The following is a 144,179-nucleotide window of genomic DNA, read 5'->3' on the forward strand; positions in this document are numbered from 1 at the left end:
TCAAGCATCAGATGCACGCTTGTTTGTTATTTCTATATTTTTATACAGAACCCTGATAAAAATGTATGAAATCAAATAAATTTATTTGTAAATTAGCCGACCCGTGCCCACTTCGTTGAGCGTTAATTATAATTTTTGTGATTCAATTATGTTGTGAGAATTAATAGAGAACAAAATTTTTGATGAACATTATGTTCGTCTATACCGAACCTTTTAGTCAGCGCACGCCGGTAAAGCATCACATCTTTCCCAATTTTCGGTTACTTGATGTACATATGCCATTATTTTTCTCTAAACGTTTTGTTCAATCATAATAAAATATAACCTATAGTACGCCTGAATAGTGTATCTTACTGATTGTGAAAGAATTTTAATAATCGGTTCAATATTTCCGAAGATTAGCTCTTACAAACAAACAAACAATCAAAGTTACAAACATTACCTCTTTATAATATTAGTATAGAAGTATAGATAAGGTCGTTGTTAGTTGTTAAACATTTTGTTACAGAGTCGCTTCTTTTGCCACTGGGTTACAAGTTAGTATAAGAGCGAGTAATCTATCTAACATAATTAAGTAAAGACTAGAGGCAAGCCAACTCTGATAGTAACTTTAGTCACGAATTTATTATTCAACACGCACTCTAATTCTATCATTGTCTTGAACTAGTCCTCACTAATAAGACAAGATGTATTGTTTCACTACAAGTACTAAAACAATTACGTGAGGTGTTCAAAATTAGTTTGAGCTTGTGATATTGTCTAGAGAGCGGTCGTGTTTTGATAGTCTATTTTTGGGCTTGTTTATGTATAAGTTGTTTAGAAAACATTAATAGCGTCATTCAGGATCGTGTGGCGCCATCTCTTGTTCAGTTTTAGCCGCAACCCACGCTTTTACAGTAATATTAATTCTCGTGAATCATTATATTCTCATTTTATTTTTTTTACATTTTAATTTAATTAACTATAAAGGTGTGGTTTTAAGAATTTAAACTATAATTTTTCAGTAATTCTAGACAATTGTATTTGTTCAAAATGTGTTGGAATCATACGTTGCCTTGTAATTCTTCCAATTGGAACTTGCTTGCCTTGCCAAGACTGCATTTGGTCTAATTTATTTAAGAGTTAACTTTAACGTGTGCTAAAATTTACTACGCCATTGCCAAGGAATATGTACGATATAAATTGGTGTATGCAGACCGGGTTTCTGTATTCGCTATTCGTATTTCAATTTATGTTAACTCAATGGACTATGTTTTAAAAATGCTTTACAAAGTATGTTTTATAATCAAATAACCTGATATTGGGTATGTTCCACTTAACGCTTGCGATGTTTGTAGCACTCTTTATCCACTTTTTCCACCTACAGCCTATGAGGCCCGCAAGCAATCGCTCGACGTGACAGATGACGACATTGTTTGCTAGCGCGTCGTAACTCCTTATCTCTTTCTTGTATCTTCGCTTGTGCGGGATACAAGATCCCAATCTTTATATATATATTTCTTATGTGCGTGTGTATGTCACTGAACTCCTCCTTAATGACTGGACTGATTTTGATTAAATTTGTTGTGTGTGTTCAAGGGGACTTGAGAATGGTTTAGATTCACAACTTAGTCCGTGGGAAAAAGTTTTTTTAATTAATTTTTAATTCGTAAGTAGTTGTTGATTTTGGAATGTTTCACATTGGATTCGACAGACTTCGCTACCATCGCAGTTTCAAATATTCTATTTTTCAAACCCATATGTGATAAGGGTTGTTCACACTTAACATTTTTTATTTATGTGGCAACACAACGTTTGCCGGGTCAGCTACTTGAATATAAAAAAACTGATGCAGCAAATACATATACAAAAACTATTTTAAACGTAAATATTGTATAAAACTGAATCGTATTCAAAAGTTCTCATAACGGTTAGATTTTCCATGTAAAAAAGATTTAATGCACGGAACTTTATTTAATCAATAAAATGTATTTTACGATATAAACTTAATATAACCTGAGACTAATCCATTCCCCAAATTGAAAGTGACGACACATAAATCGAATGAGACGAAAATAAACCGGCAGTAGCGCCCTCTATAACTCATGTTAAGGCACAAATTGTCCCAAAGTATATTATAATAAGGCAGTAAAATTGAATTTATAGCACCCTCGCGCGTTGAAGATATTCTTTATAGCTCGAATGTTCTGAGAACTTCATTTCAAACGTAAAGGTTAATACGTATTTTAGAAGATGAAATATTTTTGTATATATGAGAATGAAGAAGCAGACGGGCATGCAGTTCCTCTGTTGGTAAGGGATTACTGCCGACCATGGACATCTTTAATTAAACTCGGGTAGAATTATAGTCTTAGCTGAAGTTGGCAACTGATGCGTTGCTACCCTTGAGGACTTAGTTGGCCACTTGTATTGTTTCTGCTTCTAATTAAATTTATATTAATAAAAAAGATTTTTTAAAACAAGATTTTCAGTAGCGTAATATTAAGCGCGGTACATAAAAAATAATTGGCCCGCCATTTTAGGGTGTTCGCCATATTGGGTTTAGAATGACGTCACTATTCAAGTCTTGCGTTGTCATCCGAACCAATCGTGTATGCAAATTATAGGTAGAATTATAGTCTGAGCTGAACTGATACGTTGCTATTCTTGAGGACTAATTTGGAACGACTTGTATAAGACGCTAATCTCACTCTTTAAACAATAGTACAACAGTAACTCTTAACACTGCTGTTATAATACAAAAATAGGGATGGAAGATGGCTACTTGCATTGTTTCTGCTTCTATATATTAAATTAAATTTATATTAATAAAGGTTTTTTAAAACAAAATTTTCAGTAGCGTTATTTTTCGTATCAGAAACACCTTCCATTATTACTAAGTGTGATACATAAAAAACAATTGGCCCGCCATTTGATGTTCGCCATATTGGATTTAGAATGACGTCACTATTCAAGTCTTGCATTGTCATCCAAACAAAACGTGTATGAAAACAATAGTATATTTTTATAGCTATTTTGAATTAAGCGCGAAAACGCTCGCGGGTGTCTTGGCGTCCATTCGCACATTCGCACCCCGATTAGCGTTTCAGACAAGATGGCCGACTGCAGTATTTTATACTTTCATTTTATTGAAAATATAATAAATGTTAAAGTTTTTTTTTAAAACTTGGTCATTTTTGAGAATCCTTTCAATATATTGTTTTTACTTAGATCATTTATACTTTGATTTTTTAATACTGTCATTATGCCAATTGTCAATGCATTGATTAATTCTGAAAAGGCAAACAATAAACCACAAACCACTATTCACTGTATAGGTTAAATATTCTCTGCTGTAACAAATGCCGCTATAAACTTAATTAACCCTTAACAGTTTTTGTTGTAATTACGTACATTATTCGTCTGGGTTTAATTACTGTGAATGGTTATATTAAGTAGTAATATTTTAGTAACATTTATTTCCTCTCCCACAGAGCTGCTGACCCGTGTGGTGCAGCGGTCATCACACCGGTCTGATGTGCAATCCATTTGGAGTAGGTACTCCAGCGTCGAGGTACTCCAAACTTTTCTGAGTTGACTTTGCCACACAACACAAACGAATGCCGCTGCCCTTAGATATCTGTCATCAAAAATCCTATACGAGTATGTAGGATTCTCGGGGATAGCAACCTCATGACCGGGCACAGATGTCTATCCCTGATGCAATGTCTCTGTGTATAAGCGTGTCTCCCTTATGTAGAAAGACGCGAAACTAAAATTATAATATTATGTTGTTTTGAACCTTTAATTCCAGGTTTAAAACTTTCTAAACAGGCAATTTGTAACACCCCATTAATTAATTAACTAACCTATTAGGTTATTCCTGAATCAACTGAACGCATGCCAGATTTCTTGATACTTGATATTATACTCCGGAGATGGCCAATTATTATCTTTTCCTCAATCCATTGTTATCTTAACATACCCAGGAAAGTAGGTCGAAGGGTATTTTGATACCCGGACGTATTAAATGTAATGCATGCGGCGTGGTGGCGACATGTTGGCGCTTAGAAATGATAGGCTTGGATTTGGTTTCACATTTGATCAAACATTGGCTCATAACAAATATAGAGAAACATACGACGACCAATATATTGCGAACAACGTTTAACTTGTCGTATTTATGTGACAGTGTGTAGTCAAATTTTAAGTCGCCTATAGAAATAAAACTTTGTTATTTGAAGCGATGTTTCTGTGTTTTAACATCGTGCAAAAACATATATCATGGGCTTAGAAATGACAAAAGGCGTACAAATTACGAACATAATTGCAACTTTATTTATTTGCACAAATTAGTAAATGCACAACAATTTTTACAACGAAAACAATAATAGTTAGAGATACCATCAGGTGGACTGTTTGCTCGTTTATTACTTCTATAGTATAAAAAAATTATGACAAAAATGTCCCCATAGATCTAAAAATTCTGTAGTATCAATAAAGAGAAAATCTGAAATGTATTTCCGACATTGTGCTTCTAGCTTCAATATGATTTAGTTTTATATAATGCAACCACTGAGTTCGTGTATGAGAATAACATGGAATCTTCATATTTCCTTGTAAGAGTAATATGTGCAATTTTGCATAAAAGCTTTATCCATATACATAGTTTCTCAAAGTATAGTATGCTCACCCCAGGGAGCACATTTGTTAATCGTTTGAGGTACAAAATTTATGTGAGGCTGGTGAGTTAACTATTGTGCCAGGGTCTTCTCACAGAATGAGAAGGATTAGAGCATAGTCCACCTCGCAAGTCAAGTGCGTATTTGTGGACTTCACATACCTTTGAGATTTTTTTAAAGATCTTTCATGCATACAGGTTTGCTCACGATGTTTTCCTTAATAATTGATTTCTAATACCCACATTACCAGAAAAAGTCGGAGGTACGAGTCTGCATTCGAACGTTGGATTCCTCGATCGAAAGGTTAAACCACTAGGCTGTTACGCACCGGTCAGACATTATATGAAATTCAATTAAGGAAAATTGGTCCCAAAAGTCTCCATTTTCGACGAATAACAAATAATAATAAAGCATAATAATATTTATTTACTAACAAATTTCTTTTTCCTGTTTTATATCTTCATTTCTGCTGTTTTTAAAAGCTTTGCTATAATTTCGAACCATGTTACGTGGAGCTATAACTTTGAGACACTCTGCTCTACTAGAAGCTCAATAAACCTAATGTATCGAACTTGGGTATACGCCCAGAATGCATGTGGAATTTTAAAATAGGACTTATAAATAAGGACTTCGTGTATACTTGGTTAAAGACGAAAGTTTTTTGGAATGTAATGTTGTTTAACCAGATGGATTTTTGTTGAAAGAGATTAGGAAATTATTAGAAAACATGCACGTTATAGGTATGTAAATTTTTACCTGCTTGTCTCCTTTTTTTAAGGGGTTGAAAAAGCAAACGATTAGCCACCATAATGGTAAGTGGTCACTGTCGCCCATCAACTTTTGCAACCAAATGTATATAGACCGGTTCTACTTGAAGGCGATTACTCTTGCGTGATCACTTGGGTGAATGAAGAGATGATCGTCGCAAATGTAAGTGAGGTATTCCACACACTTCCACCGCACAACTGCTTCACGTTAGAAATAAGTGCAGCGATGGTAACTCTTCGATGAAACCATATGGGTTCACCATCAACATGGGTGGAACCACCTGAGAAATTTCACTATTGATGCATTTGGCATGATTATTAGCGGACCATTTCTGCCCTAATGCTGGGCACGGATGTTTTTTCAGAGTAGAACTTGCAATGTGTGGATTATATTACTTAGACTACATTTTGAAATTAGAAGTTCGGGAATGTGTGTACTTTGAGAACATTTTTGCAGAATTCTGAGGGATATAGGTTTCCTCAAAATGTTTTCCTTCGCTCTTAAATTATTAATTTCTATATACCCAAATTGGGAAACTTCAGAGGTTTGAAGTCAAATTTTAAACCATTAAGCTATGAATTAATCAGTCAAAAATTGTTTTGAAATCTTTTCTTTTAATAAATAATCGATTCGCAATTCGCAAAATAGGGGAAGCTAATAAACCGTGATCCTTCCCATTATGAGAGGAGACCCGTGCCCAGCAATGGGACAGTAATGAGTTGATGATGAGGATAGGCAATGCATCTACGATCGATTTAAGATAGGACTGTTGTATATGAAGCAAGTCATAAGTGACATAAGTCTATGGGAGGCAGTGACCATTTGCCATCATATGGACTGCTTTATCGTTTCCTATATCAGTGTTATAATAAATAAAATAGATAAATACAAAAAACTAAAAAAAACAGTGTTTGGTATTTTAAATGGTACAATCATTCTACTGGAAATTATCTATGAGAGAATAGTTATGAATCGCAGTAAAATGCACCCCACGCTTTTTACTCTGAATTACATTATTATTTTAATAACTTAAATTTTATTATAATTGTCATTAATAATTATTTTCTAGTTTTTAGTTCGATTAGCAATAAAAGCGTGCTTTTTTAGTTTTCTTTAACTATTATTTATTTTTATTTTTTTAAGTCTGTGATAAACTCATAAATTGGGGAATTAATTAATCTAATAAGAATAATGGGAAACTTATCAAATTATTGCATTGTCATCGGTCCTTGATACGTGTGCAAAGTTTCAAATTAATCGGAGTTGTGGAAATTGGTGAAAATTGAGCTCAAAGATTCCGTTACATATATACATAGATACAACGCAAGCTAATAAAAGCGTATTAAAATAACCACCCATCCATTCCCCGACCGTGCCCGGGGTCGCTTACTCTGTAGATAAGTTACAATCAATACACGCCTCGGGTTATGCGTACTTCAAATATTATTTGAATACAACTCTGCTTTGTTTTTGTTATCTCTAACTTTAGTTGCCTTGGTTGTTTTGAGAAAATATTTATTAGTTAATTGATCAAAATATTGAAAGATAAATTTTGATTTATCTTGTAGTCTGGGTGTCGTGAGTACCTAGATACAATGATAATGATAAATAACTCTGTCTTACTTTTTTGGGTTTCGTACGAAAATTTAAAATAGGGAACCCTTATTTAAATGTGTAGTAGCAAACCAGCATTCCTCCTAGTGTCGCTCAATTGCCGCTTATGGATGTCTATAATCTACCTCAGATAGAATTGGAGGTTTACTTGCGATTAGCCCTATGCGCTGCTACCCCTGAGAAGACTAAGTTGGTACTCGGATAAGTATATCTTCCTGACAACACACTAATTCATGTGTCTCATAACAACAGTGTTAAGCGCTGCTGTGCTTTGGTTTGAAGTGTGTGGTAAGGGAGACATACTTTTTCGAGGCGTTCCAGCTTAGTCCTCAGGGATAGCGGCGCGTCTGTGGCTGACATCAGGTAGGAATATCTAATCGTATGGTTGATTACAGATGTCCATGGGCGGCAGTAGCCACTTACTATCAGTTGTATTGCATGTTCGTCTACTACTCCTATATTGTATAAAAAAATTGTGTGTTTACGTCATTTTTGTTATATAAAATATCGATTACACAATTATGACGTAATTGAATGTAACGCGTGAAATTATATAGGGCAATGTAGTCAACAGGAAAATGTCACTTTATTCTGGCACGTTTATAAATAATTTAATTAATTGTGTACGGTCCTATGAGCGTGATATTGCAAATGTATTTTGAGTACTAGTTTGAATAATAAATATTCTGCTATCTGCAATCTTTGTTCCACCGCTGGGCACCGGTGTCCTGTAAATGAAAAGGGCCTAGGGTGTAACCTACGTTGGCCAAGTTCAAATTGATAGACTGTTCAGATAAACCTTTTCAGATTTTTTTGTTTATATTATATAAGTAGCAAATGAGTATTCAATCTACCTGATGATAGTTTCTGACGTCTTATTCATTTTTTAATCATTTAGAGTTTCTGACGTCCCTTCCTGACGTCAATATTGCCATTTCATTATTTAGAGTTCCTGGCGTTCCCTTCTGTTATCCAACTTGCTGCTTTATAACTTAAAGGTTCGTGACGTCCCTTCCTGACGTCAACTTTGCTGTTTCAAAATTTAGAGTTCCTGACGTTCCCTCTCGTTACCCAACTAGGTGCTCCATAACTTAAATATTCGTGACGTCTCTTCTTGACGTCAAACTGGCTGTTTCCTAATTTAGAGTCGCTTACGTTCGTTTCTGTTATTCAACTTGCTGTTTCATAACTTAACAATCCGTAACGTCCCTTCCTGACGTCAACTTTGCTGTTTCATAATTTTGAGTTGCTGACGGTCCCTCTCGTTACCCAACTAGCTGCTCCATAACTTAAAAATTCGTGACGTCTCTTCCTGACGTCAAACTGACTGTTTTATAATTCAGAGTTTCTGACGTTCCTTTCTGTTTTTCAACTAGCTGTTTCATAACTTAACAATCCGTGACGTCCCTTCCTGACGTCAACTTGCTGTTTCATAATTCAGAGTTCCTGACGTTCTTTTCTGTTATTCAACTAGCTGTTTCATAACTTAACAATCCGTGACGTCCCTTCCTGACGTCAACTTTGCTGTTTCATAATTTAGAGTTCCTGACGTCAAATTGCTGTTTCATAATTCTCATTGCTCAGCGCTTATCAAACGGGTCCTTACAAGTGTTCATTTTATTACTCGACTAAATTTAAATTCTTTCGCAAGCCCATAATAAAGGGACGTCGTAACTTCAAGACAAGGTCGACATAAAAACGAGTGAAACACTTTATTATCAAACTTTTTGAACGTTTGCATTTGTATGTCTTTAGGTCAAACGCGTTTGAAATGAGATACTACGTAATTGGATACGTTTTGGAACGAATTCTAGGTGTTTCAGATATTGTCCCTGTAGTTCAGGGACTAGAATAGGGCTACGGTATGCCCTGCCTGTCGTAAGAGGCGACTAAAAGGGGGCTTTCGGCGGCAAGAGTAGGAGCTCGAACCGTCCAGTAAGCGACCCCGGGAAGGACGGCGGTATGTGTGGTGGCATACCGTCGTGAACACCAGATAGTGTGGGAGGAGCGAAAACTGCTCTCCCAGGGCAGAGCCCGATCGGGACATGGTGCTTGGAAAACTCCGGCTGCGTTCCGTCGGAGATCCCGGAGTGCTCCAACAAGCATTGAGGACGGCCACCGGGGGGGTTTTAGTGTGGTAAAAATCCCACATAACTCGGCGTCGCTCCGACGTCGTCGGGTACCTTTTGAAGGTTTCCCCCTCGTTAAGAAAAAAAAGTGTTTCAGATATATTACTTTTACCTAGCAGTGATAGTCTAGTGGTTAAAACTCTGCTGCTTAAGACGTCCAATCCCCCGCAACTCTGATTTTTGAAAGTTATGTGCATATTAGAAGTATTTATTACTTGCATTGACGACCCGCGTGGCGGAGCGATCACCATACCGGTCTGACGCACAGACGGTCCCGGGTTCGATCCCCGGCCAGACAGACATCTAAATGATGAATTTAGATTTCTGTTTCTGTGTCTAAGCATTTATGTATTTGTCTATGTGTGTGTCCATGGCACCTACGACATAGGAAATCTTAGTGTGGGGCTGTGAGTGTAGAAAGCGTTTTTTTTGTGTATAACGGTATTATGATTAAAAGTACTCTTCTAAGATAGTGCTCATCTGGTGGACAAAAACGAGTTTCTAACGATAACCAAAGAAAAATCGCATATTATATTGTACTCTAACGTTATAGAATTATTTTAATGTTTCCTCAACTTAAAATGCTTAACACTACAGTAACTAAGTTACGTAACTGAACAAATGAAGCTGGTGTCTCTTGTGGAGGGCCGAAGTGCATGCAATGTTTGAGTTGCTTGTTACTAAATGTTTAAGTTAGTTAAGTAAGTGGAGCATAATATCGGTTGCAGTGGCTTAGAGCCACAAGCAATAAGTTGTGCTATATTATTTCACAATATAAAAGGATTATTCAACCTTGAATCTCTGTCTCTCAATAAAAATGTAAGATGGTAATTGGCCATTTTTCATCAAGTATTAACTAAGTGAAAAGAAAGTTCTTTAGTTGTTTATTTTATTTGAAAGTTTATTTTTAAAGTTGTAGAGCACTCTATGGTTCCACTCCGGCGGCGCCACCGCTACACCTATTTCTGCCTAATTACAGCATTGTTACCCTGTTGCGTTCTGGTTTGAGGTGTGTGGAGGGGAGACATACTTATCCGAAGCATTCCAGCTTAGTCCTCAGGGTTAGCGGCGCATTTGTGGGCGACAGGTCGAAATCTAATCTGATTTGGAGTTGATTACATACTCGTATGTCCATGAGCAGCAGTAGCCACTTACTCAGGTAGGCACTTGTCTGCTACTCTTATACTATAAAAATAAAACATGTACACCTAAACACAGGACATTCATTATGTTACGTAGGAAGTGACCTATTTTGCCGACAGATCACTATTTCAGAAACTTCTGGTCATTATTCCTCTAAATGATGTGTCATGTCTACTCAGCAACTACGCAAATCTTTAGAGTGCTTTTGGTTGCATAAGTAGTATAACAATAAGGTCGTAAGGCGGTCTTCAGCGGATATAATCGTCTTATTCGCAAGATGTGTCCATGTAGTATAAATATTTTATGAAATTAATAGAAAATAGACGTTGTCTTCACCATCTTTGGGCATGTCTTATTTATGCAATCTTTTTTATGTACTGATGATGGTCATGGGGCAGGGATACACAAGTAAATGTCAATAAATGTTGTTTTAATAACTTTAATTATATGTTTTGGTTTTAATAGTATTACCTAAGTCTAAGAAATATAAGCCTCCTATAACGCTTACTTTCATCGTGCCAATTCATTTCTTTACTCACCTTCTATAGATCTCAGTCAATTTAAATATTTCAGAAAATCCGGTGTCAGTAAAATCTGACCCGCTTTGAATCAGGAGATGCAGGCAGAATTTTAAACTACTGGTTTGTCTTCACTTTTCTTTCTGTGAATTTCGCTATTCTCTTCAATTCGATGTAACATATCATATTACTCTCCCGTTGCAGGGGTCGAAATGTGGTAATTTAATTAAGTACTAAACTTGAGATTTTTCTTCACGTATTAATACATACCCGAGACTTCGTTTGAACTATCACTTAGCTTAGCGTATCTATGTATTTTCCATTGGGAATGTTTGAATGCAGTATATTTTAATTACTTAACAAACTGACTATTGAAATATGAGAGATAATAAGTTTAACCAGTAAAAACTTTTTGATTATTTAATATCAAAATGTGAACGTAGGTTTCTTGATATATTTTTTTACATTTTTGCAGCATAAATTTAGCCGAATTTAGGTATACTAAGCTAAATAAATAATAAAGTCATATAGGTATCATTTTTAGATCAATTCAATAATAATATTCGACGTAAACTACGTGTTTTTTTAGAGTTTAGTATCCCGTCACGTTTTATGTTTTGGTGAAATGTATAAGATATAGCGTATTTAAATTTAATTAATATTTTAAGGAGCGAAAGGGTCTGTAAAGATACCTATAAAAGAATTCCTACAAAACTACAATAGGGCAGATCATGACTGACTGTTTCTGTACCCTTAATGATTGTTTTGTCAGCGCCCTTAGCGGATTGTACCAGAACTGATTGAAAATATATGGGAAATACGTAAACAAAAACAAAAACAGTCATTCTTGTCAAAACGTAAAATCTCATACTAAGGGTACAGTAGCATTACCATGAGTTGGCATAGAAACGCCACTATAGAAATGGTAAATAGAAAACTATTGTCATTTTGCTAGTGAATAACATAACTACTATCGTTACGGTATTTCTTGACAACGTCTGTCAAATTAATGACTCATGGGACCGAATTTGTATGGCAATAGATCATAATGACATTCGCTAGCGATTTGATTTCGATAGGTTTTTTACGTATCGAGTTACGTCACTACGGATTTTAGTTCTACGAGTAACCACCAGAGGCGCTGTACAATTTTTCATACATTTATTTTACGCAGTCGCTAGCGAGTAATACTTTTGTAAACTCATGGTAGTCCTACTGATGTAATGACTGACTTTTAACTGTCAGAGAATCGATCACTTTGTATACCTCAGAACAATTGCTATATAGTTATTGTTCTGAGGCTACTGCCACCCATGGACATCTGTATTCAACCCCAGATAGGATTAGATATTCCTTACTGAGGTCGGCCACAGATGCGTCGCTACCCCTGAGGACTAAGCTGGATCACCTCGGAAAAGTATGTCTCCCTTACCACTCCCGTCAAACCAGAACACAGCAGCGCTTAACGCTGCTGTTATGAGGCAGAAATAGCGGTGGTGCCTCCGGAGTCAAACCACAAAGGGTTCTACCACCTTCAATTCTATTCTATTTTTTGTTTTTATAATAATTCTCCAGTAAGGACATTTTAGAACGGAGATGTGGAAAAACTTTATTTACGCAACAATTTCAATTCTTAACTATTTAAACTTTCTTGTTAGGTGTGATTAATCTAGGTATTTTACTTATGTAATAAGTCAAAGTTCATATAACTAAACTGTCCTTATTTAACATCGCTACCTCCTGTACCTTAAATACTGGCGAACAATACACGTTTCAGAAGCTTCAGTGTGACGTACAAAAATAATTTTATGTGCAATAAAAAGCCTTTTACTCGCGTATAAAATGTAGGTTCAGTCGGAGTCGAGAGACAATTATAGGAGATCGTTTTGTTTGAAACTTTGTCGGTTTAACGCTCTTGAATAACGGCGGCCATTTTGTTTTGTATTCTGATTTTGTTATTATTTTTATTGGTCATTATTTTAGGTATATTTTACGCCTCTTTATGCTTTAGCCTTCTTTTAATGTTATTTCTGACTTCTATGAAGTTGGTAATGTAAAATCTAAAAAAATATATTACAATAATTTTATAGTCGTGATTATTCAAGAGATAAATTTAAGTTTTATGTTCATGATGACGTATTTCTATTAAAATAATATCCAATAAAATGCTCCGTTGATGCTTTCTTGCACTATTCGTTACATCTGAAGAGGATGATAAACGTCTAAATAAATAAAATTCTTGTGTGCATCGAGGAAAGCGGACAAAGCTCCTTAGCAATAAATAGTGGGTTCTATTTGTCATGCAGTCATCTGCGAGCGACAGGCGTTCGGAGCTTGCGACGCTTCGTGTACGCTTTGCGTTTGCGGGAATAACAAATTACGCTATTTCGTTTATTTCGCCTTATGTTTATTCCCGATAAGTACCTACTTATACGTACCTACGTTAACAAGAAGATTTTTTTATCATTGCGAATAAAGGCCTGACTGAAAATGTATGAGGGCTGAAAATATCTTATTGATTTGTACGCTCTATGGAAGGTAATGGCAGCGTTCAATCTATACTATCCAACAACAAATTAGGCCACCCCTATTTTTACTTTATTTTTCCTACCTTCTGTGTGCTCCGTAGAAAGTCGACAAATATCCAGAGCAATAAATAGTAGGTTCTATTTATCATGCAGTCATCTGCGAGCGACAGGCATTCGGAGTTTGCGACGCTTCGTGTACGCTCTGCGTTTGCGGGAATAACAAATGACGCTATTCCGTTTATTTTGCTTTACGTTGATTCCCAAGTTGTCGTCGATCTGGTGCCTACATCACCTTCTCTCTCTTCATTGGCGAATGGATACATCCACATTAACTGGAGTCTAGCTGTGATAGTACTCCACAGTTCGGTTCGTCAGCGATGCATTGACGACTCCTCTGGTCTTGGACATTTGTCTCTATATAACTCCTTGGTTTTAATTTGTCTCTATATAATATATATTTAGATATGTCCTACATCTCACTCGACCTCTTTAATGTGAGGGTGAATACGAAATACGCCGTTTTCGATTACATTTCCTTGAAAAAATCTGTTTTGTCATTTGTGAAATATTGAATGCATGATGATTGAACGGATGTTTTCGCGTATCATTCATACTTAGAAAGCGTGTTTGACAGATTAATAATTTTGCTCTTTTAGGGTTCCGTACCCGTAAGGGTAAAATTGGAACTTTGTAAGCCTCCGCTGTCTGTCCGTTTGTCCATGCATCTATGACAGGCCACTATCTACTGAACTTAAATTTTTATACATACTTGATTATTTTACAGAGTGTTACAACTTAATTATTATTTCGCGCCAAAAATCTGCCATTTTTATTTTTTTCCGTAAGGAAACCGTAGGTGTAAACCTATCTAAGGACCTTGGATATTTGAGACGAATATAATGGACACCTGTCAAAATTCATCTAGCCGTTTGTTAAATCTGAGGGTATAAAGAAAGGCAACCATTAATTGTAATAAAAACAAGAAAACTATAGGCTCTTACTAAATTCCTTGGGCATTTCTACTTATACTTAGCAAATCTGTATAATTTGCGATTGAGATTACCCCTTTCAGGAAATTGGGTCATGGGCCAAATTACGGGTTCCGATTGGAACATGTTATGGGGTCGTACTGACGCCATAAATATACTTATCCAGACATGGTAAGTATTAACTTAAAATTGGGTAAGTTAGCTTTTTTGGTTTTGTATCTTATTGTAGCAACACATTTATGGCCCACCACAAGAAGGACTTTATGATATAAACAGGTGCTTTATTTTATATGAAATACCTCCTATGTTATCGTAGGTTAAAACCTGCTTAACCTTCCTAAATGAAAAAAGAGCATCTCCAAAAATTGGCTCCAAGCCCAACTTTACGAGCTATTAGCGATAAGAGGCATGGTAAACTTATGTAACTTATTCCAATTTTATCGATACCCATATGTTGGTAAAATATTTCGCCAACAAGCCACCATTTTTAGGCAATTACCGTTTGTTATTAAAATAATAAATGTGTAATGTGTATGGTTTAACCTAATAAAAATCCAAATTTGATTTTCGGTCTGCTAAAAATTGTTAAATTTTGATTCTTGAGAGGAGCGTCTTGGTGATCCGTCTGGATTGTGACGATAGTACTATTAAATTTGTCAACAGCGGATTTATTATTAAAATAAAAAACCTAACTGCTCAAAAATATAGTTCCTCAATTTAGAAAAAAACATGGACACCTCATAATAATTCGTCACGCCGTTTGGGCTGCAATGCATGCCAAAGAATGAGACATAAATACATACGTTCAAAAAACATTCATCATCATCATCATCATCATCATCAACCCATTACTGTCCCACTGCTGGGCACGGGTCTCCTTTCATAATGAGAAGAATTAGGCCATAGTCCACGGCGCTGGCCAAGTGCGTATTGGTAGACTTCACATACCTTTGAGTTTTTTTTTTATAAATCTCTCAGGTATGCAGGTTTCCTCACGATGTTTTCCTTCACCGTTTAGCAAGTGCTTCATCCATCCATCCATCAGCCTTTACTGGTCCACATAGGCCTCCCCTAGTCCGCGCCACTCCGACCGGTCTTGGGCCGTCTGCATCCAGCGGTTACCCGCCGTCCGCTTCAGGTAGTCAGTCCACCTGATCGGGGGGCGTCCTGTACTCCTTTTGCCGAGACGTGGTCTCCATTCGAGGACCTTCCGACCCCACCGGTTATCGGTACCAACTCGTGTACCTCAGCCGCCACCTTGAAATAGGAGTGTAAATCTTCAATCTCTATCAGGAAAAACTTTTCGTCGCACAGAAAAAATGTCCGAATTTGGTTCTGAAGCTTTTTAACATAAAATAAAAACTCAAAAGGTAGTAACGAAAATGGAACAAAATTTGGAAACACTTTCTTTTATGGCATCTTTTAGGAATTTTATGGAAAAATTTAACACAGATTTTTATGGAATTATTCCATGGAAATCTATCATTTCAGTAAATTAATGTCATCGCCTTCCTAGAAATTCTTGTATATCCAATTAAACCTATACAATGTGCCCTCTTATAACAACAGTTGGTTAGATAATACGTTGTATTAATAATTATAATTTCAATCTGTACTGACGTCACGCTACGGGCGGAGAGAGTTTTATAATAGTGAGGTGTTACGTCACTCTTTCGTCATTGGTTACATTATTATCCTCCGGTATTACGTCAGATACATATGTTTCTCTTTAGTTACGGTTGAACGTTAGATTTATATAATGCGAATTGTTAACAAATAACAATTATAAAATAAACAATCAAATTGCTTAATAGTTTTTATATTGGTTTCATGCTTTTGACTATTACTTTGACCTCTGGAGGTACATACATACATTTATTTCGAGTGTATATGTAAGTATGTCTCATTCTCTGGCATGGCCTTCAACGGCCTATCAGATTTTAACGTTTGAGATGTCGTTGACTCTTCTAAATCGTAACATAGTCTATAATGGGGAAGGCATTTCCTGATAATAGCGTGGAAAAATATACTGACACAAGCTGTATATATTAAGATGCTAGATTTCTAGAAAACTGACAAAAATATTGTTTCTTTCGTATTCTTGAGTAATTGGTCCTGTGTATAGTAAGAGGACATTCAGATTTTTTCCGTAAAAACTAAAAAACTTACGAAGTTGGTAACATAGTTTTTTTTTTACTTTATTTTAATTTAAATACCATATTTTATATGTCTCCAATAATATTCCATCTGTAACGTTTTTATCAACATGTTTTAGATTAGAGTAAAAATAATCCCTCTTATAACTTTAAAAAGCTTTCAAAGAAATTTGAAGGTTTTCCAAATATTCTTTAACACAATTAAATCCATTTGGATAAATTTTTCATTTGTACATGACATAAATGGTTTAGAAGGTTCGGTGTTTTTAAGTATAATTTGTTTAAGTAAATAAAATATATAAAAATAAATGGATAATTCTTGAAGGTAGAAAGGTAGGTTACATAAACAAAACCCGTGTATATTTTTGTAAACGAAATAGATCGTAGAACTCCTTGTGGTTGTGGTTCGTCTCCGGAAGCACCACGCCACATCTATGTTTGCCTTATAATAGCAGTGTTAAGCGCTGCTGCCTTAAGAGGTATTTCAACTTAGACCTTAGCAGTAGCATCTGTGACCAACCTTAAGAGGGAATCTAATTTCATCTGGGGTTAATTATTAATATCCATCGGCAGAAGTAGCCATTTACGATTAGGTGGACTGCATGCTCGTTAATTACTTCAATATTATATAAAAAAATATTACTATAAAATCAGATTTCTGACTGGACATTTAATCGGATTAATAAAGCTTTTACGTTTCGTTAAAAATCTCTTTTTTCATGAGTTGAAATGGGGATGAAATGTCGAGGACAGACATAGGACACTGATGTCCGATGTTTTTTTTTAAACGAAGCTACTTTTACACAGGTTTTTTGTCAACACAGCCGTGACAAAGGCAATTTTCTAAAAGCTATTATTTAGCTTGCTTTGTTAGTTCGCTTGTATGTGAGTAAATCTTGCAAATTAAAGACCGGTATCTGGTATCCAATTCAGCTGGAATTTTGCATACACGTTTGATTTGTCATGATAGATTAGTGACGTCATTCTAAATTCAATATGTTGGACGTGGCAATATGATAACCATTTTTAAAACACCCCAATGATGGGTGTCAAATAAAAGGGGTTTTCGTCATTACCGGGGGACCAGCGCCATCAGGCGATATTCACGCCATCTATCTGTAGAAATATCACATGACTGTTTATTGTAACAAAAGTAATAAACAATAAGTGTCTTCATATATTTTTATTTTTGACATTTACACACTTAAATGTTTTAACTAAAATAAATTAAAGTAATATAAAAAAAATAATGAAATAATATAACTTTATTTTAAATTAAATATAAAAAGCTACATACAATAAGTTCATCAATCTATTTTTATTGGTTTCAAATATTATTGTCATATCTGAATAATGATTTGTTTATCATTATTTATTCAATATTTTCTCTGAGGCGGCGCATCGTGGTTTTTGTGTTCAGGAGTGGCAATGTATCAGTGATTGGCGGCAGGTTGAATCGGTTTTATGTGGAATCAGTCACATAAATCCATGGGCAGTGATCATTTAACATCAGGTCGAATGAAAATTCGTTCGTATTCAATCTTAAATCCAAGAATATAGCAATTTGTAGCATTTATAAGGTCTGATAGATGGATTAAGGGCAGCATTTCCTTTTGTCACGAATATCAGAAATATTCTAAATGAAACTTCAAAAGTACAAAACAAACATTCTCGTTTATTCATTCACACTTCATCAACAGATGTCACTACTAGCAAGTAAGAACGTGGTCTATACACATTAAGCGATTTACAAATATTTAATAATTATAAATTTTAATACATCATAGTCTCTTCATTATATACACATTGTTAGAACATACATTCATATTATTTATTATAGTCTATGTACATTTATAAGTAATTTTCTTAATTTTTAAAACGTGTTATCTTATATCTATTTATACTACGTATTTTATAGAATAAACACGAAATTTCAAACTTTAAATGCATTCGGAGTGCGCGTAGCATAGATTAAAAATACATACAGTATAATAATTGAAAAGATGAATAAAGGACTTTATTATGAAACATAAAATTATTGTATGTGCAAAAATAAAAAAAAAAAACTGTATACACTTGCAACAATTTCATTGCAGAAAACCCTGTACCCTTACGATGAGTTTTTACGTTTCGACAAATATGACTGTTTTGGTATTTGTTTACGTATTTGCCCATACTATTTCCAATCAGCGCCCCTGTCAGAACTTGAAAATTGTATGGGCCAATACGTAAACAAATACCAAAACAGTCATATTTGTCAAGACGTAAACAAAACGTAATACTCATAGTAAGGGTACTGTTTATTTATAAAATTTCATGTTGTATTGTAAAGTGAAATAGGTCACTTTATCAGGAATACAGATTACTTACACATTTTGGTATGCTTGTGGCCATGTAAGTTAAAGTATAGTATATTACCAGTTTAGTTAAAAGGTGGGAATCGAACCTTATAATAAAAAAACAATGTGAGCCGTCACGGGACGCCTGGCAGATGTGAAACATCGACATTATTTTGTAAAAGTAATATGCAGAAAATAACATATTGTGATAGGAACTAAGTATGTCAAAATGATAAAATAAAATATTACGCGTCGCCACGCCAGAAATTACGCCGGTTTTACGTGCGGCTATAGATGTTTCACATCAAAAATATAACATTTTATGACAGTAACAATTTATAAACTTATTTTATAATAAAAGTAGAGAATTTGTACGATAGGGTGGGTCATAATTTTATTATTTACAGTTTCATTTTATGAACTTACGCACGCATTGTAACCATCTCCTAAATTAATCTAATGAATAACTACAATAATAATATATAAGACTGAGGCAAAAATAGAACTAAATAGAGACTTGAATCAGAAATCTAAAAACGTATTTAAGCTACGCGTACACCGGACTTACAGCCGACATTTTAATTAAAAGTTTGAAATTGGGCTCAACGGTTTATTCAAAAAACACAAAGACGTTTCATAGAGAAACGTAAAATTTTATTTTATACTATATTTTATCGTTACTTTATGAATAGGCCTTTGGACATCTACTTGCGTTCCAATTAACACATTTATAATATTTTTTAATTGATATAAAAGTCTTATAAATACATAATATATACAAATATATAACTATTGGTTAATTTTTCAAACCTTTATTTACACTGTCATACATAAAAAATACATTAACAATCATACAATCCTACTAAGAAAAGTTATTTTATCCCGACAAACAGTGAAAACATTTTTAAATTATGTCTTTGTGTATAATTTATGCGCCAGGCGCAAAATGCTGGGTGTCATTTTTCACACATAATTTACGTCTCGTAATGGTACAAGCCAGCATTGTGTTGCCTGTTAGCAAAATGCTGACATGTATTCTTACAGAAAGCCTGATTATGTTCTCGCATATAAATTTTCGTTTAGATAACACCGCCTTAATGGGTCAGAATGATGATAGATTATTATAACACAAGTAAGTAGGTATTAGTATTATTTTATAAATGTACAATCCCGTTTTGTTATCTGTCGAGAACTCGGAGCCGTTCACGTGTCTGGAACAAACAGAACAATTATTTGTATAACAATAGACAGAATTACAGCAGTGACAGTTTATCGAGAGTGAATGTATTTTTGGCGGGAATAAATGTTCTGTAACATGTATTACATTTTATTGCAAATCGTTTTCAGTATTCAAATTGTCAACCAGAAAATGGGTTTGTAGTGTGAAAAAAATTTATCCTTCGGTTGTAAATGTTATCAGAATTTTTCAATCCTATGAAATTCAATAGTTTTGAACAAACAGAACAATTATTTCGTATCACAATAGACTAGAATTACAACGGCTACAGTTTATTGAGGTTGAATGTATTTTTGGCGGCAATAAATGATGTGACGTGAATTACATTTCGTTAAAAATATTGTTGCAGTCTTTAAATTGACAACCAGAAAAATTTTTTGTAGCGTGAAAATATTAGCGTCTATTTTTGTAAAAGTTATTAGATTTTTAGTCAGTGTTAGTAACTAGTAACGTACTCAATACTTTTGTCATTGTTTTCATTCATATATCTAATCATCATCATCATCATCAACCCATTAATACTGTCCCACTGCTGGGCACGGGTCTCCTCTCAGAATGAGAAGGATTAGGTCATAGTCCACCGCGCTGGCCAAGTGCGTATTGGTAGACTTCACATACCTTTGAGTTTTTTTTGGAGTTTACTCCTTAAGAAACGATGTGAGTTATAAGGCCCGGTACGGAAATTTTATGAGGAGTAAAATCAAGTGTAACACGAAAAGTTGAGGCGTAACGGTAACCAAAATATGAATCAAGAGTGCTTTTGTTAATTTAAAATACAGTAAGTTCAAATCCCATATGAAAGTAATTATTACAATAAAAATAATTAGCAATATATAAAACATTAAAACGTCATTAACTAATTTGTTTACATTTTTGCATAAATTAAGTTATAGGTTTGATCATTTATAAACACTGTGAAAAATATGAACATTGGCGCCATAATATGATTAACAATCTTTTATGAACGTTTTTAAAGAAGAGTAACATATAAAATCAGTAAGCAATTGAATAAGATATAATATTAGCAAAATAAGTTTTTAACATAAAGAGGCTTTTGTAATTTACTGATATATTAATTTAACTTATAAAAATGGATGCATTATTGATCAGCACCATCTATCAACGATAAACGGGCAAAATCAAAACAGTATTATTTAATATTTATTACAGAATTATTGCTAATGAATTATGTTCAAAATAAGTTATATAAAATTAGCAATACGTTTTAAATGAATTCTAGAATTATAAAACATTCAGAAACAATCCAAATTACATATAATAACATGTTTATTGAGTCTCATATAAATTTCATCCGTAAATTGCAACAAGGATATTTTATAGATGGCAAAGAAATTATAATTATTAAGTTTTAAGTTATAAAACGTTTAACATTGTTTTAAATATAAATAATTATATTATATTAAAATTTACTTTAATATAAACAATTATATTAAGTTACCATTATAATATTTGGAACCAAAATACATAGATTGATAAACTTGCAAACTTACAATTTATAAAACTTGCCACTAGATGGCGCTATTTTATATTATTTTGTAACATACATACTTTATGTAATACGCATTATTGAAGTAATATAAATAATCCGAATAATTATAGATATATGTTTGTTTCTCTTATCATTTTAGCAGATGCGTTCATTTACCTACCCTTCTTTCTATTCGATATATATCATAATTATCATTCGTAAGGAGTAAACTCCAATCGTGCGTCGTAGCTGACACACACACACTTTTTTTTTTATAAATCTCTCAGGTATGCAGGTTTCCTCACGATGTTTTCCTTCACCGTTTAAGCAAGTGATTTGGACTGGATTTGAACCTCGGACCCCTCGATCGAGAGGCCGCTTTCTTAACCACTTGGCTATCTATATATCTAATGCTATATATCTAATGTTCCATATGAAATTTGGTCATCCAAATTCCATAGGAAATCAGACCATAATTATGTACCCGCTGACATCATTTGATCACCAGTCCACGTGATAGGGGAAAGCCTTGGACTCCTTAGGACCTAATTAACTTAATATGGCTCTATTTAATTTCAAAGAACACTTTGTCAACTTAGATTAGAATTAGATTAGTTAGGTCATAGGTTGAATTAGATCCCTGTAGGTAAACCTCTATTTAGCTTAGAACCCACATGCAATTGCAAAGCGACCTTTGGGACGCTCCAGGTAAAACTTCCTGTCTCGGATAGTTTCAAAACTAGCTTTGATAAACCTTTAGCTCCGGGAATATATCGCTAATTTGATTAATTAACGAGCTTCCGGGCTTGCACAGGGATTTCGTATGAAATTTTCGGATTTCCGGACTAATTATGATAAAAAAAAATTTATCATCATCAACCAGTTAATTTCTTTGTAGTAGATACGGATCTTATCTAAGATTTTGTTTATAATACTGTAGCAAACGTTACTGCCAGTCATTTATTACCGGCCAAATAAGACACAAGTTTTATCTTACACAAATTGAATAGATATTAAATAAATAACGAAGGTGCTGCTGTTTCTAAAAACAATATAGCTAAAGATGAACATATTATTGACTGATGTAGAGAAAGTTCTTAGTATATGTTAGTACATGTCAAAAGAAAAGGTTTATCCACATTCCGTCTGAAGACAGAAGTTTAGGCAGAAATTGGTGTCACTAATATCTGACTATCTACATCGTCGTCAATCCGTGATTGTCTTAGTTTTCAGTGCTGGTCTGTATTCAGAGTTTATGGGGCTTATGCAATAGTCAACCAGGTGGTCCTAGTGCGGATTGATAGAGCTAACATACCTCCAAAGCTTTGTTATTTTTGTAAGCTCATACGCTTGCTGTTTCCTTACGATATTTTCTTTCAGCGTTCAAACTATTGTGATAATTATTTTTCAAAGTAAGCATAACTTTATCAAATTAAACAGTGTCTGGTATTCGATTGTCGATCGAGTTTTGTTTTAGACTAGCAACATAAACTAGTGTGAAGATCCGCGTGGCAGAGCGCCACCATATTGGTGTGGAGCGGTCACCATATCGGTGTGACGCGCAAAGGGTTCCGGGTTCGATCCCCGGCCAGACAGATCTGAGTGATGAATTTAGATATCTGTTCTGGGTCTGGGTGTTTGTGTTCATCTTTGTGTATGTCATGGCACCCATGATACAGGAAATCCTAGTGTAGGGCTTTGAGTGTAGAAAGCCTTTAAGCGTTTAAGTGTAAGTGCACTAGAGTCGATTACTATAAAAAACTTATACGTAACACGAAACTAATTTCAAGTGGCAAGACCAACAAAGTTAACGCAATGTTAAATAATCAACAGTGTGTATTAATTAACGAACTGTCTCGTGTTCCACGATACTGTTCCAGACTAATCGAATAGAAACTTTGGCGCTAATTCAATTATAAACCTATTGTCGCAGATGGCAGTGTTTATTCAATAAAGGTGCTGAAATCTGTTTATTGCTATTAAATTGTGTACCATTATTTCATTTACAAACACCGTGAGAAGAGATCGGGATTTTAATTCTAAGTGTTTTTTTAAAAAAATATTCTGTGGTTGTGTTTTGTGTTGTTGTTAGCTTTGACGGTGAAGGATAAAATAGTTAAGAAACCTTTATGGCTAAGAATACTTCTAGCCATGATTTGGGTAGATTTGTCCACATCATGGTTTGATTTGAAGGTGGTAGAACCCTTTGTGGTTCGACTCCGGCGGCACCACCGCCACACCTATTTCTGCCTCATAACAGCAGTGTTAAGCGCTGCTGTGTTCTGGTTTAAAGGAATGTGGGGTGTGGTAAGGGTGACATACTTTTTCGAGGTGTTCCAGCTTAGTCCTCAGGGGTGGCGGCGCATCTGTGGCCGGCCTCAGGTAGGAATATTTAATCCTACCTGGGATTGATTATAGATGTCCATGGCAGTAGCCATTTACCATTAGGCTGACTGCATGCTCGTTTGCTACTTCTATATTATAAAAAAACACCTGATCTCCATGTCAAATGCTAACATCATATTTATCATTTTGACAGAGACTTGAAATTTGTAGAAGGCAATTCACAGTATTAACGAATGTTATAGATTTGATACTGCGTTTCTAAACAAGTTTCAGATCCCAGGTACAAAGGTATATGAAATATGATCACTTGTTTTAACGTTAAAGGAAAAAATCGCGAAGAACTTGCACGTTTAAGAGTTTTAAACAAATATTCTCGAGTGTCCGTGGATTCTACAAATTTGCACGTGCCGAGTGCGGTGGGTGTCGTCTAAACTCTGATTGGGAAAGAAGACCTATTACCAGCAGACGGACAAAAATCGATTGATGACGAGTAATCCCCAACATTGGCAGGTTTACATTATTCTTCTTCCCTGAATTCGAAAGCACGTTTTGATTCCTTGAAATGATTTTTAACAATGATAACAGGAAAATTACGATAAACTATTTTAATTGTGATTGAATCATACTACCAAAATGTATATTCTGAGAGTTTAAAATTTAACAATGTCAAAGGTTAAACAGAAATATGTCACTGAACACAAAAGGCCTACCACAATTAACATGTGTTTATTGGTACAGTTCACGTCAATAAACGCCTAGAAGCATACTTATTTGCTGCGAAGTGTATAACGTTTGACATTAAATAAATTGAATTGATATAATTTCTACGAATTCTGTTTGTGGATTTTCATATTGGAACTCGTAAATCAGTTTCGAAGTCACGACTTCCAATTAGCGATCAATCTGGGTTGTTCGCTAGTTAAATTACCATTTACATAGGATTTTCAATTACGGAACGAGGACTAAATGATATATTGCTTATGTTTGGAGGAAATACTGTTATATCCAAGGTTTTGTCAAGGTAAATGTGGTGAAACAGGTCTTATATAGTCATTTATCAATAATATTTGTTACGAGTATTATCGATACGTATGGTTCAATAGCAAAATTTCTCTATTCCTTTCGATAACTTCAATCTCCAATAATATTTTTTTCGTTTGCATAGCTTAGAGGTAGGAGATTCGCTCTTTATTTTGTGCTTATTATCATTATAATAATTGTTTTCTAGCAAATAAAGGAATTGTATTGATACTATTAGGGTTCCATTAACGAAACCCAGGGGTCATCTTCATGTTAAGTCAAGTCCCAGCAGACATCCTACTTTTAGCATTGGCGATTAGCTATTGCTACTTGTCGAAAGTTAATTATTCGGTTAAATACATTTCGCACATTACCTATCGGTCTCAGCTACTTTTGGATGTTTGATGTGGCGGTAGAATATTGACATTCAAAAAGACTTCTAACGATAATCTACACTGAATAAAATATTTTTGTCTTCGACTTTGTTGCAGTAATGGAAAACCAATAACAGTTCTTGCACTTCGCTGGTAGGATGTAAATGCTGGTTGACTTACAAATGAGGTAACCATTACAGTCCTCAGGAGCTTCACAACTCTATGATTGGTTTTAGGTCGGACTGTTCTTTGTGGAGTTGGTTACAGAGGTTTCGATGGAATGAAAAAATAATTACAGACAACGTAGACTTTGCATAAACTATGGTAATTAAACTTTGAACTCTAAATATAGTGGTCTTATATTTTAACATTTACCGCATATTTCAAATTTATAGAGACGATAAGGAGTGTGATACCCAATTAGTGCGTAACAGTAATGGTTCCGAAGACGTGCTGCAGGAACTTTGCCAATTAGTCAAATTTAACGGCTAACACGAAAGCATGAGATAGCCGAATTAAAATCATCTTAGTTGTACGAAAATGAAAGTCCAAGTGATGACATGTGCACGTGATAAATAACTTAAACATACGAATAATTGAATATATCATTATCACCTACATCACCTACAAAAGCAATATGAAAACAAAAAAAAATCGAGCGAAGATATAACAAATATTTTTAAGTAAACAGACATTATAATTTAATTACTTTGTTTAAAGATTGTTTATCGTTAATCGATAAATGAAGTTTAATTTTGAAATGCACTTTTTCATTCTATTTTAGTGCATAGAAAGCAAACTATTTTTACCATGAAAAGAAATGGGGGCACGCAAAGGTTATAAAAAGGTCAGGTTGGAAGTTTATTTGAAGTTTAATTAGTTAGGTAAAATGTCATTGAAGCTAAAGATGAGATAAAATCTCATAGTATATCTTCGAGTAGATATGGCTTTCAAAGGAAATGTTTTTAAGACTCGTAGGCACATCTTGTAACTTATATTATTTAATTATTTAGCTAACAATAAAATGTGTCGTAAGAAATTTCATGAATAATACAATTATATCATATAAATATGTATACAAATATATTTATCTTCTTATTTTTGTAAATTATGTATTAAACCGATATGTAGTAATTTTAGTAATTAGTTGTTAGTTAGTGCACATTGTTAAAGTTTGCTGTACTTATATGTAATTAAGATCATATGTAAAACATATTTTAAGGTTTAGTATTTTATCATTGTCAAACATGTATCTTGTTGATAAGTCTAAATAAATAAAATATTTTAACCCTCGGGTTTGTTATTATCTTTGTTTTGATCTAATAACTTTTACAACGAAAAATACGTGATGTGTAAATATTAAATCAAACTTACATTTATGGCGAAGGCTTCGCATCTTTGACTTCGCTGAGCTGCGATTCCTCGTCTATTAACTGCAAGTTCACATTTTCACTCTTCGTGTGAAATGTTGCAGAGATTGTTTTCTCCTCCAGCAAAATACTTTCTATCTCAACACCTTTGTCTCTTTTGCCATTCCCTTCTGACATGCGGTGTTTAAGCGATGGTCCCCGGTTAAATGAAGAAGCCATTAGCGATTCCTGAACGGTGTCATTACCATTGCAAATCTTATCTGTTTTGTGCGTTGGCATCCTCCCTGAGTGATAACTGGACCTCACCCCGCCCGTTGATTCGAAAAAAGGAAGGACCTGTTTGAATTCTTTCCTAAAATTCTCATTCAACCAGGCGTAAAGAAATGGATTGCAACACGTCGAAGCCATTGCCAACGAGTGTGCTAGGAAAAATGAAAGATAATAATAGTTCCACTCAGTCAATTGTGCGTAGAAATCATTCAAAATATTTATTAAGTTAAGCGGTAACCACGACGTGCCAAATATAATGACCATCGATAAAAGCATTCTATTCGTTCGTCTCTTCCTATCTCTGTCTGCTTCTTCTCTCCTGAAATTCCTTGCGCCAGGTTTTGACCTCGCGCGGTCGTTCAATCTTATGCTTACGCAAGTATAACATACTGCTATCACTAAAAATGGTATAAGGAATTGAAGAACAGTGGTAAATACACCAAAAATTTTCCGTGACCTATCTGAGGGCCAACTTTCTTCACAGTAGTAAGCTTTATTCGTTATTTGTATACCCATGAAAAGTCCGTACGGACAAGTAACAATTAAAGAGAATACCCATATAAAAATTATTATAAAGATGCACGTATTTAGTTTCATACGTGGATGGAAAGGGTATATGATAACAAAGAATCTATCTATCGCTATTGAGGTGAGAGTTAAAGTGGATATGTAGACGCTAGTTCCTTGAGCGTAGGGCATGAGGTGGCAGAGTAGTCGTCCAAACACCCATCGTCCCAGAAACGTGTACATCGGAGTTAAAGGCACTGAGAATAAACAGAGTAGAATATCAGAGAGCGCCATGTTCGTTATGAATAAGTTGGTGACTGTTTGCATCGCTCGGTTCCTGAAGACTACATAACAAACTAGGACGTTGCCGCATATACCAAGAACGAAAATTATGGTGTACAGTATCCAAAATGCGACCTGGACGACTTTATTATCGATGATATCGGTGGTCTTGTTCGACTTAGGCTCATCAATAACTCCGACGGAGACTCCTGCGAGGGTCTTCGTGATGATAATCGCACCACTGACGTATGTGCTGTTAACAGTTATAGCAGTTGGCTCGTTCATGCTTGTTTCCGTAAATTCATAATAGTTCATGTTGATAGATACTATGATCAGAGAGCCAGATTATTGATTTTGTCGCCGTGTCTCCCCAATCCATCTGTGAACAAAGATATTTCAATTGTATCATATAAATCATTAAATAATATTTTCACCGTCATTGATTGATCTATAACTATTTCAAATCTTGGCAAAGGTTTACCCTTAGAAGCAGAAGGGTTCAAATTGTGACCTACTTAACACAGTGGAATGTAATTTGGCAGGGGTTATATTTTAATATTACTAAACTTATTGAGACAGATGGGTTACGTCACCTTTGGACACCGACAACACCAAATGAGTCGCGATTGTATCACCAGCTTTGAGGAAGATTTATTTTTCATAATTTATCGACGATCCCCATGTCATATTGTTTCCAGAACACCTTGAGAGGAATTTATTCCAATTGTATGTTCGTGGTTCAAAAAGTCAGGCAAGCTGTACGTGATGGATCATACTTCGACGAGTCTCTATGGAGGAAGTGTTCGATACTTCTTTCATACTAAAACTGCCTGATCTTAATTAGCCGTTTTATTAACATTCTAGGCTTTTTACTAAACGGCGTTGTTCAATTAGTTTAGGTTGGTAGAAAAATATAAAAGTATACGAAAAGGAGCCAGTAGCCCTAGGTGGATAGAAAATATGAAAAAGTTGCAAAGAAAACATAATACATGAAATTAATTAAATAAAACGTTTCCTATTTTCGTTGAATCCTTCATTTTTGAGCAGTATGCTTGCTTTAAATTGTCTTCTGTGATTAAATTTTCATTTGGTATAATTTAGCTTTATTTATCTGTTATAAAAGTGAAATTGTATAATAATATAAACTATCATTTTTATCCAACTGCGGAAGTTAATGTTTTTCGAACGTATGTTTGTCTCTTTCTTTGGCAAGCCGCAAATGAAAGAAAGAAAGAAAGAAAGAAAGAAAATATTTTATTCAGGAAAACTGTAACACACACTTGAAGTAGTTTGTTACATGAGGTGTGATACAAGAGGTGTATTTGTCTAAATTGTGGGTATGACATAGGCCACATTATCTCTCTATTCTCTTGACTATTTTAACAGGCGAGCTTTTTGTTCTTATAATAAATTCCTCATGATGTTTTTTGAAATAAATTTGCATTATGTTTTTTGTACAACCAGTCACAATACATAATTGTACCCTCTTTACAAGCGCTTCTCAAACGTCCATTTATTATATTTACTTTGAACAATTACATTATAATTGTCACTGTCATAACAGATGGGACCCTTATCTAAATATGAAATACGTGTTGGCGACTTGTTTAAAGTTAAACGATCGACTGAAGCGACAAACGCCGTATTTAAAATGTAAAGCCTAATTTTATTGTCGCCGCTACTGTACGAATGTACTGTAATATGTTTTTGAAAAACATGGACAAGATATTTAACGTTATGTTTAACGAACACTTGGGTAGTTATGGCGTATTTAAGGATATCCTAATTATATAAAGGCGTTCATAGGAAGGAAATGCCATCTCCGAGTTACCCATTGGTTATAATTTTTAATTCTAAAATATAAATAAACCATTATTAAATCCGAGGTAGGAAAAAAGTTTTTTTATAAAAATTTTGACTATGTGTGTTTCTACAGTCCTTTAAGTTTACTTCACTACTTCAGATCTCAGAGATATCATAGTTGAATACCTCTACAATATCAATATCATAGTTAAAATAAATTATAGTCACGTCCTAAAATTATGTTAAACAAACCCGTTTCTTGATCCCATTACTTTATCAAAATAAGCCTCAGTATGTTCCCATTTTATGTATATTATAAAAAGTCAAAGTAATGTATTAAGATGGGGAGTTACACCCGTTGCTCGACAGCCATCAAACCAACACATTAACTCAGTGTGTGTTGAATGTGAAATGTGTATGGGAATGTGAAATCATTTGGTGTGTACACCGCTTTCACGTTTATGTGTTTTCACGATACTTTCATGAATGTAACATAAATTTCAAAATGTAATTTCGAATATGCGCTCGCCAAACTGGCACAGATTGAAACGTGAAGATAGAGCGTTTGGCTCGTATAAGTTTGCAAGCGCTTGTAGCGTAGCTTTTGGTCAAACCAAACGTTTGTGGAAGTTTGGAGTTTTCGGCAAATACCAAGCGTGTAGTCGCGGCATAAAAATACGTGCGAAAAACATATCCCTTTCTTTGCAGTCGTGTAAGATCGTAAAGTGATTAAATAAATGAGTTGAATTCACAAAGATTACATAAAGGTACTTTGGTAACTTTCAAATATCACAATATCCATAAACTCGTTACATGTTTCCATCACATTACCAAAATAAGCGTATATACTCATTACTCATATTACATACGTTGTAAAAATTCTTATAAAAAGCGATGTTTTACCCAAACGATAATGTATTAAGTTGGGGAGTTACACCCGTTGCTCGACAACCAGAACGGCAGCCATCAAACCGACGCATTAACAGCGTGTGTTGAATGTGAAATGTGTTGCTACGGTGAAACGTATTTCTGTTTAATAACAGCAGTGTTAAGCGCTGTCGTGTTCTGGTTTGATGGGTGAGGTAAGGGAGACATACTTTTCCGAGGCGTTCTAGCTTCGTCCTCATCGCGTTGCGGCGCATCTATGTCCGACCTTTCGTAGGAATCAAATCCTATCTGGGGTTGATTACAGATGTTTATGGGCAGCAGTAGCCTCTTACTATCAGGTGGACTGCATGCTCGTCTGCTACTCCTGTATTATATGTATATGTTATAGTCAAAGTCCGATACACAGTCTCTTCGCGGAAGGACTGGTTTATCCTAGGTTTGGCCAAAGCCATCAGGCAATCCCCGAAATACATTTCAATTTCGCCCTTTGCCTGAAGTATTTTTAGTCAAACCCAGGAGCTCCTAACTTTTCAGTCAAACGTCGAAAGTAAATTATTATGTTTCGGTTTTGGCCTAGTCAATCCTAGAAGCGACTGCAAAACTCGGTCAAACGTTGATCTGAACATGTTTAAACAGGATCATAATGTCTCTCGCGGTGTTCCGACCGATTGTTTTGTCATTTCATGTTCGTTCATTGAGCGTGCGGGCGTGTAATTGTGTAAAATTGAAGATGAGTGAGGTTAGGTTAGGTTGGGTTAGGTTAGGTTAGGTTAGGTTAGGTTTTTTTAAATTATTAAAACAATAAACATCAAAATTTTAAAAATGTTTTTTTTATACCTATCTTACAAACCAACCTCCGTATATTCCAAAGCATTTATTTATTTATTTTATACTTTATTGCACATCGTACAAAAGGTGGGCCTAATGCCACACGGCATTCTCTCAAAGCATCTCAAATATAAAAGTGAAAATCACGTAAGCTGACCAATCAGGTGTCAGAACTGGCAGAGTTAAGCGGTTCTTAAGACTTGAAAGCTGCTTAAATGATAAAATGCTTCCAAATATACGAAGATAAGACACTTCATACCTATATCGGAGTTTGACTCGTCAAACCCCGATTTAATAAAATTGTGTTTTGACGTTTGCCTGACCAAATTAGTCTCTCCCAGGTTTGACGAAAATTGTTTAGTCAAAGGCCGAAAATTTACATTTGTTTGGGCTTTGACTAAGTCATTCAGTCTGACCTGAGGATTGACCAGTCCAACCTAGGAGCGCCGGAGCTTCGGAGTTTGCCTATAACATATATAAAAAGGGAATGAGAAGACAGTTGCTGTGAACACCGCTTTTACGTTTTCACGGCACTTTGTGAATATACCGTAAAATCCAAATTCGCTGTTTGGTGTGTAGGGCGTGGTAAAGAATGTGATATATGTACTTACATACAAACACTCGAATAACATTCACCGCAATCGCATTACCTATTTGAAATGTATAAAAACGACTGGAATATATTAACTCCAATTTCGCAAATAATGTCACATGTTCTATTATTTCATAAGGACATTGAAGGGTTAAATATGGAAATCGGAAATCGATTGAGAGTATCGAAAACCAGCCTTTATCGATAAACGAGCCATTTGCTCGCCAACAGAGAATTTATCGTCAAAATAAAACTGAACATCTACTCGCAGGAGTCGCTGTTCCGTTGTAAGTTTTAAGTGATGAGCTGAAACTGATTTTATCTTTATAATATTTTTTTCTTTCAACTCGGCTCCTTTTTATAACATTTTTTTGCCTTGTTTCTCGTACGACTCGTACGACCTGATGGTAAGTGGCTACCGTTGCCCATGGATATCTGTACTCATATCTGGATAAGATTATCTTCGAAGATTAAGCTGGAAAACTCAGATAAGTTTGTCTTCTTAACCACACCCTTGAAGCGGAACACAAAGTAATGTACCCGGTCAATACTGTTTAATTATACAAAGTACTATGCAGCACGTGATGTTATTTACCTAAAGACATTCAATTACATATACAGTCGGAATAGATTGGAAATAGCGAGAAAAAGTGTTATACACGTCCAATCGGTATTAATTTAATTGGAAACATAAGTCTAACATCAATAATTCAGAGTGTGAGTTAGTATGGGGGGTAAAAGTCAACCCACACTGAGAGCAGAGCAGAAAAAAACACTGCCTTAATATCCAAATTAACTCTTATAACTTGGAGCGTGCCAGTGAAGTCGTAATCGAGATACGAAAACATTTGGAGTCGTAAAAAGGGGAAATTAATGTTGTCGCAAATTAATGGACTGCTCCAAATCTTACGCAGAATTCAATTTACGTGATTACATCCATTTTGAAGGACTCGCCAAATTACTGTTTATTGCCAAATTGTTGGTTTCTCCTCGATTTGGTAAGTGGGTATGGAATGTGGAGTTTGACCTTTAATGTGATTTATGGAAAGGTTTGATTGATTTATTTATTTTTATTTTATTTTATTTATTCACCAAAATCCACAGCTACTTAAATAATATAGATATAATACTTCTATGTTAAGCTAATTAGCCAATTACGGATTTACATTTTACGGACTAAACATTTAATTGCACTGCAACACTAAGTAATATTAGAAAGATGTGTGTGTATGTGTGTGTGTGTGTGTGTGTGTGTGTGCGTGCGTGTGTGCATGTGTGTGTGTACGTGTATATGTGCGTATGTGAATGTGCATATTTTTATTTTTAACGTAATAATATAAGTAATAACACATAATACAATAGTAAATACCAAGAATAAAATATACCTTAATTTGTTTTATACATATTGATTGTCTATATAAATTATATATTATATGTAATAACAAAATATAAAGTATAATAGATATATTTTTGTAAATAATAAATAATGCTTCATTGATGCTAAATTGTAATTATTACCTATTTATTCCTATTGATTTCTTTTATTACTTCATGTTTGAATGAAGTCCTACTATTGTAAAAAATATCAATTTTATTAAACATCTTATTATAGTTTCTATGTAACCTGTTAACGATAGAATTCTGCGCATAGTTAGTACGTTTTTGAGCAGTAGCAAATAAAGCTGTTTGTCTAGTTCTTAATTTAGGGACACAGAAAGACAAGGTCTTCGACGCTAACTCAACACAATCAATTTTACTATTACATATCCCATGTAGGTATAACATGTCGATTAGAGTTCGCCTCCCTTGAAGTGACATAATATTGTAATTAAAGCAGGAATCTTCATAATCTATGTATTGTTTAGAATGTCGAAAGTGTAGATGCTTTAAAAAATTTTGCTGTAATTTCTCCAGGTTTTGAATGTAGGTTATATAGTGAGGATTCCATACTACGCTACAGTATTCAAGAATAGTTCTTACAAATGAAAAATATAGTATTCGTAAACATTCTATGTCCGAAAAAGGGGTACTAACTCGCAACACAAATCCTAGATTTTTGTATGCTCTATTTAATATTGTGTCTATATGCTCCGAAAAAGTTAGTTTAGAGTCCATTTTAACGCCCAAATCTGTAACAGTATTCAATTTGGTTAGATTAACATTATTTAGTGAGTAATAATAAATTATTGGTTTATTTTTTCTAGTAAATGAAACGAAGGAGCATTTATTTATATTTATGTCAATTAGATTTTCAGCATAATAATGATTTAGCCTATTTAGGTCGGCCTGAAGATTAATACAATCAGTAAGGCTTTTAATTTTCATGAAAACTTTAGTATCATCTGCATACATAAGGAAGCGTGCATGTTTCAAGCATCCACTTATGTCATATAAGTATGTAGCATACAGAAGCGGACCCAGAATGGAACCTTGTGGTACACCAGAAGGGATCTGAATAAAATCGGAACGAGAACCTCCAACAACTACTGCTTGGGAGCGATTGCGTAGGTACGACTCCAGCCATCTTAATAAATTGCCATGGATACCTAATTCATTTAATTTTCGTAGGAGTATGTTGTGGTCAACGCGGTCAAAAGCCTTTTCAAAATCTGTATATATTGCGTCTACTTGCGATCCACCATCAATATTATTCAGTACATAGTCTGCAAAAACTCCCAAATTAGTAGCTGTTGATCGGTTCGTAATAAAACCATGTTGTTCTGTCGGAATCGAATTGGAAATTAAGGATATATATGTGAATGGACAACTCTTTCGCATAATTTACTGAGCACATTTAAAATCGAAATGGGACGATAGTTCTCGATTGATGATTTAAGACCTTTTTTGTGTATAGGAACTATATGTGCTTTCTTCCAAATAACAGGAAAGAAGCCCTCACGAAAGCATCTATTAAAGATATTCGAAATAGGTGAAGATAAGGATTCAGCGCATTTGACAAAAAATAAAGGCGGTATATTGTCACAACCAGCACCCTTTGATACATCAAGATTTTTAATTAATTTTAGAATATAATCACTACCAACTTCAATATCATGAATATTGCCTGTACGCGAATTAGGGTTATGATTATTATTATATTTATTATTTTTAAGGTATGAAGACCGATTAGTCGGTTTATTAAAATTTTTCTCGAAAAATTTGTTGAAGGCTGTACATATATCTGCTTTGTCGTTAATGACCATATCTTCATGTGTCATCTGTTGGGGATAATTATAACTATTTGTCTTTTTGGATTTTATGTAAGACCAGAAATATTTTGGGTTTGATTTAATCTTTTGTTGCGATAAATTAGTGTAAGTATTAAAACATTCAGACTGCATCTCTTTCTGTCTGCGACGTAGATAAGTAAATTGTGCGTAGTCATTAGGATTATTAAATTTTTTCCAATCATTATGAACTTTATATTTCTCTTTAATTAATTTAATTAAAGGTCTGCTAAACCAAATAGGATATGTGTAAGAACCCGAGCAATAGACCATAGGAACACATGTTTTTATGCAACTATTAAGTATGTAATAGAAACCATCAATTACAGTTTCCATGTTAATGTCATTATCCATAATGAAAGACCAATCTTGTTTATTTAAAGATTCGTTAATCATATCGTAATCCGCGCGACCAAACATGTATTTTGTTCGTGACTGTGCTTTAAGAGAGGGTATAAGAAAATCTGAAGCAGAAATCAAAAGTGAGGGATGATGAGAATCTTCCATCACTAAACTAAATTTAGATTTATTTATAGTTACTGATGAGTCTGAAAAAATTAAGTCCAACACTTTATTATTTTTATTTAGAATGTTATTGTATTGCATAAGACCCATAAGAGACGTTTGGTCAATAAAATAAGATGCAGAATTCTGAAAATCAACAGAACCCTTCCTTAAAATAATAGGTTCTGCAAGTGTCCAATCAATACAAGGTAGATTAAAGTCTCCCGCCACTACAAAATGATCCTCGGGATGAACACTACGTATCTGAGACAACATATCTACGAATAATTGAATGCGTGATGGGAGCGACGAGTTAGGAGGAATATAAATAACTGCCATATGCAAATCATGCTCCAAACCTAATGAATTAGAAGGCACAGTAACCCAGATGCATTCTAAGTCTTCGCAGTGCCATTCGGGCCTCATGCGCGCTTGTAGGTATGGGGCACACAATAACATTACTCCACCACCCAACGACCCGCGATCACGACGAAATAATACATATTTATTATCACACAACTCCGAATCCATGATTCCGTCACACAGCCATGTCTCAGTAATCAAAACTACATCAGAGTTCAGTAGAAGTAAGTTATTATAAAATTCATTGGTCTTTGTACGTAAACCACGTACATTCTGATAGAAAATTTTAAATGATTTTAACGTGCTATCCATTGCGTATAAATTGAATAATTACAATGCTAACTGTATTCTTGAACCCTATATAAAATAATTTTATAGTTAAGGATATTTAAAGTATATATACTAACCGTAATACAGTTATTGTTGAGACAATATGTTACCATCTTACTTAATATAATGAATACGAGATAGTTAAATATAAGAGTAATAATCATTTTTCTTGTTAATTTTATTACCAAATATATTGTAATATAGTACTTTATATAAATTTTTAGGAATAAACAGTATACATATTTACTTTTATTAAGATGCAGAAAAATTATATATCTGTAATATGTAGGAAATAAATAGTAGGACAATACATACATTATAAGTTTCATGTGTATTTTATGTGTAAAATTGTGTGTATAATGTGATATATGTGTATTACATGAATTAAGTGTGTGTGATACAAGTAGTTGTATGAAAAGCTTAATAAACATTATTACTATAAAGGTAGTTAAATAACAGCTTACCAAGATTGACAAACAAGTATAAGTCAAGTGATTTTTACAATATCTGCCGAAGAATTGATGGGAATCGGAGGTGAAGTCTCGTTTTTTCGAATATAAATACGACAATTTTTTGTCCATATAAACTTGTACCCTACCACTTGATTGCCACGTTACATGCAATTAAGGATGCCTTGCCACTAAATGTGCGAGGTAAGTAAGCTGTGGATGTGTGAAAAATCCATCAATAGGATAGGACGACCGGCATGGCGGAGCGGTCTCCATACCGGTCTGATGGGCAAAGGGTTCAGGGTTCGATCCCAGGCCAAATAGACAACTGAATGATGAATTTGGAGTTCTGGGTATTCGTCTTTGTGTGTATCTTTGGCACCCACGACTGAGGGAATCCTAGCGTCAGTGAGTGTTTTTATTTTCGGTGTTTAGCTTAGTTTAACTCTGGAAATAAGTACAACAAAGCTATGTTGTTATATGGAATGATACTAGCTATGTACCTGGACAATCACCTTCTTATATAAACTGTGTTTTACAGGTTTTGAAAAAGAAATGATCTATACAAATGAATAAAATTGTAGCGTTTGTTTGTAATGTTAAAATAACAGCTTTTGGCTGGCTGGACGAATTTTGAGGCGACTAACTTAACTGACTGTTAGTTGACATTACAAGGACTAACATAGTATACTTTACCTAGAAAAAAGGGTTCCGTTTTAAAATATTAAAACCCCTGAAATAACCAAGTATTTTCACTTCTAATCGCGTGTGATACCGCAGGCGACAGCTCGTTAATTTACATAATTAAATACGAACTGGCAGAATCCAACAAAGAACTAAATAGAACAGTCGGAAACAATTGTAGCATCCTATTTGTAACGACCTCAGGGCATAATTCTGCCATTGACACGACGTCTGCGGCCGCCTGTCAAATTACTTGATAATCCGAGCAGATTTGGATAATACCCGGTATAAAGTCCCACAGATTCATGGATACTGATGATATTCATGTTACTATTATGAATATACTTTATACTGTTGAGTATGGTTTTCCTCTCAGAATGGGAAGAGTGAAGACCATATTCGACGACGGTGACTAAGTGCAGTTTCGTAGACTTTGTTTGTCATCGGTTTGAGCTCCTACACTATACACATTTACCTATCTATTACTGTCTCACTGTTCAGCGCAGGTCTTCTTTTATGATATGAAGGATGTCAGCCACGGACTACCGAGCTGGCACCTGGCCTGCGTAGCGACCCAAGGCAGGATTGGTATACTTCGTTGCCTGTCGTTAGTGTCGTTAGCGGTTGTTAACAGTCGGCGACCGTCGACAATGGTCAACAGCAAGCTTGTTTTGAAGGTGGTTCGACTCCGGCGGCACCACCGCCACACTTATTTCTGCCTGATAACAGCAGTGTTAAGCGCTGTTGTGTTCTAGTTTGAAGGATGTGGTAGACATACTTTTTCGAGGCGTTCCAACTTAGTCCACACGCATCTGTGACCGACCTGAGGTGGGAATATCTAATCCAACTGGGGTTGATTACGGATGTCCATGGGCGGCAGTAGCCACTTACCATAAGCCACCATAAGGTGAATTGTCGCTCATGTGTAACGTCCCTTAGGTTATTGAAGGTTCATATTTATTAACAAAATCCAATAGCTGTGAATTTCAGTAGCACTTAAACTCGTGACGTCATATGTTTTCACAGACGAAATCCATATGAAATATATACAATATGATGTTAGCATTAACTATTAATTTATGAATTTTGCCTAAAATTATATTATCTTAGGTAATTTGACCTTAGGCAAATTTGCGAGGTAAATATTATTATGGTAATTTATTCCCAGCTAATATACAGTCCTTAATAACAGATCGAAACTGCGGTTGTTTAATTATGTTAATAAGGACATTGGGGTTATGGGGAGGAGTGGAAATAATTTATTTGCAGCTACGGTATCGTTTCTGCGGAGGGTAATATAGTTTGATATAATATAGTATGTATGTATGTCTTATTCTTTGGCACGCCCTACAGCGCTATGTATGTATGTATGTATGGGTTTTAATGTATTAGGTTTACTTGGATTTATATAAATCGTTGGAGCGACATAGGCTATATTTTAAACCGACTTCCCAATTGAATGAGGTCATCTATTCGTTGTGTATATTTTTAAGCAAGCGTGTTTTTGTTCTTCTAACGATAACTAGTTGTGATCTTTTTTACCCCGAAAGTTCTAAATGTAAATTTACCTTTGAAGTTGGGAAAGCCTCCGTGGTTTAACTCGGGCTTCACCGAAAATCTTTCTTTTGAGGTTGAGGTTAAATAATAAAAAAATCACTCTTCATGTTTATGATTGTTGCCTCAGGTTAATTCCCTCAGAAATTCCGATATTAGGTAGATATAGGGTAGATAAAGGGGTATGAGAACCTTTTGATATCCCACTGCTGGGCACGGGTCTCTACGCAGAATGAAAAGTGATTAGGCCATATCTGTATATGGTCTGGCTGTCGACGCACCAGGCGTATTGGTACAACCATTTCCAAAGAATCTCTTTTGTAGTATAAAGGACTAAAATATTTTTAAATTTTATTTAATTTTCGTGGTTATATTTATTTCGATTGAAACAGACAGACATGAAAATGACGTAGTCAGATCTCTGTCTAATAGCTCTTATCACAGTTGACATTGATTAGCTGACATGTTTGTCTATGGGATACGACATTAGGCGGATTTGCACACAACCCGACTCAGCAATTAGGGGAAGCTACGGTCGGTTAACAAATGTCACGCTAGAGTTGGCATGTGTGAATCCGTATTCAGATTTGATTGTTGTTTGATTATTAAATGTTAAATGTTATCTATAATTGATTAATAAACAGAGGTTAATAATTATTATCAATTAATAGACAATATCAAGTTATCAATTGTAAAAAATATCTTTAGAAATATGAGAATAAAGTGTTAATTATAATTTTGTTCATAACTGAGTTGTTATGATTGCCGAAATTGGTAAATAAGTACATAACTAACTAATTTTAATTATGCTTTTTAAAACTTACTGAATAGGAAAAAATCTTTTTGTTAATTATAATTTACGTCGTTTATTAAATAAATAAAAATAGTTTTCCGTTTTTGTATATGAGCAATCATATTAATTTCGATTAAGAAACCGATGGACGGGAAAATGATGTAGTCGGATCTCTGACTAATAGCTCGTATCACAGTTGACAATGTTGACATTGATTAGCTGACATGTGCTTGTTTGTGGGAGTCAACATTTGGCGGATTTGGCACACAACCTGACTCTGTAATTAGGGAAGCTACGGTCGATTGACAAATATCACGTCAGAGTTGGCATGTGTGAATCCGTATACAGATTTGATTGCTGTTTGATGATTAAACGTTTAATGTTATTTATAATTAATTAATAAACAAAGTTTAATAATATTATCAATTAAAAGACAATGATAAGAAAATTGGTTAATTGCAAAAACTAACTTTAGAAATATGAGAATAAAATATTAATTATAATTTGTTTCAAAACTTGATTTGTTTTGATTACCGAAATTGGTAAATAAGTAACTAAGTAATTTTCTTTGTGCTCTTTTACAACTTACTGAATAGTGAAATATAAATGTTTAAAATGACAAAAAAATAGTAACTTTCCCTTTTATTGTGCATTAGCAATAATATTAATTTAGATTACGACACAGATGGAAGTGAAAATGATGTAGTCGCATCTCTGACTAAGGGCTCGAACACAAAACTGCGATGCGACGCGATGCGAATTCGCAACGCAGAAAATTGCGATGCGAATTGCTGCGATGCGATATCGTGCGGCGTAGCGTCTCTCAGGGTGACCAACAACAACAACCACTGTGCGATGCGAATCAATTCGCAAGTTCTTGCGATGCATCGAGGGAGCTCGCAGATTTTTGCGATGCGACGTCGCATCGCAGTTTTGTGTACGAACCCTATAATAGTACTCGTATCACAGTTGACAATGTTGACGTAGATAAGCTGACATATGTTTGTTTGCGGAAGTCGACATTTGGCGGATTTGCACACATCCCGACTCTGCAATTAGGGTCGGTTGATTGATGTCATGTGTGAATCTGTATTCAGATTTATTTGCGGTTTCATTGTATTGAGATCTATTTACTGATATATTAACATTCGATGTGATGCGTCCTTATCAGAATTGTTTTAGTTATTCTGCATAACAGCAGCGATAACACTGATGTGTTCTAGTTTTTCGCTTGTGGAAAGACTCTTAAACGAAATATTCAAGTTATTCGCCAGCAGTAACGCATGTATGGGTGACCAATTTTATCAAGAGTTGAACATAGATGTTCATGGACAGCAATAGCCATGGCATCGTATCATCATCTGATGGTCCACTATAAACTGATTTGTTTTCAACTTTTATTCCGGAAAAAATCTTTGTTATTCTGCTTATTTTCATGTAATATTTAGCAGGTTTATTGCCTTTGTACGTTCTTCATAAAGACTGGCTTCCAAACATCATACTGATATGAAATTTCTTTCAATATGTGTTACTTTACTCAGAAAATATTTTGTAAGTTCCGTAGTCAAAGTTAACTTATATAGCTGGAATATTGAAGGTAACTGTATATGCTTGGAAATTATGTGTGTGATAAAAGTAAATGATTCCATACTTGCTTTAACGGCGAAGAAGTAAATCATAAGATAACCTAAACGTCCGGGAGATTTATTTTTAATTTAAAGGGTATGTGAAATCTGCCCTCCTGCACTAAGTCAGTGTGTACTATTGCATTGACTCCTCATTCTGAGATAAGACCTGTGACCAGCACTGCACAGAAATGGATTGACGATGACTTTGATTATGACTTCTTCTTCTTCTTCTTAAGCGTTAGGCTCTTGTCAGAGCAGTGGTGGTCCTAGTGGCACGTTTAGCAATATTCGATTCTTGTCGCCGCCTTTCTAGTGCATTCATTTAGTGGGGCATTCACAATACCCTTAGGTTCATCGCTTAGGTGATCGTATAACTTACTCTACGTTTAATATTATTTTATTCATTTCTAGTTTGTTTGCTTTTATCTTCTACTCCCATTTAAACAGAGGTTGGAGCATTTAGTAACTTTGTTTCTTAAGTAAATGTAATACTTGAAGTGAAACTAAATAAAAAACTGGGTTTAATTATCCGTTAGAACTCCATGCAACAGTTTTCACAACGAGTACGTTGGAGGAGTGTTTTATGGAAGTTCCAGTGGGAATCTCAACTGCAGTAGTTAAGATGGATGAATGGATGAAGATTGGCTTCGAGAATTTCTTCTTCGATAACCTCCTTATACAATTGAAGTTGTAACGAGTACGCAGTCCACTATATGATAAGACACTACCCAAGGACATCTGTAACTAAGTTCGTATAGAACAGCCTTTCTTCTTAACCGATTCCTCCTGAGGGGTTCTTACACAAATAAATGAAAGTAATTGCTGAGAGATTCGCTAATAGCAGTTATTTAAAGGTGGTAGAACCTTGTGTGGTTCGACGCCAACGGCACCACCGCCACGCCTATTTCTGCCTAATAATAGCAGTGTTAAAAGCTGCTGTGTTCTGATTTGAAGGGTGTGCCCTTACCACACCTTTCAAATCAGAACACTCAGACATACTTATCTGAGCCGTTCCCGCTTAGTCCCCAGGGGTAGCGAAAAATACTCCAATTTTAGCAACAGTTGGAAGGTTCCCTTATAGCTTATAGTGTTTCGAAATACCTTAGGTCTGTCAGTAGGCCCCATTTCAAGGGATAATGTAACGAAAAGCTTTTAGGGAACCGAGATCATCTGTCGAGCGAATCTAGGTCTCAATTACTAGTGACAAAGGTTAGGGTGTGAATCGGACTAGGTAGATGATTTGTTTTTATAAAGGTAGGTATTCGAAGTAGGTTCTTCGACTTTACTTCTTTAAACGTCTTAGGAAAATAACTGGCAATTGCGAGTCGAACTCGTATATGGACGGTCCCTACATTTTTTTCATAGCAGCTATAGATGTGTGTTCATTGTGAATATTAAAGGGTCCACCTATTGCACTTCAAAAGATAAACCGAAAAATACCGCTTTTATGTCCATATTTTGAACAGACATACAGACAGAAGGACAAACGGGATTGCGGGCGACAAGCGTGGGAGCTCGAACCGCTCGGCCAGCGGCCCCGGGAAGGCACACGTATGTGTGGTTTCATACCATCGTACGCACCAGATGGTGTGGAGAGCGTCAAGCTCACCCGGGCGGAGACCGATGGAGCAGGGGGGTTTCAGTGCGGTATGAATCCATAACACTGTAACACTCTCACGGCACCTGGTACCTTTAGAAGATTTCCCCCGCATCAAAAAAGGTTTTCTGTAAACAAACTTTTCCGATAGTCTGACTCAAAATGTGTAAGTGACGTCACAGACATAAACAGAACTAATCCCGTATCAAAGCGCCGAAGTCAAAACAGCATTGGACAGATAAGGCGGGCGGTTTGTTGACAAATGGAATGATCAGCTTTCCGGCTATAGGCTATAAATCCTTATCAGACAATCGCGGTGTGTTGGATATGGGAAGTGATAAGGTTAATGGCTGACATACATTGTCACGATTCATTATTTTGATTTCGTGACAAATTGTCTGTGAAGTTTTGTCGTTTCATATTTTAAGCCTTGAAAATACCTTGCCCTTACAAAATTAATTACTAAATTAATTGCTTTAAAGGCAAAATAAAATATCGTTAAGAAACCTTGAAAGTTGTATTAAAAAAAAATCTCAAAGGTATGTGAAGACTATCATATCGACTCAACCGCATATATACAGGCTCAGTAAGTCCCCCGCGCTGGTTAATTATTAATAATTATGTATTACAAACATTACTTTGAAAAGGTTATGTAATGTATATATTTTCTTAGAATTCGAACCTCGGACTCCACGATTGGGCGGCCGAGTTTTAACCACTAGGGTGGTATGTTGTTTGTCCCTGTGGTCTCGGGAATAGAATAGGGCTACGGTATCCCCTGCCTGTCGTATGAGGCGACTAAAAGGGGGCTTCAGGGGTTGCAGGCGGCAAAAGTGGGAGCTCGAACCGTCCAGCAAGTAACGCTGGGAAGGACGACGGTGTGTGGGGCCGCATACCGTTGTAAACACTAGGTGTGTGGGAGGAGCGTAAACTGCTCCCCCAGGCAAGAGCCCGATTGGGTCATCGCGCTCGGAGGCCTCCGGTTGTATTCCATCGGAGATCCCGGAGTTCTCCACCATGCGCCGAGTTCGGCCACCTGGGCTTTAGTGCGGTAAAAATCCCACATAACCCGGCGTCGCTCCCACGTCGTCGGGTACCTTTTGAAGGTTTCCCCCTTATGTTGTATCACCACTTTTTATATATTTTTGAATTGTATATGAATATACAGGGCGTCCCGTAAGTACCACGACAAACTTGGGGAGAACATAGGTGAGGGTCTGACCTGTCTGAGAAAAAATAAATATATTATAAAGGTCTATTTCAGGCTGAGATAGTTCAAAGACTTGTGTTGAGAATTTAAGATATTTGTTAAACGGACTTGACAACGGCCAGATAGGCGAAAGTATTTCTGTAACTTAAATTTCGCGTAACTGGAATACTGAGATAAGGGTTTCTTCCAATTAATAGAAACTAATAATTAGAATAGTTAAACGCCTCCACGTTCCTGGAAAAGATATAAATTCGTATCTGACCCCTTTTTGCAAAGTAGCAAAGTAGCTCTCCATCAGATGGTAAGTCACCGCCGCCTGTGGACAACTGTAGCCAATTCCATACAAAACAGTGGTTCTATATAAATTCTTTCAAAGAGGCGTTGTCAATCTTATGTACGAAGACAGTCGTCTCATACGTAAAACAGGCGGCATCTTCAGCCTTCCAACCACAACGCAAGAACTGCTTTACGATAGAAATAGGTATGGTGGTAGCTCCCCAGTCAAGCTATACTAAATCTATCATGTAGCCAGCTTTTATAGCTGAGATTTTTTTTTATAATATAGGAGTAGCAGACGAGCATGCAGTCCACCTGATGGTAAGTGGCTACTGCCGCCCATGGACATCTGTAATCAACCCCAGATAGGATTAGATATTCCCTCCTGAGGTCGGCCACAGATGCAGCATGGCAGCGCCTAACACTGCTGTTATTAGGTAGAAATAGGTGTGGCGGTGGTGCCGCCCAAGTAGAACCACAGAGGGTTCTACCACTTAATTTATATCCTATTATTTATCCTACTGTAATTTTATTCCGGCAAATTCTTTAAATTATTCTTTAAATAATAAATATATCAGTATAATTTGCTAATACCTTGTAGCAACTTTCTTATTGCTTTCATTGCCTTTGAGTCCTTGCCTAATCTTTTTATTGAATTTCGAATTCCGGTCAAATTCGGTCCCAAATTTATCATTACTCATCAAACTTTAAAGGTACATTGAATAAAGACTAAAAGCGGAATCTTGTAAAAACCCTCATAAAAACATGGAAGTTTGTCAGCCAAAAAAGTTAGGAAATACTAACTTTTGTTACTCCCAATACAGATCAGTTTATCTGGCCTTTATCCAAATATTTGCTTCCCGGGACAGTTCGAAAGACATCAAGACTTTATCGATAATTCTGTTTGTACTCAAAACAACTTCAACTGAAGTCAAATAACTGAGCATAGCATTCGACATTGAAAACAAAGTTGGAAAACTCCAGATAAATATATTGAGCAAGCAAATTGGTTCTGATTTGCTTTTACTGTCTAATAGGTTAAAAATAGTTGTGGAACTGATCAGTAATGAAGAATGAGTACCAAAATAAGAAATCGTTTACTAGTGAGCGTCGTTATACACAGGTACATAAGTTTGGAAGATGGTAGAGAACTTAATGGTTCGACTCCGGCGGCAACACCGCCACACCTACTTCTGCCTAATAACAGCAGTGTTAAGCGCTGCTGTGTTCTGGTTTGAAGGGTGTGGTAAGGCAGACATAGTTTTCCGAGGCGTTCTATCTTAGTCGGTGGTGCCGCCTGAGTCTAACTACAATTGCTACCACCTCTTAGCTCACCGTTCCTCATGTGTAACCATCCTTACTTGTATAATGGTGATTAAAGATATAGTTATGATCATGTTTACGCATCGGATGCAGTAGGCGGAGATTTAAAACAATGTTATTAGTATACACACTGTCTGTTTTATCAACGATTATATTTAACAGCTCATGTTTTATTAGATCGTTGTATTTTCGGGTACTTATTTATCCTCGTACATCGACGTACAATGAATGGTTAAAATGTGGGTGGTTGTATACGTACGCGGGAATATGTTATTTCGTATTCTACTCTCTTACGCAGTATTTGTATACTCTTTGCTCTTTCTATAAAAATAAAATGTTTTAAAAGTTATAAGTACTTCCTTTGACGCGTTAGAAACTAAGTGTCCTATGTAACACATAATTTCTGTGTTAAATACATTTTTTTTACTCTTGTCTTCGTCGCCCATTAGCGTCCCACTATTGGACATAAGTCTCCTCTTAGAGCAAGAGGGTTTAGGCCATAGCCCTCCGCGCTGGCCAACTTCGAATTGGTAGATTTCAAACAATGTTGAGACATTTTTTTAGGCGTATATGCTTCTTTAATGATGTTTTCTTATCCTTATAGCAAATGTTAATTAATTTCCAATATGCACATAACTTAAAAATTTAAAGTAAAATTTAAATAACTTTCAATCTTGTTGTATCATTGTCTATATTTTTACTGCCTGAAATACATAAATTGTAATTTAGACCCTGCGTTAAAAGACTCAAACTTGAGAGATCGATCCGTTGCTATAGATTTATTGCAAACATTCGGTTACCCTTCGGCGGGAATGATTCACATTAATCGTCAATTCCAACTACGTGGAAAACTTTTCCTATGTTTTGGGTTTTCTGGGATTGCTCCGTGAATAATAATGCACGTTTATCATGTTACGGAAGTAATATATCGCATTTGTATTGAAGCGCTTGAAGTTAAGAGGGAGTTAAAAAATAATGTGATCAGGTAAACTCTATTAACGGCGGTTATTAATTATCAAAGTCTCCAATATTTTCCTATCAAAGATAGCTACGGCTATGGCTACTACCGTGCATCAAAATTTGTAATGAACCCTAGATAGGATTATGTTGCTTCCTGAGGAGTAAGTATAAGCCTCTGATAAGTATGTCTCCCTTAACGGAACACAGCAGCGCTGAGCACTGCATTCATAAGGCGAATATAGGTGTGACGGTGATCTCTCCGAGATGAACCACTGAGAGTTCTACCGCTATCGCCCCATGTGTAACTTAGCCAGTATCTAATATCTAATAATTAATAATAATAATAAAAATCTTTATTGTGCCAATTTAAACCTGTATCGTTTGACAAATTATTTAATAATAATTTACAATGTTTGGTACATGCAAGTGAACACCGTCTTCTGTACTAAGCACAGCTTGTATCATAGAAGGCAGAGCTCTTCACAGAAATGTTTCAGTTTATAGACTTATCAGTTTAGCTACAGAAAGTTTAACTAGTAATAAATAAAAACAGACTAGACTAATCTAGAAATGAAGACATAACCTTTAACCTAGACATTGTGACCTAGATAATTCTTCAGTCATGACAGTAGTTTGTCTGAAGAATTAATTAATCAAAGTTTGTTTGTCAGTTTGTCACCGATGACTTATGATGTCGGCATCGGGGCGTAGAATGGCTTTTGTTGTTTTTAGCGAGAGGGTAGTATTCTATATTGTTCTTGTTTTTGTATCTTGAAAAACCTATATTTGTACATACACCTATATTTATTTGTATTACCTACGAGCTTTTGCCAGCGGCTTCGTTCGCGTTACGAAGTAATATTTTCATCCCCTATTTTATCCCCTTGGGGGTAGAATTGATCAAAATCCTTTCTTAACGGATGCTTACGTCATAACATCTACCTGCATGCCAAATTTCAGGCCGATCCGTCCAGTGGTTTGGGTTGTGCGTTGATAGATCACTATGTCAGTCAGTCACCTTTGAGTTATATATATTTAGATATACACGTGACGACATGTTGTATTGAGAAAGTATTAGAAATTAGTATTTAATTATCACTTGCTTTTACGGTGAAGGAAAATATAATAAAATAATAAATAATTCTGAGAGGAGTGTTAGGGTCCTGGGACTTAAATGAGAGAGTGGACTGTATTTTGCTGGTTTAATAGGCAATACATTAGGGTTTCCCGGTAGATACAATATTTAAAAAGAAATCGTCCGTGGCCGACGGAGGTCGCAAGCGTGAGTAGTGTTCGGCTCGTACCACCACCGCACCGCCCGCGCCGATGACGTTGCCCGCCTCCTCCGCCCGCGCGTCTCCTTCCGTGCGTGTTACGTAGGAATCTTAACAAGGAGATCCGAACCGTTTCGGAGGAGTACGGTAATTAACATTGTGACACGAGAATTTTATATATAAGATATAACTTGAAATTCCTATCTGAAATCCTTAGATTTCGTAGTTACTTAAATATAACCTAGAAATTGGCACCGATTTATTTATGAAGTGAAATATGAAATATCGCGTACTCTTACGACACAACACTTGGTCAAGTCGTAAATTATGTTTTAACTAGTTCTAAAACGTCTATTTCATGTTGACTTATTGATTTATTGTTTTATTCTTCAAAGCTAACGCTGATTTACGGCATTGAACGTCAGAATGCTTTATGTTCTGAAACTTAAATCGAATGGAGATTGTTTAGCAAACATTAGGGTCCCGTACCCACAGGGTAAAAACGGAATCCTATTATCAAGCTTCCGATGTTTTCCTGTCTACATGTCTGTCCGCCTGTCTCAAGGCTCTATCTGTTGAAGCGCAATAGAAAGATACTCGATTTTTTTACATAGTATAGAAAACGGTGGCCGCTATAACAACAAAAATATAATTACTCTTGAAAATAAAAAATAGCGATTTCTTGTACAGCTACCCCAAGAACTCGCTACATCTACAACAACAAATACTAAATCAATATCAAACAATACAATACAATAGCGATTTCTTGTATAGAAATAGCAATTTCTATTCAAGAAATCGCCATTTTTCGTTATTTTTCACTTTATCTACTGCAACTTAATAAGTAGACAGTTCAAATTTTCACAATGCATTTACTTCTATATGCTATGCTATGATATGATATGCTATGATAAGAAATACTAAAAATAAAAATAATGAAATTTAGTGCTACGGAACTCTCAGTGCAGGTTCGACTCGCACTTCGTCAATTATTGGTAGGTAGTTTTTCATTGGATTATGTTTACACTATCGCATTCTTCAGGCGTCTTTTCGTCTGATTTATATCACTTTAAAGTTTGAACAGCTGCTAGTTTAGTGCCATTGTATTTGTTATTCGAACAATGAAATTTCTTTATCTTTAGAATGTGATGATGGCGAGAAACATTATTTATTCAAGTGCTCGTGACAGACGTGTTAGTGTCAGGTCGTGTTACGTCCAATCTGACAGATTCTATTTAGGTTTCTTTTTTGTTTGCTACGAAAACTTTGCACCAGATTTGGTAAAATGTATTTTTAGATCTATAATTGTATGCGTGGTTTCAATCTAAGACACAGACGGTAAAGTAGGTCATACGAAGGTAAACTGCGGACGAGACATACTTTTCTGAGGCGTCCCAACTTAGTTCTCTTTGTAAATGTATTTGTGACCGACCTCAAGTAGGACTCTTATCTTATCAACATTGCAAATGTCCATGTACGGCAGTCCACTTACCATCAGGTAGACTGCATGTTCGTTTGTTACTTCTATATTATAAAAAAAGAAATAATGTTTGCCGTAATGGCCATCAAAATGAAGTGATAGCCTAGTTTCATTACCTTTTACCTTCCACGTTAGCTCTTAGATTGTAATTAGACACGCTAAAACGAATTTTTAAAATTATGTGCATATTAAAAACTAATTCGCTCATTTCAACTTTGAAATTTAACCTTTTTTTAAATTAATTTTAACCTGTCAGACATTTAGGATAGTTACAACTTCGTAAAAAATAATAAAATAATAAATAATGGTCCCACCTAAATTGCCCTTGCCCTAGACAAGTCTAGGGCACGGTTTATCAGATTATCGTTGATCCATTAAAATAATTAAAAAGGCCCTAATTACTTAGCTTTTACGATGTACACTTCATGATAACGTAAACCTCTTCGCATGATTAGAATTTAATTATAATTACTAATTTGCGACATGATAATCGACATGAAAATTTAAATTTACCGTAAGTAATTATTAATTTATGTTTTTCATTTACATCTATAGACTTTGAACGTGTCAGACTTGTGTCATGGCATACAAAAGTTTCCTATAAAATTAAAGTATTTATACCTAACGTGACCGCGCAAAAACTGACGATGTTTATTAAAATTAATTGTATAGAAAAATATGATTTTGTCTGCGATGGCTAGTTTCTGATACACTCAATATTACAGACATTAACAAATATAAATAGGACCTTAAAGGTAGAACACTTCACAGGACCGCTGTGAAGTGTTATTTTGATTTGAACGTGCGTGATAGTTTCATGACACTCTAACTTAGTTCTCAGGCCATACACATGTGGCCGACCTTAGATTCAATAGCACTTTGGGATTGATTACCAATTCACGGATAGCACGTGACCACATCCCAATAGATGAAAATTCACTCGAACTTCTTTAATAACCATGGAAAACTTTCAGTTAGTCACGATGTTTTAACGACTGCAACAATAATACCTTTCGTACATACACATGTTACTAGTTAACACAGACATCACAAGGTATCTGAAGCTCTGAACTGGATAAAACTAACTTAATTGATCGTAAACCTATTTTTGAAACGGCTCAAATCCATTACGCGGGCGGTGTTCGGAACATTTGGTTTAAATCACTCTGTTTTACACGTTCTTGTGCTATTTATTTCGTCATTTTCTTGTGAGAAAATGAAGATAACTTATTACCTATTTAGTCACCCCTTGACCCATTTATGTCCCAATGTTGATGACGACCTACATGGCGGAGCGGTCACTACACCTGTTTGACACGCACAGGGTTCCAGGTTTGATCCTGGCATATATTTAACGACTTAGATGAATTGAGGGAATTTTTCTAGGTTCGGGGTGTTTGTGTATTCTATATGTGTATTGTGTATCCATGGAATGTATGACACAGAGAATTCTAAAGTAGGGCTGTGTGTGTAGAAAACGTCTTTCTTTTAAAGCGTGAGTATTGGGCATGGTTTTTCCTAGAATGAGAGTGGTTCCGGCCATAGTCTGACGCGCTAGCTAAGTGCAGATTAGTATCTTTCGCAATCCTTTAGAATTTTGCTTGAAAACTTTCTGGAATCCAGGTTTCTTCGCTCTTTCAGCAAGTCGTAATTAAATTCTACTATGCAAACTCGACGGATCCTAAAAGATGAATCCTTTGTATATAGTTACCATTGTGACCGATTCAATTAGTCGTGATTAAACTTTCACTCTCATTTATATTATGATACACGGTCATTGACTGCGAAGGACCTGAGGCGTTCCAATTTAGTCATCATGTGTAGCAATGCATCTGTGGCCGAGAGTAGATAGGACTGCAATTCTATTTGAGCATCACTACTCAAATTTCAGTAAAAGAATCTACGGGTTGCACTCCGGGAGTGCCGGCAGAACTGAAAACTTTCAAAATATAACCGGAATAATTAATAAAAAATGAAACTGACAACCATTGACATATATTTTTTTTATGCTAACACCGGAGGAGATCTTGACTTTGCAGTTGGTATTGCCGTATTACGAATTTTCGATCAGGCCGTGTCAGGACGTGTCCTGAGGCGAGTTTATCATTTTTTGCCCATCACAAAGTGCACAACGTCTCTAAAGAAGTTTTCAGTTCAAAAACGCGTTAATGGCTCAGCTCAATAATATAAATTATTTATTAATATATTTTTTTTGTTTTTTATAATATAGGAGTAGCAGACGAGCATACAGTCCACCTGATAAGTATATGCCCATGGACATATGTAATCAACCCCAGATAGTATTAGATATCCTACCTGAGGTCGGCCACAGATGCGCCGCTACCCCTGAGGACTAAGCTGGAACGCCTCGGAAAAGTCTGTCCCCCTTACCACACCCTTTAAACCGGAACATTGCAGCGCCTAACACTGCTGTTATTAGGTAGAAATAGGTGTGGCGGTGGTACCGCCGGAGTCTTACCACAAAGGGTTCTACCACCTTCAAAAAAGTTTAAAATTAATGACGACTTCAGTATTCTGATAAGCACAGAATATTTTACAGCGAACATTTTCCAGGCTAAGTGTACATACAAGTGCATTCTCTTTGCAGCTAAAAGCCCGGAATCGATTATCGGAGACCCAATCCGGATTGTCGCCAAATAACCTTTGTAATGAGGCGTATCGGCACGCAGCGAAAACCGATTAGTTCCGGGACAATGTCGCTATATTCAGAATTAACCGTAATATGTGCCTGACGGTATCGGGGAAAAGTAAAATGAGTGAAAGCCGTTTTTAAAATTCGGTCTTGCAATCTAGAGGAAATGTATTTCAGGCATGAACCAGCTGGATCATCGTCGTGAACTTCGTCGTTCGTCGGGAACATTACTGTCCCACTGCTGGCGTTTGGGTCATCATCCACCTCTTAGAGTGAGAGAGGCTTAGGCTATAGTCTACCGCGCTGGCAACAATTGGACTTCTCACACCTGTGAAAACTTATTTTGAAATAACTCTAAGGTTTTCTCACGATGTTTCCCTTCATCAACCAGGTGGATTTGAGAAATAAATTATGATATCATTTTGATTTAACGCTGAGAAATACGCCGAATGGGGCTAACCGAAATATTTTCATAGGGCGTCCAACAAAATCTCTGATTTCTTCCATTAACGATCAGTGGGCTGGTTCCGTTTTGCATAACCAAGTTCTTTGATGAATGCCAGAATGTAAATTCGTAATGATTCCAATAGAAAACTTTTGTAATAATGTAACGAGGCGAAATTTTCTTAAGAAGCTTGGTTTAGGCGTTTTAGAATTTTAGGTCGGTAGTACGTTTGAAAGCTGGTAGAACCAGTGCTGGTTCACTGGAAAGGAACCCTTGTCACATTTATTTCTAGTATGAAGCCGTTTTTGCGTTTTGGTTGATGAGGAAAATTTTACATGTGTGGCGACCATCTTCTTTTTCCTCATAATCAGCAATCAATTATTCTGGTAACTATGTAATTACAATTTAAAGGTCGTAAATGCCTCTGTGATTCAAGTCTAAGGGCGTCACAGTCACAAGTATTTCTGCCAGCGCTGTTTGGTTTGAAGGGTGTGCTAAGGGAAATTTATTTATCCGAGGCTTTGCAACTTAGACCACAAGGATAGCGACGCAACTGTTGCCTACCTCAGATAGGAATTTAATCTCAATGGGGGTTGATTACAGATGTCCATGGGCGGTTGTAGCCACTTACCCTCAGGTGGATTTGTATGCTACTTACATATAATTAAAAAAATATGTTTAATTGGTTATGTTCATTAGCTCATATTCAAAAGCGAATTTAATTAGCGTCACTCTACAAAATATCCGTAATTGGTGCGTGACATTTCCGTTACCCCGAAAACACTACGATCAGTTTCTCCAAACGAAGAGTTCAAAAAGCTTTGTAGTCAAAAGTAAAGTAATAAAACCGAATAGTGTGTGTTGTCAAAAGTAAAGTAATAAAACCGACGTCTATAACAAGCTCAAAATGAGAGCTCCGCCTACGAACTTCCTTTAAACTTTATATTGCCTTTCACGCACACTCGGGTTATTTCAATGAGCCTGTAGGACTACCATGAGTTTACAAAAGTATTACTCGCTAGCGACTGCGTAAAATAAATGTATGAAAAATTGTACAGCGCCTCTGGTGGTTACTCGTAGAACTAAAATCCGTAGTGACGTAACTCGATACGTAAAAAAACCTATCGAAATCAAATCGCTAGCGAATGTCATTATGATCTATTGCCATACAAATTCGGTCCCATGAGTCATTAATTTGACAGACGTTGTCAAGAAATACCGTAACGATAGTAGTTATGTTATTCACTAGCAAAATGACAATAGTTTTCTATTTACCATTTCTATAGTGGCGTTTCTATGCCAACTCATGGTAATGCTACTGATGAAAAACCATTACGTATCGTTTATGCTTTGTTGAATATAATTTACAAGTTTTGTTATCGGATATAATCTAAGAAGATGATGAATAAGGAGAAGCAGGCAATCCTACGAGGAAATCATATCGTATTACAATAGCAGTTCTTAATGTAACGTTAATGATGAAGGTGAATGTAACGTTAATCTTTATGTAACGTTAATCATGAATTTCCTAAAGTATAACTTCTAACGTGCCTACACATTTTTTATTTATTGCAACCTTTAAGCTTTTATTATTTTAGTCTCGTGTTGCACTGAGATGAATCAATTTAACATCTCTCTACATTCTACAGTATTCAATCTTACTAACAGTTGAGTTAGTTTTAAGGAACTTTATGTAAGAATTTTTCAGTGAAGGTAAAATTCAGTGGGACGAATTTTAAAATTCGCGAAAACGTGAAAATTTAAAAATGCATAGTGGAACCGCGCGGTAACCTTGTTATCTTGTGTTTTTTTGATCAGTGGGAATATGTAAAACGGTTACATCGTAGATTGTATTGTTTGATTATATAAGTAAAATACTTGTACATAGATTGATCATTTCTAACAAAAAAGTGTAACGAGTTTTGAGAATTTAAATTGTTTCGTAAATAAAGTTTTGCCACGTATCCGTTCTAAAATGTTTGAAATACTTATTTATTCATTACGTAGTATTGAGTATTTACACGTAAATTTTCTCTAAAAATGATTTTTATTTGTCAAGAACGAAAAATAAATGATAAAATCATCCTTTTGTTGCTTCATTCAATTTGAACGCGGTGAAGTATCTTTCTAATTTATTTATCAAAGATTGTTTGGTACAACAGGTAGAACGTCGGATGCGCCTGACGGGTCCTCATTCGATTTCCGACCTATAGAAGCGTCTAGAACATCCACGGAATAAAGGAAAAATCAGAAAAGTTCTCACAAAAGTGAATGAAGTAGGAATAAAATGAATGAAAAGCGTCAAATGAATGCTCTTTATTTTTGTTCAGTTCAATCAGTAAATTTAACGTGTATTTTTAGGGTTCAGTACCCAAAGGGTAAAAGCGGAACCCAATTACTAAACCTCCGCTGTCTTTCCGTCTGTCACAGGGTATCTCCTGAATCACAATAGTAAACACTCGTAATTTTTACAGAATATGTATAAGGCCTAAAAAAATTTACAGTGAGTGGGGGTCACCATACAAGAAATCGTTATTTTTCTAGGATTTTCGCTTAACTATTGAACCGTATTTGGGAGACATTCCAAATTTTTACTTCATCAAATTTCGATCATTGATAGGTAAAAATAGAGAGAATAGAGAGATTGATTAATAATAACAGGCGTAAGTTAATGTCTAAACCCGGCACATCTCTGCCGGAAGCCGGATGTCGTCGCCGCTGCCGATTTCCGAGTTACTCGAGCGGCGCGTTCGATTGATGTTCCGTCAAATTTGGTGTCATTCAATCGGAATACGGAATTATTTGGTCAAAAGACGGGTCGACTGTTCCGGATTTACGGATTACGGTTTTTATGAAAAATCTCAAAGGTATGTGAAATCTACCAATACGCACTTGGCCAGCGCGGTGGACTATGGCCTAATCCTTCTCATTATGAGAGGAGACCCGTGACCAGCAGTGGGACAATAATGGGTGGTTGGTGATGATGATGATGATGATGGTTTTTATGAATTATAAGTGGTATGCGAGTGTGTAGACTGCCTTATGATAGTGTGTATAAATGACAAACTCCATACAGGACAGGGTAGAAAAATAAATTATCACTTGCTTAAACGGTGAAGGAAAACATCGTGAGGAAACCTGCATACCTGAGAGATTTATAAAAAAAAAAATCTCAAAGGTATGTGAAGTCTACCAATACGCACTTGGCCGGCGCGGTGGACTATGGCCTAATCCTTCTCATTTCTGAGAGGAGACCCGTGCCCAGCAGTGGGACAGTAATGGGTTGATGATGATACAGGACAGGTTGAACCTGAAGTGATTCAATAGTCGCCTACATAATATCATATTTGAAATCAATTTTTATCTACCAACGATCGAAAATTGTCTTTGTAGTATTTTCCCTTTTTAATAATCCGATCTATCCAATGTTTTGCTTATCACAAATCAACGTAATACAATTTGATGTTCCATCAAATTTGGTGTCATTCAATCGGAATACGGAATTATTTGGTCAAAAGACGGGTCGACTGTTCCGGAGTTACGGATTACGGTTTTATGAAATACAAGTGGAATGTCAGTGTGTAAAATACCTTATGATAGTGTATAAGAATTATCAGTTATAATTGGCTTATGTTATTGTCAATCTTTTACCGTGCCACTGTTGAGCACGGGTCACAAGACACCTATAGGATTCTTGTCTTATCTGGCGTTGATTACAGATGTCCATGGGCGGCAGTATCACCATCACGTGCACTGTCTGCTCCTTTATTATAAAAAAAAGAAAATCGAGACCACTTAAAATGATGTTACTCTCATCATTTAGACGAATCCAAAGACACATATTATGTTAAAATCTTATAAGCCGCTTGGCTGGATGACATATGAAAGCTAGAGACATACTTTCGGAAAACATTACCCTCAGTAGTCAGGTAAAAATAATAAATAATCGCTTTCTACACTCACAGCCCCACACTAGCGTCCCCTGTGTCGTGGGTGCCATTGACACACACATAGACAAATACACAAACACCCAGACCCAGAAACACAAGTCTAAATTCATCATTTAGATATCTATCTGGCCGGGGATCGAACCCGGGACCCTTTGCGCGTCAGACCGGTCAAAAGTAAAATAAATCTAACAAAGTAATTTGAAATGACAAACAAATGCACAAATGTACAGTTTAATAAATTGTACCTGTAGGTATCCATTTGCCAAAATCATTTCTGGCATAATTCGTATATCATATCTGGTATAAGTAAGCAACATACACATGGTATAATGCGTGTATAGTCTGGTAATTAAGCATCATTACGTCCAGAAGCGCTTACAGCAGCAACCGTATATGTACAGTCAGCTTCAAAAGTAGATGAACAGATTAGGGTTTCCAAAATACCTATTCAGTGTTCATACGTAGCTTAACACAACTAGGAACATAATTAGAAGAACGCTGTAAAGTTTCAAAAGTAAATGAACACAGTGTCAGAAGTACACCAATTTCTACCTAATAACAGCGGTGTTAGGCGCTGCTGTGTTCCGGTTTGAAGGGTGTGGTAAGGGAGACAGACTTTTCCAAGGCGTTCCAGCTTAGTCCTCAGGGGTAGCGGCGCATCTGTGGCCGACCTCAGGTAGGAATATCTAATCCTATCTGGGGTTGATTACAGATGTCCATGGGCGGCAGTAGCCACTTACCATAGCTCGTCCGCTACTCCTATTTTATAAAAAAAAAAAACTATTTTATAAAAAACATATGATATTAGTGACGTTAGCCATTTTGCACATACGGTGTTCATCTAATTATGATGCTTATTATTATAATAAGGGGTGTTTAGCTACTTATCAACGTTTGGAAGTATAACTAGTTTTGGAATCTTCATCTACTTCAAGAGCTGACTGTACATAGTTGTATGAGCGTGACTCGTCATTATTTGTCTCGTTAGCTCAGTTGGCGAACACCGGCGCCGGCTGTGTCCACAAATTTGCATTGTGGACACAACTCGTCCACACTTACGTATGAGTGACAGGTTGTTACTGAATGGTTTTGTTTGGATCTCCATACATTTATTTGATTATGTAGGCCTCGCTTTATTTTAGTTGTTATTGAATAGGCCTTAGGTCTGGTCAATAGATTTTAATGAGTTATAACTTATTTTTTCTTACCGTTCTGATATTTTTCCATTCAATATATCTTAATGTATAAACTGAATTAATTAGTCTAAAAGTTTAACTAGTAAAATTAGTCTAACTATAAAAAAATGTATAGATAAAATGTATATATATAGTACCTATCTCTGTTACGTCGGTATACACTGGATACAAAATCTTTAGATTTCAGTGAAACAATTACTTCCTTGAACAATAAGCTAAACAGAAGGAGTTCTTCATAATCTTTTCAAAGAAATATGTAACGTGAAGACTTCGCGTAATTAAGCTTGTAAACGTAACGTGTTGGTGTTTACTACCTTATTTCTGCTTAATAACAGCAGTTTTTAGCGCTGCTGTGTTCTGGTTTTAAGGGTGCGGTAAGGGAGACATACTTTCCCGAGGCGTTCCAGCTTAGTCCTCAGGGACAATGGCGAATCTGTGGCAGATCTCAGGTAGGAATCTAATCCTATCTAGGGTTGATTGGTCCATGGGCGATAGAAGCCACTTACCATCAGGTGCGTGCTCGTCTGTTACTCCTATATTATAAAAATAATTGAGAACAGGAGACCTTTGCTCGTCTTAGGGAGGTGGGTTAATAATGTCCATTGATGAATATTATATCACTATTGCTTGTGATATAAGCTCCAAGCCTCCCTTAATTGATGCTATTGAGATTGGTTATGTAGCATGAATATGGCGGTTAACCGATGTCTATTAGAAGCTTCTGTTAAGCTGAGATCGTGTGTGTGATTCAGAATTTGACCTAGCTCAAACAGAGTAGGTTATATCGCTTCTAATTATATAAGTATTTTATCGTGTGACGCAGGGTTATATAAGACATATCAAAGAAGCTTCTCATCTGTTATGATTTTTAGTTAGGATTTTTGTTCTCTTCCTTGCTTTTTTTTACTTGAGCGTAACGATAAAGCAAGCAGTAACATTTGCAACACCAGAGGGGTCGCCAATGCATCGCCGGCTTTGAAGGAGAGCTCTTTTTGCACCATTTTTGAAGGGCCCTTAGTCGCAAAATAGCTTGTAGGTAACCTGATGGTAATCTATCATTGTCGCATATGGTAATTTTTTAATCAACTCCGGAATAGGAGTTGCACCTGAAGCTGATCACTGATGTATTGGCGCTCACCCCATATATATCCACACTCTACCAACTCTATAGAAATAAGTCTGACGGTGGTATTTTCCCGGTCGAACCATATTATTTCTAATATCTTTCAAAAATCATTCACTTCACATTTCTGTTACATAAAACGTTATGCTCGTTGTAAAAATTAAAAAAGCAAGTAGCATATGTTTCTATCACAAAAAGTTGTTGCAACGGGCAATATTGGAAAAAAATATTGGTCCTTCGAGCGAAATACTCAAAAATTAATATGCCCGAGCGCTGTATTTTTTCTCTTCCACTAAAGTGTTGCTTCTTCATTTCATTTTTCATTTAGCTGACCTCCAAGCCACCAATAACGCGCAATCGAGAGTAGATGAGACCGAGCTTCGATCAAAGTATTCAGCAATATAAGCTTAAGGGCTTTGTAAGCAAAGATAATATTATACTAGATCATGAATGTTATACATATGTACTATACGGATAATTACGTATGTATAATTTGTAACATGATATCATTTGAAAATTTTAAAATAACTAATAATTTGTAAGCTTTTATTCATTTGCAGTTCTAGTACGCAAGTAATTAATAATCAGAAAAACGTGGCTGTGGCCGAACCCCGAAACCCCGAGATTAAGAGGCTAAAACCTTTCCCAGACATTTAGATTTTATTTATTTCGAGAACATTTTTAACGAAAATTGACAATAGCCTTTTTGTACTAAAAATAGAGTTAGAGACAATTATTCCTAACAAGGATAACTACTCCAATAACATTTCACTCAATCTTCATCCGAAAACTCTGAAAAGAAATCCCGAATTAAATATGTCATTACTGTGAAAATATTTCACGAACTCGTTAGTCTTCTGAATAATTTATGATATGAAAATGATAACGTAAACGTAACGACGTAGGTTACGACCATACCTGCGAATGTAAATAAACTGAACACGGCATGTTCAATTATAATTTTTCGTGGAATTTTCCTCACATAAATGATTTGAATGACGTTTATGATAAGTATTTACACGTATGTAATGTTGGAAATATAATTGATATCTAAGTATCGACGACCCGTTTTGCTGTCACCATGCCGGTCTGACGTCAGAGGGTCCCGGGTTCGATCCCCGGCCAGACACATACTCGTATCTAATGATGAGTTTAGGTTTCTGTTTTTGGGACTGGGTGTTTGTGTATTTGTATCTATGTGTGTCCATAGCACCCTCGATACAGGGAATCCTAGTGTGGGGCTGAGAGTGTAGAAAGCGTTTATCTATGATAACGAGCTTGTAGTCCATCTGATGGTAAGTGATGAATGGCATCCATGCACCAATTCCATACAGGACGTGTCCTTTTTTTCGTGGGGAAATCCTGCACGAGTTCCTCTCATCTGCGGAGGCAGCGGAGAGGATATCAGGCTCCTAAGGCCTAAAATCCCACGGTCTACCACCTACAATTCTGTACGTCTTTTGTCGGTACCACGGGTTCGCTAATAGCACTCGTCCGCGCATAGGACGTGTCCTACTTGAAGTCGATCACAGATTGCCTCTCCTGAGGATTAATATGGTCACCTCATACCGGTACGTTCCGGCATCCACACTGTTCCAACGAAACGCGGAAACGCTAAAAACAGGTGTTGTGATATTAGTTCCGAAATTGATCTGTAGAGATGTAGAAGTAAATTTGTATAGACGAAAGAAACAATCCACTATTTAAAAGGATAACATAAAAATCAAATCAAGCAAATATATTTCTTCTTCAACATAATAAAGTAAATTCAGACGCTTTTACGTCAGACAGTCCATAAAACAGACATTTCACTGAGTGTACTGGAGAGAATTCTTTCAACAACTACTTTGTATGCAAAATCAAAACAAGAACTTTCCTTTTACTGTGATTGTAGTATTCAAAGTAAGTTATTCATACAGAAATATCAACTATTAGGGATTGTGTTTGTAGAGTGCGATTGCGTCGTATTTGCGAGTTCCAGGGAATTTAATTTGAAATTTAAAACGTTTTGTCACTGTCATAAATATTATTGACTGGACACGGTCTCCTCTTAGCATAAAAGGTCAAGGTCACCGCGCTGGTCAAGTGTGGTACTTGGGAGACTTTACACACCTCTGAGAAGTTTGTTTAAAAACTTTCAGGCGCATAGATTTCACGTTTGTATGCATTTCATTTTGAAAAATCAGAGGTTTATGACTGTCCTATCCTTGGGCCTCTTGATTGAGAAGCCGAGTTTCAACCACTAGACTATCATTGCATACATTATTAACTTACTTCATATTCATGTGAAATGCAATAAAACGTAATGATCTAGAATCTAGACCGACGTACCAATATGTAAATTTTGCGCACACTGAGACGACGATAGATTTATAATAGCGCTCGTGTTTGTGATAATTATGATGCGGTTTCAGCGTCCGAAATTATTATTCATCTCTGTACCCTTACCAAGAGTTTTTACGTTTGGACAAATATGACTGTTTTGGTATTTGTTTACGTATTGGCCCATACGATTTCCTAGATCTGACACAATCCGCTTGGGGCGCTGATTGGAATTTGTATGGGCAAATACGTAAACAAATACCAAAACAGTCATATTTGTCGAAACGTAAAAACTCCTGTAGCACTACCATGAGTTGGCATAGAAACGCCACTATAGAAATTGTAAATAGAAAACTATTGTCATTTTGCTAGTGAATAACATAACTACTATCGTTACGGTATTTCTTGACAACGTCTGTCAAATTAATGACTCATGGGACCGAATTTGTATGGCAATAGATCATAATGACATTCGCTAGCGATTTGATTTCGATAGGTTTTTTACGTATCGAGTTACGCCACTACGGATTTTACTTCTACGAGTAACCACCAGAGGCGCTGTACAATTTTTCATACATTTATTTTACGCAGTCGCTAGTGAGTAATACTTTTGTAAACTCATGGTAGTGCTACTGGTAAGGGTACTGGTTAGAACACAGACAGTCAAAACTTTGTGAAACTGAGATTATAGCAGGTTTAATGATGATCTAGCGAGTGATACCTATGACGCGTATTCAACGTCTAAAATAGTCATTTATATCATTAATTGAATTAATTATGTTTAATCATGCTGACGGACAACTAAAGCCCGTTAATAATAATTAATTTTTGCCTACCACAACTCGATATTTTACAATTGTCTGGTTAAAATGGATTAATTTTCTATCTAGCGTAAACTTTGCGCAAACTGGGGAAAATGGGAAACTTATAATGACGGTCGCGGAAGTAATAACTACGACACCTTTTCAACATCTGACGTCATCATTTATCAAATCTTTATATATATATATTTCTTATGTACGTGTGTATATCACTGAACTCTTAAACGACTGTTTTTTTTTTTTTTTTTTTTTTTGGCGCCCAGATGTAGGTGGAAAAAGGGCTGACCCTCTACGGAGAGGGAGGAGCAAAAAATGCGTCCAAGCACTTACAGGCCGGGCGACGGCCGGTGCCTGCGTCGTGTGGGGCTGACTGAAAGGTCCTCCTGAAGGGAGGACCATCCCACTAAAAACTCCTTTAAGGCATTCGTCCAAGGGGACCGTACAGCCGACATCGGATAGCGACCTCTCGTTTGCGGAGCGAGAGGCGCTAGCGGCGCTCCCTAGAGAGCTACCGCTGGATAGATGACACTGAAGGTGTCAACGTATCATGAATAAGATTAGAATCGTCGGGAAGACGATTCTCTATGGAGAGTTGTACGCCCCTGTGGGCGGCCAGAAGATTCTCCACATCGGTGGAGAGTTTGTTAGGAGCGTCGGTCAAGATATTTCTTGGCCGACGGCAATTGTAACGGGTAGGAAGAGGGGCAGCATAGTCCGCTGCGCCCTTGATTAAGGGGTTGGAATGGTTTTCTGAGCGGTCAAAGAACGCTTCAGAGAATTGTCTGAGGACTTGTTGTATTGGAGCGAGCTCCAGGTCGCGGTGGAGGTCAGCGTTTCTGACATACCAGGGGGCATTAAGTGCCCGACGACAAAAGAGATTTTGTATGACCTGGAGTTTGTCTAGGATGGTGGGATTCGCGTGAGCGAAGACTGGAGAGGCGTATGTTAACACCGGTCGAATGCAAACCTTATACAGCGTTCGCTTATTCCTGGCTGACAACTTGCTGTGTCTGCCAATCATGGCGTTGAGGCGGCTCATGTAAGAGCGGGCGGTATGGGTGACCTTAGAGACGTGGGGTCTAAAGGTGAGGCCCGGGTCAAGGGTAACTCCTAGGTATTTTACTGTGGGCCTCCATGGAATGGGGGCCCCAAGTAATTTGACGGAGGGCAGGTTGTTTAAACGCCTGCGTTTGTGGTCGAAGCGCATTGCGGAGCTTTTCTCCGCATTGACTTCGATGCGCCATTTCCTAAACCAATCTCCTAACTCGTTGACCGAGCGTTGGAGTTTGGCGAGGACAGATGACTCCTTTTGCCCTTGGATGTAAAGGGCGGTGTCATCGGCGAAGAGTGAGAGCTGCACCCCATTTTTGGGGATAGGAATATCGTTGGAGTACGATATGAATAATGTAGGAGCGAGCACTGAGCCTTGAGGGACTCCGGCTGTTACGGGGCGTGGGGGAGAGAGGATACCTTCGTGCCTGTAGCGGAAGGTTCTGTCCTGAAGGTAGGAAGCCACGATGCGGACTAGGCGATCAGGAAGACCAGAATGGTATAGCTTGTATACCAGTCCTCCATGCCAGACTTTGTCAAAAGCCTTGGCGACGTCGAAGAAGACTGCTAGTGTCTTGTTACGTCTTGGATAAAACCCGCTTGTGATGTACTCGACAATGCGGTGGACTTGTTGGGGGCACGAGTGCTGGAGGCGAAAGCCAAATTGGTGAGGAATGATGAGTGGGGGAGCATCTATTGGGAAGAGGTGCCCTCTTATGTGAACGAGGATCACCCGTTCGAAAACCTTGCCCATTGCATTGAGGAGGCTAATGGGGCGGTGGTTGGAGGGAATATGTTTCGGTTTCCCAGGCTTGGGAATACCGATAACTGTTGCTGTCTTCCAGGCTGTTGGAAAGAAGCTGAGATCGAGGCAGGCATTGAAGATAATGACCAGAAGGGTCAGTGCCTGCTCGGGGAAGTGTTTGAGCGCCAGGTTGGAGATGCCATCCGGACCTGGGGCTTTACGAGGTTTCAAACCGCGGATGACGGTCCGGACCTCGTCTGTAGTGATTTTAATGGGAGCAGAGGTGACAGGGAGAGAGATCTTTTTAAGGACCTCCTCCTCCACCTTGAGAATGTGGATAGGGTCGCACGGTTGAGTGCTGGGGGAGCACTGCGCAGCGATGCTATCTGCGAAGCATTCGGCCTTCTCAGCGTCTTCGAAGGCTATGCTGCCGTCGGGGCGCGTGAGAGGGGGAGTGCTTGAGAAGGCTTCGGTACGAAATCGTCTAGCGATTTTGTAGAATGCCTTATGAGAAGGTTGGATATCCTCCATGAGAGAGTTCCAGTTGGAGTCCCTCATTTCGGCTAGCCGGGATCTGACTTTCCTTTGGAGGGCGTTAGCGCGCCTCCTAAGGACAGGGGTGGGATACTTGGCGGCCCATCTGAGGGCTGCGTTTTTAGTTTGGATTAGCTTCCTGACCTCGCGAGGTAGTTTGCGGTTCGGGACCTCTACCACCTTCGCGTTGTCATGAAGCGAAGTCTGAACTAGCTGGGTGAGTGAGCTCACCGTACTGTCTATTTTCTCCGAGCTAACAAGGTAGTCTGGGGGAATAGTATACGGTGAATCGGGGGCCTCTATGGCCGAGATGAGAGATTTCTCGTACCCTTCCCAATTAGTGAAGGTTTTCGAGGAGGTATGGGGGATTGGATCATAGGGACCTAACTGTAGAGAGACTGGACGATGGTCTGAGCCCAGATCGTCCAGTGTTTCGATCGCTCTTGTATTGAGCGCGACGCCTTTAAGGAGGGCGAAATCCAGCACGTCGGGTTCTTGGTCTTCCCGATCGGGGTAGTGGGTAGGCGCTGTTGGAGAGAAGATATCAAAGTCCAGTGCGCGGGAAATGGTTAAGAGTTTCTTACCGTTGGTGTTAGTCAGACGACTGTTCCAAACGGTATGTTTGCAATTGAAATCTCCAAATAGTACGACAGAGTCTCCGAGCGAGAGGAGGGCCTCCAAGTCGCTTTGGAGAGGGGCTTTATTGGCGGGGAGGTAAATTGAGGCTATGATCAGGGACGGGTGTCCTGTCATGCCTAATTTGCATATGGTGGCTTCCATATTGGTGAGCTTGGGTGTTTCCAGAGGGGTGCAATGGAAGGATCTCTTGTAGTAGATGGCAGTGCCTCCGCCACGACGGTCGTCGGCTCTGTCATTACGTACAAGCGCGTAAGAGGGGAGACTTACGCCTTTAAGGGAGGGCTTGAGGAAAGTTTCCTGAACAAGCAACAGGTCGATATCCCTGTTGCGAACGAACTCTTTGAGTTCGGGAATGCAAGGCTTAAGACCTCGTGCATTGAAGGAGATAAGCGAGACGCCTTTAGGTTTTTGACGACCGGGATGAAGGGGTTGAGTATGAACGTTACTCATTGAATGGACTTGAACAACGCTAGGTGTTCAGAGTAGATTGCGATGCGCTCCGCCTGGCTGGCGTTACGCATCTTTTGCGAGACGAGTATGATCTCGTCGAGGTTCACGCCCTTAACGCAGTCCTTAAGGAACATGATATGTTCCCTTACCGATGCGTCTTGGGTGGGACGGGGAGTGGGAGTGGCCTTAGGGGCCGGGGTTGGTGGGGCGGTCGCGGGTGCGACTTTCCTCCAACTCATGGGAGCGGTTGGGGTTTTGGAGGCCCCTAGCCGCGGGAAATTGGTCGAATTGACCGGAGGTGGGCCTGCTTTCGAGGGCTGCTTTTTAGCAACCTTCTTTTGAGCGGGACGGGGGGCTTTAGGGCAGCCACGGTAGTTAGCCGGGTGCCCTGAAGTGGTGCATAGCACGCAGGCAGGAGGGGACTCGTCTTCACGAGTTCTCTTGCACTCACGTGTGGTGTGGGGTTCTAGGCACTTGACGCACCTTGGGGGGGCAGTGCAGTTCGCCGCTGCATGGCCGTAAAGCTGGCAGCGGTGGCACTGGGCAGGGTAGCCACGCTTGTTAGGCGGTTCCACCTTGATCTCAGAAAGGCCACAGATTGTGAGCTCCTTCTCCTTGAAAATGTCCTTGGAGGACGGGGTCTTGGCTAGAATGGCCAGGGCTAGAGGGTATTTGACCCCGTTGCGGTTGTACAACTTGTGTACACCTTCCACGGGGAACCCTTGGTTGACTAGATCCGTTAGGATTTCGTCGGTGGGAAGCTCGTAGGGGAGACCCCTAAGGACCGCTTTGATTTTGCGGTCCTCTTCTAAAGCGTACGTGTGGTACGGGAGTTGAAGGTGAGTTAGGAGCCTAATGAGGCTCCTGAAGTCCTCGGTGGTGGGGCATGAAACGCGAATAGAGTCGCGAAGGTTACGTGCCTTGGTGTAGTGGATCTGTTTTTCCACTAGGGTTTTAGAGAAGTCGGACCATTTCGACTTATCTCTGAAGAAAATGTGTGGGGGCGGTTTGCACTTGGCAAGTGCCGGTTCGCAGCGCGTGGCTGGCTTGGCGGGCTTAGCCGCGGGGGTGGAGCTCTGGGGCTCGGTGGAGGTTTTTGGCACGGGGGCCAGAGTGGAGGCTTTTGGCACGGGGGCCAGAGCGGGGGCCGCTGGGGCTGGGGTGGCTTCGAAAGAGGCCTCGGAAGAGGTTTCACTTGTCGCCTTAGCGACGCGTTTCACCGGTCGTTTCTTGGTCTTCCTCGACTTGACAGGGGTGAAACCCTGGTCGTCGTCGGAGGAGGGGGCGGTGATGAGGGTGTGCTCCGACGATTCGTCGGAGGAGGCGGGGCGTTTGAGCGAGATGGCATCGAAGTCCATCTCGTGTCTCGGGGTGGCATCAGGGGATGCGGGTGAATCAGTAACGGACAGGGGATCCGTTACGGATTTCAAGGGCTCGCAAAGGGAGCGGAGTTTGACTGAGTCAAATGGGCGATTGAGCTCCTTGCTCAAGAGGGAGGACAGAGCCTCGAAAAACCTATCTGTTACCATGTAGGCCATGGTAACCTGGGATGCCTCCCTGCCGAGGCAGGGAGCTAACGGGGAGGGGGAGGGAAATGCAATTACCCCTAAGGGAAAGTAACTGCTACCGTCACCCTTGGGATAGCCCAAGTGCAGTGGGATCGGGTCTGCCGGTTTCTCTCAGGCCGAGAGGTCTGAGAAGCGCACCGGGTCAACGCTAGCTGGCTTCGTTGGCACCGTTAGGTATCCACCAACTCAAACGCGTCGGGACGTGAGTTTTGTTTATTCCCAATAAATTGGCAATAAACAAAGCACGGACCGCTATCGATAATATCGAGTAGGCGAGAACCGGCCGAAAGGCCAGAGAAAATTCTGGGTTAGGAAACACTAGAGCGCGAGCAGGCGGGGCTGCTCGGTCTGGCGTTCAAACGCAGAGTGTTAAACGACTGAGTAAACGTAACAATAAGTAAGTGTTCAAGTCTTTTTGTCTGCCTCACATGTTCGCAAAAAAGAGAGACAAAACATAAAGCGCCATTTTGTCAATTTAGACATTTAATGTTACGTTACTGACACTATAGTTATGATACAATCCGCTAGTGGCACTGATTGGAAATTGTAAGGGCAATACGTAAACAAATACCAAAACAGTCATATTTTTCAAAACGTAAAAACTCATGGTAAGGGTACTAAGGACGGCAACAGATGCGCCGCTACCCCTGAGCACTAAGCTGGAAAGCCCCGGAAAAGTATGTCTCCCTCTTACTTATTGATTATGTCTGATCACGTTTACCAACAGATAATATCATTTGTTCAGAGTGAGACGATGGTAGGTGCATAATGGCGAATGACGACGCGTTTCCGGCTTCATCATTAATCTAATTAATTATGTATGATCACGTATAACAGATAATTTGTACAAAGTGAGAATATGGTAGGTATATGACGACTGTATTTATTTATTCTTTACTGACCAAATAAAGTTGTGTTACAAACGGCGAAGTTAAAATAGTTTTTCTACCAGCCAATTTTGAAAGTGGAAGTATACTTTGTGGTTTGACTTTACGCAGTACAGCCACACCTATATTCTGCCTAAATAACAGCAGTATCGAGCGCCAATACATTCATTTTTGAAGGGTGGGACAAGGGAGACATAAGTATACGAGGCGTTCCAACTTAGTCCTTAGGTGTAACAACGCATCAGTGGTCAAACTCAGGTAGTGATGGGGATTAATAAAAAATATTAAATAAATCAAACTGTCGCTGTGTCCATTTTATTTCGAACAGTATAAAACGAGAATAAATCAATAATGTTAATTTTATAAGTCAATGACATAAGCAAAGATAAAAACTTCTTCTAAACATGTAGAACTTCTTCTAAATAGGTAGGGAATCTCTTCTGGCGCTGATACCACTTAGGGAATGTACCCATACTACGTGACCTATTTTTTAATATTTTTCGACTCCTCCTCCCCTCCGATGACCACCCATAGTATATGCTAAGATTCCTCCCCCCCCCCCTCCTCAAATTGTTACGTAGTATTGCGAATGTGAATTTTTTGTGAAACTTTATACAGCCGATCATACATCGACATTATTGTATACGCCTGTAGCACGGATTCTCGTCGACTTGCTTGCTTGCGAGATTTCTCTCGACGAATTCGACTACGTGACAAAAATCTAAGCCCCCCCCCGCTCCTGTGATTTAGCGTAATATTTAAAGACCTCCCCCCCCCCTAAATGGGTCACGTAGTATGGGTACGTTCCCTTACCGTGAGGTGGACTGCATGTACGTGTGCTACTCCAATCTTATGAAAAACGCACGAAAATATTTCTTTCTCATATTTCCTTATATACTATGCAAACAAGAAAATTGCGTTTAAATCCGTTTAACAACTAGGCAGGGCACATACGTTCTCGTAGCATTTTATATTCATAGAAACAAGATATAAATAACAAGAAATACAAATAACTAACGACATACACATCACACAAACACGCCTCATTAGGAGTCATAACATCAAAGACATACAATAGTATATAATTAAGTTGTCATGTCATAAGAAAACTCGTACACCCGCTTTGTATATTATTCAAGAATAGACATCTTTGAAGATAAGAATAACTAAAAATTGAAATCCAATTTTTTATTGACACCCATTATGTGTTTCTTTGTAGGGTAATCGCAATCAATCAATTTTTGGTAGAAGTCTTTGTGGTTCGACTCCGGCGGAACCACCGCCACACCTATTTCTACTTAATAACAGCAGTGTTAAGCGCTGCTGTGTTCTGGTTTGAAGGTTGTGATAAGGGATATATACTTTTCCGAGGCATTCCAGCTTATTCCTCAGGGGTAGCGACGCTTCTGTGGCCGACTTCAGATAGGAATCTAAACCTAAATGGCGCTGATTACAGATGTATATGGGCGACAGTAGCCACTTACCATCAGGTGGACTGCATGCTGGTCTGCTACTCATATATTATTAAAAAAGCTGTTTTTAAGCAGTAGGAAATGAAATGCATAAAAATGAAATGAAAATTGATAGCAAATTTATAATATACCACGGCAGTGATAACATAGTGGTTGAATCTCGGCTTCTCTAGCGAGGGGCCCGCAGTTCAAATCCCAGATACGCATCTCTAATTTTTCAAAGTTATGTGACTATTCGAAATTTAAAGGCACAACTTTTCTTTTTATAAAATAGGAGTAGCAGACGAGCATGCAATCCACCTGATGGTAAGTGATTACTGCCGCCCTAGACATCTGTAATCAACCCCAGATAGGATTAGATATTCCTACCTGAGGTCGGCCACAGATGCGCCGCTACCCCCGAGGACTAAGCTGGAACGCCTCGGAAAAGTATGTCTTCCTTACCACACCCTTCAAACCAGAACACAGCTGTGCTTAAACACTGCTGTTATAAGGCAGAAATAGGTGTGGCGGTGGTCCCGACGGAGTCGAGCCACAAAGGGCTCTACCACTTTTAAAAACAAACAACTCTCAGTGGTTTGAGTCTGTACCATCTCCACATCTATTTCTGCCTTGGGCTATGTTATAGTCGCTGTCAATGATACAAAATACTCGATAAATACGTATTATATTGTCCAAATTAATTTTCCATTGTTCATATTGCTCGCCCATAATGAATAACGTTCGCATTAATCACACGTTAAACATAATTACACATCGGTAGCGTAAATAAACAATACATTGTTGAAAGGGAGAAAAATATTAAAATAACAGATTACGTAATGCACTCGTTTTTGCTTATATTAAGCTTATAAAAGAAAAGCTTTTAAAATCTTTTCAAAACCTTCAAAATAGTGTCATTATTAGAATATTCCTGTTGTAAGGTTACAATTAAATTGAGTTTTCTTAATATATATAAGTCAAAGGTGACTTACTTATATAGTGACTAGCTGGCCCGCCAAACTTTGTACCGCCTCAAAATCTATTTATCAAATATATTTCATATAAAATATAGCCATGTTATTTGTGGATAATGTAGCTTTCGAATGGTGAAATAATTTTTTAAAATCGGCCCAGTAGTTTTTGAGCCTATTCATTACAATCAAACAAACAAACAAAGTTTTCCTCTTTATAATATTAGTATAGATGTATGCACAGCCCAAACCACTGAACGGATCGGGTTGAAATTTGGCATGCAGGTAGATGTTATGACGTAGGCATCCGCTAAGAAATTTTGATAAATTCTACCCCCAAGGGGATAAAATAGGGGATGAAAATATTACTTCGTAACGCGAGCGAAGCCGCGGGCAAAAGCTCGTTTCTTTAATATAATAAAATAGTAGCAGACGAGCATGCAGTCCACGTGATGGTGGATTTCTACTTGAGGTCGGCCACAGATGCGCCGCTACCCCAGAGGACTAAGCTGTCTCGGAATGCCTCGGAAAAGTATATCTCCCTTATCGCAGAATTCAAACCAGGACACAGTAGTGCTTAACACTGCTGTTAATAGTAAAAGAGACGAGTAGATGTGGTGGTGGTGCTGCAGGAGACGAACCGCAAAGAGTTCTACCACCTTTTAATAACGTGTATAATTATTATATAAGTAGAAACTATATTATAAACAGTATACTCTTTCGCCTACCCATAAATCCTATTACCCAGCAAAGCCAAGTAAATTCGTTTACAGCTCAGCCGGCGAATTAATTCGATCGCGGCGCCCCCTAGAGAGATCAAACTCAATAAGGTCACATGTAAATAAAATTTGTATACCGTAACCTTACGAGACCTCTCTTGCTAGCTTGTAATTAATTTAATTGCAGAAGTGATTATTTAAACAAGTAAGAAGGTATACTTCTTGGTCGACTCGGGAGACACAGCGTTCATTAAGTGCTGCTGTGTTTGTTTGAAGGACAAGTAAGGCAGAGACACTTAGTTAGATGTTCCCACGATGTGTTCAAAGGTATCGACTATCTGTGGTCTAACTCAGGTCCTATCCAATCTTGAATTGTTTATAGAAGGGAATTGGCGGTAGTGGATACCGTTCCTCAGGTGGACTGCACGTTTGTTTGCTACTTATATATTATAGGAAAGTAAAAATAATAATAGTAAGTAAAATAATAATTAGGACTGCCCGCCAATTGGCTACTGTTGCTTATACAACTGGTAGTCTACGATTTAGGGGTTAATGCGACTGTCAAACTGTCAAAATTCATTGGTGACTATTTAATTATTTATACTATTTTATAATTGACTATTGACAGATTTTTTACACGCTTTATATTAGCTTCACTTGTATGTTTGTCAGTGAGTAACTCAGTTTTTCAGTAGAAAGAGATCAACATACATCCTTATAATTATGACGCTTTGTGGATGCTTAATGTGAACAGCAGTATAAATAAAACAATACATAATAATTAAAGAAACTAAAGAACTCGCTTTTATTAGAAAATAACTAAAAAATAAATATAGTTTAAAAAAAACTAAAGTACACGCTTATATAGAAATCAAACTAAAAAATATAAAATAAACTTGAAAAATACGTGTGGCACTCGGAGACTGCCGCGGTAAAGCTATTGCATAGCATTTTTTATGCTATGAAAACGCTCAGAAGGAATTCCAGAAATACAATACATTCTTCCATAATCATCAACATTTACATTAATACATCTTTATCCACTATTTTATCATATCTCTATTATATAAGACATTGCAAATATCAGCTGACATTTCATAACTCCAAGCAAGACTGAACATTCTAAAATATAAAATAGAAAAGTATTTAATAAGTGACGTAAAGTATTAACAACCAGCAATATAAATGGATCAATGCGATGTGCCTGTGACATTTGGCCGAATGTTACAGGTACATTGCATTTTTCATTAATAAATGCACTTTGTTTATTCATATTTAAAACACTTTGTACACAAATTATTTGTACCATAAATCATAATGGCGTTTTGATTTTGTGCTGTCAAGTCTGTCAGTTGTAATTGTACGTTTAAAAATAACAAACACTCTTTTACGTTATTTTATCAATCCAGAATTCAACATAGCTTATGTTGATAAAACATATTATTTGGATAATATGGTAATATAATCTTGAATTTTATAATGGGAATATAAAATATACTTCACGCAATTTTAAGATTTCTGCACGGATTATAAAAAAATGTGTATTACTGCCATCTGTGTTCAAGTTAACGAATTAAGGTTATCAAATAAAATAATAAGGAATGTAAAATAATACTTTATTCAATTATATCCATATTTTTCTATTGACAGTCAACAACTCGGTTGCCTGGAGACTTGATATCCAACAGTCCTCCACCGCTATTTTCACTTACACCACCAGGGGCGCCGGCAGCATTTGGTCAAGGTGACGGCGCACCAGTATGCCATTTTCAGTTCTGACTTCATAATGGAGTCTACCTAATCTTCGGATGACGACTCCGAACTCCCATTTAACTCTTGGGTTGGTGTAACTGCGGAAGGTGATAAGGTTATCACCTTGTCCGAACTCCTGCGTTGGCGGTGCATTGTAATGTAATCTGGATAGTGGGGCGGATTTCTTAAATAAGGCAGGCATATAGGTTCTTACCTCTCTGCCGAACATTAACTGATAAGGTGATAACTCTTTTGTATTAGGTGTACGTCTCAAGTGTGCCTTGACAGTTAACAGTTTATCAAATAAACTTCCGCTCTTGCTGATATAAAAGAACATTCAGGTATTAGCCGATTATTTTCTTTTTGTACATTCAAAAATTTAAATTTTAGCTTTGTATATATTTCTTCAAGTTCGTACCTGTATTTTATTTCCTCTTCTAAATTTTCTTCTTCTGTAAGCCATTAAATTTTTTCTTGAATCGCGTAGAATTTGTTCAAATTTTCTTGTAAAGAATTCAGTCGTTTATTTCTTCAATGTCAATTTTTTCTATTCTCGAAATGTAATTTTTGGTTCGTTTCATTAACCCACGTAATGTGGCTCGTATTTCCTTATTGTTTTTTAGTTCATTCGACATCTCGTCGCCAATATCAAATAAAATAATAAGGAATGTAAAATAATACTTTATTCAATTATATCCATATTTTTCTATTGACAGTCAACAACTCGGTTGCCTGGAGACTTGATAGTTGGATATCAAGTCTCCAGGCAACCGAGTTGTTGAAAAGTGTTACTTATTTTCGTTACGAAATTTCTCGATTCGGTCGCCGCGCTCAAAGCCCGCGATAAAAGCTATGCAATAGCTTAATAAACTTGAAAAATTTTAATGACAAATTGAATTAACAACAAAAAAAGATATATTTAATTGTAAAAAAAGCGTGGGGTGCTTTTGAAAATATCAAAGTGTTGGTCCTTCTGCTCATGTCTGTCAGTAATATTTTTATAACTACCGAGAGTGTGCACCCCACGCTTTTTTACTAAACGTAACTGGCTACTGCCGCCCTTGGACATCTGTCATTAACCCCAGATAGCATTTGATATACCTAAATGAGGTCTGCCACAGATGCACCGCTACCCCTGAGGACTAAGCTGGAACGCCTCGGAAAAGTATGTCTCCCTTACCACACCCAAAAAAAACGGAACAAAGCAGCGCCTAACACTGCTGTTATTAGGCAGAAATAGGTGTAGGAATAGGCAGCCTAATTCTAAAATAATTTTTAGAGCGGTTTTTCTTATCGATATCGAGGAAATATAAAAAAAAGGTTGTGGAATCTGTAAGTAATTTATCTTACGGGACTAGCTTGAGATGAAAGATTAAAATGAATTATCGAAAACGGTCCACAAACATGGGATAGCCTTACAAACATAACAAATTCGCATGCGATTGGCACCCTCGTCATTTTTGAAGTCGGTCAAAATAAATCTTGTCGCTATATTTGCCCACATTCATAAAAATCGATAGTTGAAAAATTGGCAAGTGAGTGTTGAACTCGCACACAGAGGATTCCGTACTATTAATTTTCTTTTATTAAGATCCCGTATCCAAAGGGTAAAAACGGAACCCTATTACTAAGACTTCGCTGTCTGTCCGTCAGTCTGTCTGTCCGTCTGTCATAGGGCTATATCTCTGGCACCGTAATAGATAGACACATGAAATGCATACAGAGGATGCATATCGATGGCCACTATAACAACAAATACTAAAAATAAAATAAAGTCGAATATTAAAGGGGGTCTCCATACAACAAAGCGGTATTTTTCGGCATTATTCGATCTAACTGTTAAACCGTACTAGGAAGACGGTTGAAATCTTTACAATCCGTTTACTACTATAACCGGTATTATAATATCTATTATAATTGTATCTACAAATAAGAACCATAAAACATATTTTAATACTCGTATATTATACGTTGTTAATGTCATTCATCATCACCCCAACGCCATCTATTGTTGTGTCATATAACTAAGTATTGTTGAAAATGATAAAATGTATAAAAATAAGTAAAAAATAATTAATATGTGCGAGTTTGACTCGTACTTGGCAAATTATTTTTATTTATTTATTTTATTTATTATCATGGACGCTACAGAAGTGAAAGCAATGTGAAAATTTAAAGTATATCTCCATTACGATTCCACATACAAGTTGAAAATCTCCATAAATATTTGTCTTGGAGGGTCCCCTTTATTTTTAAGTTTTTTTTTATACCACCCTCAGTCACATGCGGGTAAGATATCCAGACATAAATCCACGTAGCAAGGAAGAACCCTAAATGCGAAATTTAGCAGGGAGACACTACCTAGATTTAGACTCCCGATTAGTATCTTCTACCACAGCCTTGGTAAGAAATAGAATAACACCAACATTTTCTCTAGGCTTTGTTTTGTTAAAAACATGAATCAGCTTTAAATTTTTTATGATATATAATAAATTAAGATTATAATCAAGCTAAATTATTCGTGTACATCATACGAACATATAAGCCAGTAACATGATTTATCGTCGTCCAAACACACTCGAATATATTTTACATAAATCACCGTTTATTGACGTCCGAATATATTTTAAAAGGGGATGTGGGGTTAAGCTATTGTCGTATCCCCTGCGAGTAACAAGGAGCGATTTAATTTACTTCTTAGGGAGTGACAATCACGGTAAATATTTCTGAAGTTAGAAGCCGATGATATGTCGACACCGTCAACGCTGTCTTGTTGTTCAACAAACTTTTTTACTTCCAATACACAGTAAGATCGCTTACATATCGTCTATCTCTTCACACTTACAGTAGAACAAGTCCCTTAAAAGCGGATGCTATATCGGTCAAATAAAAGTCAAGTTGTCCGGCCCTCTGTCGCTTACAAAAGGGCTACTAAATACGGGTCAGAGAATCTTCTAGACAAGTTTTGTTGACACTCTATTGAAGCGGAAATAGCGTGTTGGATACAGGCAGGGCCGGATTTGGGTGAGGACAGGCGGGGCCCCGGGGCCTCCCCAAGTGAGGGGCCCCCACAATAGAGTTAAATATTCTAATTTCAAAGTTCAACAGTTCTTTTACCTTTTTTATTTGAAACTGTCTTTTTCGTCGACAATAATTGCTAAATTAATTAGTACATTTTGAAATAATTACATTTTTGTAAGACTTCAAAAAAAAATGTTCCTTTTACATGGAAAATAATTAAGGGCCTTCACTTCTCCGATGGCCTCGGGCCTCTAGACCTCCAAATCCGGCCCTGGATACAGGTTTTTGTTAAAATATGCGAAAGGCTTAGATTTGTAAGAAATACACACGTTTTTATCTAAAATTCATTCATGTGAAATTAGGGAAGGGTGGAATAATTCCAGACTGTTTGTATTCCAGACGAATTGTTTTGGAATAATATGAGACATCGACGCTTATAGTAGTTTTATACGGATTAGCTTCCAAGAAAAATGTAGTGAGGAATATCATACGTACATGAGATTGAAATTCGTACAGACCCGTTAATTTTCAATTTATTTATTTATTTCCAACCAAATATCGAATAATAGGCCAAGTGCGAATCGAGTTCACACATCCGTTCCGTACCACAAAATTTTCATTTTTTTGATTTATTTTTAGTATTCGTTATCATAGAATATAAGTGAATTTATTGTGAAATTATTATTAAATCTTTCTATTGTGGATCAATAGATAAAGCTTAAAACGCCGAACCACATTGGTTTTTTTTCATGACCCCCATTTATTTTGCAGTTTTCTTTTTCTTGTTGTAGCAGCCATTTTTATACATGTTTTACGAAAATTTCATGTGTCTATCTATTACGGTTACAAATAATAATAATTAATAGCCTTGTGAGAGACGGACACCTGAACAGACAGCGGAGGCATAGTAATAGTGATCCGTTCTTACCCTTTGGGTACGGAACCCTAAAAATGTCAACTTTATCTGTCGCCCGTTATTAGAAAATCAATCTATCCAATTTTTACTTACCAGAGATCGAAACTTGACAATGTTTTTTACGAAGATGTGATGATGATTACAGATGTCCATGGGCGTCAGTAACCACTTATTATTAATCATGTTATGTCTGAATAGGCTTATGAGATACTAGCTGACCCGGCAAACTTTTTACCGCCTCAAAATCTAGTTATCAAATATATTTCATATAAAATATAGCCTATGTTACTCGTGGATAATGTAGCTTTCGAATAGTGAAAGAATTTTTAAAATCGGTCCAGTAGTTTTTGAGCCCATTCATTACAACCAAACAAACGCACAAAGTTTTCCTCTTTATACTATTAGTAGTGTAGATAATCAACATCGACGATGTCACTGGATTGCTAGTTATGTAATAACTTCCTTATTCAATTGCTATCTAATCTCCTGTCTCAGAGGTTAATCAAGAGCTTAACTAATCATTTATATTGAGGCTAAATTAATTAAATTAGCTTATTACAGATTCCCCTGTAATCCTGTTAATAACTAGTACTTAAATATCTAAACAGTAAAGATAATATTTATCTAATTGTGTGTTTTTATAGAAATATTTTTTTTTTATAATACAGGAGTAGCAGACGAGCATGCAGTCCGCCTGATGTAAGTGGCTACTGCCGCCCATGGACATCTGTAATCAACCCCAGATAGGATTAGATATTCCTACCTGAGGTCGGCCACAGATGCGCCGCTACCCCTGAGGACTAAGCTGGAACGCATCGGAAAAGTCCGTCTCCCTTCAAATCGGAACACAGGAGCGCCTAACACTGCTGTTATTAGGTAGAAATAGGTGTGGCGGTGGTGCCGCCGGAGTCGAACCACAAAGGGTTCTACCTTCAAATAGCATATGAGCATGTAGTCTACATGGTGGTTTTTTATATATTTATAATTATTTTTTATTTTTTTATTATTTTTTTTTATTATGACTATTACAATGTAATTAATTGTTTTAATAAATTACTACGCTAGTTATTCCGTTAAATTAGCTAACAGTGTGGTTGAAACCTTGTAACTAGTTATAGTGGGAACCTCGTTAATTAACATGCCACAAACACAATCACACAATTGTGCTAACTTTGGATTGTATTAACAGAAAGCAGTAAGCAAAATTAAAGCTGGTAGAACTCTCAGTTCGACTCCGGCAGCACCACTGCCACACATTTCTGCCTCATAACAGCAGTGTTAAGCACTGATGTATTGTGGTATGAGCCATATATTTTCGAGACATTTCAGCTGAATCTTCAGGGGTAGCGGCGCATCTGTGGTCGACCTCGGGTAGGAAATCTTATCTGGGATTGATTACAAATGTCCATAAACGGCAGTAGCCACTTACCATCAGTCGGACTGCATGCTCGTCTACTACTCTAATACTATAAAAAAATCTTACACGCCTGAGAGTCTAAAAAGTTTTTTACAACATAGTGCCAGCATATGAGAAATATAAATAGATATGGCGGTGGTCGTAGGACTCTACCACCTTCAAAAGTATGAAAACGAAAAGTAGATAATACTGAATAGACAAAATATCGTACATATTCATTGACATAGAAATATGGCTACATCTCATCCATATTCTAAGAATGGTCACAATACCAATGAGTAGTTATAATTATTACTTATTACATGAAGTTTGGCTCTCGGCCCAGCTTAATAATATTAGGGATTCGGCGTCGGTTACGGACGGAAAAATAATTTAATATTTCCATGAAAACGGAAAATATTTTTATGAATAATTATTGAATTATAAAGGCAGTGATAGCCTAGTGGTTAAGAAACTCGGCCTCTCGATCGAGGGGTCCGAGGTTCAAATCCCAGGCACAATCACAATGACCTCTGATTTTTCAAAGTTATGTGCGTATTATCACTTGCTAAACGGTAAAGGAAAACATCGTGAGGAAACCTGCACACCTGAGAGACTTATATTAAAAAAAAAGTATATCTCAAAGGTATGTGAAATCTACCAATACGCACTTGGCCAGTGCGGTGGACTATGGCCTAATCCTTCTCATTCTGAGAGGAGACCCGTGCCCAGCAGTGGGACAATAATGGGTTGATGATGATGATGATGATGATATTGAATTATTTATTCTCTGTGTAGTACCTATGGATTTTTTTGATGATAAATTAGGATAATGCCAGTGAAACCTTGAATGAAAATTAGTTGAATGAAAATCTCAAGTATCCTATGTTAAGTGGTATTTGGCCATCGGTAAGTGACCTCAAAGAGTAGGAGTTCTGTCTGAGGTCCACTCATCATGCGCCATATCGTCATGCTGCCTCTGTGAAATGCTAAAAGTGAATTTGCTTTATAGATACGTAAATTTCTTTTTGACATAGCCTTCAAACCAGAAGACAGCAGCTTTATAACCTCTTACACGGCAGAAATTTACGAACTAAGACCTAAAGGTTTATCACCATTTTTGACTAACTATTCTGATTTAGAAAAGAAATTACTTAAGAGAGAAAAACAACATGAAATGGAATAATCAAAACAGCGTATAGGAATAATAAGGTTACATGAATCAAATGTTTCCCTGGATATTTACGGTGGTAGTAATGTAATCGCTTCCATGATTTAGACGAATCCTAACGACACCCCACATGTTAAAATCCGATAACCGAGAGGATGATAAGAACCTTTCACGTATGTATGAGATCAATTGAGACATCGCGGAGTAATCGGTGAAATTACATTAAAATTACATACAATCCAACAAAAACCTCCTAGTACGTCCTCCTCATAATGAGTTTTTAACATTACCCTCCGCACTCGGGTAAAAGCAATCAATGCTGAGTTTACTGCACTCCAATATTCGGATTACGGACATTGCAATCGGTTTATCGACAATTTACATTATTGCATGACAGAATATCGTACAAAATAGCATTGGTTTATACCCGCGAATGTCAAAGAATACCAAACATTACGTTGATAATGTAATCCCGTAATGCCTATGATCCCAGATAAGTTATCAGCGGTGCTTAGCGCGCGTTGTGTGTAAATATCTTTTTTGGACAAACATATTTCATTATCTTAGGGCGATGGCGAATCAAGATGCGTTAACGCGAAAACGGGAACTTTTCAAGGAAAGGTTTTCAAGGGAAGGTTTCAGGACATAATTTATTTTAATAGTCAAACATTTCTCCAAAAAATCTACTTTTGAAGAGCATTTGCTTTTGGAGCCTCACACATTTTACATTTTCAAATGTTTTTCATACAACATTTTAAAATTAGTATCTATATACCTATGTCTCATTATTTCTTTCAATCGCGGATTTTAATATATGCGGTATCGTCTCGTTGGATTCGTCTAAATTGTGAGAGAGATATATAGCTATAATATAGCTATAATTTTAGGCATGCGGTTTTTTTCTTTTTATCACAATTGCTAGCTTTATGTTTGAGCCAATATTCCAGTAGATAAATAAATGCTTGCGTTATTTCCTCCAGCGGTTTAGCAATAAACAAATGTGTACGCCGATTTGCGTTATTAACGTACTTAATTAAGAATTGTGGTGGTCTTCTATTAAACGCGATTGCGCTGTTATTACACTGTTCATTAAAAATGATTATATTACATACATATGAAAATAAATACTAATTAGTTTTTTTTCATATGTTGTAACTGTAAAAATATCATGTGAATTATGGTGCTTTCCGAGATACTTGTAGAATCTAGTCTAACGTAAATTGTAAATCTATAATACCCTATCACAGATGATACCCTATCATAGGGAATACCCTATCATCTATGATAGTCTTAGAAACATAACAATAGTCTTAACAATAACAATAGTCTTAGAATCTCTTAGAAATAATAATTTCTAAGAGATTCTAAAACTATTGTTTCTATTATTTATATGCGATGATCGAACAAACGAACCTGAAATCGGCTTGTTTTTAAGTGCTCTTTGAATGCTACAGACATCTGCTTCCGTATTAGTTAGTGCAATCAGCTACTTGAGTTAAAGATTAAAATGAAATAACTTTATTTAAAGTAGGTCCATAACATATTTCTTTTCAAAATCAATAACCTACTGATTCGCAATGTGTTTCTTTAACGATACAACGCGGTAAAATGATCTTCAAAATGCACATCTTTGAATAATGGTCTAAGTACTTTAGACCAGTGGTCGGCAACTTTTTTAGCAACACGCGAAATGCAAGGACAGAGTCGCAGGTCACATGCGGCCCGCGGGTCCCGGGTTGACGATCGCTGTTTTAGACCTATAATTTCGAAATGGAGTCACTACACAACAACTATGAAGACTTCACTTAAGTGTCCTATTATTTCTTCACTTCATTTAAGTATATTATTTTGCTGAAATGTTCTGGTTTGCAAGGTTATGGCAAGACAGTACCCTTACCATGATTTTTTACGTTTTCACAAATATGACTGTTTTGGTATTTGTTTACGTATTTGCCCATACAATTTCCAATCAGCGCCCCTAGCGGATTATATCAGAACTTGGAAATTGTATTGTTTACATATTGGGCCAATACGTAAACAAATACTAAAACAGTCATATTTGTCAAAACATAAAAACTCATGGTAAGGGTACAGAACAAAACTACAAAAAATAATTTTGTAGTTTAGACCGAAAACCGAAGTTCGGATATCATACTCGTTCTATTACGGATTTCCTATAGACTAAAGCAGGATGAACGACTAAGTAGTACTTTTTACTTTACGAACTTTATAGTTTTAGTTGGAAACATTTATTTAACAGTTGTCTGGACGAATTGCAATGTTAAATTTCACGACGAAATAGCGGAATGAAATAGCGGAAAACTTTTAGAGGGATCAGAAACTTCGCTGGCAGTTCAGCTCCGGTCGTCAACCGGTCGGTTTTTAAAGCAGGGTTGGGACATTTTTTGATGTCAAAAACCAAACAATTTCCATACAATTTTTATACATAATATTGTTAATAGTTCTACGCTACCTACTTGGTGTCATAGAAATCGACATAGAAGTCAAAGTATGAGTTTCAACTAAATAGGTTCATTTAGGTCAAACTTTTCTATATTTGTCCATTGTCGCACGCACTACATACTACATTATACATTATAGGATTATTTTACAGATAAAAAAACAGTGGTGTTTACCCTGGTTGTTAAGAAATTCGGTCTCTTGATCGAGGGGTCCCAGGCACCTTTGATTTTGCAAAGTTATATGCGTATTAGAAGTTATTTATCACTTGCTGAAATTGTAAAGGAAAACATCGCGAGGAAACCTGCATACCTGAGAAATCTTAAACAAAGAAAAAAAACAAAGGTACGTGAACTCCATCTCGCACTTGGCTAGCGCGGTGGACTAAATCCTTCTCATTCTGAAAGGAGACCCGTGCCCAGAAGTGGGACAGTCAAGTTGATGATGACTTTACAGGACATTTTTTTATGACAACCAGACAATCTTAAGACCGTTTCTTCTTCTCTGGTCAAAAACTAAACAATTTTAGAGGCGACTATAATAATTAGACATCACTTGAACACCTGGCCGCTACTTAAAGGACATAAAAATACATAATAACTTCATTATTATTGGTATAGATTTCACGAGGCCATTACCTATCTTTATGGTTACAAGGGATATTAGGCTCTCGTTTATCTAATCTGAGAGATTCCGTACGATTTAGTAGCAATAACAGCTGTATTCACATTAGCGAGTTATACGGGTCATTACAGAAAACCCGCATAGTGTAAAACGTAAATAACTTTTAAATAAACATAAGTGAAACTAAGGTCTGGATACTACTATCACATATTCATTACGTTTGTAGCTAAATTTCCGTCATTTTTTTCATATGAACATTTCGTATGTTAGTAAATGGTGCCCTTATGTTTGAAATAATGTGTTGAGGAATTCCGTACGATTTAGTAGCAAAACCAGCTGTATTCACATTAGCGAGTTATACGGGTCCTTACGGAAAACCCGCATAGTGTAAAACGTAAATAACTTTTAAATAAACATCAGTGACGCTAAGGTCTGGGTAGAACTATCACATATTCAAGAATACATATGTCTTGGAGACCTAGATTGAAGATGGAGGCAATAACGAAAGAAAGAAGAATGTAGATTTTCATAGAATTACGTAGTTTAGGTTTCATGGCCAAAACTGATTTTTATAAAGACTAATAAAAATAAAGACAGTGATGTTAAATATCTTCAAATTGTTTTAATTTTGTACCTTTTTTTGCAATTTTCACGATCGTGAGTGTGTCAGGGTCATACACAAAACGGGACCAAAAAATTCTTGAAATAAAAAAGTGTTTTATTTCTTCAAAATCAGTCTCATTTATTTTTTATAAATCAACATAATATAGAAAAAGATTCAAAACAGATCGTTTTTTGTTCATAGACAAGATATTCGACATTTTATTTTTTTGACGACCACAGAAAAGACACAATTCTACAGAAAAGTAGAAAGTATCAAAACCTACCTTAATATATTTGGCTGTTATCATTCATAATTATTGTATTGCTTAACGACATCGTTGATTACAATATAACAACATTTTCTAACATATTCGAAAATGCAACAGTATTAAAAACTTATAAAAAATAACAAAAAATATAGCTTCTTAAAAATAAATGCTTACTGAGTAATCTTTGTATAACTGTATTTTTATATTATAATAGTATTTCACATTCATAAAAACTCAAAAGATTTATTCATAAAATTAATGGATTAAAGAACAATGAATGTAATGATAAAACAATGACATTATTATAACAACAAAAAATACTAGTCTTTTAAAATAATAAGAAAAAATCAAATATTATGTTTTATAACTTATTAACATATGTTTTCATCGCTAAGAGCAAAAAAACATTTCACTTTAGGCTTCTTATGTGGCGTAATTGACTCATCGGAAAAGTTACTGTCTAAAATAATCCGTTTTCTTGAAATAGGTGGCTGAGACGCTGCATACTCTGAAAAATATAGTGACGGTGTGTGTTCTGTTCCTAGTCCAGAAACAGTAGATGCCGATTCAGTTCTATGCGACGAAGACGGGCTTGCCAGAATGTCTTCTAATGATGCACTTGAATTAGCTTCTGATGAAACATCTGAAGTATCTGAGATATACGCAATCTGCATTTGACCAATCTCGAAATGTGGACAGTTGGTGTTAAGCTACGCACGAAATATAGCTTAGTCTTCTAACGTGAAGAACGTTAGGATCCATTGAGCTCCATGCTATCTGATGAATTTGAAATGTTCCTTTAAACGGACGACATGTGATTGCATCTGCTACCCTTTGTATTTTAAGAATCTGGGCTTCTTCTGCATATAGAAGATTATATCTATTCATTTATCTTTCAAGCCACTAATAAAATTATCAATGTTAGACACATCCCTCCCATTCGCCACAAATGACGCCGGAGATGCGCAAGTGGAAGAAGGTGGTGGTGTGTTTCATCTAAAATTATCCATGGTACGTTTTCTTATCTTTTCCTTTTCGGGTCTTAACTTTGCTTTTTCACGCCACATTTTTCGTATTTGTCTCTGATGTCTGGGTGTAAAATCTTTAATTGACTTTAATAAACCTTCTCGTTTCTTATGATGATATCTTTCTCTATCCTTTTTGTGTCCTTCTTCTATAGAAGTAGTGTCCAATTTAACGCTAGCTCTTCGCATACTCATTTTCTTCTGTTCGCGTCTTCTTTTTTTTCTTATATTCATCGCTGAGTTGTACCTTAGATCTACTTGAACGAGGCATTATAACTGCAACAAGCCATACCAAGCAACCTAAATAATTTTGTTATTCAAGCTACTTGCTTCCATGGATTTTATTCGAAGCAATCTGCTAAATTCCTTCAAAAGACATCTTTCACCTTAACGAGTTAGTTTACGGACAAAATGAGATTTTAATCGAATGACCAAAAAAATTTAGGTTACAGTAACATTCAATAAATAATTAGAATTCACAAAGCACCTTTTTTGGGTTAGTAAATAAATAAAATCTTAATAATAGTATTTTATGTGGACATATTACTTTCCTGTGGACAGTCAAGGTAACAGAAAATATGTCCACAGAAAAGATATACCAACCCAAAGTCAAGATTACTATTTAGTTTACACGGTTACAAAGCTGGTAAACGAGATTTCAAAAACTCTCCCTAAAACGCGTTCTGTCCGTATAATCATAAATATAATAAACGTGTACTTGCCAAAACATACTTGGAACAGAAAAGTATCACTGATCTTTTACAAAATGAAGAGTATATATAAATTTACATTACTGGAATACGACATTTAACGTTCATCTTGTGTAACAGGCGCAGGAGAACGATAGCTGTCGAAGGTTGCCCACGTAAAAAATATTTCTGTTACGGTACGTCTGGTAGGAATTTTAAACGTATTAATTTTTTGGACCACAGAAAAGTTGCAAATACCTGTAACGGTTTGTTTATTCGAAATTGTGGAAGAAAGTCACAAGGACCTTATTGAAATTATCGAATAAAAATTGTCTTAAGAATATTCTACATTGATATTGTGAGTATTTTTAACGATAACTGAATACTAAAATAAAATATGCATGCTTAAATCTACCGACTACGAATCTGAACAGTCCACAGAAGGGGACATAATTATGTATTTTATTTTTTTTCTTTTCTACCATTTAATATTTTTTATGTACGAATCATTTATTTATTACTAAGCAGTTGACATGGTAAAATTAAAATGAAATATGGTTGTGTTTACTTTTATTAATAATGTTATCTTAACATAACACTCAAATGTGTAAGACCCGTCAATACCCACCCGAAACTCACGATCGTGCGGGTCGATTTCTGGATTAAGTATAAATTTTGGATTTTTTTTTCGTATTTTTTGTGGATCCCTTAAACTATATAAAAAGCCGTAATAAACCTTTTGAATCGGAAATTGTGAAAACAAAGGTTGGCAGCTAAGTTTCCGCCTTTTTTTTCAATTGAACATTTCGTATGTTAGCAAATGGTGGCCTTATGTTTGAAATAATGTGTTATCTAACCTGAGGAATTCTGTACAATTTAGTAGCAATAACAGCTGTCTTCACATTAGCGAGTCGTACGAGTCATTACGGAAAATCCGTATAGTGTGAAACGTAAATAACTTTTAAATAAACATTAGTGAAACTAGGAGAGTCTGGGTAGTACTATCACATTATATTGGGTTGGCAGTTAAGTTCCCGCCATTTCCTTAATTTAAATATTCTGAATATTAACAAATGCTTGAGGTCTAATGTTTACGCCACGTCTGTACGCCTACCAAACTGCAACAAACCTTTACAAATTCTAATGTGTGGGTACATTTGACTTGACTTGTATAGCTTTGTAAGCACTTGTGGCTGTTAAAATTGACTGTTTTTAGTAGATCAAAGGCAATTTGCCGCAAACGCTTGCGACGCGTCCACACGTTCGTGCATTTATAGAGGTTAAAAGTTTGCTGCAAGCACCAAGCGTACAGAATTAAATAGTGTGTTATCTAACCTGAAGGATTCCATACGATTTAGTGCCGACAACAGCCGCATTCACATTAGGGATTCATGCGGGTCATTACGGAAAACCCACATAGTGTAAAACGTAGATAACTTTATAAAAGCGTTAGTGGAAGTCTGTACCCTTACCATGAGTTTTTACGTTTTGACAAATATGACTGTTTTGGGATTTGTTTACGTATTGACCCATACGATTTCCAAGTTCTGACACAATCCGCTAGGGGCGCTGATTGGAAGTTGTATGAGCAAATACGTAAACAAATACCAAAACAGTCATATTTGTCAAAACGTAAAAACTCATGGTAAGGGTACTGGTCCGTTCTACACAGTACTTATTACGTTAGCAGCAGTTTCTGCCATTTCAGCTATCAAATATGTGTGTTACAATGTTTTAAATAATACGGTATCTAACCTGAGGTTTTCCGTACGATGTGCCGACAACAGCTGCATTTACATTAGCGAGTCATGCAGGTCATTACAGAAAACCCGTATAATGTAAAATGCATCTTATAAAATAATGTTAGTGGAAATTTGATTGGTTCTATGTTCAATCCAGTATTATTTATGTTAGCAGCTAAGTTCCTGTCGTTTCAACCATAATATATTTGTGGTCCAATGTTGTAAATAACGCGTTATGGAACTTGAGGGATTCCGTACGATTTAGTGCCCACAACAGCTGCATTCACATTAGCGAGTTCGTCGAATCCGTGCGGGTCATTACGGAAAACCCGCAAAGTGTAAAACGTATATAACTTTTAAATAACGTTGGTGGAAGCCTGGTTGGATCTATCCAGTATTTATTACGTTTGCAGCTAAGTTCCCGCCGTTTCAAATGCCATCAAATGTTTGTGGTCTGTTTTAAATAATGTATTATCTAACCTGAGGGATTCTGTACGATTAAGTGCGGGTCATTATGGTAAACGTAAATAACTAACGTTAGTAGCTAGAGAGGTTTTTCAGTATTTGAATACTGATAATGTTTAGGTAGTTGCTTTATGTACTGTGAAGAGTCACCGTGTAAATGACCATTTCGGTCACATTCATGGACCTTAATAGATCTAATCACAAAATATTGTTGAAGAAGATATTTAATACAAAATAGACTACCGAATGCCTAAACGCTTATGTGCAGAAATTATACTTTTTAGAACCATAGATTAGTAAAGATTACTCACTCCTAACAAGAAAATGTACCCAGTTTTGAGAATTGTAATAGTTGCGTAAAAAAGTTTCGCCACGTCTCCGTGCTAAAATGTCCCTAAAATATTTGAAATAATTATTTATTTATTATGTAAATTACGCAGTATTAGTTATTTGCGTAAGTTTTCTCTAAAAATGTTTTTATTTGTCAAGAATTCAAAAAAAGAACTTACTAATAGGCCGTTTGAGGCTTCATTCAATTTCAAGGCGGCGAAGTATCTTTACTAATCTATGTTTAGAACTGCCTTAACAAAAAGTCATTGTGTATAGATTTAATCAATTCTAGGAGATGCTTCTAGAGAAATAGTTGACTGAAATCACAACGGTCAAATTCATAAAATGTCAACACAAAGAGTTCTACCACCTTCAAACTTAATTGCTAATAATAACTTAAAATATAATAATATACATATGTGTTTTATGTGTAGGTATAGCCGAACGTCAATACTAATTTTCCACAAGGCAAGAATACGAATATATACGACAGTTATTTTTTCTTACAATATAAAAAAGTGATATACTCGTATTTATGATTACAATAATGACGAGGTAGTTTTTTCCGTAGACAGCCTGTTTCATTATATTTTTGTTATACAAAATATCAAATAACATGAGATGAGGTGCTGTTACGAAAGATAACGCTTGGAAAACACTCAAATTAAGATAAACGATGTGTAAGACGTGTATTGAGTGTGTGACAGAACAAATAGTAGTAATTAGCTTACAAGTTTCAATGTAGTTACAAGGTTGTCTGCAAGAAAAGTTAGTTGGGTATGAGATATTATGTTTCTATGAGTCTTTAGGGTTCCGTACCCAAAGGGTGATAAACGGAACTCTATTACTAACCCTCCGCTGTCTGAGTGCCACAGGGCTCTATCTCCTGAACCGTAATAGTTAGACACTTGAAATTACAAACTATTTTTCAGAATTTTTCGCTTTATCTATTGAACCGTAATAGCAGATAGTTCAAATTTTCACAACGAATGTATTTCTATGCGTTGTATGTTAAAAAACACTAAAAATAGAAAATAAAATAAAAAAATATGGTACGGAACCTTCCATGAGCCAGTTTCACTCGCGCTTGGCCAACTTTTCGTGACTGCGAGGGTAATGTTTTTCGAGTACATGAATTATGTCTCATTCTTTGGCAAGCTCTACAGCCTAAAAGACTAGTCTAAATTGTGGGAGTGACATATAGTATATTTTTAAACAGTCGGGGTTTTGTCTTTATAATAATACTCATTTACCCGACTGAAACGGAGAGGTAATATTTCGAATGTAGGTATATAAATGTGTCTATTTCTTTCACACGCTCTGTAGCCTTAATGGCTTGTTGGTTGTGAAATATTAGGTATCGTTAGTATATCCTCATTTCAGAAGTATTATATGCTGTATTAAGCAGGCTAGGAGATTACCGAAAGAGTTTGAGTGAGTACCGAGGGAGTTTTAGTGGGTAATAATTCCACGCAACCCAATGACGCTCGGGCAACGGGTACCTTTTGAAGATTTCCCTACATAATCAAAAACCTTTATTTCTCTTCTTCATATTGTACGCGTTAGGGTTTTTCAAACCACAATAACAGTTCCGCGGCGCTCGCGGAGGCGAAAGTAAAACGTCCGTGAGTTCTGAGCCTAAAGACTTTGAACCAACATTGTATCGGAGAGTATACATAAATAATATCGTCTTTTGTATAAAGTTGGATACTGACTTTCATTTGCTTTTCTTAATATAAAATACAAATGAGGTACCAACATTTGACAAGAAATACAACGTTTAGAGACACGAAATCTTTTCAAAAACTTACGAAACGAGGTCAAGAAAACAGCATTAAGAATATTCACTTCAACTCAACGAAGCCTCAATCCTTATTCTGCGCAGCAAGACAACGATAAAAAGGCCATTTCGACAAATACGCTTTACATAAATCTTAAAGGAAATTTAATTTCATTGTAAAGTTCAGTTTATAGACTGTTATTGTTCCTTATGTTTCAATATTGGATGAGTTTATTACCTACGTATTCGGGTTTACTGTTATTGGAATGCGTAATCGTGTGTCTGTAAGATAAGTATTCAAAAGACAGTGATATTCTACTGCCTTAAATCATGTCGCATTCACAGACACGGACACTTTGAGAGTGGTAAAACACTTTGTGGTTCGACTTTAGAGGAACCACACCACACCTATTTCTGACTCATAACAGCAGTGCTAAGCGCTGCAGTCTAAGCAATTGGTTCCTGTTTTTACCTTTTGTATACGATAGCCTAAAAAGCCCCAAAAATATGAAAACATAAAGCTTTATACTTCTACTACGAAAGGTCCAAAATTACTAGTCATAGTACATAGTCATTTTGAACTCACGTCAGGTGCACAAAATCGTCAGTAAAGCTAAAAATAAATCAACAAAAGCTGGATATTACTGACAAAATTGAGCCCCTAACGTACGGCTTAATTAAATAATTATTTAATTGCACGCACATTGCACAGCTTTATAGAGATATAATATCCACGTCGTGTGAGATTTAATTAAAACGCACGTGTTTTTATGTGTCATTCGCGTTGTTTTAAGACTGCTTCAATTCCTTCTCTTACCTGACGGCGTCAGGGAGTTTAATGGGTTTCGGGCGTATGTACAGTCAGCTTCAATAGTAGATAAACAGATAAAGATCAGAATATAATCAGAATATAATAATCAGAAATAGTTATATAGGATTAACGATGTTAATCTATTTTTGAATGTATAGGTGTTAAGTTACTTTTGACACTTTACGATCTTCATCTTATTATGACGGTACGGGTGTTAACATACTTATGAACGCTTGGGTATAGCTATTTTTGAAATCTTCATGTGTTAATATACTATTGAAGCTGACTATACGTATCATTTGTAATTCTCATTCTTTGCATGTTTACAGCCCAAACTACTTGATGGATTCTAGCTTATGAGGTGTCGTTGATATATCTCAATTTTAGGAATCACAAATGTCATCAATCACAAGGTATCAGATGAAAGCTAGTAAAGAGACCATTCCATATTATCTTATATCACATTTATGTTGCAATTTCGACAAAATCACCCAAAAAGGGGAAAATAGACAGAAGAAAAGTACAAAGATCCAAAAAAACGTGTAAAAGTATTAATACTGTTAACAACTTAATGGCAACGCGCTAAGAGGGCTCCGGTTGCGTCCCTTTAGAGATCCTGGAGCCCTCTACGCAGCGCCGAGGACGGCCACCGGGGGGGTTTTAGCGCGGTAAGAATTCCACATAACCCTACGTCGCTCCCACGACACCGGGTACCTTTTGAAGGTTTCCCCCTCGTAAACAAAAAAAAAAGGTAGATATATATACCCAAACCGATTATGGGTTTACGTATGTACACAAAGCGTGTCAGATTGTGTCAGTGCCGTGGCCTAAAAAGCTTAAATTCTCTTATACAATCCGTATATTTATATCTACGGTAACACAGCCGCGCAGATACCGCCGTGCCTATCAAAATATTGTGTAGACAGATATGATAATGTCTGACACATTCAATGTCTGTAGATATGGCCTAATTCGTACTTGACTTTGAAATATTATTCTGATACAGTAGTCTATATATTTATATTTCAACACGAATCCGGATTAGAGAAAAAAGCAAATGGAGTTAGAGCCTTATTGGTTATTCAAAGGGATTACTTAAATGATTCTCTAGGGATTAGGGTGTACCGAAATAATATATTATTCCCATAAAGAGAATACTAAAATCCAATGATGTATTTGGCGCACTAAAGCTTTACAAGTAGTGTAAGTAAATTCAAAGTCTACTAATCCGCACTTGGTCAGACTATGTCTAAAATCTCATTCTGAGACATTTTCTGTGCCCTGCAGTCGACCTACAATAGGTTGATCACGATACTAAATGTTCATCAAGGCCTGTCCAAATTCGTCAAAACGCTTATACAACTAAAATAATATATAAAAATTCAATAAATATAGTTTAGGTTAGTTAACCACGTTAAAATCGCACAAGGAAAATTGTTAATCTTGATTGAGTTGGTTGAGGAGAATGGGATAAAAATATTAATATCGTGTATTGTCATTGGTTCTTGATAATTGTTAAAAAAATTAAATTAATCAGACCGTTCAAAGTGGGTAAAAATCGAGTTCAAAGATTCCGTTACATACATACATAGATACAACCCAAGCTAATAAAAGCGTGGTAAAAAGGCATACGATTATTATATAATATGTGAAGTCGTCCTTATTTTTACATACTTCCAACGAAAAACGATAATGTGTTTTAATCTGCTATTATAGCTTTACGTAACGGTAAAATTATAACGTATGACAAGATAAATAAAACGAGATAATTCGAGGAATATGCGAACGAAATTTTCATGAAATATTTTATGAGCGGAAATTTTCGACAAAGAGATTCAAATTCAAACAACTTTAATACTAGAGCAGAAATAAAAATATACGTATGTATGTCCGTATGCATGTATTTGCTAATGGATAGATTTTTGTAGGTCAATTTACATCGACTGAAACGTATTAAGCACCGATGAAAATATAATTATTTTTGACCGATGACGAAAAAACATTGTCTTGTTTGGTAAAAGATACTCTTTAATACAATACAATACAATATACCAGATATATAATATACCACAAAATTTTTAATACACAAACTATCCAAAAAGCTTTATTTTGCAATAATACATACTCTTAATGTATATGTATATATGTATATGTATTTTGTATCCAGGATAGAAGTGCGTATAACCCCATGGCTTGTGTAGATCAAAAAATTACGATATTAAGCAACATCGGGTGCGATCGGGAGTAAAATTGATCACCGATAGGTCCAAAACATCAGGGGGCACTTCCGTGCTTCGAAAATCTTTAAAAATCGTTGTGGCTCCGGAAAACACATTTTACGAGGACATCGAGGTTTATTAATGCCATACAAACTACGGTGTACCCGAGAGGTCTACCTGATCAGGTATGCCTGAGCAAGTACACCGGACTGTGTGTGAGAGTAGACCTGTGTAGTTTTTTGAACTTGTGCAGGTGACCGGCGCAAGATCAAAAATCAATAACATAGGAAAATAGGCGCAATAACTGTCCGGTAGACCGTATCGTGTATGGCTTACATAAGTTACTATGAAGTAACTAGAAAGGTGGTAGAACCCTTTGTGGTTCGACTCCGGCGGCACCACCGCCACACCTATTTCTACCTAATAACCGCAGTGTTAGGCGCTGCTGTGTTCCGGTTTGAAGGGTGTGGTAAGGGAGACATACTTTTCCGAGGCGTTCCAGCTTAGTCCTCAGGGGTAGCGGCGCATCTGTGGCTGACCTCAGGTAGGTATATTTAATCCTATCTGGGGTTGATTACAGATGTCTATGGGCGGCAGTAGCCACTTACCATCAGGTGGACTGCATGCTCGTCTGCTACTCCTATATTATAAAAAAAAAAAAGAAATGCAGCCCTTTTTATCCGATTGCGCCAGAGGATTATGTTTTTCTAGCATATGCATGTCTCACTCTTTGGCTCACCTTGCAGCTCAAACAGGTTGACGGACTTTAACACCAGTAATTAAATTAGTATTAATTGTGGGAATGCCAAAGCTCGTCTGTATACATTTTTTGACTATCAGTGTTGCGAAGAAAGAATAAAGTGGTGGGGATTTTTTTAATATATCAATACGGATACCCCCATTTTAACTTACCCCCACCACGCCCACGTACATTAATCAATGCAGATTAATGGGGATTAAGTACTGTATGATGAAAAATGATTTTCAATTTTGAACCTTTCGAGCCCGATTTTGAATGCGAAACTCATATCTGGGCTATCAATGCTCTTTATGCAATACACGCCCTATCAAGAACATGTCAAACATTATCTCGGTATCAGATTTGGGCGATGAGAACATGCAGTAGGTGGGTTATCTATGTAAAAGTCAAGTGGGGAACTTTATCATTACTTTTTAGGGTTCCGTATGCAAAGGGTAAAAACGGGACCCTATTATTAAGGGTCCACTGTCTATTAATCTGTCAGTCATGAGTCGCTATCTCGCTCTATATATAGGCTTTATATGAACCGTAATAAATACATACTTAAAATTTTTACAAGGTAAAAAAATAACACATTGAAAATAAATGGGAGTCGCCATAAAAGAAACACCTTTTTTGACGTTTTTCGGTTATCTTTCGAACTGTAATTCGCAATTCAAATTTTCACAATGCATTTACACATCTAGTTCTATGCTAAAATAACAAATTCTGAAAATAAAAAATTTGATGGTACGGACTACGGAACCCTCGTTTACAAGTTCGACTCGCAGTTGGACAATTATCATTACATTTTACTAGCGATATGCCTGCAGCGGGCGAGTATTTATGGTACGACTGGGACAGGGAATATTCTCAACCGAAATGCAAAATATTCGAAGCAATTTTTATACATAAAACGTAAAATATAATACAATTTTTGTGTGTTGGTATGGTTGTGTAATGGAATGGTAATGGAAAATGTTAATGTTATCTCGATCTTGTAACAACTAATCAATATACAGGGCGTTTATTGAGGTCAATGAGAAAAATCGATGGAGGAAAATCGGAAATGGGGAATGGAAGAATTTGGCCTAATGAATCATGGCGTTAATAAGTGATAGCCTAGTAGTTGAAACTCTCTCAATCAGTCTGAGCCTGAGCTTCGAATCCCAGACATGCAACTCTGACTTTTTCACCACCTGCATTTTTTTTTTAAATTAAACATCATTTACTTTAACGCGTCAGGAAAACTTCGTGAGAAAATTGACATACCTGCGAATTCTCTAAAAAAAGTTCTCAAAGGTATGTGAAGTCTTTTAGCAACCATGGTGGATAATGGCCTAAGCCATTCTGGATCTAAGAAGAGACCTAAGTCCAGCAGTAAGACGGATATAGGAGTAGCAGATGAGCAGGCAGTGCATGTGACGGTATGTGGATACTGCCGCCCATGGTCATCTATAATCAATTCTAGATAAGATTAGATTCCTACCTGAGGTCGGCCCTCACACCCGTCAAACCAGAACACATCAATGTTTAACACTGCTCTTATTAGGCAGATAGATGTAGCGGTAGTGCCGACGGAGTCGAATCATAGAGGACTACCACCTACCACCACCTCTACCAACTTCAAAAGCGGCACACAAATATTTTCTTAAAAGTGTGTGTATGTTTTGTGTGTAAGTAACTATTAGAGCTACTGAGAAAAAATATATATAGACACAATAAATGTTCAAAGATAGTTCAAAAGATAAAAAACTGGATAAATATGTTTGGTGTTTAAAAGCCTCGGTTTTGTGAAAAAATACAGTTTAGGTAAAATACTGCACTGAACGAACCAAAGCCATTTCATAACACATTTGTCTACTTATTTATATCTCCAACTTCTACTCTTCTAATAACAATCTTATCAAGAATCTAGTATCGGGTAAACAAAGAAAAATACCTTTAAGTAGAAAATTATCTCTTGTTTATACAATAAGGGAAACCAATGTAAGTAAGAAATGTAGGTTACGTTTCTTCTTTAGGGGTCCGTATCGAAAGTGTATAAAAAGGAAACCTATTACTAAGTCAGTCCGTCTGTCCCTCAATCATAGGGCCCTATTTCCCGAACCATAATAGATAGAAATTAAAATGTTTACTGATTATGTATAATGGTGGCCGCTATAACAACAAATACTAAAAAAGCTGAAAGTAATAAGGGTACTAAAAATAAAAAAAATGAAAATATTGGTGGTACGGGACCCTCCGTGTGGGATTTCGACTCGCACTTGGCCAATTCATTTCATAGGTAACAAATGAGATTGCAGTCTAGTTGGTTTTAAGTGGTCAGTGTGGTCACTGCCGCCCGTGAACATTAATGAACAACTCTATTCAGAACAGGATCGACATGAAGCCCATCACAGATGCGTTGTGAGTCCTAAGTCCTAAGTGGTTATGTCGTATTTGAGTCAGTCGGAATGTACACCGTCTGAAACACAGAACTGCTTCGCGCAAGACATGGGTGTGGCGATTGCGCTCGAAACATTCTGGCTCTACCACCTTTCAAATTATTTAATTTTTCACATTTCCTTATTATTTCAAAATAGTTACACTACTTCGAAATAGTCACATTAGTTACAATGGTCCACTTATTATTGTGTTTGTCTGTATGTCCGTCCAATTCACTCCGAATCTACTGTGCCGATTAAGTTGAAACTTGATTCACATAATATTCCTATTACACAAATACAAGCATGTACGAACGTATGCGTATACGAAATAAATGATATCTAGAATATGAGGGTGTCTGTCTAGAAATAAATTGGGTAATATTTTTATTTATTCACTACATTCAATGTCAACCAAACTAAAATTATTCTTATCAGTCGTAAATTCTACACAAATAAAGTTTATAGCTCATTTGTTTTATGGTTATTCTTTTCACAATTATTTACGGCACGAACTATGAGTATTATATAGTTAATATTGTTTTATAATAGGCAACTAGGCGTAACCGAATTTCGCTGTTAATAAATTATCCATTAAATGTAATGTTTTAAATAACATCCAAAACGATGTTGAATCCTGGAATATTAAGGATTATCTTAAGGTTAGTCGGTCTCAGATTCAAACTGAATTTTAAAGTTAGTAGAACCTTTCGTGGTATGAGTCCAGAGGCGTCACCACCACGCCTTTCTGCCTTATAAAAGCTGAGTTAAGCGCAGCAGTTTTCTGGTTTTGGGGATGTTTAAAAATACATATGCACACATTTAAGGCGTTATAAATCAATCCTCAGGTGTAACAATGTATAAGTGTGAACTCAAATTCTATTTGAGGTTGATTACAGGTTTCCATAGGCGGTAGTGACCACTTAACTCAAGAGTACTGCAGGATTGCTTGCTAGTACAACAATATAAAAAAACTGGATTATTGTAGGAGCTGAAATTCAATGTAACTTTAAATAGATGTATTTGTCAGAATGAATTTAAGTAGCAATTTAATGAGTATCTAAAAAATAAAATGTTAATGTGTTAAAAATTGAAGAGACCTCAAACTTATACGGTTTCAATAAATTAATTGATCTTTTAATTCTAATTAATATTTAGGTATTCTTAATACGGGGTAATTAAATCGAAAAAATCCAATCTAAAATTTAAAAACAATATTTTAATGTAATTAATATGATCCAATATGCCTATCATTTCATTGAAAAATATTAATTGATCGCACATAAAATAATAATAAAGTTAGCACTTAATAAATTAAACGTAATAAAAAGCTATAATAAAAGAAATATTTGACGACACAAATTAATTTACCACTTACCTTTTATTAAGACGACTGGACTCTTAAAGCACTCAGAAGACAGTAAACATACTTCAAAGAAGATTACATTTTTTACAGGAAAAACGTAACATCTCAAAAAGTTAAATTTCATGGATTACATAATTCACTCTCAGAATAAAAAAGTAAAAAAAGTCACTCGAAAACTTTTTACGGATTATTTTTTGTCTGTGACAGAGTTATTTTTCTTTTTTATTCATAAATGGAATACGAGAACAAGTTCACTTCATACAGCCAAGTTGTTCGTATCGTAACTTATCGTGTTGGGATACGACCGTGCGGTTCATGCGACGTTTCTATGAAGACTGAAGCATTCTAGTACAGTGTACGTGCGCTCGCATACAACTTTCATTGGAGTTCCTCCAGACTAAATTACGGACCACGGTACAGATTATTAAAGTTGAATCTTGTTTCTGGTGAAACTTCTCATGCTAATGACTTGGGATATTTACAGGAAAATCAGTTTAACTTTCAACGATACTGCTTGAATGATAAACATGGAAGTTCTTTTACTTGGTAGTTAGTAATTGAATTTTGATACCACTTGGACAGATTCTATCGAAAGTTTTAATTTTTCAATTTATGAGGAAATAATTTCTTTGTGGACTACGGTGTTGTTGATGTGGTTTGAGCGGCATTTTGATGTTACTGAAGTTTACCGAAACTGCATTAATACTTGTATAGAATTTGAACTATACTTGTATTTTACTTGTTTGAAGGTGGTAGAACCCTTTGCGGTTCGACTCCGGCTGTACCACCGCCACACCTATTTCTACCTAATAACAGCAGTGTTAGGCGCTGCTGTGTTCCGGTTTGAAGGGTGTGTTAAGGGAGACAGATTTTTCCGAGGCGTTCCAGCTTAGTCCTCAGGGGTAGCGGCGCATCTGTGGCCGACCTCAGGTAGGAATATCTAATCCTATCTGGGGTTGATTACAGATGTCCATGGACGGCAGTAGCCACTTACCATCAGGTGGACTGCACGGTCGTCTGCTACTCCTTTATTATAATAAAAAAAAATACAAATAGATACGAGAGGGTATATATAGTATTAAGCATTTTTATGAATTTAGCATAAATTAACTTTTTAAACATTTTAAAGAAGTTATACTTCTTCTGGTACGTTAAGGGAAAATTGAAGGTTCGTGAGCACATAGCTACAAAAAAAACAAGAGAGAGTTAGACATTAAATGGAGTATTTTATATATTTAATCAATTTTACACTTTGCAATTTAGATGTAGCTTTTTATATTTAATTTAAAATATGGTTTCATTCTCTTTTTTATATAATTTTAATTATTATAATGTTTTTTGTTATAACAAGTCTTGAAGATATTTCTTATCAGAATAAATGAAAATATATTTTACACTTTCTAGCATCACATTTTATTTTCAAAACTTTTTATAGCATCATTGAATTATTATATTACACAAGTATACTAAAATGACCTAATGGCTACAATGTTTAAGATTTTCGCAATTTACTTAATTTCTAATTTGTTATTTATTATTTTGACCTCCTAATTTAAATCCTGTCTTCTTGACTCTTTGTACGGTGGAAAGGGCTGAAAGACTTTCATATAAAAATAGAAAACGGTAGGAAATAGGTATTATATGCTCAGAAAAAAAAATGTGTAAAATTAAAAGGAACGAGTGAAGTACAGTGAAGACAAGTTAACAAATAAAATTAATAATTTTACAATATGACAGAGTATGAATTTAAAATTGATTTTCAGTAACCGTCGTAGCAGCGACACGTCAACGATTAATTAAAATTCGTAAACACCCACGCATGCTTCACAACTAATTTCGTATATAGTTTAATTTTGTGTGAGATTTGTATTTAATTAAATTGGAGTCTTTTTGTAATGTCAAAATGAGAGATTTTTGCTTAGTATATAAATAAAATAAGCCATCTAAAATTACCATGTGAGGCATGGTTCCCAAAACGCTGGCGGCGTTTCCTTGCTGCGCGGCAAGACTTAATCTCTGTATATTATTTTTTTGTCTGTCTGTCTGTTTGTTCCAGCTAGATCGATTTTGACCCTGCCTTCATTGGCAGCTAGTTGATGTTATAAGGAGTAAGTGTGAATCTCCCGAATCGAACCTTACATTATTTATTCAATCGACATCGTCCAAATTATTAGTAATCAAAAAATCGAGTAATCAAATGACATTTTAAACACATTGTAAAGGTGGTAGAACCCTTTGTGGTTCGACACCGGCGGCACCGCCATACCTATTTCTGCCTTATAACCGCAGCGTTTCTGCCTTATAACTGCTGTGTTCTGGTTTGAATAGGTGGTAAGGTAGATATACTTTTCCGAGGCGTTCCAGCTTAGTTCAGGAGTAGCGGCGCATCTGTGGCCGACCTCAGGTAGGAATATCCAGTAGTCACTTACTATCACTAGATGCTCGTCTGCTACTCCTATATTATAAAAAAAAAACACATATGCTTTAGGTCATACGTCAGGGTGATTACCCATTATGTACTATCGCTACGTTAGGGTGTCTAGATACTAAGTACTATTGCGTGAGCGACAATTGCTCTAGCCACTGCCGGAATTCAATTTACCTTATGCCGTGGGAGTGGCACGGGGTTACATGGGATTCTTACCGCACTAAAACCCCCCGGTGGTCGACCTCGGCGCTGCGTAGAGGACTCCGGGATCTCCAACGGAACGCAACCGGAGTCCACTTGGCGCGTTGCCCCGTCGGGCTCCGCCCAGGTTAGCTTGAAACTCACCACACCATCTGGTGTTCACGACGGTATGCGACCACACATACCGCCGTCCATCCCGGGGTTGCTGGCCGGGCGGTTTGAGCTCCCACTCTTGCCGCCCGCAACCCCGGAATCCCCCTTTTAGTCGCCTCTTGCGACAGACAGGGGATACCGTAGCCCTATTCTGGTCCCGGAACAAACGATAGTAGCTAATGGGCGGTCAGCCTTACCTAAAACGCACCTAATTTTCTACTTGGTTATGTATTAAGCAAGGACAATGTCGATGTGAATTTGATGTCAAACTGAGGGGTTACTAACTAGTCTAGTCACTGGACCAGATTTATCCAAAAAAGTTGATATTGACCACTTATCATCAAGAGATTGCTTGTTTGCTAGTTCTACCTTATAAAAATACAACATTTATATACAACATAGCAAAAATATTCAACGCAAATAGCATAAATTATAAATAAATAAATTTACGCTAATACCTGATTGTGGTTACAATTTCCAACTGTACAAATAGATAAACCTTATTTTATTGTTTATGCATTTATCACTGAATTATTAAATAAATAAATTTTAGTTCCGTTTAAAATATGTCGTGTAATAATATTTTTTATAGCACAAAAGTAGCACGAAGTCTACAGATAAGTGACTACTACCACCCACGGACATTTACAATAAACCTCAGATAAGATTAGATTCCTACGATCGGCCACAGATGCGTTGCTATCTCTGAGGACTGATTGGTTACAAACCTTCATGGGTGGCCACTTGTTTGTTACTTCTACCTATATTAAAAAAAAGTAGTCTTTGCCGTGTGTTATCAACTCCAAATGGGATCGATTTTATATACTCGTATAATGGCGACACGAATATATCGATACCCCTGTGTTAGAAACATATTGAAATTATAGTATTATTTTAATTAATTATTTTGTGTTATTTTCATGTTATATTTTTATAATAATAAAGGGCCATATATAGTCACTGGCTGGTACGATTGTATGATTAAGCATGAAAAAAAGAACGCTCTTGACGTTTGAGTTGTATTTTGGGCGGGAATAATAAAATGTTGTAAAATGGTTCTGGAACTAGTATTATTCTATTCCACGAGACCTAAGTCGTGCCTCGTGTGTCTCTCCGTAAGATTTCACTCTCATTTCTCATCAACTAATAATTTGTAAGCAAACAAGTACTAAATCTTATGCGTAATTACCGAGGAGCTCGTTACAGCATTGTAAGCAGGGATTTGTATACAAATGTGATTGTGTTACGTCACTTAGTAATGCTGTTGTAAGTTTCATTTTGTGTAGGATTATTGTACTGGAATCGTAGAGGTCACATTATATAAATTGGAACGCATGTCCATTTGCTATTTCTTATTCGCAACAAAATCCACACTTGTAATAACACAGCCTGTTTCATCCATCCTTCTATGCCTCAGGATTTGAAAGTCTTTCTTCCTAATAACAGCAAAGATAAGCGCTGCTGTATTAGGATTTGAAGGGTATGGTAAGGGAGATATAATTTTCCGAGGCATTCCAGCTTGGTCCTCAGGGGTAGCGGCGCATCTGTGGCAGATCTCAGGTAGGAATCTAATCTTAGCTGGGAACTTAGTGGCCACTAACCATCAGGTGGACTGCATGCTCGTCTGCTATTTCTATATTATAAAAAGTTATTTCTAAGAAAAATTCCTCCTATATGCAGTCCTTATAATAAATGGTAACTGCCGCACATGTACCAAATAACAACTCCAAATAAACAACTCCAAATAGACCTTCTAATACATAAAAGCAGGTACTGTCGAATCCCATTAGTCTTCATTCAGACGTGCATCTACTTCACGTAGTAATAATTAAACATTTATATGCAAGTAGTGAGCGATTCCTTCATTCATTACGTTCATTCATTTCCTCTTACATCATACGTTAAATGCATCGTATGCACACCTGGCAAATCTATCTACTTATATTTGTTGAATATTATTAGGAACGTCACAATTTTTATTATATTTTCGTGCCCAAAGGGAAAAACAGTAGATACTTATTACTAAGCTTCCGCTGTCTATCCGTCTGTCTGCCTGTCCGTCTGTCACTTGATCAAATATTAAAATTAAGAAGGTAGCATGTCTATACTAATATTATAAAGAGGAAAACTTTGTTTGATTGTAATGCTCAAAAACTATTGGACCGATTTTAAAAATTCTTTCACCATTCGAAAGCTACATTATCCACAAGTAACATAGAATATATTTTATATGCAATATATTTGATAAATTGATTTTGAGGCGGTACAAAGTTTGCCGGGTCAGCTAGTATTATATAAATCAAGGATATTTTCATTACAAAGGAGTTACGGAGGCTCTGTAAATTTCTTACATTTTTATTCATTTACAGAGGCGTAGCCTGCCGGAGGCAAATGCGGCAGACCAACTCGGGCGGCAAAATTTCAAATAGGATCTTCCCTTCGCTGACTTATTTCTAAAGATTTCCACGCTCTACGCACATTTGAGTCCATCATAGGAATTCAGACATATAAACATAGTTTTTGCTATATTCTCCTTATCTATCCTTATTTATCTCCTTATCTATTTACTATTTAATCAATTTAACTACACTTCTTTTCCTGTTTCCTGTCCGGTACCTGGTAACTGAACCCTGAAATTAGGACGGATTCCAAACCACAAGCTATAAGTGATACCCAAAAAGGGTGTAGAAATAATAAATGCCAGTTATTCCTAAACGAAAGTGGCCATAAAAGTAAGATTAAGGTCTTAATTAGCAGCTCTACTTTATTCGCAATCTTGCCATAAAACAGCGTGGGGTTGCTATATCGTAAAGGCTTATACGAAGTATTTAATAATGTTATAATGTATTGTCAAATTTTTCCCAAAACTAAGAGCTATAGAGTGGTAATACTTAATTAAATTAGTTGAATGCACTGTAGAACGTATTATTATTAAGGAATTAAGAATATTATGTTCTACAAAAATTATAAATTATGCTCCTACACTACTCTAAATTTATGAGTTTCAAAATAGTATGAGGCCATGGCCCCATACTTGGATTTTCATTGTGACGAATATACACAGACGTAGATCAAAAAAATAAATTCAATTGGATAGATGCCTGTCCGGGGATCGAACCTGGAACCGACTGCGTGTCAGACCATCATGGCCACAGGTGTCCATAGGCGGCGGAGACCTCACATCGTCCTGTGCTTTGCAAACTCGGTTGCAATCTTACCTACCAAAGATCGAATTAATGTACCTATTTCTGCCTACTAAAATGTCAACTTTCGATCTTTGGTCAACAACTTGAACATAGCATAGGGCAGATTGATTATTAATAACATTAGACGGACAGTAGTCAGGCGAGCTGATTACACGTGTCAAAATTAGAAATAGAAATATGTACTTTCAATTCCATTGCAATGTAATTGAAAGAGGGCTGGTCACGTGACGCTGGCACGTAATCTTGATACAATACTAAGTAATATAATCCGGATGTTTGTACGTATATTGTTTATATTTAGCAAACTTTTATTAGCATTGTTAGTTCGTCTGTATGCGCGGGTCAAATGTTGCAATTAAAGTTAATTCCAAACTGTGTCATTCTAAATCTAAAATGGCGGACGCTTTACCATGGAGGAACCAAAAAAAATACTATTAATATTATATCTGACAATTTATTTATTCCTCGTATGTATGTTTGCTCGTAGGCCTTAAGAAAATGAATATTTTTCATTTATTAAAATTCTATACATATTGCTATAAGTTAATCTAAACTGAAACAGTAGTGTCTACTACTTACTCGTAACTACAGTTGAAAACTAATCTACGATTCCTTTTATTATACGAATCAATAATAAAATATCTTACGAAACAATTAACTTCTAATAAACTATCACGTATTATCGTAAAACCAGTCTAAAAGTTATAATAACTATTTGGACATTAACAGCTTTTAATTTAATGGTGCCATTTGTGGAAAACTAGCAACAATAAATAAACAGAATATTGAGACGAGAGCCAATAACAACAACTATTGAGTACTCTCTCAATTAAATACAGTTAAAATGGCTTACTCGGCTTTTTATCTTATTCTAAAAAATGTATTTTTAACCGACTTCAAAAAGGAGGCGGTGGTCAATTCGGCCGGTATCTTTTTTTATGTATGTACACGAATTACTCCGCCGTTAGTGGACCGATTTCAATCATTCTTTTTTTATTGTATAGAGACGAGCTGGAAGTTGGTCCCATTTAAATAAGGTTAGGATTTATCGATGGGTTCTGGAGAAAATGAGGGGAACTCCTCCACCCATGGAAATATAACAGCCATAACTTCGCATTTATGAACCTATTTTAATGCCTTTAATTTCGTGTGTGTACAATTGCTACAAGTTGGTCCCATTTAAATATGATGAGGATCTGAGTGGGTTCTGGAGACAAAAATGTAACTCCTCAACCGATGGGTATAATTGAGCTTTGTTTGAAGATATTTGGTATAGGTTCTAATGAAATTGAAAAATCAGTTTATCATTGACTATTTAAGGGTCTGATAATGTGGCTCAGAGTCAAAATATGTAACTCCTCAACCGATGGGAATAACTGAGTTGTGTTTGAAGATATTTGATGTAGATTCTAATGAAATTACAAAGCCAGTTCATCATTGACTATTTAAGGGTCTGATAATGTGGCTTGGAGACAAAACATGTAACTCCTCAAGCGATGGGAATAATTGAGTTGTGTTTGAAGATATTTGGTGTAGGTTCTAATGAAATTGCAAAGACAGTTCATCATTGACTATTTAGTTAGGTTAGGTTGGCACATATAAGACAATATAAAACTAAGCGAGCAGGGCGCGGTAGCGCCCTGCGAGCGTGCGGTTCCAATCAATGTAAACTCAGACCTTACCTTCATTCATGATCACGTTTATACGATTTTATATTGTATTAATATAAATGTTAGTATGTCATCACTAAAAAAGGTGAAAAAAATGTTTAACAAAAAAATACAACCGACTTCTACGTCACTACAAAGTAAAAAATAATTGAAATAAAAGTTGGTTTAGTACATATTTCTGAAGTCGGCGCTCATATAAGACACGCCGTTTACATCGTTATCCAACGAAATATATTGAGTACCAACATTTATTTCAATTATTTTTTACTTTGTAGTGACATAGAAGTCGGTTGTATTTTTTTGTTATTTTTTTTAATAAATACAATAAACGGTTTAATAAAAATAAATTCATTTTTTAGATATAGATAAAAGCCCAGTAAGCCATTTTTAATTGACTCCCCAAAGGAAAGAGAAAAGAGAAAGTCTTCGCTGTATTTACAGATTTTTATGTATGAAATCGCGAAATTGCTGGTCGATCGAGAGACCGATTAAAATGATTTATACGGCATCATATCCAGTTTGTTTTAAATACCCATTTCATGAAAATTCTGGATTCTTTTTAGCGGTTTCCCTGACAAGTTGACGTTCCCTAACCAATTGTCTGAACCGATTTCAATTTTATTTTCCTCATTTGTAATTTTACTTGTAGAACAAACTTACACTATTCTAAAACTCATGAAAAGCATGATTTTTTCAACAAAAGTGAAAACTTCGATTTATTGAAGAATTATAAATATGTACAGCAGAACCGCGGGCAAGAGGTAGAGTTTTGTTTCCGAGTGTAAGTGACGTCACCACGCCAGATGCAGGTGGACGTAGGATAAAATTGTTTTCAGTTCTTTTTTAAACGTTCTGTCACTGACATTGTTCATTAAGTAAGGGTTGTAACGGTAAAGGGGTGTAAAGGTAGTAGAACCATATGTGGTTCGACTCTGGCGTTACCACCGCCACACTTATTTTTGCTTAATAACAGCAGTGTTAATCGCTGCTGTGTTCTGGTTTGAAGAGTGTGGTAAGGAAGACATACTTTTCGGACGCATTTTAACTTAGTCCTCAGAGTAAAAGGCGTATACAGATGCGACAGCCACAGAGCTGAACTCAGGTAGGAAACTTATTATATCTAGGGTTGCTTACAGTTACAGTAATATTGTTTTTTAAATATGGGACTTTCCATATATCGTTCCGTATCATTCCTGAGTAAGTGAAGATATAAGAAAGATCTATTTTTGAAAAAATAGCCCTGAAGGAGTGAAGAGGTCTAAGTGTGAAATTAAGGCTTAGAAATAGAAAGAAGCACATATAAATAATATCATAATGAGGGCTAAAAGTAATTTAAATGAGATTAATATAGAAATACAGTCAATTGGCAATACGAACTATACCATAAAGAACTGAGAAAGAAAAGTACAAAGAATAATTTAAAAAGCAATATTAAGTATCACAAAAGGGAAATTTCGTATTCATAGTAAACAGTATGAAATGAGAAATCGTTTTACAAAATGAACTACCTACTGAATAAAAGCTCTGGCTAATTTCGTGGAACGTGTGCTTTACAAATTTTAGGTACTACCATTGTATAATACTTTATATTATCAAAATTACCTCAATTAGGTTTTATTTACGTTTACGACTATAATATATTGTTAGGAATGACTGTAAAAGATAGAAAACGTAGTGTCAAATGAGGGTATTAACTAAAAATGGGCGTTTAAAAAGGCACTGTAGATCGCTTACTGTTGAGTTATTTTCTGGGTAGTTCTGGGTATTCTGGGTATTCCGTTAATTTATTAAGAAAATTTAAGGTTCTCTGCTTATAAAAAGTGGGATTTAAAATAATTTCCTGACGAGTTTCTTAATAATATAAAGATTCATAGCTAGCAATGTTTTGCAAATATTCATGTACCTAATCATATAATATTAAACAAATAAAGGAACACAATAAAATTTGGGTAATTTTTGGACAAGCGATACATCAGCAAAAAATAAGCTTTGAGTTTTTTCTCAGTAATCATAAAAGAAATGTTGAGAAAAGCTTTCCAAAATTATCCTTAACCGAAGTCCTATAAATTAACGTTTTATCCGCTTAAATTTGAGTGGTACAGGTAGAGCTTTGCATGACATTTTTAGGGTTCCGTACCTAACGGGTAAAAACGGAACCCTATTATTAAGACTTAGTCTGTCACAGGGCTCTATCTCTGGAACCGTAATAGATAGACACTTGATTTTTTACAGAGGATGTATAACGGTGGCTGCTATAACAACAAATACTAAAAATAAAAAAGTTGAATACAAAAAGGGGTCCCCATACAACAAACTGCTATTCGATATTTTTCCAACGCCCGCTCCCGCGGGAACTCCCTGGACTGGCGACCTCCGACCATCAGGAGGCCGACCGTCCGCTCGGTAACGACGCATAAGTACCGAATCACCCCCTCAACAGGGGGACGATAGATATTTTTAATATTTGTTCATTATTTTATTATGTTTTAAATAACATTATATTATTATGAATAAATATCAAGAATCCGGGGGGTATTTACCACCTGAGAATCTGCCCGGGCAAAGAGGGTATCCTCGAGACCCGAAATTCCATGCCGACCCTATGTTAACATTGCCTTAGCATATGAGACCCGGAAAACCCGGAGGGTATGACGTCCCGCTGACTGACTGACTGATATTTTTCCAAGTAACTTTTGAAACGTTAAAGGTAGATAGTTCAAATTTTCACAATATGTGTACTTTAATGACTGCAATAATAGTAAATAGTAGAAATATAAAAAAAGAAAATTTTGGTTGTACGGAACCCTCCAGGTGCGAATTTAACTCGCACTTGGCCAATTATTTCTCATAAGTACGAGAAGAAATAACACGTATAGTACATTAATTAGAAAATTACACTTTGTAACTTTTAAAAAAAAAATAACAAAAAAATAAAACCGACTTCTATGTCACTACAAAGTAAAAAATAATTCAAATAAATGTTGGTTTAGTACATAGTTCTGAAGTCGGCGCTCATACTCGATTTTCTTATATTAGGCGTAACTTATGTAATCTACGTAACGTAACGTAATTAATGTAATCTACGCAAAGCGGCAGAAAGTGGTTTAATCTAGTTTTTAACACGTTTTTATTAGCTTGGGTTGTATGTATGTATGTAACTATGTAACGGAATCTTTGAACCCGATTTCTATCCACTTTGAAGGGTCAGTTTCATTCAAAATTTTGAAGAATTATCAAAAACCGATGACAATACACGATTTTAATAATTTTGTACCAATGCCCTTATCAACATCCGCAGGATTAACGATTTTCGATTGTTCAAGCGCCTTAGAGAAAGTTCATCGCAAAGTTACTAGATTGCAAACAATTATCGCTTTTTAGTTTTAATAACTGTTATAGCGTGATTTTTAGTTTTGAAAATAATAATGTTATTTCCCTATAACTCAAATGTTCTGAAACATATCTATAATGCCCTCTTGTAGAATGATTTGTAGGATTCCGTATTCAAAGGCTAAAACGAAACCCTTCGCTGTCTGTTCGTGAGTCACAGGGCTTTATCTCTTAAACCGTAATAGATAGACACTTGAATTTTGTACAGAGGATGCATAATGGTGGTCGCTATAACAACAAATACCAAAAAGTTAATAAAATAAATATAGTTTAAAAAACTAAAAAACACGTTTTTATGATAAAATTAACTAAAAAGTATAAAATAATTTTCAATCTACTATATTTATTGTCTAAAAATTTACATTGAAATACTTAGCGATAAACTAGGAACAGCGCCATCTATGTAAACATATACGTACTAGCGTAAACTACACGTCGCTCGTCGTCCTTAGAGGCAAACAGAAGCTTAGTTACAAATTATTGCCACGTTACAAGTGCGATGTCGCCATCAGTATAATAGCGAAGTCCTTAAAATAATATCGTTACGATCATAATATTATTTTCAACGTGTATTGTTATTGTTTAGGTTTTTATAATAATTATAATATGTTATACAAATATAACTTGTTGAATGAATACGTTATAATTTAGTTGGTATCTTGTTGGCGTTAAAAACTGTTGAAACTAAAGGTAAGGAACTTAAAAGAATTAAAAAAAATGTTTTCATGATTTAAGTAAGTCTTGTTTGTGTGTTTAATTAAATTAAAGTTTGAATAATATAGCTTTAATGCTTAAGGAAGAATTTAAAAATATTTTTTTGAGAAATACATAATTTGTTCTGTGATTACAACTATTTCTGCTATAAATTTTATTAATCGAATTTCATTCAGTCCATGGGATGTCGGGAAGGAAGGTTCATTTGGTGTTTCTTAATATAAAGTCTTATTAGGGTTCCGTATTTTTAAATCTTTTCATTTACATTTATTTACCCACGCTAAAGAAATAAGTTTTCGGATAAATCAATTATTGGATGTTGCTAAATTTTAATTTGCAATTCGAAAGAACCTTGGATTAGGAATCATAATTAGTTATTCGATAACTCAGTGAAAATTGTACGTATCGAAATTCAATTAAAACTTGTAGTTCTTGTTCGTTCGCAGTTCGCTACAAATTTTAGTGTCGTTTCAACTTTTGTTATAACTCAGTTATTTGATATCATATTTCTGAAATATGTTTCATTTTTAACTATAACGCACGTGTAATTACTACGCTTAGGTAAAATGGCGTAGGTAAGGAAGGACCATAGTTCAAAATGAAGGTGGTAAAACTATTTGTGGTTCGAATCCGGCGACACCACCGCCACACTTATTTCTAGCTAATAACAGCAGTGTTCTTTTTTGAAGGTTGTGGTAACGGAGACATACTTTTTCGTGGCGTACCAGCTTATTCCTCTGTGGTAGTGGCAAATGTGGCCGACCTCAGGTAGGATTCTAATTGTATATTGGGCTGATTACAGATGTCCATAGGCGGGAGTAGCCACTTACCATCAGGTGGATTGCATGCTTGTCTGCTTCTATATTATAAAAAAAATATAGTAACCATGAGTGACAATGGCACTTAATCCATCCTAAAATTAACGCTTTTGCCTGAACAGAGAGATCTAAAGGTGTATTATTAAGAAATCAGTTTCAAGTTCGTCTTTTCATAAGTCTTGCTCAACATCTGGTTTCTCGTTTCGACTGAGTTTATACATTTCCGAGCCTTTGAAGTCGCTATTATGGGTGTTGCGAGTAATCAATTTAAAATTACACTATTCTCTTGCTTACCCGTCCATATTTTTTCATTAGTCCTCATACAATTTCTTTGATTAAATTTGGCTTTGGATGAATACAGGCGACGTTTCTGTCTGGTACACAGATTCGGCCTATTTTCTGTTTGCTAAGATTTCCCTTTGGTCCTATCAAGGATACCTAGATTCTTGCGGAGCGATTCAGTTATATGTTTACTAAATCTCATTCTAGGAAGTGTAGGTATGTAAAAATTGGAGATCTCTAGTCCTTTCTAGGACAGTTGTCTCAGAAAGAACCAGCAGAAAGTGGAAGAACCCTTTGTGGTTCAGCTCCTGCGGCACCGCCGCCACAACTATTTCTGCCTAATAACAGCAGTGTTAAGCGCTGCAGTGCTCTGATTTGAAGGAAGTGGTAGTGGAGATGTTCTTTTCCGAGGCGTTCTTAAAAGTATACTTATCTGTTGTAGAGTTTTAGGTAGCTGGTTGATCCGAAATATAATTTGGAATCCTTGTGCGCTAGTGACGATAGTCTAGGTGAATAAAATATATAAATACCGAAGAGCGGTGCGCTGCTCCCTTCAGCGACCGGTCGTCCGTGATGCACACACACTCGCGACTCCCAAATAGGTCCCCAGGACCCCCGTAATATACTATATATAATTATATACGTACCGTGACACCAAAGGCGACCTTTATTGTACACCTACTTTTGTATGTGACCATAAAAGCAGCTACATACAAAATGCCATGCATGGCTACAAATTGAAGCGTTTAATTGGGTTAATTAGTTACTTGTATGTCGCTACCTACTTTATCCGAAATAAATTAATTTTGTTCACTTTTAAATTTTTGTTCGAAAAACGCAGAGCAATTGAGTTGAAAGTACGGTTCAAGTACCAATTATTTTGCGAATAAAGCTTTTAATTCCTTAATTTGTAAATGTGATTGCGCCAACGTTTCGAAAAATGGTTAAGGAGTATGTATACAATACTTCCACATATAAAAGCAATATTTCACGTTTTTTTTATAATTAATGCTTTATTTTGTTGTATAGAGTTAGCAAATGCAAGCACTCTACTTATGTAAGTGGTTAGTGCCGCTCATGGACAACAATAATATCAAGACGTTACAGAAAAGATTTCTATCTGAGATCGGTCACAGGTGAGTTACTACCCGGAGAACTAAGTAAGAAAGTGTTTTTAAGTAAACCATTCAACGTAGAATACAACGAAACTTAATACTGATGTTATTGTACAGAAATAAATGCGGCCGTGGTGCCTTCGAAGCCAAGCGATAAAGGGTTCTGTAACCTATGATTATCACTATTGTGGAAGTAGATCGTGTCGAGGAAGCGAACAAAATGACTTGATAGTAAAATCATCCGCAAAAAGTGTTCTAAATTCGTAAAAAGACAATTAAGACATTCATCTCTATTTTCCTAGGCCGTATCCGCAACCATGACATTTGCCTCAACAACACTCTACAAAGGTTTGGCTTTTTTTTTTGGTACAACTCGGTACACAAACTAAATCAAACACTGTCCACACGTTTGAACTTGTAACTGTTCGTTGAAGTTTGGCATTACACGTGGTTTGTTTTGTGTTTCATACTGTAAAGGTATGATCTTAGCTTTGAAACTGGCAGATATTTCCCAATGGCAAACACTTCTAATACATTTCAGTCGATATACAATATATCGTGTCTGCAATAAATCATTTCGCGTAAACGGTTTTACTCCAAACATACATTTTTCAAATAGTTCCAGATAATTATGATTCCGTACCCAAAGGGTAAAAAACTTCAAAATTTTACAGAGCATGTAAAACGGTGCACGCTAATAATAATAAATACTCAAGTAAAAACATTAAAAATAAATAGGGGTCGCCATACAAAAAAAGTATATTATTGCGCGTTTTTACCCTATCTATTGAAACGTAAAAGATAGATAGTTCTAATGATCACATGCACATGCATGTACTAGGACAGAGGAAGGAAAAAGTAGTGCAAGCAGCTCAAGTACTAGAGAAAGTGGCAATGAAGGTGGGCCTTAGGATTAACCATGACAAGACCGAATGTATACATATACGCCGGCACAAAGATACCAGGAGACCGACGACAAACTTAAAAGTTGGTGCTGTCACATACAAAGGTGTGAGTAAATTTAAATATTTGGGCAGCATTATAACGGACACTAATATCAGGGAAGAGGAAATAGACACCAGGATCCAAAATACTCTTCGTTGTAGTGCTGCACTCCACAAGGTTCTCGTGTCCAAGCTTCTCAGTAAGCGCACTAAACTCCGCATTTACAAAACAGTAATACGACCTATACTGCTGTATGGATGTGAAGCCTGGACACTCACACTAAAAGAGGAAAAAATACAGAATGTAAGATCCTAAGGAAAATCTTAGGGCCCACACAAACAGAAGAAGGAATATAAAGAAGAAGAAAGAATAAGGAGTTGGGAGATCTAGTGGCCGAGCCGAACATCATCGGTGAGATAAAGGCACACAGACTCCGCTGGCTCGGCCACGTTGAAAGGATGACATCGTGCTGTAAAGAGAGCGTACTTTGGTCTGCCGAGTGGGCACCGTCCGGTTGGCCGCCCCAAGTATCGCTGGAAAGACGAAGTGGAGAAGGACCTGTGCGACCTCCGCGTGGACGATTGGCGGGAGATGGCGCAGGACAGACCGAAATGGAGGCTCTTATTGTCGGAGGCCAAGATTCATTTTGGGTCCTCGCGCTATCCCACTAACTCACTAACTAACATGCACATGCATTATTTTCTATTGCTACTATGATAGCGTATACTAAAAAATAAAAAAGTACGGAACCCTCCGCGAGCGAATGCGTCTCGCGCGTGGGCAAATATTCAAAACAGTTCCAGATAACTCTAGTTTACGTAATAGACACAGACAATTTGATCTTGAAATTTGAAATAACCTTGGCTATTAATATAATGTTTGATTTATTTGAAACGTTGTTTGAAAAGTTGAAGTGATAGGGGATTTCATTTATGAACTGAATCAAAGCAGACACATGATTTAACCAGAAACCAAACGTCATGTACTTAATCTTGCAGGTTTTATTTGCAATTAACTTTCTTGCCTGTAAAATAGAGCCCATGATATTTTTGTATATTTATAATATTGAAGTTGATAACGAGACAAAAGGAAGTGATAGCCTAGTGGTTAAGAAACTCTTCCTCTCGATCGAAGAGTAAGGGGTTCAAATCCGAAGCACGCACTTCTGATTTTTCGAAATTTCATGCTTATTATGCAAATTTTTCTTTTAAGATTTCTCAGGTATGCAGGATACCTCACGATGTTTTTCTTCACCGTTTAAGCAAGTGATAATTAATTTCTAATATGTACCAACATAATTTTGAAAAATCAGAATTAGAACCTCGAACCCCTTCATCAAGAGGCCGACTTTCTTAACCACTAGGCTATCACCGTACCGTTAGTGAACCGTAAATGTAAAAAAATATATTATATAAATACCATCGATAAATACCTATAAATCCTTGAGTTTTTGGGTTTATTGGGCAATATCCCGTCCCTTTTCGCCCACTTAGTCCTTGTACAAGATAAATGGACGTTCCGGTGCGTGTCACGACGGAGATAGCCGGAAGGTACTTTTAGGTAGGTTCTTTAGGGCGTTTGTCCACCGCCGCCGTCACCCGACCGTCACCGAGAAAGAGATTATTTCGGGCCGATTTTAATATGCCATGACGGATGTGCACTGCACACGAGGCTACATTAAATGTATGTACCGCTTATTCGGCGCCGTCGTCTCATTCTCAGTGACGGTCCAGTGATGGCGGCGGTGGACAAACGCTTTACTCTCTAGGCAATAATAATAGTTTTCATAAAATGAACATTGTGTGTAATATTTCGGACATTTTCCGCAAGTTTTCGCTGTACCAGGGTCTCGAAAATATATCCCGAAATTTCGAAGATAAGGTGAATAAAATTAAATTACCAAGTATTTGGGACGGTGGAATGGACCTTTTAGTTGACACTAGAGGACTTTTAACCAAAAAACGAAACAAATGAAATGAATAGGTACGTAAAATAGTTGAAATTTACAACTACTGTGCCCCGCGGATATATAAACAAGCCTCCTTGCTCTCAAAAGCTATGGAGCGTGTTATAAACACGCAGGTCCTTAGGTACCTTGAGGACCACCAGCTGATCAGCGATCACCAATATGGTTTTCGCAAGGGCCGGTCAGCTGGTGATCTTCTAGTGTACCTCACTCACAGATGGGCACAGGCTATTTAGAGCAACTGGGAGGCATTGGCTGTAAGCCTAGACATCTAAGGCCCTTTACCGGGTCTGGCATAGGGCCCTTCTCGCGAAGTTACGATCATACGGTCTTCCCGAGAGGTTATGCATATGGACAGCCAGCTTTCTATCTGAGCGGCATATTAAGGTCACAGTTGACGGGTGCTGCTCAGACACGAAGCCCATCAACGCTGGCGTGCCCCAAGGGTCTGTACTATCTCCCACGCTTTATATTCTGCATATCAATGATATGCTGCTACAAACCGGTAGGATTTATTGCTATGCAGATAATAGCACGGGAGTAGCTGTGTACGCAGGCCGTGCGAACACCTCTCGGACACTCGTGGAAGAAAGCAGAATCCGACTTGTGTCTGAAATCGAGAACTCTCTGGAGCGGGTCTCGGAATGGGGTCATCTTAACCTTGTTGAGTTCAACCCCACGAAGACACAAGTCTGCGCGTTTACCGCTAAAAACCCCATTCGTCATAGCGCCTAAGTTCTAAAGTACCCCGCTCACCATTGGTAAAAGTGTAGGGATCCTGGGAGTGACATCTCGTGTGACGTGCAGTATCGGAGTCATTTGGAAGATAAAGCCAAGTTGGCATCAAAGAGACTGGGAGTCCTGAACAGAGCCAAGGAGTACTTCACTGGGGGACAACTCCTTTTGCTTTAGAAAGCACAAGTGAGGCCCCACATGGAGTACTGCTCGCATCTCTGGGCAGGGGCACCACAATACCAACTTAACCCACTTGACTCCGTTCGTAGAAATTCGCGGTGCGAATCTTCAATGACCCAGCGATCTCTGATCGGTTAGAACCCTTAAGCCTGCGGAGGGACATAGATTCCCTCTGCATGTTCTACCGGCTTTACAATGGTGTGTGTTCTGAGGAACTTTTCGATCTGGTGCCTATAGCACCCTTCCTTCATCGCACCACTGGCCGAAGGATGAGGTTCCATCCACACCAACTTGACCCGTGGCGGTCCTCCACGGTTCGGTTTGCACGGTCATTTTTGCCGCGTACGTGCAAAATGTGGAATGAACTTCCTCCTGAGGTATTCCCTCAGGACTATGACATGGGGCTCTTCAAGAGGGGTGTAAAAAGAACTTTACAGCCTTTTAGGCTCTGGTGTTGCAAATGTCCATAGGCGACGGTGACTGCTTTCCATCAGGTAGCCCGTCTGCCTTATCGTTAGGTTAAATAATAAAAAAACAAACACATCATTTTTATTTACTTGTATAAATTATATGAATATTTAAATGACTAAATTTTTAATTTTCTGCGACGAAGTATATTACTATCAAAATCTATAGAGTAACTAATTATTTAGACATGCCAGTTTGCCACTTACAGTATAATCAAGATAAGTGCGTTTCCCCGACAGTCTTAGATCATAAACGGTAAACCACAATTTGTCGTGATTAACGATAATAAATTGCCTATGAGCGACGTGTTTACGACTTTTTATGTAACGCGATAGCGATATTTACGATCTAATTAGCGTCTTGATAATAAAACGCGAGGTCGGAGTGAGGATGTCACTTCTGTTGTTTGTTGTGGCTTAATTGGTGTTATGTAGTTAATGCAAGTAACAAAGTAGCATGTATGCTTTTTATAGTCATCATCATCCCTTTATTGTCCCACTGCTGGGTACGGGTCTCCTCACAGAATGAGAAAGATTAGGCCATAGTCCACCGCGCTGGCCAAGTGCGCTTGGAATACTTGACATACCTTTGAGATTTTTTTTTATAAATCTCTCAGGTATGCAGGTTTCCTCACGATGTTTTCCTTCACCGTTTAAGCAAGTGATAATTAATATATATTTTTAAAGTTATACCTAACGACGACGGGCTATCTGGTGGAAAGCAGTCACCGTCGCCTATGGACATTTGCAACACCAGAGGAGTTGCCAACGCCGCCGGCTTTGTAGGAGAGCTCTTTTTGCACCATTCTTGACGAGCCCCATGTCATAACGCTCAGCGAACACTTCAGGAGGAAGTTCATTCCACGCAATTTCCGTTCACACTATTATATTACAAAAGTGTTTAGGAGAACTCTGGATATACAACAATCAATAGACCTTATCAATTGACCCCTAAATCCTTTCAGCTGTAACGGTCGACAGCAAACATCTTTATTGAGGGTTGGAACATTCAGAGCCCTTCGCTATTCCATTAATCCTTGGTCTAGATTTGACCCTCTTCACTGTTTGGTGTCGCATTTTTCTTTGGTTGATTTAATGTACAATATCTATTTTTTTCTTTTTTAGAGTTCCGTACCCAACAGGGTAAAAACAGAACCTTTTTACTAAGGTTCCGCTGTCTGTCCGTCTGTCCAAAAATAGAGCCATGTTACAGGGCTCTTTTTTTGGAACCTTAATAGACAACCACTTGAAATTTTCACATTATATAATATGTATATAAAATTCTCGTGTGATAAGTGATAAAGGTTTTTCACCCTTAATAATTTTTATTTATATAGCAACACAACGTTTGCCGGGTCAGCTAGTAATATGTATAATGGTGGCCGCTATAGTTTTTATAGTAAATAATATGAAATACAAAAAATGAAAAATCTTAAAAAAAAATACAATAAATCGATTTTTTGGCGTCTTTCGCTTTAAGATTTTAACAAAACAAAACAACAATGGTACCTCCCCATTCGTAAAGTACTGAATATAAGACCTAACTGCCTTAACTTTCTCCTTAGTTACCTGAAATAATACACATGTTCATTAAAAAGTGTTGTAAGTGTCGTTATACATGTACAGGAATATGGAAATATAACTGTTACAAGAAAGGCATTGTTCTGACGGATCGTTATTAAACTTGGCGTTGTTTGGCACAGTTTCAGACTTGAAAGCCGTTAAATAACTCTAATACTGTTTCAAGCGCCGTGTTGTGTTAATTATGTCTTATTATTACAGTGTTTCTCAACCTTAGAGGTCGCGTTTGTTATTAAGACCTCCTTTAAATACAAATGCGCACACTATTCAAGAAATATCTATATAATATATTCGTTTTTATAAGAAATGAACTTTAATTTAGTGTAATATGAAAAAATAAACTAATTTTACATTAAGTAGTTTAAATTGTATAATGGTTATGTAATTACCTCTAAGGTTTAATTGTAAATGAACTTGATTTTACAGTTTCATAATTTTATTGTGAAAGGCTTGCCAACGTATTACTTAACTTGGCTTTTTGGGTTGAAAATCAAAATCAAAAAGTTTGAGAAACTAAGTTGTATATGTACTTATTACGTTTAAAACTTACGAATTAAAATACTATTAGCATACTGAACTCATTAAAGTTCCGAACTAAATTTTCACACTACCGTCTGTAAGATTTTCGTTAAGAAAGAAAAATGTTCTTCCAAGTTTTGTCATTATTCAACTTTTGCACTTAATTTTTTCGAGTGCGAATTAAGATGGAAGTTAAGTAATAGTAATAACCCTTCCTTGGCCGTCTGCTAAAAAGTGATGTCATTATTCGTCATCATTTTGTGCCTTAAAATACACATAACTTAGATGTTCGTCCAAGGTACAATAATTTTTGTTTTTCTAAAAAAAAGTGGTTATATTCATATATGAAACGAGTACTGCATCGTATCTTACGTTAAGAAAAGTAAAAAGTTAATAGTTTTGGAGCTTATGTATACGTATGTAAGTATGTATGTATATATGTATGTATGTATGTATGCATGCAGGTATGTATGTATATTATAATCCCACTAATATTATAGTAAGTGGAGGAATTATAGTAAGGGGAGAAAGTGTCATACAATAGTTATTACCGATTGATAATTGATAATAAAACCGAGAATGTGCCAGGGTGAAGTCTGATGAATGTTTATATTAAAATATGCGCTAAATATCTCATCAATTTATTAAACACAAATATTATATCCGGTAGCAAATAAACAATAATGTTTAATAATGTAATAACACAAGTCCTCGGGCTTGTGTTAATGATGTGAGTTGTTACAGTTGTGATAATAACGTAACATCTGGCTTTAGGCTCCGAGTTACAATAAAATAACGTATATATTAATAGATACACGGTCGGTAACAATAATAGTATGAACTAAATGGTAGGGTACATTAAAATCTAGTTTATCATATACTAAACTATCGTCTACTTAGGATTAAATATTCCCACCTGAGGTCGGCCGAAGATGTGCCATTACCTCCGAGGACTAAGCTGAAACGCCTCGGAAAAGTATGTCTCCCTTACCCCACCCTTAAAACCAGAACACAGCATCGCTTAACACTGCTGTTATTTGGTAGAAATAGGTGTGACGGTGGTGCCGCCGGAGTCGAACCACAAAGGGTTCTACCAACTTCAAAGTCTACTTAAAGGCAACAATTCTATAACATAACTAAGGTTATATAAAACAGGAACTGGTTTAATATATAGGATATGGTTTGCGTAACTAAAACAACTAAAGCAACATCGTAACCAACACTAAGAGTAAAGTTCTGCGGCAGTTTGTGTAATGAGGTCAGTTAGTTGCAATAATAACGTCGTAAGCGTGGTAACATCTGATGCTTTGAGCACAACAGTAATTGTATATCTAAAACATATTATTATACCACTCTGTACAACAAAGAGATATTAAACAGAGTGTTACATGTTTAGCTATACAATTATTATGAACTAAAAAGAGCAAATGTTAAATTGTATTCACAACATATTAACAACGTCGTTCATTGTAATTGTCTGGTACCTTAAATATAATTACATCTGAATAATTGCAAGCAAAAACATTCTTGGTGTTTACACTTTAGAGTAAGTAAGATATATAGGACCGATATAATATAAATCTCTAAACGGTGACTTAAAATAAGAGTCACTATGCCATAGTCCATGCCTTTTTTTGTTCACGAGGGGGAAACCTTCAAAAGGTACCCGGTGCTGTGGGAGCGATGCAGGGTTATGTGGGATTCTTACCGCAATAAAAACCCCCGTCGGCCGTTCTCGGCACCGCGTAGAGGGCTCCGGGAACAAAGGAACGTAACCGGAGTCCTCTTAGCGCTGTGCCTCGTCGGGCTCCGCCCAGGTGTGCTTGATGCTCGCCACACCGTCTGGTGCGTACGACGGTATGCGACCACACATACCGCCGTCCTTCCCGGGGCCGCTGGCCGGGCGGTTCGAGCTCCCACTCTTGCCGCCCGCAACCCCGGAAGCCCCCTTTTAGTCGCCTCTTACGACAGGCAGGGAATACCGTACCTCTATTCTGGTCCTGAAACCTGCAGAGACAGTAGTCCATGCCTATTACTTTTAAAAACAAAATTTACGTAACAAAGAAAAATAGCTTTTGAAAAGACAATACAAAACATGGCTTGTATTTCTAACTAGAACAACTAACACGACGTAATAACAGCAACAGTAAAGTCCCGCGGCTGTTCGTCTTAATGATGTCAGTTGGACTCAGTTTGGATAATACGTAACATCTGGTGCCGTGCCTCCGAAATGTTGACCGTTACAGACTTCGCTTATAACGCCTGTAATTGGCTCTTACCCCTGGGTTGATTATCTAAAAATCCTTATTAAGTAGGTCCTTGCGACCGGCGTGACTGAGCGGTCATGATCTGATACGCAGAGGGTTCCGGATTCGATACTCGGTCAGACAGATGTATAAATGATAAGTTTTTATTTCTGTTCCGGGTCTGGGTGTTTCTGTATACGTCTATGTTTGTATCCATGTGGATAAAATGTATTAATTGCAAAATAATATTAAGGAACCAGATTGAGTAGAATTTATAAAAAACAGTAATTTAAACGGTAATTCACGAAGTTATACCAACCTGTTTTATCATCCATAATCCATTATTCTTCCACTGTTGGGAATGTATATTATGTTCTCTTAGAATTGTAAGGATTTAGGCCAAACCCCACCCTGCTTTCAAAAATCGATATGATAGACATTATACCTTTAGATTTTTTATAGATCTCCAAGGAGAATATGTTTTTTCATTGTACTTTCCTTAATGACATAGTAATAAATAACGTGCAAAATAGGTGAGCATGTCTGGGATTCGAACTTGAGAGGTCGAAATAATACTAGGTCAGTTAACAAGAATTACTAAAGCAAATCACGTTTCTTCGTAAAATAGTTAATCAGAGTAAGTGACTAATACCTTCTCTTTCTAAAGTCTTTGCTTAACAAAATTATTTCAACTAACAATTTAATTAAAAGAGTGAAGAACTATGTAAAATAGATAATGGAGATTGAACGTGAACAGTTCACACCTCATTGTCAATTAACTGTCGACTTTGCTAAAGTGGATTGAAGCCACAACCACATCCAGTTAGGCATTTCGCACACGGAGATATTTAAAAGCCACGCGACTGAGATTTTTTTTGTAATATTACAGTAGCAGACCAGCATGCAGTCTACCTGATGGTAAGTGGCTAATGCCGCCCATGGACATCAGTAATCAACTACAGATATTATTAGATATTACTACCTGAAGTCGGCCGTAGACGCGCCGCTACCCCTGAGGACTAAGCTTGAACGCCTCGGAAAGCACACTTTCTAAAACTTTAACACTTTCTACAGCCCCACACTAGGATTTCCTGTGTCGTGGGTGCCATGGACACACACATAGACAAATCCACAAACACCCAGACCCAGAAACAGAAATCTAAATTCATCATTTAGATATCTGTCTGGCCGGGGATCGAACTCGGGACCCTCTGCGCGTTAGACCGGTATGGTAACCGCTCCGCCACGCGGGTACGCGCTTACCACACTTCAGACTATGCACAGCAGCGTTTAACACTGCTGTTATTAGGCAGAAATAGGTGTGGCGGTGGTGCCGACGGAGTCGAACCACTGAGAGTTCTACCTTTAAAGTTAGTAAGACATCGTATCAAACCAAGTCGCTTGCTAATAACCTCGTGGGCGAAGGGCCTTAATACCAAGCTCTACCGTGCGAAAATTAACAGTAAATCAAAGACATAAGGTTGATTTTCGAAAATGTACAACGTGACATTTTATATTTTATTTAAATCCATTAAGCAAGGTCTGTAAGTGCTAAGGTCGATCCTAATTAGTTCTCATATTGTTTGTCATTTGACCATGACATAATATAACTATGATACTTATAATTTATATAATTTATAATTCAGTTAGTATCAAGAAACACAGTAATTATTAAAGTGTAGTATATAATTGAATTACCTCATAATAAGAGGTTTTTAAAATGTATCGCTTACGTTAAAATAAAACTACCTTTGGCCCTGACATTGTTTATATTGACTTTAAGTTACAAGTAAGTTGCAAGGCAAATAAAAGTAAAATTAATTGCAAAATATCCTTTTCCTTGGATAAAAAAAAAGTATTTTCAGATTTACTTATTTTCGGATCGATTAAGTAGTTCAACAGTCATAACTGTATGTATGTAAAAGAAACATACATTTAATATTTTATTAAATACATACATTTAGTATTTTATGTTACATCTTCTTCAATTAATTTATACAATCTTAATGAATAAAAAAACTGTCGAAACTATCTTTAGAAATATGACGTCATAGCACATAAATGATTTATTTTGTCTTTGTTGTTTTGTAAATAGATATGCAAATACATATTATAATATGCTCGTAATGAGTTCCTTTTGTAGAACCCGACTTCCGGTCCCAAACAATAGGTGCAATGACATCGGTGCATAATATTCAACAACTCATTCATAAGTGTCATTCAATTATTATATTACCCATTGTATGCGCAATTTAATGATGTGGTAGAGTTATATCAATCATTGATATTTATAATCGCAGATTGTTACCTACAATTGTTTGATAACTTTGTACGAAGACGCATAATGCACATTTTAAGGTGGTAGAACTCTTTGTGGTTCGACTCCGGTGGCACCACCGCCACACCTATTTCTACCCAATAACAGCAGTGTTAGGCGCTGCTGTGTTCCGGTTTGAAGGGTGTGGTAAGGGAGACAGACTTTTCCTAGGCGTTCCAACTTAGTCCTCAGGGGTAGCGGTGCATATGTGACCGACCTCAGGTAGGAATATCTAATCGGGTTGATTACAGATGTCCATGGGCGGCAGTAGGCACTTACCATTAGAATTGTGTAGCTCGCGAGTGAGTGATATAAAAGATATATATCTTCACCAAAGAGCTAATCACTCATCAACTCCGACGGATTTGAATTATATCTTTATATCCGCATCACATGGTTTAGTTCATAGATTCAAACGATTCCGGATATAAGATCTTCTTCAACTCAACAGTGTTATACTAGCTCGCGAGTGAGCGATGAGTCAAATGAGCGACTGACTGAGAGTGAGTAGTGAGCCTGATTCGAGTCAAATGCGTTGATTGAGATATATAACAGTTACGGTTACGTATTAAACACTAAATTAAAATATTTTATTGCTAAGAACATGGAAACCGGGATATACAAATAGCGTTGGCTGTGATAATTCATATATAATTTCTTGTCAGTTTTGTATTAATTATAGGAATCAAAAATGTTGTCAAAACATTTTGATCTGATTCTCTGATATACTGATATAAAATGTCGCGTATCTTTACAGAGCTACTGAGCTAAAGTGAGCTATTGAGCTAAAAGAGTGATATATATCACTGAGTTCAAAAGATATATATCACTCTTTTCACTTTAGTGATACATTTTGCGCAACTCTACTTACCATCAGGTGTACTGCATGCTTGTCTGCTACTCCTATATAATAAAAAAAATGCTTTGATGATATTTATAGGGAAAAAGGAGGAAAGGTTTTAGGTAAGATTAATCTAGTTTAAAATCAAACCCATATCGACTCTACTACCTTGCAAATTATATTGCACTATTAGCTCTCGCCGAGTCACATGACAGTCGACCTTCCAGTGATCGTTATGATCATTAAATCTATAATTTTCATATGACGGTTCATTAAAACTAATTTTAGTAGTCCCAATATTCCTAAGGGAAATAATTTCAATACTCAGTCAATAAAACATAGGTACTATTGGATTATTATATGTGTATCTACTAGTACCGAATTTGTTTACTATACAGCCAGCTGTATGTGTATCATAAACAAACTGATTGAATCGATACCAACAATTCTTTTGAGGGATAATAAAATGTCAAAGAACTTCCCTTAATTATTTCCCGGAACAGTTTATAAGTAACGGAAAAAATTTCATTAACCTTTTAATATTGGCCCTTAAGAAACTTTGGGCTCGAGTTAAGAAGTCCCTTTCCGTCAAATTCAAACAAATGTTTGGAAAAGGTTGTGCCGCGTGTCATACAACTCTGATCTTTATTTGAAAAGTTCGAATTAATAACGAGTTTTGCAATTATTTCATGATTGTCTTCCGTTCGTATCGTTAATGACTTAGAAAACAATATATTAAGATTTTTTTTATAACGTAGGAGTAGCAGATGATCGTGTAGTCCACCTAATGGTGAGTGGATACTGCCGCCTATGTATATCTGCGATAAACCCCAGATAGGATTAGGTGTTCCTACCTTAGGTTGGTCACACATGTGCTGCTTCTCCTAAGGACTAAGCTGGACCACCTCGAAAAAGTATGTACCCTTACCGCACCCGTCAAACCATAATACAGCAGCGCTTAACATTGCTGTTATTAGGCAGAAATAGGTGTGACGGTGGTGCCGGAATGTAAAAGACCCACGCTCACTTCCATTTGAATAACTATTAAGCAAACATGCAGTCCGCCTAAAGTTCTTATCTTTGGACGGTTCCAAATCCAACTGTTCTGTTATATCCCCAAATAGGGTAAAACAAATCGCAAACATTTAACCGCAGTCAATACAGATAAAATTAAATTCTGTTTGACTTGCAAACTTAATGCCATCCAACTCAAACAATTGTTTGGCCGGGCAGGCCAGCTGCCACACAACTTTGGATCTTTATTCGAAAACTTTTGTTTGAATTGCCGAAGGGTTTATCGCTCAACCTTTTAAGATTCGGACCGATTTTATTGCCGATTAAAAAATAATGCCTGCAAATGCTAAAATATGTTTATTTTTTATGATCTTTGGGCTCAGTGCCCAGAGGGTAAAAACGGCACCCTAGTACTAACTACTAGGCCTCCACTGTCTGGCCGTTTGTCTGTCTGTCACAGAGCTTTAAATATGTCTTGAAACTAATAAATAGACACTTTAAATTTTTACAGAGTAAAAGGCTTCGTTCCCATAAAATAAATCGATATTTTTATGACATTTTTCGTCAAATAAAAATAAAATAAAATAGATGGTACGGAACTAAAACCAAAGGTTTATCTAGAAATATTTGTTATAAAATAAATAATATTTACAATACAAAAAATATAATTAAAATTAAGGATTTATACTTAATTTTTACAACTTTTACATTTTACATTTTACAACTTTATTTTTTACAAATATCAAATTAAAATATCACTTATCAACAGATTTACTTTTTTACAGCTATAATATTTATTAGAAATTAATTTGCTTTATTTTCGCTTTTTACGCGACAATCTAGACAGAACCGAAACCTGTAAACGTTTATTTGTTTATGATTATAAACTCTATACAACTCTATGCTCTATGTCATTCCTATCTATGATATCACAGTATCGCGGGCATGTAAGCAACAAGCCAGCCGCGATCAGTCCATTTCTAGCGTCTGCCCTCGCCACACGGCTCCGGTTATCAGTCAATAAGAAGCGCGCGGGAAAACATTACGTTTCAAAAGTATAGTAAAGTTCGAATATCGAATGCCGACGAAATATATATAGATTTATTTGCGGCTATGTAATTCGCATTTGTGACATTCTAAATTTGAATCGAACGAATTTGTGAAGTTTCGTGAACTGTTTCCAGTTTTATTTTGTTGGAAGTTTACGCCGTAAGTAATTTATTGTTGTATTAATATATATTTTATTGCATAAAATATATTTTCATATAATTTTAAATACCTTTTATAACTTATTTCAATATTTTACTACATAAATATAAAGTTAATATTTACGTATTTAGAAAAAAATATAAAATTAATATCTTATTTCGTCTTTAAAACTATGTCATTATGGTACATATTCTATAAGTTTTGAATGTATGTATGTAATGTAATGTAACATTACCCAATCTGACGAGAACATACTGTAGGTACCTATACTGATAAGGTTTACAGCATATTACAAAATTGCAGACAGGATTAGTGATTAGAGATTACAGATGATTGCAGAGTTAACAGATGGAAATTTTCATTTTTGTTACAAATTTGCGTAAGTACAATGTAATTAGAAAAATAATATAAGTCGTCTAACCACCTGGGTATATGTCTCATCTCAAAATGAGAAGGGCTTAGATCGTAGTATACCGCGCTTTCTAAATTTCAGAACATTTATACGTTTAAGAATTTTAACGTGTCTTGGATATGCAGATTTCGTTACGAAGTTTTCTGTGATTTATTATTTTTAATTTTCTGTAAGTGTATTTATAATTGTAAATATTATTTAGTTCATTAATTGAATATATTTATTACCTATTAAAAAAAAATGTAAAGTTTCGGTGCGTTCTCGAATTCGTACCTCGGATCCCCAATTGAGAGGTCGAGTTTAATCAGTAGACTATAACTAGCTAACATATTTATCTTTTCCTAATTAGGTGTACTAAAGAAAATCTGTGTTCGTTAAATACAGCGATTTCACAATTTCTCCAACAAAACATGCCTGGATAATAACTTTCATAATCTTGTCAGTCTCAGAAAAAATCTAGTTAGTTTCAGAAAAAATAGTCTTCTAAAAATTCGTCTCGATAAAATTACAAGGGATTCTCGAATTGTTTGCTTCAATTTTGTTTAAAATTTGTCGGTCTATAGATTTTTCCGGCGCTAATACATTTTTAATGGGAATATCACTTTCTCACTGTAAAGACATCCAGTGATAGCTTAAGATAGGTTAAGAAACTCGGCTTCTTGATCAAAGGGTCCCAGGTTCAAATCCAAGGCACGCACCTCTAATTTTTCAACGTTATGCGTATTGTAAATTAATTATTAAACGGTAAAGGAAAATATTGTGAGGTAATCTGCATACCAAAGAAATCTAAAAAAAATGTGTGAAGTCTACCAATACGCACTTGGCCAGCGCGGTGGACTATGGCCTAATCCTTCTCATTATGAGAGGAGACCCGTGCCCAGCAGTGGGACAGTAATGGGTTGATAACGACTGTAAAGACTCACCTGCCAAACGAGCAAGCCACCTGAAGCTTATTATTAGTACTCCTTAGTCTCTGCTGAATATGGGCCTCTGGACTAATTCCATATCTATAACAGGTTTTGCCACTAACACACTCGGGATAGTAGAGCTTTGTGGTTCGACTCCTATGTACCATTGCCTCTATTATTTTTAACTTATAACAGTAGTGTAAAACGCTATTGTGTACTACATTGAAGGGCGTACATAAAGCACTAACATGAAGTATTCCATTTAGTCCTCGGGGGTCAATGCATTAGAATAAAATAAATATATACTCGCAATGTATAAAATAAAATTATAATCTGTAACTTTGATAAAACTTTGTACTGACTTTGGGTAAATTTCGCTCCTTGGACAGCAATACTCATTTCTCATCGACATACTTGCTCCTCATTCTTCTCATTTTGAGAAGAGACCCGTGCCCACCAGTGGGACAATAATGGGTTGATGATGATGATGCATACTCGCTTAAAGTATGATGGATAGCATATTGATAGGACCTTCTAGCATTCAGCAAGGGAAACATCGTTTTTTTCCTATAAATCTGATTTGTTCCGGTTTGAAGGGTTTGAAGAGTGAAAATCTCTATTTCTATGTATAAGATTATATACATAGAAATAGAGATTTATCTACGATCTAATTAATTCAATTACAGTGATGTAAAGTACATACCTACCTATAAAATTAACAAGTTTTCACCACGTTTAACATATTTAATTAACAACCCACCCGCGTTAAACACAGCCTCACATTAGCCTGGCGTAAAGGCGGTTGCATTATAGAACCGCGCCTGGATTAAATGGCCGGGCTATTTCCGGATCCAATTTTACGTGACATTAGCTCCACGAATAGAAAACAAAGACTCGTGGGTGACATCGCGATGTTACACTATTGCAGCCGATGTTTAACTTATGCAGCCGATGTCACACTTATGTGGTCGATGTCAGAGTTATGTGCCTGATAGCTACGCATTTAGCAGGTCATTTTTTAATGATTTTATCTCGGTATCGTAGAATATTTTCAGAAAAGGCGGAGATTTCTTCTTACTAATTTATTTTTTTGTGTACTTTATAGTATTTAAATACTTATTTTTAAGCAGTTTCAATATGAAAGGTTTTTAGGTACACTTGTTATACGTATACTATTATTGACTTATTTTTCGAACACTGTATTTTAAATGTAAGTTAATTAACATTACTTATAATTCCACCAGAGAGCGTTAAACACAGCCTCACATTAACCCGGCGCAAGGGCGGTTGCATTATAGAGCCGCGGCTGGATTCAATGGCCGGGCTATTTCCGGATCCAATTTTACGTGGCATTAGTTCCACGAATGGAAAACAAAAGTCGCGAGTGACATCGTGATGTCACACTTTTGTGGACAATTCCCTTGGGTGGCTTTTTGTGCAAGTCAAACTTCAACTTATTTTATATGATGTCATGATAATGATATTGATGTTTTTAAATTGAAATGAAATGAATATATTTATTTTGTTTAGGCTAGCAGAGGCCCTTACAAATTGTCAGTTACGATATTTTTTCTTATACTATTAATTTGTAGGAAATTTGCAAGGTAGATTTCCTCACTAAAGTAGACATTGGTTTTCTAGCAACATCAGAAAGAAACGATGTTCAAAGATTTTTAAGAAATAATAAGCAGTTGTTATGCAGTAATAATATCGTATTTGCTGAATGAATTGGTAAAGCTTAACGCTTATATTATAGGGAGTCTCATACATTGCGGAAGCCAAAATGGACTGAATCAAAATCTTTATACAAATAAATTCGTTTCCATATATAAATAAAACACACACGCTACATACGTTTATAGTTGTTCGTTTCGTCCAAACTGTACCCTAGTTTAATGTTACGAGGCATTAGTTTCACAAATTAAAAACAATTTACGTCCAACCCCAATGTTTGTATACGTAAATAAAAATAAACACAAGTTGGTAGAAGCCTTCAGTGGTCTGAAGGTAGTAGAAACCTTTGTGGTTCAACTCTTATGGCACTATCACCACACCTATTTTTGCCTAATAACGGCAGTGTTAACCACTGCTGTGTTTTGGTTCTGGTTTGATGGGCGTGGTAAGGGAGACAAACTTTCCGAGACGTTCCTGCTTAGTCTCCAGGGATACTGGCGCATCTATGGCTAATCTTAGGTAGGAATATCTAATCCTATCTGGGGTTGATTACAGATATCTATGGGCGGTAGTAGCCACCATATTTAAAAAAGGTCTCTTTTGTAACATAAATATTTATTTAACGAGAAATACAATTGACTTTATACACTTATACTTTATCACAAAGTAAATAAATATGAATAGAACGGATCTTCCATTTTTTTACAACAATATTTTGAGAAATTAACAGTAGTTTTCAAGCGCTGACTTAAAAAAATATTCTAGTCTTATAGATAACCTATTTCTTTTGGGAAGTAATATTTTAATAGATCTTAGTTATATAGATTGCGTATTTTAACCTATTTTTGTGTCGACGGTAATATGTGAAGATAAACGACGCTAACATATTTTAAACGTATTTTTGTTAATCTAATTTGCATATATTTTTGCGTCGGCTGTAATATGAAAAGCACACGACGCAAGTTTTAAACTTATATGTTTGCTTAATTGCGCGTTTTACAACAGGGGACGAATGGCTATCATTATTTTTACAAAGAAAATATCCACATTTTTACACTAAGATTTTTCGCAATTAATGTTATAAATTTTGAATTTTAAAATTTTAAAAGATATATTTCGTAAGGAGCAAGATTGTATTTTAAGGCTTATTTTAAAAAATAGTAAATATTTTTCAATTACCTATGTTATTTTTACGGATAACAATCTTTATTTGAAACTTAATTACTTTCTTTTCAGCCAAATGTTTTTGGACAAATTAAAGTCGTTATATTTTATGATGAAAATTTAAAAGGGTTGTAGTTGTGGCACGGATTTTAATTAAATTCTTCATTTTATTGATAATAGTGACTAGTATTTTTTATGTTTAAAAGTTTTTTGAAGATTTAGATGCCAAGGCAATCGTTTAAGCGAAAATCTGTTCAATTAACTGCTCAATTAATGGAAACAATATAATGCAAAGAAATTAAAAGGTGGTAGAACTCTTCTGGACTGACTCCGTAGACATCTAGTTCAGCTACATAACAGCATTGTTAAGCGGTGCTGTGTTCTGATTTGAAGGGTGTGATAAGGAGACATCGATAGAGGTAGCAACGTAACTGTGTCTGACCTCAGGTAGACTCTTGTCCTATCTGGGGTTGATAATAGATATCCATGTGCCGCAATTGACAGTTACCTATTAAACTTCGTGCTCATTTGCTTCTATTTAAAAAAAGCGTAAAAAATTACATTAGCCCAATAAACATTACATTAGCCTATTATTATGTAGAACATCTTACACTAAAACTGTTTCGTATTAGAGCGAACTTCTAATAGAGTTTTGCGTCTTCACCGAGTTAGAAACTATAAATTACTTACCTCTAAGTCCTCGTGAGCGAAATCGTGTTCAAAATATAGGTTACACCTTAAAGCTGCCATATATTTTGCGTATGATATTCTAGATTTAGGCTGTGAGTATAGACTGACGGCTAATCTTTATAACATTGAGGACGAACGGTGCCCCGCGTTTTAACAGTGTAGGTAAAATTTGGTGGGTTTCAATTTTTTTGTGAGGAACCCTATTTTTTGACAAATAAAAGTAGCCTTTGTTATTTCTCTTAATACCAGCGGACTGCCAGTGAAAGTTCCGTCAGTTGGAACAAACAGACAGACACACATAAATACTCGTATTTTAACTATTAGTTTTTTGTTACAAGTGCCGTATACATGATATTTTATACGTGTATTAAAGCAAATAAAGTACCGCCACTGAAAATGCAAAAATACTAACACGAAAAAGGCCACTTTATAGGAGTGGGATTGAAAGCTTTTACAGACTGAAACGGCTAATAACTTTTTATTTAACTTACTTATCGAAATACATCGTAAAAAAGTATCGCTTGAATTCGATTACAATCTGTCTATTACAGGAGTATCTACCACAGACAAATATGTTTTACCACGCTTTTATTAGCTTGACCTGTATGTATCTATGTAACGGATTCTTTGAACTCGATTTTTACCCATTTTGAACAGTCCGATTAATTCAAAAGTTTGAAGACTTATCAAAAACCGATGACAATACACGATTTTAATAATTTTGTCCCAATCTCCTCATCACAATCGTCAAGATTAATAACTTTCCTTGTGCGATTTTTGCGTGGTTTTTAGTTTTTAAACTATAATTACGTCATTTACATGTTATGAGTTATTGATTACTACGGTTCGTCTAAAATGTTCAATGTTTTTTTTTTATAATCTAGGAGTAGCAGACGAGCATACAGTCCACCTCATAGTAAGTGGACATCTGTAATCAACCCCAAATAGGATAGATATTCCCACCTGAGGTCTGCCACAGATGCGCCGCTACTCCTGAGGACTAAGCTGGAACGCCACGATAAAGTATGTCTCCCTTACCACACCCTTCAAACCAGAACACAACAGCGCTTAACACTGTTGTTGTTAGGTAGAAATAGGTGTGGCGGTGGTGCCGCCGGAGTCGAACCACAAAGGGTTCTACCACCTTGATTGATAAAAACGGTCCCATTATCTCGGTATACTATCGGTACGGTACCAGTAACCCAGTTATCTGGATGTTAACCGCTTCTCTAACAAGACATGCTTAAACCCGCACGGATTACGGTGATTCATCATCGCACCTTACCACAGATTCTCGGTAAAATATTAGTAATATTACTCAAGTGGGCGTAGTCAGCGGTAGGCTTATCTCTAGTTCTTCGAAGCGCAGTCGGAAAATTTTATAATACTTATTTCCTTTAGACTGGCTGTTATTGCGTACTCGTCATACCTTTGAGATTTTTTTTATACAAAACTCTCAGGTATGCCGGTTTCCTCACGATGTTTTTCTACACCGTTTTAAGTAAGTGATAATTAATTTCTAATACGCACATACTCGTAACTTTGAAAATTCAGAGGTGCGTGCCTAGGATATGAACCTCGGACCCCTCGTTCGAGAGGTCGAGTTTCTAAACCACTGGGCTATCACTGCTTTTTCATACTATCGGAAGGTAATTTTAGCGATTAAGAAGTGGTTTACGTGACGTCATAAGTTGTTTAGCGACTATTTGGGAGTGTCAATTTTTTTAACAAAGCACTATAGTGCAATTTTACAAAAGTGGTTGTATTTTGAAAACTAAGCAAAATTTATATTAAGTTAAGTATATTCCGTTCAATTTTAAGATATCTGCGCCAATTACAAGTACCTACGTACCGTAATCTATGGAAATTATAGGCTAAAGTAATAGAAATTATAAACGTACGCGACGATTTGAGATCCTTTCTCCTGTGGAAATTTGGTATAATTACCACGTTTTATACATTATTTTGTAGCAAATGTAAACAAAATATATCTGCCTGAGGTGTGCCAGAGTCACGAGCTGAATTTTAAACATTTAAAGTACTGAATTTGACGGCACTAGACTTAAGTATAATACTGCATTTATTTCTACAGACATTGTAACTACGTGTCAGACAACAGCTAGGTTTGGCAAAATAAATATACATTATACACGCTATTGGCAAGGTGGATGGTAAGCGTTCGAGAGGCCGTAGTCCGATAAGATGGGCGGACCAAATCCGTGTGACACTCGACACGAACCTGCACGAGGCTCTTCACGTAGTAAAGGATAGGTGTAAATGGCGTGACATCATCCACAGAAAAATGACTCCATCACGGGGGGATCACGACCCTCAGTAATGATGGATACGACGCGAGAAGGCGGATTCACGCTATTATTATCACTCAATCAAACGAAAAAGGTAATTATTATAATCTAGTTACTTTGCTAAGAACTTTCTCTGCGGCGCTCGAAAACCGCTTCGAAAATCGTTAATCCTGATAAAGACAATGGGACCAAATTGTTAAAATCTTGCATTGTCATCGGTTTGTGACAATTGTTTAAAATTTTGAATTAAAATTTAGAAAGTGGTAGAACCCTCTGTGGTTCGACTCCGGCGGCACCACTGCCACACCTATTTCTACCTAATAACAGCAGTGTTAGGCGCTGCTGTGTTCCGGTTTGAAGGGTGTGGGAAGGGAGACAGACTTTTCCGAGGCGATCCAGCTTAGTCCTCAGCGGTAGCGGCGCATCTGTGGCCGGCCTCAGGTAGGAATATCTAATCCTATCTGGGGTTGCCACCCATGGACATCTGTAATAGATGTCCATGGGTGGCAGTAGCCAATTACCATCAGGTGGACTGCGTGCTCGTCTGTTATTCTTATATTATAAAAAAAAGAAAGCTGACTGTTCAAAGTGAATAAAAATCGAGTTCAAAGTTTGCTTTACTTACGTACATACAAGTCAAGCTAATAAAAGCGTGGTAACAGTATTTTGTCTGTTGTGTCAGATAAAATCATCTTACTACGCTTTACATGTACCACATTACATGTAAATTTGAATGGGGCTTAAGACGAGATTTATGAGTCACTGACCTACTTCTGCCCTCTGCTAGTCACGCACTTAGCACAAGTGCGAATGCCGAACTTCTAAATATAACTCAAAGGTGACTGAGTGACATAGTCATCTATCAACGCACAGCCCAAACCACTGGACGGATCGGTCTGAAATTTGGCATGCAGGTAGATATTATGACGTAGGCATCCGCTAAGAAAGGATTTTGATCAACTCTACCCCCAAGGGGATAACATAGGGGATGAAAATATTACTTCGTAACGCGAGCGAAGCCGCGGGCTAAAAGCTTGTTGGTAGACAAAACATTAAATATGCCGCTTCTGCACGTTTTGGCTTTGCCACCTATTTCAAATTTCTACAAATTTTAGCTTGATCAAAAGCTATGCTACAAGCGGTTGCAAATCTACAAGAATCAAGATAAACTATCTTACACATTAGTTTGATTATCAATAACAGTAATTAGTTAACTTTAGATATCAAAGCTAGAATATATTACCGTGTTGTTTGCCAACACGTTTGCTTCGCCCTGTTTCAAAACGTGACCCGCTAAGCATTGCATTCAGAATTACTGGGTTACATAATCTCACATCACACAAGTTCACTTTGTGCCTACATTTTGATTAATGTCAGAAGTAATATCCTAGTAGACGTGGGTCTAAACCGTTTATGTTTCTTAAAGCTTCAGAGTTTAAAAACATTTTCGAACCTAAAGCAAAGATATTTTCTTTATATTCAATTGTCGGTATGTTATATAATTATGTGTCTATTACCACATGCATAGGTATGTTTGGCGTTTGCCGCAAACTCCAAATCTCTACAAATGTTTGCCTTGATCAAAAGCTACGCTACAAGCACTTGGAAACATACAAATAGCAAGCAAGACAAACGCTCTATCCACAAGCTTAAATTTGTGGCAATTTGGCAAGCGTGCAAACGTGCAATAATATAAAGCTGAATAGTATGTTTGTTTGAACGCTCTAATCTCAGAAACTATTAATTCGAATTGAAAAATTATTTTGTGTTGATTAGTCCATTTATTGAGGAGGGCTATATAACATCACGCTATGAAACTCGGTGGCTACTTATATAAGTATGTTGATACTTACTTATATATATTGGTACTTATATGAAGGTGGTAGAACGCTTTGTGGTTAGACTGCAGCGGCACCACCGCCACACCTATTTTTGCCATAACAATAATAATAATAACAGCAATGTTGTGCGCTGCTGTGTTTGAAGGGTGTGATAAGGGCGTCATACTTTTCCGAAGCGTTCCAGCTTAGTCCTCAGGGGCAGCGGCACACCTGTGACTCCAGGTAGGAATATCTAATTTTATCTGGGGTTGATTATAGATAGCTACCTACTTACCATCGGGTGGAGTGCATGCTCGTCTGCTACTCCCATATCATAAAAAAAGTATTGATCCTTTTTCTCAGTCTGTGTATCGTAATGTTATAAATAGCTGCACTAAGCGAGCGACATTTCTTTTCACGACATTTTTTAGTTAGTATCAACGTAAAAAATAGATCAATCAAAGCAAAAAAAAAGCATCGACTTCTGCCATAGTTTTCGACGTTGAATCTGTTTTGTTTTTCCTTTCCAGTTGCAGAGCTTTAGTTCAGACTTTGAGTGATTTATTACCAGCTACAAACATTGCCACGGATTGTTGAAAAAAAATAGATTAGAATTAAAGTAACAAAAAGACTTGAGACTTTATTCGAGAAATATATCTAATTAAACTAACTAATCATCCAATTTGGATGGTTGGTTATTTTAATTTAATTCATTAGATACATATATACGTTAGACGTCAAATACAGAACCAGTCACTTATCGATATTCCACAAATAAATATATAAGATCATTTTTTTCTACTAAAAACGTTTTTTCATTGCCCGAGTGGCAAAGTTATCATACCAAGATGCTAATGAGCTCTAAAATATCATGTTGCTAGAGATTTCATTTTAGCTCCCATTTTTAAATTATACTATTGATATATTTAGTAGTCTTTCTCGGCTATTTACTTATTTCTTTATGTGAAAAGAAGACTAATAAACCACTTTAAAAATCACCGTATTTTATTTTACGGTAGACCAACATACAAAGAAAAGTGCATAAACACCCAGATCTAGAATGAAAATCTAAGATCCAGGGTTTCTTTTACTTCAACTTCTACTTTAGTAACTTCAAGAGCGCTATCTAAGATTTTCTAACAATCTGCGCTTAGTGCGACAAATTACTGCTTTTTCATACCGGAGTTGTTTAAAAAACTACTCCTTTGTTATAAAATTCTTCTAAAGCGGAGAAAACTTTGATTTTATTACATTTATTATGCGGTAAGGCTGACTTAACTACGGGGCGTTCTTACTTAACTGAATAAATTTCATGGAAGAGGGACTAAATCATGGTTGTTGGAATTTATTCTTAATTCAAATTAGAAAGTATAATGTAAGTTAAAACTATAACCACTTTACGGCGGTAATTTTATGAATATGGCACCATGTTAAGTTTTTAAGGTTGAACATCGAGAATTTTATATAAAGTTGATACTCCCATAGTATAACTGAGAAGTCTACACCTATTTCTTCCTAACAACCTATATTATTAAAAAGTATTTTATTACCTTTAAATTGATAGACTAAGCACTAAATCCTTTTCAATCTGAAATAAAAGTTCCCAATAGTGGAATAGTAACGAGGGCAAAATATGCTGATAATAAAAGAAGTACCTAATCTAAATATATATAACTCAAAGGTGACTGAGTGACATAGTGATCTATCAACGCACAACCCAAACCACTGGACGGATCGGGCTGAAATTTGGCATGCAGGTAGATGTTATGACGTAGGCATCCGCTAAGAAAGGATTTTGATCAATTCTACCCCCAAGGGGATAAAATAGAATGAAAATATTACTTCGTAAAGCGAGCGAAGCCGCTGGCAAAAGTTCGTTAGGTATAAAAACGCATTGACCTTACATGGAAAATAGCAAATACGAGTAGTTTCTTATAGTCGGTTGCTAATGTATAATGACAACATTAAGTGTAATTTATCATACAAAAGTAAATATAGCTGCCTTCTGAATGACAGAAACATAGTGGATGTTTCAGGGTAACGAGTCAGAGATATCATCTTTCAACCTACATTTACTTACTGAAAATATTTATTTAGAACAGTAGTTTGTTACAGAAATGTCTACCTTTCTACACTCATAGATGCACACTGAGTTTCTCTAAGAAATTGACACATACAAATATATAGATATTAAGGCCAAGAACAGAATCTAAATGCATTCAGAGCTTACATATCCGGGGATAGAACCCGGAACTGCGAAACGTAGATCGTAGTTGGTCGGTATGATAGAGAAATGTAGGGCCATTTAAGGACAAGTTACAACAAAATTTATAATATAGAAACACTTAGATCTGTAAATTTCATGGTGATCAGTCTAACAGTGGCTGATTTTGAAGGTGGTGGGTACCCTTTGGTGTTCGTCTCCGGTGACATCATTTCTACACCGACTTCCTCCTCGTAAGACCATTGTTAAACTCTGTTGTGTTCTTGTTTGACGGGAGAAATACTTTTTAGAGGCGTTTCAGCCTAGTTCTCCGTGGTAGCGTAGCACCTTTGGCTGACTTCGGGTAGAAACAACCTAATCCTATCTGGGATTGATTACAAATGTCCTTGGGCGGTAGTAGCCACTAACCATCAGGTGAACTGCATGCTCGTCTGCTACTCCTATATTATAAAAAACAATCTATAAGTGACAATCTTGAGATAAAGATAGATCATAAAATAATAATAGTTATCTTTACACGGAGACAGGGAAGAACATGAGTACTTCTACGATTATAAAGTGTAATCTCAAAGATAAGATTTATATAGAAAACATTATATTACCGTAATTAATTAGCTTTAATCCGGTTTATCAGAGTAGCACGCTGCAGCTAATGACCATTATACAGAACTTACGACGGTCTTCTAAACATTGTTTACATAAAAATAAACTCCACTTCTAGGGAAAAAATCATAAAAAATACTGTATAAAACTCTAGTGACTGACAAATAGCTTGGCGCATAGTTTAACCGTTGGTTTTAAGAGCATGATTTTTGTTAGTAAAGATTTATTTTATTTAATAATATTAATGTAGCAGAGAAGCATGCAGTCCACCTGATGGTTAGTGGCTACTGTCGCACATATCCATCTGCATATGTTTATTTATTTATTGTAACAGTAACACAAAGTTATATTACAACAGGGCAGACTTAATGCCTGATGGCATTCTCTACCAGTCAACACTTGGTGAATGGAGAAAATTTGCGGCAGGTGTTAAATAAATAAACAATATAGTACATTAAGGATAAATATACAGGGTGAATTTTTAAAACGGGCCTTCAGGGCCAAATCCGAAACTATATTTCCGGTGTCTTTTTTTTCAAAATGAACTCGTTCGATTCCCGGCTAAGGAAAAAGATATTTTAGAAAACTAATGATGCAGTTTTAGTTTTTATCAAAATCGGCCTCGTAACTCCTTACAGCATTTTTCGCTAATCCTTATAGTTTCGGATTTGGCCCTGAAGGCCCGTTTTAAAAATTCACCCTGTATATTATACATACAAACATACATACATAAATATGTTTAAAATATAATAAATAAATATACATATAAGTGAAAAGAGAAAAAAAGAAGCTTTATTTGTCAGATGAGATGCTCAGATGCTCTGGGACAAGTTTTTTGAAAACGGCTTTGCTGGGTGCTTCCCTGATGTGCATATATTCACAAATAAGATTATATTCCTCAGGTTGGACATAGATCCGTTGCTTTCTGTCCGAAATTTTTTGCTAATTTATGTCAAAAATATCACGCATTGTTTAATCGTTAGCAACGTTTTCCGAGTGTTCGGTTCCTGTGTATACTAGATAACTAACATTCATTGATAAACCAGTTGTACAGATGTTCAATCGCAAATTATATATGGGAGAATGGTTCATTTCATATATAAATATTCCGTTTTCAAAATCACATGATATTAATTTCGAACTACCGCTCCGTATTAAATTGGCTACTCGTATCATGGTAAAAAATGGTACAAAATTATTAAAATCGTATATTGTCATCGGATTCTGATAATTTTTCAAAATTTTGAATTAAACTGAACGCTCAAAGTGGATTACTACGGTGGCATTAACTCTTATTCATTTAATTATTTTAACTATATTTTTATAAATATTGGTTGAATTAGTTGAATCGAAATACCATTGTAGATCTATCTACCGGCGCGCCCACATATATGTAACTTAAAAACAAAGTTAATTCTATATGTTTCATTTTGCCCTCACGATAACGTAACTTTTCAGTATTTTGCTGATGATTTAAAATTTATCATATTCGATATATTTAAGGAGAAACATAATTACCAGTGATACCATTTACCAGAGATATTTCATAATTTTATTTGTCGGTTCCTATTGATAACGCTGTCTGTTTTTTTACAATCCGTAAGTAATAAGTAGGTACTATGATTTAATGTCACATGAATAGATAATAGTGAACTGATACGTGTTCGTTGCAAAAATCTGCCTACCAGATTATGTTACAAATATATTACCATAGGTACAATTTAAGTATCATTTTCAAAATACTAGCCATATGGCAAAATGGGAGGTGTGTTCTTAGATAGTAGATTAACACGTCACACGTTATTTCAGAATGTTTAGGGCGTCATGACATATAATTAAAAGTAGCAGTAATTATGATTTAATAAAAACCCGACTATTTAAAAATGCCTGTGGTTAATTAATACGAATTTAACGACATCGCATAGGTACCTATGTTAAAATTTGTCAAGCCCTTTAGGCTGTAGGGCCTACCAAAGAATTAGACATACCTAATTCATACATATTAGCAGTGATAGCCTAGTGATTAAGAAACTCGGCCTCTCGATAGACGGTTCCGAGGTTCTAATCCCAGGCACTCACCTCTGATTTTTCAAATAGAAAATAATTATCACTTGCTAAACGGTGAAGGAAAACATCGTGAGGAAACCTGCATATATAAAAAAAATCTCAAAGGTATGTGAAGTCTACCAATACGCACTTGGCCAGCGCAGTGGACTATGGCCTAATCCTTCTCTTTTGAGAGGAGACCCGTGCCCAGCAGTGGGACAGTAATGGATTGATGATGATAATGATGAATTCATACATACATACGAAAAACATTACCCTCCGTAATGCAGTATGACAGTCATGGATGGGTTGACGTCGAACTCATGGACTCATAATGATGGTTTAAGCCTTAAGCTTTAAGGCTATGAGTCGAAAGCGCACTTATAGCACCTGAAAGTTGTACGCAGATTTTGAACCTGACTATATTGGATTCACACACGACCATGCATGAAATTATTGAACAAATCAAAAGCAATTTTTAAATGGGTACACAATTTAAACGTCAATTGTAATTTATTTTAACAGAGAAATAACCAGCCCAGCCATTTTTAAATATGAGGAAAAATAAAGCTACATATTCTGAAATACACTGAAACAAAATCATGTTAAACGTGAGAGGCATCATAACTTTTCGGTAAAATCATAATAATGTCGTCATGAGAATTTATTCATATTGCAGACACGTACGACTACAGGTACTCCCAAAAGATCTTTATTTAAGATTTTATTGCGAACAAAACAGTAATTACGATTATTCAAAAGTTGGAACTTATGAAGTAGTTTCAGCTGTCACGGGTAGGTGATACGTGGGTTGGTAGGCCTTGTGGTTCTGGGACTTTGATAGGGCTACGGTAACCCCTGCCTGTCGTAAAAGGCGACTAAAAGGGGGCTTCTGGGATTGCGGGCGGCAAGAGTGAGCTCGAAGCGTCCAATAAGCGATCCCGGGAAGGACGGCGGTATGTATGGTCGCATCCCGTCGTGAACACCAAATGGTGCGGGAGGAGCGAAAACAGCTCCCCCAGATCAGAGCCGGATAGGGCTATCGCGCTTGGAAGACTATGGTTGTGGTCCGTCGGAGATCCCCGAGTTCTCCAACAAGCGTTGAGGACGGCCACCGGGGGGTTTTAGTGCGGTAAAAATTCCACATAACCCGGCGTCACTCTCACGTCGTCGGGTACCTTTTGAATGTTTCCCCCTCGTAAAGAAAAAGAAATGGTAGGCCTTCGACATCTCGAGCATTCATATGCTAGTTCTGGGCATAACTGTATTCTATTAAAATCTATGTGTAGGCAGGCTTTTCATTTTAGATTTAGATTTGCTTCTACCAAGAAAGATTACTTACAAATCCTTATATCCCTACTAATATATAAGAATGTTTCTTTGTTTGTTCGGGATATTCTTTGAAGAATCTGATTTCAAATTTGAAGTCTTAATTTCATGAAATTACAGTATATAGCATACTGCTCTGTTAAACTCAGATGTACTTAAATAATTTTAATTTTGAAACATTTTACATAAATATTATTATAGCCATAGATAAGTATAGATATCTCACCGCCTTGTAATTGAAAGAAGCCAATAAATGACTTAAACGGCTGACTATTCTGTCAGCGGTTTAATGGCTGTCATGGTGTAATTTACGCGGAACAATGCCGACATGCGCAGTTAAGACACGAAATCGAAGGAAAAGTGCGGAGAAATATCGTTTCATTCGTAAATGATCTAAAAACTGATTTTTTTAAATATTTTTCAAACACGAAAATAAATGACATTGACATTGTCATAATGGTAACATTTTCTTGTTAGGAGTGAGTAATCTTTACTAATCTATGGCTATAGCTATTAATTCATTAAACTGCCTACGTTAAGACTGACGGCAATAAATATACGAATACTAGTTGCATACCACGTAGAATCAAAATACTAAATCTACCACCGCCTCAGCTATTTCTACCAAGTAACAGTGTTAAGCGCTGCTGTATTCCGGTTTGAAGGGTGTGGTAGTACTCAGGAATAGCAACGCATGTTTAGTTGATGTGAGGTAGGACTCTTAATTGGGTTGATTACAAATTGAAGGTTGAAGGTGGTAGAACCCTTTGTGGTTCGACTCCGGCGGCACCACCGCCACACCTATTTCTATCTAATAACAGCAGTGTTAGGCGCTGCTGTGTTCCGGTTTGAAGGGTATGGTAAGGGAGACAGACTTTTCCCAGGCGTTCCAGCTTAGTCCTCAAGGGTAGCGGCGTATTTGGGGCGGACCTCAGGTAGAAAAATATAATCCTATCTGGGGTTGATTAAAGACGTCCATGGGCAACAATAGCCATTTACCATCAGGCATCAGGTCCGCTACTCCTATATTATAAAAAAAATGCACGTTTGCTATAATATTAAAAAATAAAGCTAACTATACGTAAGTGAAGCAAGGAGCAAAGCCAGTAACAGAAAAGCTCCAACGACAACACAAATAGCATTTTACTTATCCGCGAACTCTATTCTGTAGTTTGTTGACACGGAGAAGCCTATTTCGATGTTAACGCTTAGCATTTTTGGGGCACAGCCCACACATTTCTTTTACGACTGCTGTTATTCTATTAGATATCTTTTCACGATTCCCTTTACACATCATTGAACCACTAAGTATATTTATTTTGTATAAAAAATCATCTCCGTAGCTTTTGATCATCTCCGTAACGTTATTATAATTATACACACGATTTTACAATTGTCCATGCATGTGGAAATTTAAGATTTTAACATGCACTAAAAGGTTTTGAAGGTGGTTGACGGCAATAAATATACGAATACTAGTTGCATACCACGTAGAATCAAAATACTAAATCTACCACCGCCTCAGCTATTTCTACCAAGTAACAGTGTTAAGCGCTGCTGTATTCCGGTTTGAAGGGTGTGGTAGTACTCAGGAATAGCAACGCATGTTTAGTTGATGTGAGGTAGGACTCTTAATTGGGTTGATTACAAATTGAAGGTTGAAGGTGGTAGAACCCTTTTTGGTTCGACTTCGGCGGTACCACCGCCACACCTATTTCTACCTTATAACATCAGCGTTAGGCGCTGATGTGTTCCGGTTTGAAGGATGTGGTAAGGGAGACAGACTTTTCCGAAGCGTTCCAGCTTAGTCCTCAGGTGTAGCGCCGCATCTTTGGTCGACCTCAGGTAGGAATATGTAATCCTATCTGGGGTTAATACTGATGTCCATGGGCGGCAGTAGCTACTTACCATCAGGTGGACTGTATGCTCGTCTGCTACTCCAATATTATAAGAAACACACGATTTTACAATTGTCCATGCATGTGGAAACTTAAGATTTTAGCATGCACGCACGAATGCATACACTCAAGCATGTAAGGACGCACGCATGCTTGCATTTGCATGTGCACATACATGGTTGTGTGCATCCTCATGTGTCAACAAAGCCCAAGACTGACAGCCGTCTTCTAAGGACCCATAAAATAGTCGCACACTAGAATTTTTAACGCAGTGAATAAACAAGTACACAGAAACTCATAATGAGTTATATCAAAATTCATCATTTAATTATCTGACCTGTACCTACTCCGAAATTCTCTTTAAGGCCCGAAGGCAGTGATTACGGTGCCACTCGAGAAAATTTAAGGTAATTTAATACTCTACTCGTAATATAGCTGAGCACATGAAAATATAGATGAGCGTTTCACAATTTATTTGAAATAACCATCATGAAAGTTTACAAATCGAATTAGTAGACGCTTAATGGACTCGATACGAATTAGGTTAATTACGCGCTTTATATTTCAAGTTAAAAATCCTTTGAACATTTGGGTTTGAATGAATTTAAATTTAAATACCGCTACAAATAATTAAGTTCTCTAATTTCTTGAACTTAGATATAATTTTGATAGTCCAATTAAATGCGAATTCTTCTTTATGTTGGTTAATTATTACGACCGAAACCACCCTTTCGTTTCAGGGGTAAAGTCTGATTCACAGATAAAAATTATAAGAAGGGACAAAATCTTAACTTGCCGCTTTTCGTCTACTAATTCACACTTGGCTAGCGCAGTGAAATATCCTTCTCAATCTGAGAAGGATAGTCCGTGCCCAGCGCTGAGACAGTAATGGGTTGATGATGAACTGTGTTTTGTGATCCATGGACAAATATGTTGAAATCCAGATTGAAAATAACAAAATTAGACATTTAGCGAATCACGGTTTTCTTTACTGGGAATTGAACCCGTAACCCTTTGTAACCACGGCGTCATGGATATTCACAAAAGTACAATATTTCCTTTAATAATTCGTAATGCTTTCTGATTTATTTACAAAATTTGAAGTTAGGGAATCGATTTCAATGGAAGTGCAATTAATTGATTTACAAAAAATCGAGGTCCGAGAAATCGAGGCTCCAAAATCAATCTTTGACCTTTTCATCTGAAAAGGGCAAACATAACGAAAAAAAGGTCATCAGGACCTAACAAGCATTGAAATACGAAAATGTCTGTAACACATTGAACCAACTTCGAAAAGATCGACTTTCATTTTCTAGGATGAAAGACTGATTCACTGAACTGAACTGAAGATCGATTAAAATAATCGACTTTTTTGGCCCAAAAGATCGATTCTTCGATTAATCGATCTCAGATCGCCATCCCTAGAGGCGATATATCGGAGTCCAGTTATTTATTGAAAACAATAAATGATGTCCGACGGAACTACGCTTTCTCAGTATCCGAGTTTTTGTTTAAAGTAATTACCTACTATTGAAATTGTTTTAACAAATTGAAAGTATAAATGGCGCTTAATTTAAAATAAATGTACCTTCTGAAAAAAAATTCTGTTTGCCTTGCTTTTGTACATCTATTGTATTATTATTATTACTTACATCTCACTGCTGGGAACGGGGCTTCTTTCAGAGTCGGAAAGTATAATCCACAATCTGGTCTACTCTTACGTATTGGTAGATTTTATCAATTTATTCATCGTTTAATCATTCAGCAATAACTCATTTGTAATTCAAGTGATATAATTGAAAGCTGCTAGAATTACTGCAATTTGATGAAGCACCACCGTTATGCCTACACCATACCCAAAATCTATATACGACTTGAAGCAGTTCTGCGTTTCGGGAGAAGGGTGTGGATGCCGGCTATGTTAGGTACATAAATGTACTGTCCCTGTAGTACCGGGACCAGAATAGGGTTATGGTATCCCCTGCCTGTCGTAAGAGGCGACTAAAAGCTTCCAGGGTTGCTGGCGGCAGGAGTGGGAGCTCGAGCCGTCCAGCAGGCGACCCCGGGAAGGACAGCGGTTTGTATGGTCGCATATCGCTGTAATCACCAGGGGATGTAAGAGGAGCGTAAATTGCTCCCCCCAGGGCAGAGCCCGATAGAAGGGCATCGCGTTAGAAGGACTCCGGTTGTGTTCCATTGGAGATCCCGGATTTCTCCAACAAACGCTGAGGACGGCCAACGGGGGGGTTTTAGCCCGGCGTCACTCACAAGGCG

General features: G+C 36.5%; 1 protein-coding gene across 1 annotated transcript; it reads right to left on the reverse strand.

Annotated features, from left to right (window-relative positions):
• Positions 1-19,100: 19,100 nt before the first annotated feature.
• Positions 19,101-97,155, reverse strand: NGR-A11 (neuropeptide receptor A11). Its single transcript, XM_073091118.1, has 3 exons — positions 96,847-97,155; positions 26,686-28,119; positions 19,101-20,056 (listed from the first exon to the last, which is right to left on the reverse strand). The coding sequence occupies exon 2, from the start codon at positions 28,053-28,055 to the stop codon at positions 26,688-26,690; it is 1,368 nt and encodes a 455-aa protein (XP_072947219.1). The 5' UTR covers positions 28,056-28,119; positions 96,847-97,155; the 3' UTR covers positions 19,101-20,056; positions 26,686-26,687.
• Positions 97,156-144,179: the final 47,024 nt, after the last annotated feature.

This window comes from Epargyreus clarus, unplaced genomic scaffold, assembly GCF_041222505.1.
Source record: "Epargyreus clarus isolate Ecla_fem2 unplaced genomic scaffold, WU_Ecla_fem_2.2 ptg000034l, whole genome shotgun sequence".
Lineage (NCBI taxonomy): Eukaryota > Metazoa > Arthropoda > Insecta > Lepidoptera > Hesperiidae > Epargyreus > Epargyreus clarus.

What these genes read in the sequence shown, in the direction of transcription:
- NGR-A11 (XM_073091118.1), bottom strand. Translation starts at nt 28,055, where the DNA reads ATGAACTATTATGAATTTACGGAAACAAGCATGAACGAGCCAACTGCT.